At 42.9% G+C, this 132,371-nt stretch overlaps 4 protein-coding genes and 1 long non-coding RNA gene across 5 annotated transcripts; 4 read left to right on the top strand and 1 right to left on the bottom strand.

The window, feature by feature from the left end:
- Positions 1-21,434: 21,434 nt before the first annotated feature.
- Positions 21,435-26,312, top strand: LOC134458384 (uncharacterized). The gene is made up of 4 exons (XM_063210686.1): positions 21,435-22,313; positions 22,449-22,610; positions 25,286-25,378; positions 25,788-26,312. Exons 1-4 carry the CDS (start codon positions 21,435-21,437, stop codon positions 26,079-26,081), a joined length of 1,428 nt encoding a protein of 475 aa, XP_063066756.1. The 3' UTR covers positions 26,082-26,312.
- A 14,055-nt stretch (positions 26,313-40,367) lies between these two features.
- capn8 (calpain 8) lies at positions 40,368-71,526 on the top strand. The gene is made up of 21 exons (XM_063206104.1): positions 40,368-40,872; positions 42,728-42,797; positions 52,166-52,284; positions 57,437-57,570; positions 58,026-58,194; positions 58,564-58,647; positions 59,437-59,522; positions 61,788-61,862; positions 63,817-63,977; positions 64,280-64,449; positions 64,755-64,766; positions 65,367-65,578; positions 65,815-65,851; positions 66,720-66,785; positions 68,042-68,099; positions 68,388-68,452; positions 68,918-68,986; positions 69,333-69,411; positions 70,412-70,528; positions 70,613-70,671; positions 70,785-71,526. The coding sequence occupies exons 1-21, from the start codon at positions 40,633-40,635 to the stop codon at positions 70,806-70,808; spliced, it is 2,106 nt and encodes a 701-aa protein (XP_063062174.1). The 5' UTR covers positions 40,368-40,632; the 3' UTR covers positions 70,809-71,526.
- Positions 71,527-71,841: 315 nt separating this feature from the next.
- Positions 71,842-72,299, bottom strand: LOC134455224 (histone H4). The gene has a single exon (XM_063206258.1). The coding sequence runs from the start codon at positions 72,238-72,240 to the stop codon at positions 71,929-71,931; it is 312 nt and encodes a 103-aa protein (XP_063062328.1). The 5' UTR covers positions 72,241-72,299; the 3' UTR covers positions 71,842-71,928.
- A 350-nt stretch (positions 72,300-72,649) lies between these two features.
- On the top strand, positions 72,650-73,569 carry LOC134454967 (histone H2A). Its single transcript, XM_063206048.1, has one exon. The coding sequence runs from the start codon at positions 72,716-72,718 to the stop codon at positions 73,091-73,093; it is 378 nt and encodes a 125-aa protein (XP_063062118.1). The 5' UTR covers positions 72,650-72,715; the 3' UTR covers positions 73,094-73,569.
- A 24,379-nt stretch (positions 73,570-97,948) lies between these two features.
- LOC134441479 (uncharacterized) lies at positions 97,949-101,664 on the top strand. The gene is made up of 7 exons (XR_010033171.1): positions 97,949-98,174; positions 99,460-99,529; positions 99,726-99,830; positions 100,280-100,358; positions 100,463-100,572; positions 100,795-100,899; positions 101,496-101,664. It is a non-coding gene; the product is annotated as an uncharacterized LOC134441479 (long non-coding RNA).
- Positions 101,665-132,371: the final 30,707 nt, after the last annotated feature.

Raw genomic sequence — 132,371 nt, 5'->3', positions numbered from 1 at the left:
GTGTGTGTGTGTGTGTGTGTGTGTGTGTGTGTGTGTGTGTGTGTGTGTGTGTGTGTTTCCGTGTGTGTGTGTGTGTGTGTGTGTGTGTGTGTGTGTGTGTGTGTGTGAATATATACACAAAGGACATACTCAGGCTGGTATTGCACATCAGTCATCCAAAGTTATTGCATTGTCTTGCTTAATGTACATATTTCAGCTGAGATGGCCACTCTGTGACAATTATAACCATTAATTACAAGGCTGGCCTTTGTTCTGTAGTACGGCAAGAATTCAGCTCAACACATTGCACTGTATCAATTATTTCACAACAACCGGAGGATGGAAGGAGATCAGGGGAACAAGAGATTGTAATCAGACAGTTCATGTGTGTGAAATGTGGTTTTAGTCTTTGGTCCTTGCTTTGATGATACATCTGTAGTGCCAATGATACATCTCCAGAGACCCAAGAACTCAGAACCAGGATAATGTCCAAGACAATGTTTTAGCTCTGTGACAGTGGGGTTCAGAGAGGGCTAGGTCTATTCTCGCTATAGGTGTGCCTCCTGAAGGCAGCAATGATCACTTTGGTTTTCTTTTCATTCAGAGCTAGATAAATTTGTCTCGGTCTCTGTACACCAGGCTGCCACCTTCACTCCCTTTTGCTGGCCATGCTGCAGTCATGGACGGATAGACTTTAGATGGGGGCTCAGCATGCAGCCATGTGGGGATCCAGCCCTGCTGAACAGGGGAGCAGGAGGAAAAGAGAGTCTGTCTGTTATCTTCTGTTTGTAGAATTGGCCTAGTTAAAATATACTGGAATGTACATCTGCAGTGTATCAATAACGGTGCTCAGCTGGAGAGAGAGAGCCAATGGCAGGCAGAAGAGCAAGTGGTAGTTTTAAGGTGCCTAGGCACAGAAATTGGCACCTCCCTGTCTTTCTCACAGCACACAATACTCAAAAATGGACTGCTAATTAAGCCATTTTGTCCTACGCCCTTTTTGGGAAAGGGTGCCCTATATTAAATCCGCAATGTCGCAGCCTCTGAAGCACATACAAACATGAAATGAGTTACATTTAAAAGCCAATACCCTCCCCTTGCATTGTAATGTGTTCATTCAGCACTAACATACCCACATAGTTAATAAAACAGCTAAAATCTCAAGATCCTGAAAAACCTATATGTGTTTCCAGGACACAATGGGTTAAGTTATACGAGGAGGAGGTATCAAAAATCAGAATGTCCTTGCTGACTTGGAATGTCCTTTTTTGAATATTGTGTTAATGTGCTGTGAGAAAGACAGGAGGGTGCCCATTTCTATTAACCTTGCACACCATCCTACGTATTTCCACCAAGAGACTTGACTCCACACTACTTCTGATACCAGTTTATAGGCCTATATATACCAAATATATATGCACATACAGTCACCCTCCTCTACTCTAACCAAAATTGTTTACTTGAGTTAACCTATTCATAATCACCCCTCCTTGAGTTGCTGAATTGCAGCAACTGCTGACTCCATGTACTCAATGCCACTTCTTGCAGATGCAGTGTTGGATGAGGCAAGCACAAGTTGTGATGTCTTTGTGTGCCTTGAGAATACATGGGTTCTAAATTTTGTTTATAACCTGACTGCGAACCTAGCCGCGCACAACTCAGCCTCTGATTGTTGGAAACCGCTGTCTGTTTAAAAAAAATAGCTCACGTGGTTGGCTGCCAGTGTCTTGCCCCTCTTCATAACATTGTGTTGATAAACAATGATAACCCATGTATAAGTGGCAGATACAGGACCAGTGGGACTAAAGCCCTGTTCAATACCACCCATCCCACTTCGGTGACTGGCAGGAGGATAGGAAGGGGTATGTGGGCCTGACTCAATATAGAGATTTGATAATGTGGGGCATTTTATGTAACCATGTGACATCTGAATTAGATAGGACTGATCATTGCAAAACGTCATACTTTGCTTTTGTTGCATTTGCAGCCAAAGTGCCATGCAGTGCATGATATTGTGTGTCCTGCCAAATCACTGGAGAGGAGGAGGTTAATATATCAAGTAAATTCCTCACAATAACATAAACTGTTTTGATCCACGTTTCACCTTTCCACCATTCAAAGATGTAATGTAAGCACCGCAATAAAATCGGCAAACAATGAATTCCTAATGCACAAAATGTAGATGTGCATATTATATTTAGGCACATTCAGACTTATGTGAAAGAGGTGGATTGAGGTGGACATATTGCATCATGTTATAATAAGCATTAAAATAAAAGTGGAAGTAGAGAAAACATTTTCATTCAAAAGAACAGCTTATTGACATGAAAGTCAACTGTCACTTGTAAACATGAATTCAACCTATGAAATCATGTCCTTTGATTCTAATCTTTAATCTGAGTATGGAGATGAATTCTCCATGTATGACAACCTATAGCTACAATATAATTAAGAGTCCACCTTGTCTGGTGATGGCGTCCATATTCGATTAATTCATTTTGATTTAGGCCTATTAATATAAAGAGGTTTTGAGCCTAATACACAGCATATTTGAATATTTGAATTAAGCACCCTTCAAAACCCCTGAAAATGCTGCATATCAAACATGAACACTATCAAAGACACTTTGTCCTTAAAGCACAAATGTGGGTTGAGACAAGTGCAGTATTTTGGGGTCACCCTATGTTCCTGTTGCAATCATGAATTCAGACTACACTGAAATAATTTCCTTTGATATCTATCTTAAATCTGAGTATGGAAATTAATTCTCCCTGTATGAAAACCTAATGCTACATAATGTACTTAAGAGTTTACCTTGTGTAATCAAAGAAATGTACACTGTAGACTGGTGATGGTGGCCATATTGGATTCCTTCATTTTGACGTACCATGGGAATATATATTCATTTATTCATCATATTGGCATCAAACCCCCTGAAAATGTTGCACATCAAACATGAACACTATCAAAGACAATATGTCCTTAAAGCAAAAATATGGGCAGAGAGAAGTGCAGTATTTTGGGGTCAAAAATCAGTGTTTTTTTGTGGTGTCATCCCATGTTCTACTGCCCATAACTAAAGAATGGAAAAAGGTAGACACAAACTTCTTTTTTCAGGTGAAAGTAGACAGTTCAGTGTAGTTTTCTGTAGTATTTGTGTTCACAGAGACAAAGAGCATTTTTTCTGTGAATCTTGAAAGATTAGTAAAAATGTTAAAAATCGCTGACAATATGAGGCTCTCTGCTTTTAAAATGGCTGCCAGCCAATGACATAAGCATTTTCTTCCAATCTGAGCTTAAATCTGATGACATAATGGCTTTCCCCATGTCTGAAAACATAAAAATAAGTGCTATTTTCAAATTCATACCTTATTTAGTCCAAAAGAAAAGTGATTGCAGGATTTTAACACGGTGGCGGCGGCCATATTGGATTTTGCCCGTTTGAGGCATTTCGGTACATTTTTGCGTCCGGCATACGGCAGATTTGGATTCAGCACCCTTGAATACCCCTAAATCAGTTGTATGCCGAAAATTAACATGATTTGCCTTCAGGTGTCAACTTTTTGGAAAAATGACCCTGACTACTCTGTTAAAAGAAGCTTGTAATGTTATTTTATTGCACTGCTGTCTTTTCCCAACCCCCATAAAATCTGTTGTCCTAAGTACAGACATAATCATCTTTATCCCTTGCTATGATAGGCGGTCTGAGTGCAGACATAGAGGGAGAGAGGGAGAGAGGTGTTCACACATGAGGGGACACACACAAACACACAAACACACACACACACACACACACACACACACACACACACACACACACACACACACACACACACACACACACACACACACGCACACGCACACACACACACACAGCACGCCATATTTCATCGTCATGATAACACTGGTGTGATAATGATGAACTATGGCAACTATATTCTTACTGTCCTCAAGTTACCAAGATGGCTACACACGCACATACACCCACCCACCCACACCCACACCCCCCCACACACACAAGGTGGAATATTCTGATAGGCTATTGGGTAGCGTGTGTTAAAACAATAAGTGCGCAACAGTGAACAACAGTGTGGGGTCTAGTGTCCAGTCGAAGGGGGTCTATAGTGTCCAGTCTTCACAGGAACCTCTTCTCAGCAATGGTAGTGAGAGTCTACAATACTCAGTCATTTATCGTCCTCGGACATCACACCACAAGAAATTATGCAGTGTTGGAGCGTTCTCCTCTCATCTATTTGAAGATGTGGACAATTCTCCCCTGTTATGTATTTGTGAAGACAGTTTAATTTAACTTAAGGTTGACTTTATATTTAAGTTTAATCCTTCAAAGCTTGGATGACAGTTTTTATAGTTTGGCTGGACATTGGCACCTGCCAACTGAAACTTGTGACTAATAATAATTTAACTAGTGTCAATAGCCATTTTGGCAGGTAGTTTACTCACATCACAATGGAAAACCGTATATCCATATGTCTTAGACATAGGCTATCATGGTGAAAAGAACATGAAGGCTGTCATGGTAAAAAGAAAGAAAGAAAGAAAGAAAGAAAGAAAGAAAGAAAGAAAGAAAGAAAGAAAGAAAGAAAGAAAGAAAGAAAGAAAGAAAAAGAGAAGTGCCACGATGCAAGCCCTGGGTGATTGTCTTAAAGGGTGGGGGGATCCCTTTTTTAATGTCTTTGGACAGTAGAGCCAGATGAAAAATGTGGCTCAGATAGCCAGGGAAATCCCTTGCTGCTTTGCGTGATCGTTCCAATCTGAAAGACAGGTACTGTCTCCAGAGGTTGAGAGCCAATCCAAGTGGGGAGGGGTGGAAAGATGATGATGTGTATTACTTTAATTGAAACTTCCACTTACTATCACTACTGAAAACATCAGATATGATTCTTAAAAGAGCAGTTTCAGATGACTATGCACATACAAATTCACCTGTGCACATCCTGGTGATTAGCATGCTGACCCATGGCATGCTATTAAAGATAACAACCATGCCGATAAATGGTCATTAATGCCCTCACTGTCATCCACACTTATCTACATGGTTTTGCACACACACACACACCCACCCACCTACCCACACACACAGACACAGACACAGACACAGACACACACACACACACACACACACACACACACACACACACACACACACACACACACCATATTTGGCATGTCCTGCATGGCATATAAAACCCCTCAACAGACACGCACCGGGAGTTGGGCTGATGTAAAAAGAGTCCCATGTGTGCACTTCTCATCATTCTCACTCACTAAAACACCTGGCAAGACTTCCACTGGACCAAACACACCTCCAAGAAACTGAACCACACATACACCAGCAACAACAAGAAAAGACATTTCAACATCATCTGGGTTGTTTTAAACAGGTATGTTTTCAGAATGTCATTTCCTCAATATTAATTATTATTCAAATAATTTGAACTCAGACCAGTAGATGGATGAGTCTACACAAAGACTATAACTTTATAGCTAGCGTGTCTACATACCCCTGTCTAGTGTCTACACAGTCTACAGTCTAAACAATGCTGTTCAAATGCCAGGTTTACATGATATAAAAAAGTATAAACAAATATAATACATGCAAATATAACAGCCTACAAATATATTCACAATGTTTTCCACCTGTAATGTACAGTACAGCTTGTACCGTGCACTTGAAAAATGAATTAAAAACTTTAAAGGGAAAAATATCACCCCAAAAATTTAAGTAGGCCTATACACACTGTATACACTTACACTTATTCAATATTGCAGCATCTTTGTATTTTAATACAACCCTAACGCCAGAGACACAGAACAAATTTGGCCAAGCGAAGTGAACTTTGCCATTCATTCCTATGAGGGAGGCGAAGGCAAGCCAACAGGAGCGAAGCGAAGCAAAAAGATTCAACCAAGTTTAATATTATGCAAGTGATGAGCGTATTTCGCCTGCAGTGGCCAATCAAATCAACAAAATAAGTAGAGCTGTCAGAATGGACCACTGAATTTTGCCTCTCTTTTCTTTGCTCGTCTCGCCAGCATGTATCAGTGTTTTTGAGTCTATTAGTGTGGCACATCTTATTTGCTCACTCTGTTTTGCAAAACTGCCACAAAATTTGATAGGATCATTTGCAAGAGCATCTCCTGTGCACAGCCCTCTTCAGTTCACCCCACAGATGTTCGATGATCTTGATGTCTATTCAAGCTAGGCCTTTCCAAACCCAAAATCTTCTGCCACTCTGTGTTTTGCTTTAGATGTAGGTGTACTTAGGGTCATTGTCATGTTGAAAGATTTTATGAAACGCTGACTCATATTTTGAACTAGTGCCACTACCATAACTGAAAGTGTGATGATGGGCTGTGTTGTTTCTGTCCCAAAAATACGTTTTAGAATTGGGTCCAAAAAGTTCAACCGTCACAAAGAGTTCAGGTACAAAACCTACGTAAAACCATTATAAAAATTGGTGAAATTAAAGGCATTTTTGCCACGTAATCACGATTTTTTCAGGGTAATTCACAGAAATAAAGCCTGTTTTTGTAAACTATTCACAAATGCACTTAGAGGGTTTTGCGTCTCAACTCTCCACATTTTCCCACATGCATTAGAATTTGATTGTCCACATGCATTACAAGAATTCAATTATCTTTTTGCAAAAACAAAACCCCTCCAGGGTGACCTTTTGGGATGTAACTGCAAATAGCCTAGTAGGCTATGTCTGGTGCAGTGGTGTAGTCTACGTAGAACGCAGGTATACGCAGTATACCCACTTCAAAATATCTGGCATTTCAGTATACTTAATATTGATTGATCCATTATTTAGAATAGCACAAATATGTACAGTATACCCACTTCAAAAAATGCTCAAATATACAGTATACCCACCACAAAAAAGTGGAGTACACCACTGGTCTGGTGCAAAACTGTGCATCACCCAAATAGTGAAGCTTGAAAGAGGACGAAAATATTGTGCACACACACATGCCCACACACGCCCACACACGCCCACACACACACACACACACAGCGGTCTACAACAGAGTGCTGTAAAATTCACTTCCTTTTCACCTCCATTTTATCTCGTGTGTGTGTGTGTGTGTGTGTGTGTGTGTGTGTGTTAGGCAGTTAGACTGCATTTCTCCCCAGATGTCTGTGTGTTAGGCCGTTAGATTGCATTTCTCCCCAGATGTGTAGGCAAGTTAAGAGTTAAGAGATAAGTTAAGAGATACGATGGAATTGAGAAGGTGAACTTTACAGCCGTCTGTTTGATACAGGTGTGTGTGTGTGTGTGTGTGTGTGTGTGTGTGTGTGTGTGTGTGTGTGTGTGTGTGTGTGTGTGTGTGTGTGTGTGTGTGCGTGCGCGCACGCTAAATACTCTACAATGTGTGTATACTCGTTTGGACCTATTCCATGTAAATATACTGCATAATGTAGCTGTGTGTTTATGTGTGACTCATTATGATCTGTGTGTGTGTGTGTGTGTGTGTGTGTGTGTGTGTGTGTGTGTGTGTGTGCGCGCGTGTGTGTGTATGTGTATGTGTATGTGTATGTGTATGTGTATGTGTGTACGTGTGTGTCTTCTCAGTCAACCACTATACCAAAGCAGCCATGGTGACCGTTCTTGGGTGGACTCTCTTGGTCATACTGGCCCTTCACCTTGGCATCATGGTAAGTACCACACTAATACTGACACAGAGTAAGCCGACAGGCCGGGCCCAGGGAGAGAGGGGGCCCAGAATTTGGTCCTCACTACTTTGCATGTATTGAGTTTGAGGCCCTTTCAGATGATTTTGTCCCGGGCCCATATAAAGCTGTCAGCAGCCCGACTGACACACATACAGTACACAGCACAACAATGTCAAAACATGCAAATAGGAAGGGGCTTGCTCTATCCTTGGTGTGTTCCATTATTCACCCTCTGTACTGTGTACCTTGTTTGAGTGCAGTGAAGTACCCTTTCCACCCTCCGCCATTCACAAGGCGAGTAGGCGTACATTCCGATTCCCGTTCTGTCTGATACACTTAACGGAAATGACGGTTGGTCGCGTGTCATCCGAGTTTACCAACCGCCAATATGCAATTCAACACGGAAGGCACTGTTCGTTATGCTGACACTTTTTAAAGTTACCCCTGCCTCTAATACACATGGCGATTGTCTTTGGAATCAAAACTATGCTGTTATCACAGAGATTCAACCGTTTGACAGATCTGACACTCAACTACATCACAATCATGGCGGCCATTGAGTGCGAAAAGTGTACAGTAACTCCACACTTCGAAAAATGGCCGTTTTGAGGGCGTTATCTGGGTAATTTACAGTACACTTTACCGTCGCGATTAGAAATGGAACACCCTGCGTACCCAAACACAGTGCGGAAAGGGCGGACAGTACGAGTATTGGAACACACCACCTGTTATAGCCAGTTGTCTGACTCTTTAATGATGAATGATTCTCAGTGGTGCACTGTGTAATATTTGTTGTAGTTCATTTACAGAATTCATGCTGCCCATTCACAAATGTTATCGGTTTACCACCACCATCTAATTCTAAGTATTCATTACATTTGGGAAAATTGCACTTTACATGAAAATGTGGATCTTCTCCATATCCACCATTTTGAATTTCCAGAAATACATATTTTTAGCTGCAAAACTTACTGTACTTACTGTGGTCATACTAGTAAATAGAGGTGCTCCGATTGCTCGGCTGCCGATCATGACCGGCCGATAATGGCCAAAAATAGCCTGATCGGTGATCGGAAAAACATGCCGATCAAAAAAACGATCGAGATATTAAATTCCTCACGCAACCATTTGCCTTTACACCTGCCGCTGCATGTAGGCGCTGGCTCTGCACAGCTGCAACTGCACCAAAAGAAGGCATCTTTGCTTGTCTATAACTTTTCGCCATTCCCCCCTTCATTTCCACCATTCATAACCATATCTGCATCAACAATGATCTGATTTTCCGATCCATGCGCCGTTTACCTGAGTGACAATGTAATTTGCGATTGAGTACTCGCCAGTGAGCCATGTTACGTTATAACCTGTGTAGTTGCCTTGGTCAGCACCCAACAACTTCACGTTGTCAGCACAAACATGTCAATTATTGTTTTCAAAGTTGTAATTGGCAGTCAGTCGATTAGTTTGATAGTCGCTGAAACACCAAACGGCGACAGATGTGGTTAAAACTTGAGAGAGAGATTCAGAACGGTAGTGGAGCACTGCAACTGTGGACGGTGACAGAGAGGGGAGGGGCTCTCCTCACGAGGCTGCTCATTTAAAGCGACAGGTTGTTTTTTTCTCGTATGTGGAAGACTATTTGATGTAATGTTTCAGTTTCAATTCAATCTTAAATAGTTTAGTTATTCTATGCAATAACTTATACATTGATTAATACTGTAGACTGTATTACCAACACTAGTCTGAAAGATAATAATAATAATAATAATAATAATAATAATAATAATAATAATAATAATAGCCTAATAATAGACATGTGCAAATTAAGATTGATTGGTTTATGGGCAGAAATGGTATTCAATAAGGATAATTAATAGGCTATTAAAAAAATAGGAAATCATTTTTGTGATCGGCAATGATCGGTAATCGGCAGATAAAGATTTTTGGTGATCGGTATCGGTGATCGGACCCAAAAAATGGTGATCGGAGCACCTCTACTAGTAAACATTGATTTATTACCAGTAAATGTTCATGAAAAGATCAAATTTGGCAATAAGCAGCAGCGTATTCTTTACCTCTCTGTGCTCCACAGGTGACTGGCATAGCCATGATCATACAGATGCTTTCCCACCTGGGCTTCCTGGAGGCCGGTGAGGTCATGACTCATTTCCCAATGGCCTTCTCAGGATATATCCTCACCATCCTGGGCTGCAATACGCTCTTCATTTGTGGCTGCATCATCAACTGCAAGAAGACTAGGTTTTTATTCCTGGTACAAAAACGAGTTTGCATTTGAAGACTTTTATTGCAAAACGGTGTACATCCATTTTGGAGAATGTTGGGAATTTTATATTTTTGTATTGGACATTCCATTACTTTGTATTGCAAAAATGCATTTTATATAGCTTGAAAAAGTATGTTCTCAAAATATCTGAATGGTATGGGGCCCACTTGAAATGTTCACAAATGTCCGGGCCCAACTCTGACCAAATGAACAGTTAGATTCAAATAAATAGTCAACAGGAACACAAACACACAAACTTTATTTTGATTATTAGTAAATTATTTTAAATCAGAGGCGTCATGTAAGGTTTACTCCACGGGCCTACTAGGCTCATGCCCAGGGGCCCAAGAGTCTTTTTCTGTTTTTCATAGTTATCAATGTCTGTCCCTGTGTGTACCTGCCAGCCAGTGTTGCCAAATTAGCGACTTTGTTGTCAGATTTAGTGACTTTTTGACGTCCCTGGTAACTAAAAACCTCATCCAGTGCCTTTAGCGAGTTTTTGGTGCATCTGGCGACTTTTTAAAACGCACATTTTCAGTGCAAAATCATTGTTTTTCAACATAATTGTGACTCTGCGCCGTCAGAGTTTCCCACGGTTAAGCAGGGCTGGAGATTAGCTCTGATCTCCAAAAAAATAGCTAGCACCGCCGATCTCTACTGTGGATGAAGGCATGTGGGCACGTTTTCTGTAGATCAGCGCGCCGTGCGTGACGCTGTGATGTCATACGTAACGTCATGACGTCATCTAGCGACTTTTCAGCGAACCAATAGTGACTTTGGCTGATTTTCACACTGCTGACAGCTTACCTCTCTACTAGCTTTAGTTTTTCCCCATCTACTGTACCTCTCAGTTCATCAGTATCTCATTCTCTTTATCTCTCCACAGTTCTATTTTCTCCTCACATTTGCCAAATTTATTGGACCCACCCTGTTGATTTTGTTCAACTTCTTTCAGGTAAGTCCACGATTACATTGCTAATTATAACAGACATTCTGACTACATCATTAATTACCTACAAGCAAATTTGAAGTTTATTTATATGGTTTAGTAATATGGTAGGGGAACAAAGTTATTCAGAATTAAAAGAGGAATAAACCACCCACATCATTCAGAATGAAGTTTAATTCCGAATAACCTTAATACCGAATTGTTTACATGATGCTGTCAAAGCAGAATTATGTTTTATTCGGAATTAAATTGAGTTAATTGAGAATTAAATGCCCCATGTAAACGGCAGACAAGTTAGATAGCTGTAGGGTTGCCAACCGTACCTTGAAATATGTAATTGTGCTGTATTTAGAGATAAAATCACAGGTTCCGTATTGAGATGAAACGGGATACCGGACATTAAAATTACATCCAAGAAATGCTGAATTTTTGACCATCAGACCCCCACCTCCATGTATTTTTTCCATTGACAGTTGACCTTTGGTTATGTGTTGCTGTTGCAGGTACATACACAAATACAGGACATCAGTGGAGGCGTGGCCTGGAGTATCCGGCAGACGTACGGTGGTCGGGGAAACGAGGCGCTTACGCTTTTCTGGGACACCACCATGGAGGACGTAAGGACACAGCCATGCACACATACACTCAATTGATCGATGAATGAATGAATTAATGAATGAATGAATGAATGAATGAATGAATGAATGAATCAATCAATCAATCAATCAATCAATCAATCAATCAATCAATCAATCAATCAATCAATCAAAATGTAGGCCTATTTTTATTGCACAATACCACCATGGAGGATTTAAGGACACAGCCACAAACACATACACTCAATCAACCAATAACCAATCAATAAATCAATCAATCAATCGATCAATCAAAATGTATTCATACACAATATCACAACTATACAGTTGCCTCAAAGTGTTACATTTACATATTCACACATAAAAAATACATTTACATTTAACATAAAGGTCTAACGTACATATACAAGTGCACACACAGACACAGACACAAACACAGACACACACACACACACACACACACACACACACTTGTATGTGCGTGCACTGTAGGCTATGTGCGCTCACTCTGTCTATCTTTCTGTTGCAGTACAGCTGCTGTGGCTACACTAACTTCACTGACTTCACTGGCTCCCCCATGGTGGTTGACAATGATGAATACCCCTCATGGTGCTGCAGCCACACTCACTGTTCGTATGAAGAAGCAGCTTCAACTGTAAGTACAAAAATGGGACAGTGCTTTAAATACCAGATTAAGATATAGCCATTACAAGTTTGGTAACATGAAGTTTATAACATAGGCTCTGCGCAAAGGTTATGACATTTGCTGTCAAGCTACCTGTATTAAACTACCTGTTTCCCCCTCCAGCATGTACCAGGCTGCTCTGTGGAGATAGGGGAGGTCATCGGCAAGCATGCCCTGCAGTTTGGAGCGGCGGCCATGGCAGTTGGTATAGTGGAGGTACTGTACTGTATGTTCACAACAGGAAGTGGGGAAGTGCTGCCAGATAGAAATGCTGAATTATCGTACCAAAACCTCAAAATTACCGTTTTTTTTTGGGGGGGGGGGGGGGGGGGGGGGGGGGGGGGGGGGATTATCATACAAGACCCAAATTGTTGTATCAAGAGGACAGAGGACAAAATGGATGAAATTATGGTACAAATACGATAATTATCATACATCTGGCAACACTGCCGTGGCCACTGGGTTACTGCAACGACGATGCGGGTTCAATTCCGGCCTGGGTCATTTGACGATACTTCTTGTCTCTCTCTCCCCACTCATTTCCAGTCTGTCCTCCACTGTCCTGTCAAAAAACTAAAGGCAAAAAGCCCTAATATCCCCTTAAGACATGGCATTATAAATTAGCTATTACTAGAATGGCAATGACCAAGTCGTAATGTATAAAGGCCCCGTGCACTGTCATAGTATTGTAGTACTATAGTAGTTAACTTTCAATGTCTATTACGGTGTGCCGCAGGAGGTACGGCGAGTATTAAGGGGCTACATATATTAAAAAACAACAGGAAGTTGGGCACTATGTGTTGAGTACAAAGCCATGGAAGTCAATAGGGATGTAACGATACACTCAACTAACGATGTGGTTCGCATTACAATTTTTGATCTATTGTTCGATACACCCCATGATATTTTAAATGCATCTTTTTGATGAGCGTTTATAGGTAGAATAGGTTACAAGAGGCTACATGAAGATTGGAAGCACTATCACGTTCCAGTTTTGATTTTACACCCTTTATCTTCATTCCTACTGTAGTAATGCTTATGTTACTAACACTTGCCACTGTCGTTTGTGAATTCACAGATTCTGTTCTTTGCAATTGGAATGATCTGTGCATGTTCGGGTGCCATAGAAGACAGCAACGCGGAACACAGCAAGGGAGAAGCTGTCAACGTCTTCTTTATATCAGTCGTACAGCGGGAGAAAATTGAATGGATATAGCCACATACTGTAGCTCATATCTGTGAAAACAATGGGGGAGACAGACACACAAATGTTTGGCAAACATTAAAGGAAAAGTTCATCCTTTTTGATGGTGACATATTTATATTTATACTGTATAACACATGCATGCATACATATCATTTTCTCCCCAGTACTTCCTGCACATTAGCACTCAGCGCTTAGGCCTACATAGATTAACATTACTAGCATAGCTTAGCACAATCACTGGATGTAAATGGTACCCTTAGCATCAAACCAAGATTTTATTAAATTATTTAATATTTAATTACATTAATTAATTTAAATTCATTTATTTCAATACATTAATTTTAAAGGCCATTAAGTACATTTGATAATGTTTCATTTGGTACCATAGACATCCATTGCTATGCTAAGTGTGGCTATAGGTTACTTTTAAAATCAAATCTAGACATTGGAAACACATAGAGAAAAAAAAATCCTATGTATTCTCATATTTTACCAAGACTTATTTACAGATAAGCTATTTCCTGAAATATGGTGGACTGTTCCTTTAAAGTAGTGTTTCTAAACCTTTTTCGAACAAGCACCCGCTATACCCCATCACAAGCCTCCCAACACACCCTTGACCTCATCATAAGAATGCCCCCTTAGTATTAAAGTGCCCCGTTAAGAAACTCTTAACCCATTTTAGCTTGATGCTGATACGTTGTTTGACTTTTGTCGCCTACATACAGTATACCCTGCATTCGGGCTCTTGAGGTTTGAGTTTTGTATTAAAAATGTGGGTAGCTGAATGAACACATCCCAATGCAAAGTGAGGAGCCTCCTAGCTTTTAAATACAACTTATTTCATGTTTTTATGTGCTTCAGATTCTGAGACATGTAGGCTGTAATAGGCAGAGGCCACCTTTCCCTAAAAATGGCTTAGGCATTCATCAGTAGACAGGTGCCTTAGTCTGAAATGGGTTCAAGGCAATGTTACAACCTGAAAAAAAAAGATGGTCTCAGAGTCTGTGGGTTGTGTTTCTCACAGGCAGGGACTGGCAGAGAGAGAGAGAGAGACTCAGTGCCACGGCTTTTGAAGGCCAGCTACATCAGGCCAGTTAGGCATGTACTGTTGAGTATCTTATTTCCAGAATGTATGCTTCTCCATTCACACTTTTTCAGGCATGTCAACACTAATTTCCAAGTATTCAGTATCACTTGGAATGTACACTTTTCATACATGAATAAATGGATCTTCTTCATGTCTGCCATTTTGAATCACCAGTCATATTTGGCTGCGCAATGTTCAATATAAATAAATATTTGCAAATAAAACAAAATGTAATTGGGAATAACTGTAAACATGTCCTGCTGATAATCACATTATTTCAAAACAGTCTGGGACAACGTATTAATTCCAATACTAAAAATATATAGAAAAATATAATTTCTTAAGTTTTTACTCTCTGCTTTGTTTAATAATAAAGATGCTGTCAAGAGCTGACAGAAATGTGATAAGCCTGTGCGCAGTAGGGGGAATGCCATTGATGTTTTTCCCTTTTATATACAAACGCTAACCGAGTTTTTTGTTTTCAATCCACTTTTGGCCCAGCCATGGCTCAAAACAGCTGGGCTCTGGACTGCTACTCTGACGACCTGGGTTTTTTGCTGGTCCGGGTCATTTTGCAATCCTTCCCTCTCTCTGTCTCTCTACTATACTATATCAAAAAGAAAGACATAAAAGTCAAGAAATTTTGTTTAACTGGATTGTAGTGGCATAATCAGTGAAGAAGACATGGTAGTAACTGCAGAATCTTGTCCAGTTTCTTGTAATCAGTCTGTTCTGTGTTCTGAATCATAAGAAAAGTGACCGCCTTGCCTGGTAAACACCAGACGATCTCACAAGTTAGATAGTCTGGAGGCTGCAATTTTTTGTAGGGTAGCCCCTTAATGCGCGCCGTACCTTCAGTGGCACGCTGTAATAGTCATTGAAATGTAACTACCATAGCACTAAAATACTATGACACAATACAGGCTTTTTAGTAATGCACCACAACTTGGTCATTACAATATTGGTAACAACAAATGTATAAAGCCGTGTCTTAAGGGGTTAAGGTGTGGTTGACAGTTGCCCATGGGCATTTATTTGGCATTTTGAATGTTTCGTTTGGCATAGGCCTAGCTAATGGAAGCCCATAGCTAATTGTGTCCATTGTACAAACCATCTATTCAAACACATTGCAGTCATTGCCTTTCCACCCCTCCCTGCTCTTAGCCTGGTTCTCACCAACGTTGCGTGTGTGTAGCTCCGGAGCCCCCTGGAGGAGCGGAGCTACACACCATCTGGTAGCGCTGCCATTATTTCTAGAGTAGAAAATAAATGGAGCATTTATTGCTTAAATATCAACGGAATCGCATTGATGAGTCACAGGACAGCTTATAGACTATATTGAGTCTTTAGAGATGAACAAAAAATGTTTTTGGAGGAATTTGTTTGTGATGAGTTGCAATAAATGCACCATTTATTTTCTGACTTGAGGAGAGCATGTTATCGGCAGTGCTACGGTAGTTTGTGTACACACACGCACCTTCGGTGAGAACCAGGCTACCCTGCTCTCTGATTGGAGCCCAAAATCTGGAACCCTTGCTGAGGGATATAATCCATGCTGTCTGTCAGATAATAGGCTAACGATCGTGCAAAGCAGCATGTGTAGTGAAGGCTAATACCTTTCTACAGCACACACTGGCATAAGGGCTTGGCATTCTAATGGCATTGGCACATTCATTAACACCGGAAGTTATTTTTGGCAGATAAATTAAGGGTTTTGAACAGAAGACTAGCTTTTGCAAGTAATCCACTTTGTCTTGTTATTTATTTGAATTGTGAAATGATATGTTCTCAGGGATTCTTGAGAGATGGGACAAAACATGTCCGGGAGATAAAACTCATGTTTGTGCTTAAAATGTAATTAAAAATTGCAACAAAATTAGCTGGAATGATAGAAGAAGAAGTTTTGTACACTAAAATATGATTTCATATTTATATAGTTTTATTGTTTTTATTTTACACGTTGCAGTGTGTCATCAGTACCTTCAAAACCCCATGTCCGAAAGCAAGATTTAGAATTTGACAATACCATAATAATTGGTTAAAATGAAATATAACAAACATCATAGCTTCTGTCATCAAGTATTTGGATAATTAATCAATACATGTACACTGTAATAAGGGACTGAAGCAAAAAATTGTAAAAATGAATAAATATATGCTTTCTCAACATAATGGTTGAGTCAAACGGGGAAAATGTGTTTGGGCAATGATTGCATAGTTTTTAAGAATATTCCACAAAATCTTCATCAGGCGAACATAAACATTTCTGTCCAGGGAAACTGTAACATTGAACCACATACTGTACCCATAGAACACAAAATGTCATGTTGGCCGAAAAAGATGACGTCACTGTCAAAGTTGGACTTTCGGGATTTTCCCACGGGCTGGCACTGCGCGGCGAGTATTAGACGACAAGACAAGCAAGAAGAGACGCCTGTTCAGGACTCGAGATTCAAATAGCATCGGTCATCATCATCACCTGTCTCAACCTCGACACCAATGACTGCGTATGTTGCAATGTTGTTTCTTTCTATGCAATCGATGCATTTTGTTCGTTGTTTGAAACTCACTGCTCTTTAGGGGGGCTCAGTTTAGCAGGTGAATTCGAGCTAGCATGTGTGAATGAACTAGAGTAATTGCTAAGCTCAAGAAGTAAAAAGCGTTTCAAATATCTGTATCGCCCGTCTTCCTGTCCCAAATGCTGATGTCTGTTTGATTTGTGTGATTTGTTCTCATCTCATGTAGACCTGCATTGTGAAAGTTAAAACGGAGCTTGTCGTAGTTTAGTATTGCCGATTGAATGGTTTGGTTAGCTGCCGTCTGTGGCTGGTTGCTGGCTTAGTTCTAGCTTGCTCACCCTGACGAAACAAACAAGCTTGCTTACTTCGCTGCTGTGTGTCATGTTAACGTGTGATTACGCATCAATCTAGATTCTAGTTCAACACATTACCGGGTCAGTTTTCATGCGACACATGTTAAATTGCAAATTTAAAACATCGTGGTGTTTAAACCTTCTGCTCTTTAGGGGGGTTCAGTTTAGCAGGTGAATTCGAGCTAGCATTCAGAGCGTGGAGATGAATTAGTTCTAGGACAGACCTACTCATTCTAAGCTCAAGGAGTGATGGGAGTTTCAAATCTTTGCGATTGTCTCCTTAGTTTACATTTCATGTGTATATTGTGTGTTTAGAAGTAGCATTTCTCCGTTTATTTTTTCTGAAATTTTATGGTGGCTTTTTAGCTGCCGTCTGTGGTTGGTTGCTGCCTAATTAGCTCTTTTCCCGGTCAAGTGTGCTTTGCTGCTGTCTAGCCCATCCATTCAATGCAATACTATTGGGCCAGTTTTCGTACGAGACATCTAGTTACAAGTATTAAGTATTTTATTCCTATTTTAAAACATTGTGATGTTTAAACGCGCTATTTTTAGAGGGGCGTCTTTTTTAACCACAGCATGTGAATTCTGCTAGCACGTGGAGATGAACTAGGGCATGCTATGCTGCTCAACTTTGTAGTCAAATTGATCCCTAGTTTTAAACGATTGGGTACTGTATTTCGCTTGCATTGTTTTTTGTTAGTTGTATCGTGACATATACATAAGTGATTCATTCTTTTTGTTTTTATAATGCAGGTATGCAGTGCCGACATTGTAAATTCACCCATTCCCAGCAAGAGGTGCTGTTGAGGCATTATCGACTTCATCATTGGCAGGCGGGTAAGGGTTTATTCCCCTGTATTCATCTTGACTGTGCATGTAGTTTTAAAACCACAGGAGCGTTGAAAACACATTTATGGAGAGTACATGCTAAAAAAAACAGCTCTGCCTCTGCATGCGCAGACAATGCCAGTGTCCGCTGTGAGTTGTGTGAATTCACTGATATTTGTTCTCTTCCTAATTTCTTGCAACATTTAGGAAGACATTTACAAAACAATCAGCGAGTTAACTGTCCATTTTCTAACTGTGATTTCAGTACCACCAACAACACAACTTTCAGAACTCACAAATCAAATAAACACAGACATCACTCGTTGAAAGATCTTTGCACATCTGTGTGTACAGTAGGCAGTACAGACAACGAGTTTGACACAACCTCCTCCTCACAAAGTCTGTCAGACCAAAATGATGACGTTCAGTCAGATCATATTTCAGAGGATCTTGAGGAATGTGAAACAGTACTTGAACACAAACTTGCTTCATTGCTTTTGTGTATGCAAACGCAAATGCATGTGTCTCAAAGTGCCTCTCAGCAGATTATTGATGGTGTAAATGACATTCTGTCACTGACAAACTCAAATGCACTGTCTGCTATTAAGAATATCCTGCTGAAGCACAATTGCAATGTGAATGAGTCTATTGTTGCTGACATTGCTGAGTCATTAAAAAAAACAAACACGTTTCTGACTGCAACCACTGACAAAGGCCCCCTTTCAACTACTCATAAGCGAAACATCTACTTTCGGGAGAACTTTCAGATTATTGAACCTGTGGAATATGTATTCAGTAGGGTGCAAAATCACACCTTTGTTTATGTTCCTGTTTTGAAGACCCTGACAGCATTGTTGGAGCGGCCAGACGTCATCACCAAGACCTTTCCGGTGAAGGAGGGCACCCCAGGGCTCTATGCGTCACCTTTTGATGGTGAGTACTACAAACGCAACAAGCTTGTGACTGGCCACAATCTCACACTTTCGCTTGGGTTTTACCTTGATGAGTACGAGATAGTGAACCCAATTGGGACTTCAAGAAAAAAACACAAAATTACAGGAGTGTATTTTGTCATTTTGAATTGGGAGTCAAAGTACAGATCTAGTCTCCATTCCATCCAATTGGCACTGCTCGGGAAAAGCTCTGAGGTGAAACTCTACGGATTTGAACGTTTTTTAGAGCCACTTCTCCGTGACTTGCAGATCCTTGAGAGTGAAGGATTGAATGTGGAGGCCATTGGTGGGAATGTGAAGGGAACTGTGCTTGTAGTGTCTGCTGATAATCTTGGGGCACATGGCCTTGCGGGCTTTCAGGAGAGTTTCTGTGTTGACAAATTCTGTAGGTTTTGCGTAGCATCTCTGCAGGACATTCAGACTACAGCAGTATCGCAGGGGTTGTTTCCACTGCGAACTCCTCAGCAGCATGACCAATGCATTGCTGACTTGAAGTGCAGTGAGTCAGGTGTCACAAATGTGTGTGGTGTTAAAGCTGAATGTGCCCTTCAAAAACAGCTGTCCTCTTTTCATGTCATTACTGGTTTTCCTCCAGATGTTTTGCATGATTTGTTTGAAGGGGTGGTACCCAGGGAATTGGCTCTGTGTCTACAGAAACTGATTGGTGCCAAATACTTCACCTTTAATCAGCTCAATGGCATTATCCAGTCATTTCCATATGGCTTTACAGATAAAGTGAATCGCCCTCAAAACATTCCCCAGAGCTTTCAACGGAGAAAAACAATAGGAGGAAATGGGCATGAGAATTGGGCTTTAATTAGACTGCTTCCTCTGATGGTAGGTGGTTTGGTGCCAGAGGATGAGAAGGCATGGCAACTTTTAATGGAGTTGAAAGACATTGTGGAATTGGTTGTAAGTCCAAAGCTATCAGAGGAGTCTCTGTATTACCTAGAGAGTAAAATTTCTGATCATCGGCAGTTGTTCAATGAAGTTTTTCCCAATGAGAAGCTCCTGCCTAAACATCACTACCTTGAACATTATCCCCACCTTATCCGGTGTTATGGGCCTTTGGTTGATCTGTGGACGATGAGGTTTGAAGCGAAACACAGCTACTTCAAGGGGGTTGTGCACCACACCCGCAATTTCAAGAATCCCTTGAAAACGCTGGCAAGTAAACATCAATCCATGATTGCTTATGCTTTAGACTCTCACCAGTTCTTCAAAGCACCAATGTGTGTTGAAAAATTGAAAGTGGTCGAACTGTCTGCTGTTGAACCGCGGCTGCGGACAGCTGTTGAAAATCGTTATCCACACATGAGGTCATTGTCCCTGGCAACAAATGCAACATTGTTTGGGACTTTGTACAGTAAAGGAATGATTCTACCAGTTGGACTCAGTGGTGGCTCTCCAGATTTTGGTCGAATTCACAGCATTCTGGTTGTTGGCACAGAGGTTTCTTTCTTTGTGGAGCATCTGTCTTCCTGGTACTATGAACATTTTCGAGCATATGAAGTTGTTGGAAGTAATCACGGCAAAGTATCCATTGTTGGCCCACACGAGCTTGTTGATTTCTACCCGCTGGCCACATACAATGTATTTGGAAAGATGATGGTGTCTGCCAAGAGGTTTTTACTTTGATTGAAAGTAGGAGCTCAGTCTTAACAATGAACATGATGTTCTTGGACCTTTTTGTGCCGTAAATGTTGTACATTTTGTAAATGTTGTATATAGTGTAAATAATATAGATGGTGCATCTATTACATTGGGGCCATATTTTACAGACCTGTCTGAAAATGTATGCAAAAATAATCTTCCTATGTAACTAAAATGGATTTTCTTTTCTTTTTTTCCCAGGATTCAATGTTGATTCGGGTTTTCCTCTCACCGGGCCAAATCAGGAAATTAACAATACCCAGGCCAACTTCAGTTCAGGAACTGGCAGCGACCCTTAGCGAAAGACTGCAGCTAATGGGCGACTTCATAATACAATATCAGGACCCCGATTTCAACAATGAACTGTGCACATTATATGACATTTCGGAGCTCCCCAACGAGGGAGTAACATTGAAGATCTTCTGGGAGGTCCAAGTGGTGGACGAGGCGGCAACTTCAGTGCCCTACCCCGGTGCCACCCAGTCATCGTCATCAGCACCCCTCTTCGATGGTTCTCTTCTCTCTCCAAGCACAAGCGCCATCCAGTCATCAGCCCCCTTCCATAGTTCTCTTCTCTCTCCAAGCACAAGTGCCACCCAGTCGACATCAGCCCGCTTCGATGGTTTTCCTCTCTCTCCAAGCATGGCGGCCACCCAGTCGTCATCAGCCCGCTTCGATGGTTCTCTTCTCTCTCCAAGCACAAGTGCCACCCAGTCACCATCAGCCCGCTTCGATGGTTCTCTTCTCTCTCCAAGCACAAGTGCCACCCAGTCACCATCAGCCCGCTTCGATGGTTCTCTTCTCTCTCCAAGCACAAGTGCCACCCAGTCGTCATCAGCCCGCTTCGATGGTTCTCCTCTCTCTCCAAGCACGGGGGCCACCCAGTCGTCGTCGTCATCAGTCCGATTAGAGCAGTGGCCAAGTGTGTTTCCACTGCCTTCCTTTTCATATGATGTTGAGTTGCGGCTAAGAAAGGCGAATGAGGACTTTGAAAAGGGAAAAACTCTGGTCGTTCCCAGGGACATGAAAATAAACATCTTGGAGAAATTGGCTGAAGTGATGTACTCCTTCAAAGCTTATCCAGATGAAACCCAAGTTGGAAAAGTGGCATCTGCTCTGGTGCAAAAGTACCCCTGCCTTGCACACCCAACTTCTGAAACGGGCTGCGAAGCTTGGAAAGTGAGCCTAAGATCCAAAATTGCAAATTACCGCCAGAAGCTCCGTAATGCTGGATGCCGTGAGATGGCCGTCAATACTGGTTCAAGACAAGGCTCCCTGAAGAGACCCAAGAGATCAGAGCTGAACTTTCTGCCTGACCATGCAGTTGGTTCTAATGAAGAGGAGTTGGAGAGGGAAAGAGCATGGATGGAGGAAGAGGTGAAAAGGAAGAATGTGAGCTTCACTGTTTTGAAAGAGAAGATGGAGACCACGTTTTCCTTAAGAAGAAAGGAAATTGTCCAGGATCAGCCGCTGGTGAAATCGATCAAGGGGAGATGGCCAGGACTGTTTTTCGAGCAGGAGGTATGTATTTTCTGTTGTGATCATTAGACATTAACAATTTCCTTTTTACTGAATCTTTTTTCCTATACAGGTTTGTGTTGAATGTTTACGTTGCTCTAACATCTTTGGTTCTGAATCTTCTTTTCCCATCTTAAGGTTTGCGCTGAATTTTTCCGCATCAACCGCGTGGACCTAAAGGCAACCTTCCTAACAGCGCTGGACAGCCATACCCAGGGGTTCCTGAGACTGTACAGAGCCAAAGCAAGCCAAGGAAAGTGGAATGACTTGAACATGCTTCTGGAGACACTGGATGCCCAGGTATGTTAATCATGCGTTTTTTTCTCTTGTACAGGTACTGGCTATATAATTAGAATATCATGAAAATATTTCTTTCTTTCCATTTCCAATTCCATCAATAGTGTTGTTTAACTTTCATGGCTTGTTGATGCATTGCCCACATTTTTAACTATTCGTTCATTTGTTTATTTATTTATTTTTACATATTTTTGCCCTCCATCTCCAAAAAACATGTATTGAGGCATTTGCATTATTAGAATATTGTAATAAAATCACAATTTGCTTCTGAAAAAAATAAGGAAATTCAGGTCACATCAAATCAGTTTAAATGTGGTTCTTTCTACATAACATGCCAATGTTCAATACTTGGTTAGGACGGTCTTTGTCTTAATAACTGCCATGATGTGTTTTACATTGAAGTCAATGGCAGAGGCATTGCATGGGCATTATGGAAGCCCAGGTATCCTTGATGCTTTGCTGTCAGCTGTTTTTGCTTGATCTGGTGACCCACACTATTCTCTTCAATATACTCCGTAGATTTCCATGCCACAATTTGGTGCCAAGTAACCAGTTAAATTCTAACTTGCCAGAAATAAAACCTCAATGGGGTTTCAGTTCTGGTGTGTTAGACTTAAACTGGTGACTTGGCACACAATTGTGGCATGGGTATCTTGAAGAGAATAGTGTGGGTCACCAGATCAAACAAAAACAGCTGACAGCAAAGCATCAAGGATACCTGGGCTTCCATAATGCCCATGCAATGCCTCTGCCATTGACTTCAATGTTAAACACATCATGGCAGTGATTAAGACAGACATTCCTAATCAAGTATTGAACATTGACCTGTTCTGTAGAAAGTATTTCACTCATTTGATGTGACCCGAATGTCTTTCTTTTTGTGATTTTATTACAATGTTCTAATGTGAATTCCTCAATTCCTGTTTTTTTTTTCAAAGTGGAAGGCCAAAATATGTAATAAATAAATACATAAATAAACAAACTAATTAATGCTTGGAATAGTTCAAAGTCTGGAGTTTAACATTATTGATGGAATTATGGAAATAAAACTTTCATGATATTCCAATTATATGGCCAGTACCTGTATGTTGCTTACATGTACATAGGGACAGGTTAATAATATTGTTGTAGACAAATGCTGTCTCAGTGTTTACACATCAATATCTTTACACAATGTCACAGCTGACTCGTTCCTGCTATCGTGTGTGCATATTTGTATACACACAAGTGATTGCTTGAGAGCAAAAGCACATCTGCTGTGAAATAGTGGTGTGAAGATACAGAAGTTAATACACCCCTCACATGTCTGCATGTTTGTAAGACTTTTATTTCATGGGACAGCATTAAAGAAATTTCACTTTTAAGCAATGAGGTGTCCAGTGTACAACAAGTTTAATATTTTTCTTACTCAAAATGATTCAAGACACAGCCATTAATGTCTCTTCACAAAAATTAGAACTAACCCCATGTTACAATCCTCATAGAAAGGATCATGAGCTGCTTCATTACTCAAAATACATATTGACATCCATGTTTCTGATGGTGAAATTTAGCTTCCCAATAATGACAGCATTCATACAGTCCCACTACCTTTGAGCTTTGACTGTAAGCATGGGACACTTTTCTTTCTACTTTTCATTGGTTTGCCACTACAGATTCTTGACAAATGTGTTCATCTTGACATCATTAGACCTCACAACATGTTTCCATCAATACATATGCATTGTCTGTCTGTCTCCAATAAGAACAAGATACTTAAGATGGTGCTGAGCTTATGTGGTGGTAACTGAGTAGTACAAAGAAAAGCTACCATGGCCTTAAGTCAAAAATGCTGCTATCTGACGTGGTTTGGGGCTGCATGAATACAGTCAACACTGGGGCCTTAATTTCATCAAAAGAAACATGCATGTCAACGTATACTGTGACTACATACGGAAGCAGATCACAATTCTCTCTATGGGATTTCAACATAAGGTGTATCTTATCAATTTTGTGGATACATTTGACATGTATGGTCTTGTATTAACATTTTGATTGAGTGATAAATTGAAGCCACTACACCAGTTGTACACTGGATACCTTTCATTGTGTAAAGGTGACATTTCTTTAATGTTGTCCCATGAAAAGATATTCCCACAAATCTGCCAAAATGTGTGGTTTGTACTAGCTTATTTTTCTTTTTTTATGTGACCTTTATTTAATCAGGAAGATCCCAACCATTGTTTCTTGTGATAAGGGTCACATCAAGGTTTGAATTGACAGAGTTGTTTTTTTCATAGTCCAAGGTGTTACGATACCATGGGACTTTGTCAGTAACTGCTCAAATCAGCTTAAATGGTAGACAACTTGTGGCACAGCCCTTCGCTGCTCAAAATTGACTGTTTTTAAATGGCCATGAGTGGCTTTCATCACTCTCCTCTTAACCCACCTGTCTTCATCGTCCAAATTGTGTGGTCCAATTTTTTTCCCCAATTGTCCCTTTTCATTGAGCTTTAGCTACACTGCATAGTCCCAGTTTGATGCACTTGACCTTCTGGTTCAGGTCATGCATTTGCTAAAATGATTTGAGGCTCTGGTGAAAGGAGTTGGTTAGGCTGTTGTACAGTAGAGTAGATATATAAGCTCATATCAATTGCAGATGATTTGATGCGTTAATTGATGACCTGTCATTTTTGCAGACCACAGACCTGACTACACACAGACGGTCCACTGTTCTCCGTGGTCTTCCCCTGTATCTGAAGGAGCAGGCCTCTCTTTCAAAGACACTTGAGGTAATTTTATTGATATTGCTTTATTGTGGTGTGATCAGAAAATGGCTGGTTAAAATTCCATAATTCATGGTTGCAGTGTCCTTGAGCAAGTGCCAATCAATCCGTTGTACATAAGGAAAACGATGAAGTTGCTTTGGATAAGCGTCATCCTCATGGGCGTAATTTAGGTGTGGACGGTGGGGACATGTCCATACCACTTTTGAGATAAACCTAGCTTGTCACCACCATTTTTTCACAAATATAATGTAGAACGGCATACCCAGACAATTTGCCATGGCAATGTCCCCACCATTTTCTAAGTTAAACCTACACCTTTGGTCATCCTGGTCTACTGTGTTATGATTTAACATGAAATGATGATTGAGTCAGGCTTAATGTGTCATGTTATGCCATTTACTGTGCTTCACAGAAAACTGGCGGCCCACCCACCACATTCCCACAGGTGGGAATCGTGGAATTCACCACTGGACAAAGTCCCACAATCACCGATGCAGCTGTGGTGCTGGAGGGAGAAGTCGTTATGGAGGGACTAAAAGACTTGACAACGGCATTCATCATGCTGTTTGGGCTGTTCTATGCCCTCAATATGGAGTACCCAAAAGAGTTGAGGTACACTTTTGAGGCAGCCCAAAAAATCTTCCTTAACCTCGGCACACAGTGCACCGCAAAGATTCGCTCCTTAAAATTGAAGTTACTGGTGTAATTTTATAATCGGTGTTGCTTGGCGATCTCTCTCTCTCTCTCTCTCTCTCTCTCTCTCTCTCTCTCTCTCTCTCTCTCTCTCTCTCTCTCTCTCTCTCTCTCATAAATAACCACTTTTTTTGTTATCAAATGTTTAAAAGTGGTCCTGACTGTTATGCCGGTGCGTGCTTGCCTGCGTGTATTAACATTGCCATTTCTGTTTGTGTTCATCTGTGTGTGTTTTCATGAGTGTATAACACTGGCACACATTTTCTCTCTCTCTCTCTCTCTCTCTCTCTCTCTCTCTCTCTCTCTCTCTCTCTCTCTCTCTCTCTCTCTCTCTCTCTCTGTCTCTCTCCCCCCTCTCTCTCTTCTCTCTCTCTCTCTCTCTCTCTCTCTCTCTCTCTCTCTCTCTCTCTCTCTCTCTCTCTCTCTCTCTCTCTTCTTCTCTCTCTCTATGTCAAATTCTAAAGTTCAATACCTCACTGTTGGGAATGGCGGCCGCATTATAGACTTTTTTTTGTCCGTCTTGGTGAGATGTTTCAAAGATGTTTCTCTCTCTCTCTCTCTCTCATAAATAACCACTTTTTTTGTTATCGAATGTTTAAAAGTGGTCCTGACTGTTATGCCGTTGTGTGCGTGCCTGCGTGTAATAACATTGCTATTTCTGTGTGTGCATCTATGTGTGTTTTTCATGAGTGTATAACACTGGCACACATGATGAGTTCAGATGCAAAACCCCCTAACTCCATTTCTGAAGACCTGCACTTCTATATTTTTAGAGAACCCCGTTGTTGGTTTGGTTTACATTCATGTACTTGATGATACATATAAATAGTTATATTACATAAACAAAATTTAACAACATGCAATTTTGATAGGTTTGTATTAAATAAAAAATAATTAAGATTATTTTCTGAAAAGGCACTTAGGGGGTTTTGCATCTGAACTCTTCACATTCTCTCTCTCTCTCTCTCTCATAAATAACCACTTTTTTTGTTATCGAATGTTTAAAAGTGGTCCTGACTGTTATGCCGGTGCGTGCGTGCCTGCGTGTATTAACATTGTTATTTCTGTTTGTGTGCATCTATGTGTGTTTTCATGAGTGTATAACACTGGCACACATTCTCGCTCTCTCGCTCTCTCTCTCTGGCTCTCTCTCTCTCTCTCTGTGTGTATGTCAAATTCCAAAGTTCAATACCTCACTGTTAGGAATGGCGGCCGCATTACGGTATACTAACTTGTATTGATTTCACATGATTTTTTTTCAATAAATGTACCTTTAATGAAGGAAATATGCTTTCAGATCATGGTTATTTCTTTGAAATGAGGAAAGGTACTTTTTAGCCCAACAAGGCATGTTTGGCCAACATACAATATTTCATTGACCATCGGACAATATTTTAATTGACCCAACATTTTACTAAATGAATGGGTAATAAGCTCAACGTAAAAAAAATGGTTGTCGCAACAAATTGGGCCAATTAGAAATTTTATAGGAAACGGGTCACTGAAAAATTTTACGTTGGGAAGGCTTATATTTTTTTACAGTGTATGTACAATGTTTCATAAACCTTTTTATATACTTTTTAAACTATATTTGATAATTGAACATGTGTCCGGACTTTTAGTCAACACCATAAGATTTTTTTAAAATACAGAAAAACCTACCATTATTGTGGTCAGCTCACACTCTAAGGAGCCTGGTACTACTTCCTGTTTGGTATACATGGAGACACTGTTCTGTTAAGGTCACATTTAATATTTGATTTTATCAATGCATCTTTAGGAAGACCACCTATGTCACAACCATAATGTGTCAACACCATAGTGCATAAAAATAAGGGTTATTTCAGTATTTTGTATAATAAAAGCTTAGAATAACTTTATTGGCAAGTCCTTAAGTGACTGCTGATGTACCAGATTATTTCTGTTAGAAAATCATGTGTTATTATGAAAAGTAGGTTTATTTGTCAACTCCGTAAGAGTCAACTCCATAAGATTTTCTTATGGAGTTGACATGCAAAATCTTATGGAGTTGACAAATTCACCAAAAACTGCTCAATATGCTAATATGATATTCTTTTCAAATGTAGAAACAGGAGGAAAAGTTATTTTAGGATATTATATGTATACTAATGTGCATATAATGCATATAACTACATACTTTTTCGATATAAAAAAGTTAAAACTAAACAAATAAACTTTTAAAAAAGAGAATCCTAAGAATATAACAAAACTACAAAATAAACTGTGAAAAAACATTTTGCTCTAAATAGGCTCCAAAAATCAGACCAGTATGCCCACTCATTTTGGGGGAAAAGCTAATTCTTTAATCATTTTTTTTTTGTTTAGGCAATATAGGGTCATTAGATCTATACCACCATGTATTTTAACCACTTTAGGTGTTTTCCTCATGGTTGCAAAATAAAAGATTAAGTCTGAAAATGCCAATTTTTCGAACTCTCTGTGTTAATAACATTAAAATTTAACATTAAAATTTAAATATATACATTACACATTATTGTACATCAAGGTAACTAAGTATCATTACAATTCAAATCAGAGTTAAAGATTCTTGTTGGACTATTATAATAATTTAATTATGCACTTTTCTTGTGTCTGACGGAGTTGATGAAAATCTAGGTGTGAAGGTAAACATGTTAATTTGTTAAAAATGCCTTTTTACCTGGAGCCTGTATTTTTACATGCCTGAAAACTACACATCTTTATCTACATGAATATATAACCATCAACAACATATTCTGCATTTTCAAAATCAGGTTTTCAAAACTTGTTTTGTCCCATCTCCCAAGAATCCCTGGTTCTGATATTCACATGTAGGCCTACATCATTTCAACAAAGGTTGGGATACTGTAAGTTATTGATTACTAATAATACAAAAATTACAATAAACTAATGATTCCTCCATTTATTCCTCAATTTCCTTTACTACAGTATATGTGCTGCAAAGCATCTCAAAGCCACCAACATCTCACACACTCTCTTCCATGAACTATTCTCCCTCTCTCTCTCTCTCTTTCTTTCTCTCTCTCTCTCTCTCTCTCTCTCTCTCTCTCTCTCTCTCTCTCTCTCTCTCTCTCTCTCTCTCTCTCGTCTTAAGACACACTCTCACACCTGTATCTCTTTCTCTCTCGTCTTAAGACACACTCTCACACCTGTATCTCTTTCTCTGACACACACACGTAGTCTCTTTCAGTCAGTCTTACTTGGGGAATTTACCGGCTGGAGGAGCAGCAGTGCAAACATTTGCTTGCATAGACAGCAGGCTTCTCACAATTTGATAGCATCTGTCTCCCCCTAGTGACCGACATTCGGAACTTCATACATCGCAAGCACGCAGGCATCCCCAACTCAACTTATCCCTTTGTCATCCCCTGCCACAATTTTGTTGACTTCATTGACAATGACTATAAACTCCTTGAATCTCTTGAATCTCATATCCATATTTACATGACATATGCGACTCCTGAAGCAGGTTCATTAGTCAACAATAGTCCCAGTGACAATCTTAATTTGGCATAGGCCAATCCATTTAACCCTTCTGTTGTGTTCGGGTCATTTTTGACCCGTTTTCAAGTTTAAGTGTAAAAAAAACACACTTTCCTTTATTGTCCCGGAATGAGGCTTCATCTAATCCTCAGTCACAATCATTTCAACAGTTTTTTATCATTTTATCATTTTATTAAATTTTAAAGGTCTAAAAAAAAAAAAGTTACATCTGTGGTGTTCGGGTCAAAATTGACCCGGCATAGATTTTTGGTTGTTGCATGGCATTTCTGAAAAGCTGTTGGTTGGCCTTTGTCCTCAGTTTGGTGATTCATGGTGAGGAAAATATATTTCTTGCCTTAATTTTTTCCCACAGCTTTTTCATATAACAAATCCAAGATGGCCGCCGGACAGTCCCATACCCTACAATGTGTCATATCTCCTGTTGTGAAAGGAGTACAGATGTATTTTTGGTGTCTCCTCATATGTTTTCATAGTCAGGGAATCCATTTCTGCATTATTTTATGAGAATTTTGGCACATATTTTTGCAAAATGAGTTTTTGCACATTATTTTGTCCAAAAAACGTATCAAAAATCCATAATAGCACCCAAACATGTAGAGATGGTCTTACACTTTTCATAGAGTTGATTTGGCAATAAGATAATGGTCCAGGTTCTTAGCATAGTGGATTCAGATGAATAGTGTGACTTTCTTCATGTTCATTGAGGTGTTAATTTCCTATATCTTTGCATTAGGTTGGCGGAATAGCTGTGAATCTGACAGAATTGTTATTTTGTATATTTTCCACACTAGAATCATATAACTATTGAAAAATGCCATTCAACATTCATTTTATGCACTGAAAAACTAATTTAGTTGACATTTGGTCTTTATCCTGCTATAAATCTCTTTGGGTTGGTTTGGACCCGAACACCACAAATGTCACTATTGATGATATTTTCTAATATTAGAGAAAAACTAATAAAAGAAATTTGGGGGTTGTTGTACTCTCATATCAGCTGTAATACATGGACAACATAATCACTAATTGTATCACTTTAGGAAGTATTAATAGTGAATTAGTACAGGTTTTGATAGTATTTGTCATCAAAAATGATTTTGCATAATGTAAGATAAAAGACCTGTAAAGTCAAAAAGATGAATAAATAAATTAGTTTTTCCATGGATATGAATACATACCAAGTTAGCTATGAGATGAAAAACAATATTTGATGAGAACTAGTGTTTTTAGGTATTTTATGGCTGAGTTTTGCTATCACGGGTCAAAAATGACCCGAACACCACAGGTGTATGCAGCTTTTGAACACAACACAAGGGTTAAAACATTTACAATGTGCCATTCAGCAGTGCATGCATGTTACAAGAATACACTGAGGTCCTGTAATTCATTATAACCATAGGGTTCTACTGTGTTCAGTTCGTGTATCCAGTAGGCCAGTAGGACATGCGTGGGTGTGTGTGCGTGGGTGTGTGTGCGTGCGTGTGTGTGTGTGTGTGTGTGTGTGTGTGTGTGTGTGTCGTGGGTGTGTGTGCGTGGGTCTGTGTGTGTGTGTGTGTAGTATCACTCAGAGTATCAGTATGTGATGAATATATTATGGGCTGACACAGAATAGCCAAAGTTTCAATCCAAACACACCTACTGTACATTCAGGGAAGCATGACAGGGGGGGACAAAGGGCAGAACAACTGTCCCCTTTGTCTCCCACTGCCGGCTGTAGAATGTATATGATTGTTGTCCTGGCAACATGACGTATTCCTGCAGGGAACCGCTGGGTAATTTGTCAGTTATTATAGAGTTCACAACTCACTAAGTCAGTTGTACGTACAAGTTCGTGTGAATAAACCTCATTCTGTGTACTTTACTACGTGGATTCCTCGTCACTTCTACATGGTGTCAGAAGTCAGCCTCTGCTCAGTATGTCCAAACTTCGACGGATTGATCCGCTCGTCTTTGATGAGAACATCGCAGACAACTGGGAAAAGTTCAAGCGGGAATGGCGAGTCTACAGCATCGCAGGGCTAACGCTAGCTAGCAAAAAAGTGAAAGCGTACACACTTCTCAACCTTGCAGGTCCAGATGCGCTGAATAAGTATGACACATGGATATTGCCATCGAAATGTGTGTGCTACACGAGCAGTCTGAAAGGGGCAACAAGGAGTTGAAGAGGGAAACTGGCATGAAAGAAATAAAAAAGGAAGAAGACGTGTGTGCAGTGCAACTAAATTCATGCTCAAACTGTGGTGGACAGCACCCACCCAATCGCAATAGCTGCCCAGCCTTCAATAAACGCTGCAACTCGTGTGGGAAATGGAACCACTTCTCCAAATGCTGCAGATCGGGCGGAGAGCGCAAACCAGGCGCACAGCATGGACAGCAGCCGAGCAGACCACCCCATACCCCACACAGAGGATACACACACAGAATAAGTGAAATGGGCACAGAGAGCACGCAGGACTCAACTCAATCCTTCTACTGTGAAAGTGTGGAAACGGCTACAGAAAAGGGCGAGATATTCACCATGCTGTCATCCTCCATCCCTGGGAAACAGCTAAAGGTAAAGATTGACACGGGAGCTCGGTGCAGTTTGGTTTCCAGGGCCACTCTTGACCACACTGACCCCAGTGCACACATCCACCACAGTCAAGTAGTCAACCTTGTAGCCCATGGAGGGCAGGTAATAAGTACAATGGGCATAGCGACTGTGCATCTTACATGCGGGACATTAGACTTTCATGTCGTTGACAGTGATGTGAAACCCCTGCTTGGTCTCACTGATAGTGTGAAACTAGGCTTTGTGAAACTGGGACCGAACATGCATGCACTACAACAGGGGGCACCGGAACTCACAGAATACAGAGACCGGTTCGACAACAGCGCTGTAGGCAAGCTGCCAGACGTGTACAACATGCGTCTGGGCGACACGGTGCACCTCACGATATGTGCCCCTAGGCGGGTACCACTGGCCATGAGAGACAAGATCATCCAGGAGCTCGACAGAATGACCAAGCTGGGAATCATCAAACCAGTCCACGAACCCACGGAATGGGTATCTGCGATGATGGCTGCCCGCAAGAAGGATGGCAGTATTCGGCATTGATCCGGTTCATCTCAACAAAGCACTCCTCAGACCCCACCATCCAATGAAAACCGTTGAACAAGTGATAGCCGACATGCCAGGTGCCAAAGTGTTCAGCATCCTAGACGCAAAATGCGGATTCTGGCAGGTGCCACTCAGCAGCGACTCATCCAAACTGACCACATTCATGACACCAGTGGGCCGGTATGCCTTCCTCCGAATGCCCTACGGCATATCGACGGGGAGTGAGGTGTTCCAGAGGTGCATGGAACAACTTTTTGAAGGACAGCCATGTGCAATCGTCGTTGACGACATCCTCGTCTGGGGCCGGACGGCAGAGGAGCATGACGCGCGTCTACGCCAGGTCATGGACAGGGTGCGTGCCGTCAATCTCAAGCTGAATCCGGAAAAATGCCGCTTCAGGGTGTCTGCAGTCTCATATGTGGGGCACTTACTCACCGACCAGGGGATCAAGCCAGATCCTGCCAAAACTGCTGCGGTTCGCCTGATGCCCCCTCCGGAGGACAAGCATGGGGTACAGAGGTTCCTCGGCATGACCAACTACCTGTCAAAGTTCATCCCAGGTTACAGCGAAGTCACAGCACCCCTGCGTCAGCTCCTCCTGCAGGACGTGGACTGGGTCTGGCAGGAGCATCACACAGCAGCATTCAACAAGCTCAAGGGCCTCCTCACCAGCCCCCCGGTCCTTCAGTACTTCGATGTACATCAGCCAGTGGTGCTGTCTGCTGATGCCTCTCAGCATGGGCTGGGCGCTGTCTGCCTACAAAACAGCAAGCCCGTAGCATTTGCCTCCAGAGCCCTCACAGAGACGGAGAGCCGCTACGCACAGATAGAGAAGGAGCTCCTGGCTGTCGTCTACGCCTGTCAAAAATTCCATGACTACATCTATGGCCGCCCTGTGACATTGGAAACCGATCATCAGCCACTCATCACCATACTGCGGAAACCCCTCCACTCTGCATCTGCCCGCCTCCAGAGAGTGATGCTGAAGCTGCAGCGCTACAACCTCCATGTCACGTACAAAAAGGGCAAAGAACTGTATGTTGCGGACACTCTCTCACGTGCACATCTGCCTACTGTTGACCACACCAACAGCACTGAGGATTATGACGTCATGACGGTGGAGGTCCTCTCATCGAGAAGACTGGAAGAGCTGCGGCACGAAACACTGGCAGACCCCACATGCCGCCGGCTAGCCAAGATCGTCAATGCAGGCTGGCCTGACTCGTCAAGAAAACTGCCCCACGATATCAGACCATTCTACAGCATGAGAGACGAGCTCACGACGGACAACGGCCTGTTGCTTCGTGGCCAGCGATTCATCATTCCTCACTCACTGCAACACTACTACCTCAAGCAGCTGCACCCTGGCCTCGAAGCAACAAAACTCAGGGCCAGAGAGACCATGTTTTGGCCCACAATCAACCAGGATATCGATCGTGAGCTCTCCAAATGCACTCCATGCATCGCACTGCGACCTCACCAGAAAAGAAAGCCTCTGAAGCTACACGGCCCTCACAGCAGCTGACGTCTTCGAGTGGGAGGGGAAATAACATCTGGTACAGTACTTGTCGGCTCGTACTCTGGCTGGTATGAAATAGATCATCTCCCCAACACCAACCATCATCGCCAGGCTGAAACGGCACTTTGCCACACACGGTGCACCTCAGGAACTGATGACTGACAATGCTGCGTACTTTACAAGCAGGGAATTCCGGGAATTTGCACATACATGGGACTTTGCTCACGTCACCAGCAGTCCCCTAGCCTAGAAATCTAGACGCCCCTAGCGACCGCAAATTGAATTTGCTCCCGGGGGCAGTCTAGCGGACCCCAGTCGTTTAGCGAGGCTGAAAGTTATCCGATGACAGGGCCAATCAAATCGCGAGGGGGGCCGGGCTACCTAGTAAACAGGAAACTTTCTAAGAAGAAACATGGTGGCCTCCGTGCTACGTACAGCACGAAAGTGTTTAATTAATTTAAAAAGCCTGGATGATAATACATTTCGTGGCTGACATGGATTGATGTAATAATACACCATGAACTTATCGGACACAAATAGATCACAACACATTACCATTTGACCATTTAATGTTTTAAGCTAGCTCGGTTAGCTATTTTGAGTATTTTACAGAACCAGATTATCAGACCACTATCGTAGGTGTAGAATGAAATTGCTGCCCCAATTCTAATAAGACACATGCCATTAAAAACGAGACATTTGGGAGCTTTGAAAGTCTTTGAGTAGCTTACTAAATAGATGGGAATGACACCTAGTCTACCAAGCTAGTGGCTAGCTAACCTGTCGTCAATAACACAGAGCTAGGTATCCAGCCTTGTATTATATGCCTGCCCCAAATTCTAATAAGATCCATGTCATTAAAAACGAGACATTTGGGAGCTTTGAAAGTCTTTGAGTAGCTTACTAAATAGATGGGAATGACACCTAGTCTACCGAGCTAGCGGCTAGCCAACCTGTCGTCAATTACACAGAGCTAGGTATCCAGCCGTGTATTAGTTATGGGTATACAGCTAGCTAGCTAACACTGAACATGCCATGTTGACAACAATCATAAATATAACCATTTAACAAGCCCCAAATTGCTCAACATTTCGCTGGTTGATCAAGGAGGGCCGTGTGGTTGAAAACGAGGCATTTTTGAACTGTGTAAGTGAAAACACGATTTATTAGGAAACTTGTTTGTGGCTGTGGTGATCACACGCATTCACTGCTACGACGGCTCGGAGTTGCCGCTTCACCTACAAAGGGGCGTGTCGCGTGTACGTTCTGAAAGACAGCTGTGACGTTACACAGAAGTGTGTGGGGATTGGTTGTTCCACCATCCTATTGCGTGACGTTGAGTGCCAAGACAACCGTTTATCCCGCCCACACTCTCTCCCAGCTCACCTAGACCCCTGTACAGCTTTTTGCTCTACGGGTCTGGCTCGCTAGGCTAGCAGTCCCCACTACCCCCAGTCAAATGGATTAGCCGAAAGGGCCGTTCGTTCAGCCAAACACCTGCTTGAGAAATGCACACGAGACAAGACGGACATCTATGCGGCTCTGCTCAACATTCGAAACACACAAAGAGATGGACTGTCCTCACCAGTGCAGCGCTTGCTGTCTTGGCGCACAAAAACTCTCATTCCCATGACCAAAGCAATGTACGTACCCAGCGTGCAGACACAGGTGCAGGCCGCTCTCACACATGCAAGGCAGCGATGCAAGGCACATTACGACAAGTCAGCAAAACGCCTGCCACCACTGCAAACAGGAAACACGGTGAGGATGCATATTACGTCACGTTTATATTTCCTATAAGGTTATCCCTTCTTCATGTATTACTTATACATTCCGATATGTTGGTGTTATTTAAAATATTTCAAATGTTCACAATGATTAATGCAGTATGTTGTTATTCTGACATTCCAATCATCTACTATGCCTTATGCCCTATGGACCTTATGCCTTACCCTGGAGCAACTATGCCCTATGGACCTTATGCCTTACCCTGGATCACTTAAAGGATTTATCCGGAGTTGGAACAAGTTTGCCTGATTTTTGCATGTTTGGGATGAAATACAGTCACTCTAGAGCAAAATCAAGGCAAAAGGATGCGTTTTGAGAAAGTTTGATAATATCACGTTAGCCTCGTTAGCCATATCAGCTATGCAATATGAAAGATGCGGGCATCGTTTTTCGGCGGTTACACACATTTCAAAAACACAACATTTTAAAGTCTTGCACAGCTCAAAACAACGTCACACTTACCTCCTAATATGTTGAGGGTATCCACACATAAACCAAAGTGTCCAAAGTCCTTCATGTATTCTTGAAAGGTCTGCAGAATGTGTTTTGTGAAGCTACTACCTTGAGAATATCTAAATTACGGTCAAGACAACTATTTGACACTAAAGCCCACCAAGTAGATTGCCGAGTGCGTCGCACCATCAGCTATGATTATTTCTTCCATAGCGAGTAACCACAGCTGATGGTGCGACGCACTCGGCAATCAACTTGGTGGACTTTAGTGTCAAATAGTTGTCTTAACCGTAATTTAGATATTCTCAAGGTAGTAGCTTCACAAAACACATTCTGCAGACCTTTCAAGAATACATGAAGGACTTTGGACACTTTGGTTTATGTGTGGATACCCTCAACATATTACGAGGTAAGTGTGACCAGGTGGAGCGCCTGTTGTTTTATTTGTTTTTATGCACAGAAATACATGCGTTGATGCACACACATGCACGCACTAACGCACACACATACACTCCCTCCCAGCGGAGGGAGCACTGACAAAGTGATTTCCAGGCTCCTGAAACCGGAACCTGTAGTCGCAGGAGAAATAACCAGAGGAAGATAAAATGATGCTGGAAATAGTTTCTCAGTCCTTTTGGCACGGAGCAGAGAGATGGTGCTTCTGATGTAGCTTGAGGCTGCAAAGCCTTCTTGCACGGAGCCGGGTGGGCTCTGTTGGTGGCTTAGAGCCACACAGTTATTGTACGTTGCTTGGGGTGTAGCTTAAGGCTACCCCCGACAGAAGCTAAGTCTTCTGGCAACTGTAGGCTACCTTCTGAATCAGTTGGTTGCATGACGAGCCTCGACAACGAGGTGAACGCTCAGCAAAAGAGTACACATTCACAACACTTAACTAGTGTTCAGCCCTGCCGTGTTTGAACTGCACGCCACTATCGGCAAGCGAGTCACCATCAGGTATTAACTGTCTCCTATCCCCTGTGATGTATTGCAATACTCCTTACGCTTTGTGAATAAGTGTGATTTGTGTATGATACTCATGTTGTGCTCATATGCCCGAACGCTGTATGTGAAAACAGGACAAGGGTTTTCCTGGTTGGACTATCTGATGTGCCTTACACCTCCAGAGCGCTGCGCAACTAGCATCCCCGCGCAGGTATCATGTTTAACCATTTCCATCCTCTTGTCTCACCTAAATGTCTCCTGCTAAATTGTTATGGTGACACACTGACACTTTAATGTTAGTCTTTTATAAGTGCACATGGTATTAAGAAGCTGTGCATTAGCCATGGAATATTAAGAGTGAAAATGTTTTAGTGACCATGCGTAAAAAGAGTAATTTGACTGACATTTGTCTTTTGTGTGTTACAGCGGCATGCATGAGTGGTTGTGCCGCTTTCTCCTCTCTCTCTCTCTGTGTACACCTCCAAGCCATGTGCCTTTTAGATTTTGTTTGTGTATTCATGGCCAAGTGTATTGTCCCTTTACTTTTCCGATTTTTGTTTTCTGTTAAACCGAGGCTCTGGGCTGGCATACCTAACTCATACGCACCCGTAGTAGGGGGTCCTGTGTGTCAGCACAAAGTAGTAATGCGTGTACAACGTAGTTTGCTGTGGATTACTGAGTGGTGTGGTTTTCATACGAGTGCAGTGTCTTCACTATATACCAGACTGGGTTTGGGGGGTCACCTAGGGTAGTGTAGTAGTGGTACCCACTGTACGTAAAGAGTCATTAGCCACCCATAGCCTCGGACGTTTTGTCTTGTCTGTCTTTTCTTTTCTTTTTTTATATTTATTGTAGTAAATAAACAAACATTATTTTTCTAGTGGTACCTCAATCACTTGTCTGTTGGATTATTTCTTGGTTAACCCTGCACGGGAACTCTATGGTGAAGCAGACCACCTTCACCATATTACATAAGTGTGACGTTGTTTTGAGCTGTGCAAGACTTTAAAATGTTGTGTTTTTGAAATGTGTGTAACCGCCGAAAAACGATGCCCGCATCTTTCATATTGCATAGCTGATATGGATAACGAGGCTAACGTGATATTATCAAACTTTCTCAAAACGCATCCTTTTGCCTTGATTTTGCTCTAGAGTGACTGTATTTCATCCCAAACATGCAAAAATCAGGCAAACTTGTTCCAACTCCGGATAAATCCTTTAAGGACATGTCCCTATTATCCAAAAGAAAAAACAACACTGATTTGCTGTGCTTTGTTAAGAGGGGGGATGTAGAATGTGTATGATTGTTGCCCTGGCAACATGACGTACAAGATGCCGCAGGGGTCTGTTGGGTATTTTGTCAGTTATTATAGAGTTCACTACAAGTCAGTTGTACGTACAAGTTCGTGTGAATAAACCTCAGTCTGTGTACTTTACTACGTGGATTCCTCGTCACTTCTACAACCGTCTTGCCCTGTATGTGTGCACACTAGCCTGGTTCTTTCCAGACCTCTGTATGTGTGTGTAGCCTAACTCTCGAGCCCCCTGTTGGTTGTTGATGTCTGTCTTATATTTTTGGCAAACCTGTATCCCTATGACTTGTAACATGGGAATTTTATTTATCAAAATGCTTATCCACCACATACAACTTGATGTCACCCACTTGCGAGCTCTATTGGATTATTCTGTCATTTAGGACCAGACTTAACATTATGCAAATAAGCAATTGCCTAGGGGCCCCGCCCCCCGACCGAAGTAGTGGAGCTCACAAAGCTGCGCGGAACTACAGGTTTTTAACCTTTATTTAACCAGGAAAATAAATATTTGCGCAATTGTTACTGAAAATTGTTTTGTTTTTCTCTTCATCTCTTTGTTTATTATTTTGGTTTATTTTCTTTAATCTAGGCTACTTTTGCACATTTTAAGTGTGTAATATGATCTGATTGTACACATCATGTACAAATTGTTTTAATAAAGTATTCTTAAAATGCATCTCTCTCTCTCTCTCTCTCTCTCTCTCTCTCTCTCTCTCTCTCTCTCTCTCTCTCTCTCTCTCTCTCTCACCACCAGCATGGAGTGCAGCTCCCCTGGCTGTGTTTACTGTAACAATAACGGGCCAGTACTGTAAACAAGACATCACATGACCACATACTCGACTTCTAATGCAGGGCTGTGTCAGTTGGATTAGACAATACCTGAACACTGTTAATACATTACACAGTACCATTGTAAGCAGTTCTCTTTTGTATGTGGTCCTTCTCTTTAGTGTTGAATTAACACTGAAAAAAGGACTACTGAACAGTCATGTACTGCCATAGTAGCCCCCCCCCCCTCTCACTCTACCCCCCTACCTAGTCATGTGTACCACCCCCTCTTAACCTCACACACACACATAGACATGCGCTCAGACACACGCACACACACACACACACACACACACACACACACACACACACACACACACACACACACACACACACACACACACACGCACACACACACACACACACCTGAACACTGTTAATATTACAATGAACCTTTATAAACACCTCTGTAGTGTTGATTTAACATTGCAAAAACGGATTGCTGCACTGCCATAGGGGCGGTATTATAGCAGGCCTATGTACGCAGGTACATGTATATTTGTTCCTCTCTCCTTGTCTTTCTCTTTCTTTCCTGCTGTATTTCTTTCTTGCTTGATTTGTTTCTTGCTTGATTTTTTTCTTGCTTGATTTCTTTCTTTCTTTCTTTCTTTCTTTCTTTCTTTCTTTCTTTCTTTCTTTCTTTCTTTCTTTCTTTCTTACCTCCGCCTCTCACCATCACAGTTAGTACTGCACACTCACGTGATGCAGAGTGTACCTGTGCGGCAGGTAATCTATAGCCCCGCCCATGCTGACCACGAGCCAATCATCAGCCACCTGCTGACAACAAAAGCCATCAACACCTCAGTCAGCACACACACACTCCTCCAGCACTTCACCTAGTCTCTTACTCCCTTTCTCTCATACACACACCTGTGTCCTCTTTCTCTGCCTCTCTCTCCCTCTCTCTCTTTCTTTCTCCCTCTCTCACAAAACACACACCCACACTTTCTTACTCACTCACTCTTCATCTCTTTCGGTCACACACACACCTCACTTCGCACACACACCCTCACATACACACACACTTAACACACTTGCAAAACCGCACACCTCACACACTTAACACACAGACTTGACACTTCACGGTGTAAGGATGTCAAACGTGGCCCACCACCTGGCGCGCAGGAGGGATCGCGAGGAGGACGGGGTGGGCTCTAACGCCCGGGCGGTGCCCTTTAACGGGCAGGACTTTAGGAGCCTGAAGCAGGAGAGTCTGGGGGTCGGGAGACTCTTCTGCGACCCAAGTTTCCCAGCCGAGCCCAAGTCTCTGGGATGGGACCAGCTGGGACGGTACTCGTCCAAAACCAGAAGCGTGGAGTGGAAACGACCCACGGTGAGTGAGTGTGATGTGTGTGTGTGTGTGTGTGTGGCTGGTTTTTGGGGGGCTGTGAGGTGAGAGTGTGCATGTGCGTGTGTCCAAGATCGTCTCTAGGATGGGACCAGTTGGGATGGTACTCGTCCAAGACCAGGAGTGAATTTCTCGAAGCCAAAGTTGCTCACTACATCAGCTACTTTGTTGTTTTCAATGCATTTTCCCATTGGCAACTACCGAAGTTGCTAACAGGCTAACAACTTCTCTTTTGAGAAACTCACCCCAGGAGTGTGGAACGGAAACAGTAGGGGTGCATAGGCTGTGTGTGTGTGCAGGATGTGAGAGGTTTTGGGGGCGGGTGGTGAGGTGAGAGTATGTGTGTGTGTGTGTCTGTGCGTCCAAGTCCAAGTATCTAAGATGTGACCAGTTGGGGAGATACTTGTCCAAGACCAGGAGTGCACTGCAACGACCCACAGAGAGGCAGGTGTGTGAGGTGTGTGTGTGTGTGGTTTTTGGGGGACGTTGAGTGAGTGAGTGAGTGTGTGTGTGTGTGTGTGTGTGTGTGTGTGTGTGTGTGTGTGTGTGTGTGTGTGTGTGTGTGTGTGTTTTCATGTCTCTGGGATAGGATCCGCTAGGACAGTACTCATCCAAGACCAGGAGCGAGGAGGAGAGGAAAAGGCTCGCGGTGAGTGAGGAGTGTGTGTGGGGTTACCAACCGTCCCTTGAAATACGAAATAGTCCTATAATTATAGATAAAAGTAGGCCTACGCGTTCTGTATTGCGCTGGAACGGGACATGGGACGTTCAAATGAGAGTATGAGTGTGCGAGTAGGATACGTTTGTGTGTGTGTGGAGGTTTTGTGAGTGAGGTTTTGTTGGAGCGTGGTGAGTGTGTATGTGTGTGTCCCAAGTCACTGGGATGGGACCAGCTCGTTCGGTGAGTGTGTGTGTGCGTGTGTGTGTTGGTCCTGGGCCCGTGGAGAGGAGGGGCCCAGAATTGAGAATGGTGTGTCCTTTAAATTGTATGTACTGTATTGAGGTGGGCAAGTAAGCTGTACGCCCTGGGTTGAGAATGTGAGAGCTGTGTTAAAATGTGTATGTAATTATGTTAAACATTCAACAAATGTAATTAAAATGATGAAGTATAATTTCTTTGTTCACACCACACAATCCCCACCCCCCCCCCCACCCCCCCCCCACACACACACACACACACAGCTCCACACAAGTTAATGATAAAACAGTATGGTTTGGCTGCTTGTTTGTGTAATGTAAACCAGACAGAGAGAGAGAGAGAGAGAGAGAGAGAGAGAGAGAGAGAGAGAGAGAGAGAGAGGTGTCTGGGGTAAATACTATATAACAACAACATTATGTCACTATGGAAACCTCTTGTCTCTGCCAGATCAGGTTTTCTCAGAGGAGACAAACGCCCTCACGGGACAAGTGTGTGTGTGTGTGTGTGTGTGTGTGTGTGTGTGTGTGTTTTCCCACCTTCAGTATCCCGAATAAGCCCATATTCGGGATACTGAGAAATCGGGATATGCTAGGTCGAGTATTCCGACAGAAGTCGGGATACTGACACATGTTAACAACTTATTCCATAGAACACTGTTGCTGGTATCCAGGCTACACGCATTTGAAGAGAATTCAATAACGGCCAAGAATATAGACTGGGATATAACGCTCTGTGCTCATATAAGCACCTTATCCCGAATATGATCATAACCGGGATATGCCTCATATTTGGGATGCTGAATTGCATACGCATTCTGTAAGTTGTTTTGGATCACAGTTAGAAAACTGCAGTAATTCAAATCATCAACTCAGTGTAATGTAATGCAATGTGCATGTGCATGTTTGTTGTTCTCTTCAACAGGAGATCTGTTCGAACCCCCAGTTCATAGTGGAAGGGGCCACGAGGACCGACATCTGCCAAGGAGCCCTGGGTGAGCCGGCTGTGTGTGTGTTTCTGTGTGTGTGTCTGTTTGTGTGTGTGTGTGTGTGTGTGCGCGCGCACGTGTATGTGTGAGCGCGCGTGTATGTGTGTGCGCGCGTGTATGTGTGTGCGTGTGTGTGATAGCATGATGTTGCAAAGTGTGTGTGTGTGTATTGGCCGGGGTGTGTGTGCGGCCGTTCTAGGTGTTGGTTTCAGCTGTTTTGAAGTAGACTGCCAGCTGAAATTGTATCCTTGTAAAAGGGTGTCAACAATCTGCTCCATCACACACACACACACACACACACACACACACACACACACACACACACACACACACACACACACACACACACACACACACACACACACACACACACACACACACACACACCTAATCCTCTCATATACATTATAGATGACTTCAGAGCAGGACAGTTATGCTCAAAGAGCCATAGCAATAAACAGACCATAATAGTCAACCCTGAACTTACTGTGTTCGCAAATGTTTATTCCAAAGGCCAAACATTTTTTGTGCCTTAATATTAATTAGCAATATTAGGGGAATACATGCATTTCATTTTCGTGAGAATTTCAAATTAGGTGGTTATTGCTTACCGTGAAATTCACAGGTTACAGTAAGTTACACAATCATTAACCATATAAGTGATTATTGCTGCTATTAGCCAATGTATGCAGGGGCGGATTAAGAAATTATGCCCCCCTGGGCCAGACACTATCTTAGCCCCCGATACCCCCCCAAAAACTGCACCCTTGACCCTGCTAATCAGACATGCTAAGAAAACTACACACAGTGCTCACAGCTAGCAGGTAATTGGACACTATGATACACACCAGCTCACCCCATGCTATAGAGTTGGGATGTTATAGAACTATATACGTACATAGTGTGTGTGCAGAGGCACAGCAACATATTTTTGGCAGGGGGTGCTGTTGGTCGGTACACAATTTGTGTAGTAGAGTAGAGTAGAGTAGAGAAACTTTATTGATCCCCAGGGGGAAATTCAGGTGTCAAGTAGCTAAACACACACACACACACACACACACACACACACACACACACACACACACACACACACACACACAGACACACACACACACACACACACACACACACACACACACACACACACACACACACACACACACACACCAAGAGGTTTCCCGATCTGGGTCAGCTCTGGCATCTCAGCCAGTCCAATCCCCAATAATGATGTCCTTCTTAGTGTCCTTCTGTATACTGTTAAACAGTTGAATGGCCCATGGGACAAAGGACCTCCTTAGCCTGTCTGTCCTGCAGGTGAGAGCACAGAGTGGCTGAACAGACTCAGCTGGTTACTGAAGGTGGTGTGAAGGGGGTGTAGCTGATTATCCATAATACAGTCCAGTCTGTTCAGGGCTCTGCTCTCAGCTGTTGAGGTGAGAGTCTCCAGCTCCATGCCCACCACTGACCCCGCCTTCCTCACCAGTCTGTCAAGGCGTTCCGCATCTCTCTTCCTATTGCTTCCACCCCACCAAGTCACAGCATAGAAGAGCACGATGGCTATGACAGACTGGTAGAACATATAAGCAGAAGTTGGCTGCAGACATTGAAGGACCTCAGCCTTCTGAGGAAATAGAGCCTGCTTTGGCCTTTCCTGTATAAAGTGCATCTGAATTTGTGGACCAGTCCAGTTTATTGTCAAGGTGCACTCCTAAGTACTTGTAAGAAGACAGTCTCCACATTCTCTCCTCCAATAGAAACAAGCACCAAGGGCCGGGTGGAGCGCCTGTGTAGGGGGGTGTGGTGGCCCTCCCCCTAGAAAATGTTGTATATTTTAGATGCAATTTCCTGCATTCTAATCAATTTTAGGGCAAGGAATGGCAAATCCCATCTGACTCACTCCCTCAGATTTGAGATGTTGAAATGACAAAATTAATGTCACATGGCCATGCATGTGATGCTATGCTGAGATTACTATCCATCAGTTATGACTGAAAGCCCAAAAGCGCAATTTCAAATGCCGAATCCACCAAACAGTAGGTATACAATAGTAGCCTACACACAAGTAATTGTTGTAGCAACCACAATCAATGGTAGCAACTCATGAACTCAAATAATTGGAAAGATAATTATTGCAAAGGTGGTTTTGAAGGCCGGTTTGGGTCGTGGCCACGGGGCCAAGTTGGCCTGGCCCCTTGGGGACTCTGGCCCCCTGGGCCCGGGCCCGGTAGGCCCGTGCATTAATCCACCCCTGAATGTATGGTATGGTTTTGGTGTATAAAAGCAGCACATATTCAAGGTTTTAAGCAAAAACTTTGCTTTTCCCACCCAAATCTGACGCCCCAAACCGCTTACGCATGTCCTCCCTAATGGATTGATAGGCCCAATTCCTTTGCATGTCCAGTATATGTCCAGATATTGTTAATAAAACATATCTTAAATGTGATTCTGATTGAGTGAAGCATTTTACCTTATTGATCATAAGATCAAAAGCCACAGTGTAATGGGTTTGTAGATGGTCTTTTCAGGTCAGAGGGTTGTATAGGTTCAAATCCCGCCCTTACCTCTCCTCCTGAGGTGCCCTTAAGCAAGGCACCTATCCCAACATTACATTACATTACATTACATTGCATTTGGCAGACGCTTTATAACCAAAGCGACTTTCAAAAGAGGACATAATCAAGCCAACATCACAAGCAAATACAAAGTGCACAGGAACAGAAAAAGTGCAGTTGCAAAGAGGGTTTTTTTTAATAATTATAAAGAGTACACACACAGCACACACACAAACACATACACACACGCACACACATACACTCAAACTAAACTAAACATCATGTCAAGAGTCTGCCCTGGGGCTAGGCCAGCTCAAGCATTAGTTTAGTAGCTCCTCTCGAAAGAGGAAGGTCTTTACTTGTTTCTTGAAGGCAGCAAGAGATGTGCTTAGTCTTGTCTTTACTGTGACAATGCTGAAACTTTGTGAAATTAAAAATAAATAGGCCTACATGCACCCATGTGTTTGCACACACACACACACACACAGACTTCAGGGTATGTGACTGACCAAGGGCGTGTGAACCACTTATGGTCAAACACCACACCAAACTGGGTCAATACCTTTGGTGTGTCCAATGTTTGCACGTACGCGCACACACACACACACACGCATGCAACATTACTTAGGCCTATTTGTTTTACTGTAGGTGTTTGCATGTGTATTGTGCTCCCTATTAGCAAATACAGAGCAATGGTGAGTAATGAGAGTGAGTGTTATGCCCCACCCATACAGTCACTCAGTCACTCAGCTGTGTGTGTGTGTGTGTGTGTGTGTGTGTGTGTGTGTGTGTGTGTGTGTGTGTGTGTGTGTGTGTGTGTGTGTGTGTGTGTGTGTGTGTGTGTGTGTGTGTGTGTGTGACACAGTAGCCGTGACCAGTGCCACATAACTAAAGAAATGAGCAACGGAAAAGGGTGACACTGCATTCCTTGGTGCTTGGTGTTCTTGTGTTTTTCCCTATTATGATAAAGTATTGTATACAGCAGTGGTTCCCAAAACTGGGGACCGGAACCCCTAGATGGGTGGCAGAGGGAATGCTGGGGGGCTCGCAGAAAGAAGTAACTTTGCTTAATAAAAGGGAAATCCACAGGTTGACATCTAGACTAACTTTTTTTAAAGAGTAGAGTAGGGTATCTACTATCTACATAATTCCATACATTGGTTAGTAACAAATATTTAAACGTTTCATGTGAATTAAAATTAGAATTTAGAAGCAACACAAAACTGGTGTTTGGAATATGGAGGGTGGGGGTCATGAAAATATTCTTAGGTCCAAAAGTTTTGCACACACACACATTTGCAACTTATTTGCCAAGAGACTTTCGTGACTGGCACACATGGAAAGCTGGTTTGCTTTGAAGGTGGTGAAAGTGTGTGTGTGTGTGTGTGTGTGTGTGTGTGTGTGTGTGTGTGTGTGTGTGTTGATTTTAAGGTGGTAACACTTGAAGCATTTGGAGGATGAGAACCTCAGCTCTGTATGGACAGTTAGGCCTATTCAATATTTACTCTTTCCTTTAAAGCAAGCCTATTTCATATTTACTGTAGGATTTAAACAGACTTTTAAGGCTCTTTTCCACATATAATCTGGCTGTGCCGTGCTGTGCCCGTGCTTGAAAACCAACCTGATCTGTGTTTCCATTACAAACCATGCTACCCGGAGTGTGGTTGGAGTTACATTTTTGGCGTTGTCATGTAGCATTACTTTACCTAGGCTAGTTGACTAACGTAAGGCCAACAGATATAATCTATCGGTTGCAGGCTATATATAGTTTGAAAGACATTTGGATACTCTAATGTGGACTTCTGCCTTCGATTTTTACAGTATATCAAAGTAATGAAGTGTTAAACTAAAGAGAACTCTCTTAAGTTAATTGATCGGGTGCCGGCATGATTGTTTTTTTGATTCCGTAGTAGGCAGCGACAGCACCTGCTCAGCTCGGTTCATCTGGCCGGAAAATCGATGGGTGGTTTCCAAGCTGTGTTGTGCCGTGGAAAACAAGCAGTGGAAAAGGGCCTATAGGCATGCACCGGCCAGGCTGTATTTTGTACTTCGCCATGATGGTCTTTTTGCTCATTGAGTAGAATTGAGCAGAAACGCACACTTTAATAGACACTACAGGTTATTATTTAAAACCCTGTAACAGGGAAAGGAAATACAGTGATCTGCAGCCTCAAGAGTCCACACAAATGCCCACATTTGCTCAGTTGCTAGGTGAAAGGTAAACACTGGTTGCTGGGCAGCAGGTACAGTCAACACTGCTCTGCAAAATACCTAAAACAAACAAATCAGATTCCCATCATTAGGTCCGGATTACACATTAGGATGAATCAGACATTGAGCGGTCAAAAACCCCCACAATTTTATATGTCATATGTAACTGTCATATGCATTGCATTCTTCAAAATACGGGTAAAGCATCCGTAAAATGATATTACGGAAAAGTTCTTCATTGGACTACGGTAGTTTGTACCGTTTAATTACGGACATTTTTTTACTGTGTATTGTATAGCGAAGGGAAGGAGACTTATGCCCTGTTACATTACTACCGCTTCCTTTTGCAGGTGCTCATGAAAGTGTATTGTGTCCAGGTGAGGCTTGAACTCACAATCTCAGCATTGCTCAGCCTGTACTGCTTAAAAATATAAATATATGGACTAACCACATGCACCACTAGAGCCCTGGAGATGTGGTGTCCTCAAAGGAGGAACTTTTTAATTTGTAATTTAGTTCCACGGCACATGAGTTCTAAGAATTCTGTACCATCTAAATGTGCCCTCCCCCGAATGAGGTTCAAACTCACAACCTCGGCGTCGCTCAGCCTGTACTGCCTAATAAGTATCATTCACTAACCGATTGCACCACTGGAACCAATCACTGCAGAATGCACCAGGAGATATCACCAAGTGAGGAACTGAGTTATAAATTATTTAAGTGTCTATTTCCACACCATATGAGTTCTATAACATCTAAAGGTGACCTGCTCCAGGTGAGGCTTGAACTCACAACCTCGGCATTGCTCAGCCTCTACTGCCTTATAAGTGCCGCGTGCTAACCGATTGGGCCATTGGAGCTTGCCTTAAAGGATTTATCCGGAGTTGGAACAAATTTGCCTGTTTTTTGCATGTTTGGGATGAAATACAGTCACTCTAGAGCAAAATCAAGGCAAAAGGATGCGTTTTGAGAAAGTTTGATAATATCACGTTAGCCTCGTTAGCCATATCAGCTATGCAATATGAAAGGTGTGGGCATCGTTTTTCGGCGGTTACACACATTTCAAAAACACAACATTTTAAAGTCTTGCACAGCTCAAAACAACGTCACACTTACCTCGTAATATGTTGAGGGTATCCACACATAAACCGAAGTTTCCAAAGTCCTTCATGTATTCTTGAAAGGTCTGCAGAATGTGTTTTGTGAAGCTACTACCTTGAGAATATCTAAATTACGCTCAAGACAACTATTTGACACTAAAGCCCACCAAGTAGATTGCCGAGTGCGTCGCACCATCAGCTATGATTATTTCCATAGCGAGTAACCACAGCTGATGGTGCGACGCACTCGGCAATCTACTTGGTGGGCTTTAGTGTCAAATAGTTGTCTTGAGCGTAATTTAGATATTCTCAAGGTAGTAGCTTCACAAAACACATTCTGCAGACCTTTCAAGAATACATGAAGGACTTTGGAAACTTCGGTTTATGTGTGGATACCCTCAACATATTACGAGGTAAGTGTGACGTTGTTTTGAGCTGTGCAAGACTTTAAAATGTTGTGTTTTTGAAATGTGTGTAACCGCCGAAAAACGATGCCCACACCTTTCATATTGCATAGCTGATATGGCTAACGAGGCTAACGTGATATTATCAAACTTTCTCAAAACGCATCCTTTTGCCTTGATTTTGCTCTAGAGTGACTGTATTTCATCCCAAACATGCAAAAAACAGGCAAATTTGTTCCAACTCCGGATAAATCCTTTAAGCTTTTAAAGCATGAGCTATCATCACTGTGTAGCCATCAGCTTACAGATGTCACACAGAGGGTGCATTCCAATATGCGGACTCCCGTCCTCCACTTGTGCTTGTGGCCTTGCGTTTTGCTGATGGCCCGTCTCCGTGGAGAAAAGAATGAAGTTTCCCCGCTGTTGGGGACATTTTTTCATTCATCGTGCCGTTTGCAAATGAGAAAAAAATGACATTAGAATTGAGCAAGATACTACATTGAAATACAGTTCTGTTGTCTGTGACGTATTACTTCCTGGTACAAGGCCACACGCTCAAGTGGAGGACAGGAGTCGGCATATTGGAATGCACAAAGAAACGCCAAGGGAACTACCCTGGACATATCAGCTGAATCAGCTCATAAATTAACACCATCATAGTTGTTATTACCAGCTGTATAAAACTCCAAAGCATATACCTACAAGCCCACACACATGCACATTTAACATTTAGAAGGCACACATTCTATTCAGAGTGTTTTTTGTGTGCAACATCAGCCTCTCCCAATGACACATGGTGGAATTGTATCTAAATGTGACCTGCTCCGGGTGAGACTTGAAATCACAACCGCGGCATTGCTTGTAGAGGTGTGTCGTTCACGAATGCGCCGGTTCTTTTGAACAGCTCCCTGAAGTGAACGATGGGAACCGGATCACAGCTGGGGGAGCCACTCGACTGTTATTTCGTTCATTTTTCATTAATTTTAAGCACGTGACCTCGACCAGAGTAATTCAATTTGGGAAAAAACACAATTGTTTGCCTTAAAGAGTGGCAAAAACGGTCTTTAGAAGCAGGAGAATAATCAGTTGTTGTTTGGACAAAATTACTTGAGGTGGAGTCAAAATAATTACATTCTAAAAACTAAATAAATAATTTTAAAAAGAGACAAAAGAGCCAGTTTTTTGAACGGCTCTTTGAAAGGAACGAGCCACTAAGATCCAGATCCCACTAAAGAGCCATAAATCCCATCTCTAATTGCTTGACTGTTAGGGGTCTTAGGGGTCTTACACACCAAGGCGGTAAAGCGTCGCGGAACAGCCGCGTTTTTTACCGGCGTCGGTGAAAATACATTGAAACCTATCTGTCCTTACACACCAACCGGCGGTAGTCGGGCGTCAGCGGCGCGGGAGCCGGCTCCGCGCCGCGCTGCATTTGGAAAATAGAACTCGGGCGTATTTTTCACGCCGGCAACCGGCGGTGTCTCATTCAAATGAATGGCAAAGTAGCACGCTAGCTTTAGCTGTGGTGAGGGTTTTGAACAGGACTGGTCGCGCACGCCGACGCTGTCAGTGTGCAAGGCAGAGAAAAACAAAACAAAACTAAGCAGAAAGACGGCGTCCGTCCTGCGACCGTTCCGTTCCGCCTTGGTATGTTTTGGCCCTTACACACCAGGGCGGTAAAGCGTCGCGGAACGGCCACGTTTTTTACCGGCGTCTGTGAAAATACATTGAAACCTATCTGTCTTTACACACCAACCGGCGGTAGTCGGGCGTCAGCGACGCGGTGCATTTGGAAAATAGAACTCGAGCGTATTTTTCACGCCGGCGACCGGCGGTGTCTCATTCAAATGCATGGCAAAGTAGCACGCTAGCTTTAGCTGTGGGGTTTTTTTAAACAGGACTGGCCACGCACGCCGACGCTGTCAGTGTGCCGGCCGAAACTAAGGAGAAAGACTGCGACCGTTTGGTTCCGCCTTGATATGTTTTGCCCCTTAGGGGTCTTACACACTAGCGTGTGTAAAGCGTCGCGAAATGGCCGCAATTTTTACCGACGTCAGTGAAAATACTTTGAAACATATCTGTTATTATACACCAACCGGCGATAGTCGGGCGTCAGCAGTGCGGTAGTCGGGCGTCAGTGGCTCCGCGCCGCGCTGCATTTGGAAAATAGAACTCAAGCGTATTTTTCACGCCGGCGACCGGCGGTGTCTCATTCAAATGAATGGCAAAGTAGCACGCTGGGGGGGGGGTTGAACAGGACTGGCCGCGCACGCAGACGCTGTCAGTGTGAAAGGCAGAGTAGAACACACCGGAAGAAACTAAGCAGAAAGACTGTGTTCGTCTCGCATCCGTTCCGTTCGGCTTTGGTATGTCTGACCCCTTACTGACCTACAAGTACTGTGCGCTCACCTATTGCCCCATGGGGGCCTGCTATATTTGCTTGCATTATCACCAATGATATAAACAACTAGTGTCAATATTTGTATGTATCTTCAGTAACATCTAAAGTTGACCTACTCCAGGTGAGGCTCGAACTCATAACCTCGGCGTCGCTCAGCCTGTATGTTATTATAAGTACTATGCATTAACCGACTGTGCCACTGGGGCCCATAGATCATAGTTTGCTGGAAGTCTTCAAATCTTAACCATTTCTATTAGAGATGTCCGATATTAGCTTTTTTGCCGATATTCGATATGCCGATATTGTCCCACTCTCAATTTTTGATTCCGATATTGGCCGATACCGATGCTGATATATGTGGGTTATTTTTCCTCATAACAAATTTTAGGTAACAGTACAAATCTGCTGTTGTGGAACAAAATATGCTTAATTTGTAATGCCCCACTAGATGCATTCTCGCATGCAACAAAGCTTTCCAAATATTAACATCGTCTGTGCAAAATAGAAAAATAATTAAGGAGAAAAGTTTACAGTAATTCAAGCATTACTATATCGGTTTTGATAGGTCAAAAATCTGATACCAATATTGACCGATATTACATTGTATGCTATTATCGGGCCGATAATATCTGTGGGACGATGTTAGCAGACATCTCTAATTTCTATACTTAATCATAACCAAATTCTTTTTTTTAACTGTTGCTAGGTGACTGCTGGTTGCTTGCGGCGATAGCCTCGCTAACACTACACAAGGAGATCTTGGCCCGTGTGGTTCCCCTCGGCCAGAGTTTCCAGGACGACTACGCTGGCATCTTTCACTTCCAGGTCAGTCTGTTACATTAGCCTCCCACATATTTACACTAGTGCCACGTTCAAAATGGGTAAAGTCGCTGTCCTTCAAGATGGCAAACTGGACATGGAGTCATCAAGTGTTACTCCAAATGAAAAATTGGTTTATTTGTGGGCGTAACAGGATAATTGAGGGTAACATCAGATGCTGACTTACAGCTGCCTCCTACACAAAATGCTGTGCGCCACCTCCATCTCATCGGGGAACCTGAAAACAAACTTGGTTGCCAGCAGATCTACAACCTTAAAATGGACTTTATACTGACAATTAATTACTTAGCTATTAAAAACTGAAGCGACAACACCAACATTGTAGTATGATGACGCTAGATCTATTTATTGCCTATTTTACGATTCTGTCATCTGCCGGGCTTACACTGCTGAACTATCCTCTGTAAGCCAAGCGCTAACATGAAAATCATAACTCCAGCCATAGAATCGCTGTAACATCAAATACCCGATGTCGCAGGGCAGCTCTCTCGTTAGTGCCATTCATAACGACTGGCTTGGCTTCCTGCCGAAAGTCATATCTGATCAGACAGCTGTTTATGTAGGAAGGAAGTCATTGAGCCACTGCATTTCATTTCGAATGCAGCCTGGATGTCACATTCAACCTTTAGGCATAGCCCAACCTTGGGCACCTTCATCTTCACCTTCGTCCAGAATTCTATATTTTGGGTGCCAAATTTGTCAACTGTCCCAGGCCCAGCCAGGTCATATATGTTTTTTGGTGGGGGCCTGGGGGAGACATCTACGTAAATGTGACCTGCTCCAGGTGAGGCTCGAACTCACAACCTCGGCATACTCATGAACGGCCATCCGGGTACTTTGCTCTTAAATTTGCGTTACGCCCCTTTATGGGTGAAAACAAACCGAATGTCTCATTGACTTACATGCTACATCGGCTAGCCCAAATGAACACATTCCATGCTTCAGCCACGGCTGTTTGGCTATATTATTTGAACAGCCGGCAACACAACACGTTTTCGGCATGTTGCGCGTGAACAACGCTAGTCTACAGGTCCGTATCTTTCGTTTATTAAACCCCAACATAGTCAAGTTCATTATGTATTTTTGCTGGATTTTTATGGGGATTTGGAAAACTATACATTTTTGAAAAGTAGATAGTATAAGCAATCAGAAAAACAATGTTTCCATTTGCACAGGTGGCGGCCATCTTGGATTTTTCAAAATGGCGTCCGAAAAACCTATATTTTGTCATTTCTTAGCTTCTGAATAAGTTAGAACATTGATTTTAACTGCTTAACCAACATTTTCAGGGTCACTGAATGTATTGGTGGTAGTTGTATTGTTGTCAGACATTTTGTTACCACACCAATTTATTTGAACTATTGATTTATAGTATTTATGAGTAGATGGCCCACCATATAAAACATCCCAGCTGGAATGTGCAAAACTGGTACAGTTTACATGTCCACCATTTTGCTGTACATTTACAGGGTTGCCTGTGCAAAGTTCACAGCTACATTGTATCCAGCATACAGGAACAGCGCCACATAGTGAATGTTTTGAGTGTCAAAAGTTAATTTTTTAATTACAATTAAGACACAAAAAGCTGTCTGTGGTGTTGTTTGAAAGCTACAAATTACACAATCAGCTTGGAATGCAACAGCCCTCAGAATATGAATTATGATAAATAAAAAATGTAATATCTAAAAACCTCAAATTTGAAAATGGCCAGTTCCTTGTCTTAACGTAGCCTGCAATGCAAAAACACCTGAAATTGTGGTGTTTGGTTCTTTATTCATTTCAGAGATAATGGGACATAAAGGTTGAAATGAGTTGTAATGAAGTAGTAATAGAGTAGTGTCAGGGACAAGACTGGACTGGCCATCTCGCATAACGGGCATTTTCCCGGTGGGCCCTGCACCCTCGTCGGTCCCTATTCCAGGTACTCAAAAACTACACAGCTTCTGCCCATTGTCAATGGACACAGTGGAAGCTAGACCATTTTCAGCATTCAGAGAAGGCAGGGTTGAAAGAATAAGCTCAGTAAAGGAATTTTCTAAATGTTCAAGCATCAAAGGGTATGTTGTAGCTATATATGATGGCAACTAGTGGCTAGCATGTGTTGAGGAATGTATGCCGAGCACTGGAGAGGTGAAACTGAAATTTCTGCATCCTCATGGACCATCTCCATCCTTTACATATTCCGATAGACATGCTGTCATGTGATATTACTATGATATTACCATATTATTACTAGGTGATTTGTATGATGTCATATTATTTGAGTCCCATTATCTCTGAAATTAATAAAGAACCAAACACCAGCACTTGACGCTGCATTCACACCAATGGCGCGGACATCCACAGTACGTCCACAGAACGTGTCCATTATCAGTCCGAAACTGTTAGAATACATGAAAACAAATGAAGAGCTCTTTTTCAAAATGAGATATGTCCATTTTATTGAATGTTGGGAAATTTACATTTTTGTATTGGGCTTTCCATTGAATTGCATTGCATTTTATAGAGGTTTAAAAAGTATGTTCTGAAAACATTTGATACATAGATTATAGGACTTCTTAAAGGATAGTTCCGGCGTAAAATGTTTCACCATTGATTTGCCATGCCACATAATGTGTCTAATGATGAGCCATTCCGGGCAATGCCGCGCCGTTATGGAGTTAGCTTATTTTAAGCTTTTTGGCGAAAAACGCAGCCAATGCATCACGGCGGGGCCAATTTGTAAATATTATTTTCTGATGTTTCCCCGCTATAAACAACCTCAAAAACGCTACACACTTCATCACAAAGGTCTCGTCAATCAAACCGAGGCACAGAGAAGATCATCGGACCACACAGTCTTTCACTGGCCAGTGTTTTCAGAGGTGTCTCACTGTTGCAACTCTCTGACCCGGATGCAGGCTACTCAATCAGGTGGCTAGGTAGGCTAAACATGGTCCGCGGTTCTTACACCGGCTGCGGCCGTAAAATGAAAAGCTGGAACCCTGACCGTTTTCACCGACTGCCACTGTCTAAACCAGCCACATTACGGGATTAATAGCATTAGAAGTGGACGAAACTGACATAAAAACCCTGAGTGTTGTTCATGACATTGCCGGCTACGTTTGGGCAAGGAACTGGCCTTTTTAAAATATGAACTTTTTAGATATTCAATTTTTAATTTTTCAATTTATCAAAATTCATATTCTGAGGGTTGTTGTATTCCAAGCTGATTGTGTAATATGTAGAGCCAGAAAAGAGCTTTCAAACAACACTACAGACATCTTTTTGTGACTAACACTTACTGATATAATCAAGGCCGAATAATGTATAGTGTCCTACCCTCATTTGTAAGCCTTTGCTAGTCTGTTTCTCCCTTAATATTCATGTCAGATTCAAACCAATGCAGTTCTGGGGTGCTACCTTGCTACTAAAAAGGCACACCAAGTATGATTGAAATCCGGGTCGGTCGGGTGCCAAAGTGTCTGATTTCACGTGAAATTACTCAGATACTATACAGTAAATCACCAGTTCAAATAAATTAGCATGGTAACAAACTGCCTGAGAACATTAAGCTACAACTACCACCAGTAGATTCGGTGACCCTGAAAATGTAGGTTTAGCCGTTTAAATCAATGTTTTGGCTTATTCAGAGGCTGAGATATTGCAAAATTATGTTTTTTCGGATGCCATTTTGAAAAATCCAAGATGGACATTTGTGCAAATGGAAACATGGTTTTTCTGATTGCTTATACAATATACTTTTCAAAAATGTATAGTTTTCCAAATCCCCATAAAAATCCAGCGAAGGTTCAGATCCAAGCGTAATGAACCTGACTAACATCACCAATTGACTTGCATGGGTTGCTTTCCCCTACAAATGGGCGTAACGCACATGGAAAACGTCACGCCGTTCATGAGTATTGCTCAACTTGTACTGCGTTATAATGGTGCGTTCCCCAGGGTTGGGAGATGGGATGTTTCTGACCTCCTACTTGTTGAAATGCATTGGAACGCTTGTTAAAGCGGAATGTTCAAGTCGCGAGCTGGGGCAAAAGCGAAGCAAACCGAGTTCGCCCCATTGACTATCGTGATGTCATCACAGCAATGGCAGCGCACAGTGTTATGTTGCATATCACCATTCTATGGACAAATAAAGTTGATTCGGACAGTTTAACGGTTGCAAAACAGCCTGTTAACTTTTCTAAGGTGTAGTTATATTGGCATTGCGTCTTTCAAAGATGAAATGCGGCTAAATGAAAATAACGCATGATGTTGTTTACATTGCTGACATCTTTGAGAAGTGGATATGTAGTTTTTGTCCCTCCATGTTTGTAGTTTGTTTGACTTGCTGGTTGGAACGCTTTCAAGTGGGAGGTAGCTGCCTCCTTGTTGCCTACTAGGAAGCTCCTACCTCTGGGGAATGCACCATAAGTACCACGCGCTAACCGATTGCGCCACTGGAGCTGCCGGTCACATACAGGGTCCAGTTATGTGTGCAAAGGATCATGTGAGGTTCCCAACGCTTCAGGATTGCTCTCTGTGCTCACTGTATGGTAATATGGAGTGTGGATATGGAGTGTGGTAATATGTGGATCTGACACCCTAACTGCGTACCCATGGCTACCCCATGTACTGCATATTAACCAATTGCGTTACTAGAGCCTGATTGCCAAGTAGTGCGTGATGTGTGTAAATCAGTGGTGTCAAACTCATTTCCATCCAGGGGACTTGTGGGTGTATGTGTGTGTGCATTAGTGCAGTCTTGGGTCGGGACACAAGGCTTGTGTGAAAAATGTATGTGAAAATTGTAGCCGAAATTTTACAACAGAAACTACTGGTGACATTGAGAATGGACTAGGTCCGAAACGTCTGTTGCTCCAGTTAACCTCTGACTTCTGTTGTAAAATTTTGGCTACAATATACATTCTTCACACAAGCCTTGTGTGCGCCTCCTTTTTTCATTATCTTGAGTGGTTATATTTTTGAACACTTTCTGACAGTGTTAAAAAAATTGGGTCATATCGTAATCTTGATGGAAAATGGTGGGTTAGGAAACAACTGCAAAGTTAAACAGTATAATACCTACCTGACCTCTAGGGACATGGGTTTCATTAACAGATGGAAATAAAAGTTTATTTGTTGCTTTCCTAATCAGTTCTGGCAGTATGGGGAGTGGGTGGATGTTGTCATTGACGACCGGTTGCCGACGAGGGATGGCGAGCTCCTATTCGTCCACTCGGCAGAGGGCTCTGAGTTCTGGAGCGCCCTATTGGAGAAGGCCTACGCCAAGTAAGAAACCATTGGATGAACCTTATGGATCTTTGAACTGTTATATTCAAATGTGGATATGTTCTGTGGATAAAAATGGTGAGAGGTGCATTTTGTATTTTAAATGGTATATTTTTAAAACCGAGTTTTCAAATGCACATTAAACTATGCTTACATCTAAACGAAAAGCCAAAACAAATTGATTTTCAAAAATATCAAAATATCCACAGCTTCTAAAGCTAGGCTTTGTGCAGTAAGAGAAAAATGATCCATACAATATTTTGTGAAAACAACAACCTAGTGTTTTTTTCCCCTCGTCTTCCTGTGTGTGTCTGTTCATTTACGCGTATGTGTGTATGTATGCATGCGTGTATGTTATTGTGTGTGTGTGTGTGTGTGTGTGTGTGTGTGTGTGTGTGTGTGTGTGTGTGTGTGTGTGTGTGTGTGTGTTTTATCTGTCTGTGTGTTACCTCCAGAGTAAATGGCTGTTACGAGGCCCTAACAGGTGGCAGCACCATCGAGGGTTTTGAGGACTTCACTGGCGGCATAGCGGAGGCCTACGACCTGGCCAAGCCTCCCCCGTACCTCTACAAGATCATGCAGAAAGCCCTGAAACGCGGCTCACTCCTGGGATGCTCCATAGACGTGAGGGGATAACATGTGTATCACACACATGCTCACTAGCATGCACATTATGCTCGCTCTCTCTCTCTCTCTCTCTCTCTCTCCCTCACTGTGTGCACAAATAATCAGGGGCGCTGCCAGAAATGTTGGGCCCCATGAAAGATTCGAATTTTGGGCCCCCATAAGGGCCCCTCTCAGTGATTGGGCCCCCTTAAGGGCTCCCATCATATGCCATCTAGTAGAGCAAGTACATATTTGTGTTTGTGTATGTGTATGTGTATCTGTGTGTGTGTGTGTGTGTGTGTGTGTGTGTGTGTGTGTGTGTGTGTGTGTGTGTGTGTGTGTGTGTGTGTGTGTGTGTGTGTGTGTGTGTGTGTGCGCGCGCGCCAGATCACCAGTGTGTACGACACGGAAGCAAAGACCCGGATGAACCTGGTGAAGGGACACGCTTACTCTGTTACTGCAGCTGAAGAGGTAGCACACACGCACACACACGCATGCACACACACACACACACACACACAGACACACACACACACACACACACACACACACACACACACACACACACACACACACACACACACACACACACACACACACACACACACACACACCTGGTGAAGGGACACACCTACTCTGTTACTGCAGCTGAGGAGGTCACACACACACACACACACACACACACACACACACACACACACACACACACACACACACACACACACACACACACACACACACACACACACACACACACACACACCTGGGGCCTATAGTGAGGACCATTCCTTCCTATCTCGATTTCTACAGCAGAAGAAGTGACTGAGCATTTTTTTTTACTACAGCGCCACTTAGTGGTAGCAATGCACATTAAGCCTAGTGGTTTACTTTATTATAATGCTTATATCACTCGCCATTTTCCTTGTCAAAAACAAGTAAGCAAGCCAGCCACCAAATATATAAATAAATAAACATATCTAATAAATGAAAGTTGTCAAAGAGGGATAGGTTGAATATTTAAAACATAGCGCATAACCGTAATGTCCAATATTGCGTTGGGGAGTAGACACCCAAGATTCTATTGCCTCTCTGCCGAGGGAGAGTCCTAAATGTGACACCATCACTAAATTCTGTTTAAGAATTTAACGATAAAACATGGACTCTAAATCCATCCACAGTAAGATTGCTACTACATGCATGAAGGAAGTAGGGAAGGGGTTAAACTGAATCCTGTGAGATTTGGTTCTGTGTGTCCCTCAGGTGCACCTGTACGGCAGCCCAGTGCAGCTGGTGAGGATCAGGAACCCCTGGGGACAGGTGGAGTGGAACGGGGCCTGGAGCGACGAGTGAGGACATATTATTATTATTATTATTATTATTATTATTATTATTATTATTACCTCCGCCAAGGAGGTAATGTTTTCGGTAGCGTTGGTTTGTCTGTCTGTCTGTCTGTCTGTCTGTCTGTCTGTCAGCATCTTAAAGTGTTTATGAAACGAAAACAAACGGTCATTCCCATTAAAGCCTTGTTTTTTCTGATAGCATCGATGAGACTTTGAACCCAATCATCCTGGAGGAACTTGTGAAAATGGCAACTCAAAGTGTGAATTCTGTGAAATTTGGTGTGACTAATGAGCTGGGCTGTGACATCAAAGAGGGGAGTCCCTGGTTTGCTAGTATGGCGATGTGAGAAAACAACACACATTTGATGGACCCACATCTTATAAAGGAACCAAAATTCTGATACAAACATCAGCGTGTCGAAAAACCACACATCCAACCTCATGAGCAAAAAAAAACAGCAGCACAAATCTATTTCAGAGGCACTGATACATCTGCAGAAAGTGACATGTCTGACAGGTGAAGTGACGATTGTTGACATAGCCTGACAGTTCTTATGTTTATGGTTACGGTTGCTAAGGGCGCTTTGCCATGACCCAAAGATGACATGGCTTGTGTATTTGTTGACAAATGGGGGGCATTTTGATTCAATTGCGCGATATAGTGTGATGCGTCATGTAGGCTACATGCAAAAATATCATCAACTAGAGACAAAACGGAGGTATTAGGCTGTTGGAAAAACACCCTATATAGCCTGAGTCCTCAGCATATTTTTAGTGTTTATCATTATTATTATTTTTTGTGCTCAAAGTCACAGGTGTTGCGTGTCCCTCAGCCTGACTCTGAGGACGAGGTGTGTCCAAACGTCAGCCACACATGCACCACAATACTAAAAACAAACAATCAACGCTTCAAAGTAGGCCTACGCTATGTGCATCTCCGTTTATTCGCTAAGCAGTGTAGCCCAGTCTGAGTTGGCTGTCCTCGACCGAGAGCACCACGCTGATGCGCGGATATCCTCCCAAAACCAATATATTGACCAGTTGAATGGCAATCAACAAAAAGTGCATATTCCGAGAGCATTCGCAACGGTTTGGCATGTAATGTGCATTACCCTTTCCTGAAAACAACATACAAAGCAGATGGACAAGGTAAAACAGGGGCAGTTTCAGTCTGCACGCCAGCGATGTCAATTGTTGGAACTGCTTGAGGCAATAGCATTCTCTTCAGTCCAACCATGCCCGCGACCTCCACATTTGTGGTGAAGCACAAGGGGTGGAAATGTGCCGAGCACAACAGTGACCACAAGCTTGCTTCAAAACCACGCATTGGATCCACAGAGCCCTAGCTTGATTTAGCCTTCTCCTTGTTGGCCACAGTTCCATCATTCTTCACAGAAGGGAACTTGTGCAAAGAGATTCCTTCTGTCAAGTAGCCATTTTTGCAGCTGGCACCGTTCGGCTCTCCAGCAACACACTGCTTGACACTGCGCTTTGTTTTGGTACTAGCCGCCATTGATCTGAACAAGGTGGAATGAGGTGAACTCACCCCTTCTATGTCACGCATATCATTTGCATAAAATTTGCATGTCACCAAAAAAACACTTTTTGGGAACGTTTTAACATGACTTTTAGGACAAAATATCACCCAGACAATATCCCATTTCATTCACAAGGCTTAGAACTTTCAGAATCTGTCCTGGAAATGGTCAAATTCCTTTACTTTGTTTTCGTTTCATAAACTCTTTAACTCAAGAACTAATCATCGGATTTGGACAAAATGTTGTGGAGTTGTTAGCAATGACCCAATGAACAAGTGATTAAATTCTGGTGGTGATACGGATCACGAACAGGAACCAGGACCTTTTTAAAGATTCTTCCCCATTGCTGGCCTATAAATCTAGACGCCCCTAGTGACCAGAAATTGAATTGCGGGAACTCCACAAAAAGAAGGCAGAAAGACTTAGGGTGTAACATAGTCAAATGTTCTATCAAGCAGCTTCCTTGGCGGAGGTCTGCGCTCTCTGAGTGCTTCTAGTTATTATTATTATTATTATTTTTATCTTTGTCATTATTGTTGTTATTATTTTCATTTGGTTACACAAGTGGTTTATTTGGTTGCACAAGTCATTAGATGCATGTTGTTGACTTAAAAAGGATGAATGAAATACCGTACTGTACTGTACTGTACTGTACTGTACTGTACTGTACTGTACTGTACTGTACGCTACTGTACTTATTATTGGCACACGGTTTATTGTTCCCTGCCAGCTCGAGGGAGTGGGACAGCGTGCGGGCGGAGGAGAAGAGCAAACTGGAGCACTCAGCTGAAGACGGAGAGTTCTGGTAAGGAGAAAGAGAGAGAGAGAGAGAGAGAGAGAGAGAGACACACATTATATTATTATTACCAGTGTATCTTCAACCAATGCTTTGGCAATATTTTTTTTTGTCATGCTAATAAAGCTTCTATGAATTGAATTGAATTGAGAGAGAGAAAGCCCATTGGGAAACTCCAACTCCCATTGTCATTGTGACACAGCACTCCACAGCACACAAGTGAACACTGCACACAATGAAATTGCATTTACGCCTCACCTGTGCAAGGGGGCAGCCCTCAGTGGCGCCCCATGGGGAGCAGTGCGGTGGGACGTTACCATGCTCAGGGTACCTCAGTCATGGAGGAGGATGGGGGAGAGCACTGGTTGATTACTCCCCCCACCAACCTGGCGGGTCGGGAGTCGAACCGGCAACCTCTGGGATGCAAGTCTGACGCCCTAACCGCTCACCCATGACTGCCCAGATTTCATTATTTCATATTCAGTTCTGCAAAGACATATTAGGGGTACACAGACCATCATCTAACATGGCATGCCGAGCAGAACTGGGGAGGTTTCCGCTTTCTATTGAAGTCAATAAAAGAGCATCTAAATTCTGGCTACACCTAGCCCATAGCAACTCTACATCATATCATCTAAAGGCCTTTAATCACAAGTTGACCACAGAAAATGACATCCTCTTTAAAATAGCATATAAGAACAAAATAACAAACTTAAGCCATTACAAAATCTTTACTTATAGATATAGACAAAACAAACAAAAATCAGTATCTGGAATTTTGGGAGAATTAAATAAAAAACAATCAGAAACTAGACATATACAGGGCTTTAGAGAGACCATACTGTCTAGCGCCATATTTACTACAAGTTAGAGAAAGAAAAAAAACATTGAAAAGGGAAGCCACCACAAAACGTGGTTACCGAGAGAAAGGAGAACCTGTGTATATTGTATAAACATGATCGAAAATGAAGAACACTTCTTAATTCACTGTTCCAAATACACTGCCACAAGACAGGTATTCTTTAATATGCTGAGAACAAAAATACCCAATTTTGACAACCTGTCAATAAAGGAAATGATATTTATATTATTGGGAGATATCAACTATTGCTGTTTAGCAGCAGATTACTTAATGACATGCCACCAGTTAAGAGATGTCTGAACAATATTTTGTATGTATGTGCATGTATAAGCATGTAGGCCTATGTATTTATGTATGAGTATTAAAATATAAAAATATAGATTATATACATGGCCTACATGGTTAGTTTCCTTAAGAATAATTTCATTTATGTTTAATTTAACACAATTATTTTATTTATTTATTCGTATTATTTACAGTAGTTTGATGAAAGTTATCACATTTGTTATTGTTTTTTCATTCCTTTTCCTTTAAAAAAAAAAAAATATTTTTTTTTTATATATATTGTTTTTCTTCTGTATCAGCTTTAGCAACAATGATTGCATCATTCATGCTAATAAAGCTTTGTTTGATTTGATTTGACTTCTTGAGGTACATGTATGGCTTGTCTTTTAATACATTCTCACACCATTCTCACATTCTCACGCCATCCCCTCTGTCTCTCTCTGTTCATTAATACAACCTCTCGCTCTCTCTCTTAAACATACACTCTGTGTTTGCATATGTCTCTTGGTCTTGTTCACTTGTGCACACACTCACACTCATCTTCTCTCACGCACACGCACATGCACACTCACATTCTCTGTTTCTCTCTCTCCATCTTCCTCTCTACCTATCTTTCACTGTCTCTCACATTATCTTTCACTGTCTCTCACATTCTATATTCGGCTCTCTCTCTTCCTTCCTCTCTCTGTCCCTTTCTCTCTCTGCCACACACTGCACGTCTCTCACACATCCTTTCTCTCTCTCTCTCTCTCTCTCTCTCTCTCTCTCTCTCTCTCTCTCTCTCTCTCTCTCTCTCTCTCTCTCTCTGCCACACAGGATGTCCTACTCTGACTTCACCCAGCAGTTTACTCGGCTTGAGATCTGCAACTTGACCCCGGACGCCCTGACTAGTGACGGGGTGGCCCGCTGGAGTCATTACCAGTACGAGGGGAACTGGAGAGTGGGGTCCACAGCAGGAGGCTGCAGGAACAATCCAGGTGTGTGTGTGTGTGTGTGTGTGTGTGTGTGTGTGTGTGTGTGTGTGTGTGTGTGTGTGTGTGTGTGTGTGTGTGCTTGTGTGTGTGTGTGTGTGTGTGTGTGTGTGTGTGTGTGTGTGTGTGTGTGTGTGTGTGTGTGAATACCTGCTTGCTTGGTTACAAACGTGTTACTTACTTTCTATCTCCCTTGTGTCTAATCCTCCCCTAAAAATATATAAGTATATTTTATTTAGTTACTTATATCCCCCTCCCTCTCTCTTTCTCTCTCTCTCTCTCTCTCTCTCTCTCTCTATCTCCCTCAGCCACCTTCTGCTCCAATCCCCAGTTCTGCCTGCGTCTGTGTGAGGAGGATGACGACCCTCATGACGGTGAGGATGGCTGCAGTTTCCTGGTGGGGCTGATGCAGAAGGACACGCGGAGAGAGAAGATGTTCGGACGAGACCTCAACACCATCGGATACGCCATCTACCAGGTCGGTGTGCGTGTGCGTGTGCGTGTGTGTGTGTGTGCATGTGTGGGCGGGGTGTGTGTTAGTGGCTCTGTGTGTGTGTGTGTGTGTGTGTGTGTGTGTGTGTGTGTGTGTGTGTGTGTGTGTGTGTGTGTGTGTGTGTGTGTGTGTGTGTGTGTGTGTGTGCGTACTGTATGTAGCCTGTGTGTGTGGATGTGTGTTTTTGTTCATGTGTTAACAGGAAGAAATAATTCAAAAGTCAGACAATGATTCCAAAATGCTAATAACAATTAACAATGATTAACAATTGTTTTTCTGTCTTTTTACAGGTTCCTGATGAGGTGAGGGTGGTTTGTATGATTATGTTTTATTTCACTTTAGCCAGTAACATGACGGGTGCTCTGCTTAGTACAACGTGCACCTGTGTCTGTACCGATGGTGTGTGCATGTGTGCGTGTCTGTATTTACGCGCATGTGCACCTGTGTGCTGTATTGTAGTATGTGTGTATTCCTTTGTGTGTATGTGTCAGTACAAAGGCCACTTGTGTGTGTGTGTGTCTGTGTGTCTGTGTGTGTGTGCACGGACCTCTGTGTGTGTACTATAGCCTATGTGTGTGACATCATCAGTACAAGGGCCACTCCAACGTACGTCTGTGTGGGTGTGCGTATTTGTGTGTGTGTGTGTGCACCTCTTGTGTATCTACTGTATGTGTGTACGTGTGTAACAGTATAAGAGCTGCTCCATCATGCACCTCTATACGTGTATCTGTGTGTGTCTTTCCCTGTGTGTGTGTTTACAGTAACATTGCGCGTGTGTGACATGACATCATAGTACAAGGGCCGCTCGCGTGTGTGCGTTTCTGTGTGTGCCTTTCTGTGTGTGTGTGTGTGTCTATACCTGTGTTTGTTTAACATCACACATGTGACATCATCATCATCAGTACAAGGGCCGCTCCAACGTGCACCTGGGGCCGGAGGTGTTGCTGAGGCAGCGCTCGGTGGCGATGAGCCGCACCTTCTCCAACGTGCGGGAGATGTCCGACCGCTTCAAGCTGCCGCCGGGCGAGTACGTCATCATACCGTCCACCTTCGAGCCGCACCGCAAGGGCAGCTTCGTACTGCGCATCTTCTCGGAGAAACACGCACCCACAGCGTGAGTAATAGACACACACACACACACACACACACACACACACACACACACACACACACACACACACACACACACACACACACACACACACACACACACACAGAGAGAGACATACACGAAGATACTAATGAACAGGAACATACACAAAAGTCACATACACTGAGTCACACAGAGGTCAAAGTTCACATCATGTGTTAAAGCTGTTTGCACTAATTGTCTTTTGTTCTGTGTTTCAGACCGATGGAGGAGGATATTGATGCTAAAGTAGATGAAGTAGGTACCACACACACACACGCACGCGCACACAGACACACGTTTTGCATGCTACATGCTAAGATGCACAGATGTATGTGGAAATCACTCAAGATAATGGAAAAAGTGTATTGAAGCCGAAATTAAACAACAGAAGTCCAAGGTTAACTGGGGAAACAGACGTTTCGGAGCTAGTCCATTCTCAATGTCTCCAGTAGGAAGCGCTTGGCAGGAATTCCGGTGTTTTATAGGGTGACGTGTCAGTTCTCCCCAGGATCTCTCCAGTTCACCAGAAGGTGGAACATCATGAAGAAGATCTAGGAAGTTTCCATGCCTAATAATAAATGCATCAATCAAAGCTTCGGGAGATCATAATGTGCAGACATAAGTGTAAGGAATAACATGACAGTTATTTTAGAGTATTTGAAAGGTAAACAATATAAATCGAAAATATTATTGGAAAAAATTATTGGAAAATATTACAGAAAACAAGAGAGAACCAGTTCTTCATTCATCCCCAGTGGATGGACAGTTTTCAGTGAAAAAATGATCTTGAGTGATTACTACTTTTTGGGAGTGCACGCACCAAGCAATACACTATTGTTAAGTGCAGGCGCAGGCGCCGACCTTTTTTGGTCTTTTGTCATTCAGATGTAGGTATGTGGACACACACACATACCATATGCATATGAAGTAAAGTATAACTTCACATTCTTGTGTGTCCTTGACTGCAGCCTGATGCTAAAGAGGTAGGTAGCGCGCGCGCACACACACACACACACACACACACACACACACACACACACACACACACACACACACACACACACACACACACACACACACACACACACACACTACAATTATTTCATGTGTTTTCTGTCGGCAGCCTGAAGTCTCTCCAGTGGATGTGGATCCACACTTCAAACAGCTCTTCCTCAAAATCTCCGGAAATGTAAGCTCACACACACTTGCTACATGCACACTGAACAATCTCCATACTAAAATAGACGTGATAAGTTTCAAAAGAAAAAAGTTTACCGCACACTTTTAGCTCGTTTATTCAGACAGAATGGTGTGTTTCACCCCTGTGCATCATCAGGTTCGCTCAGGCAAAGTCAAATAAGTTCAGATTCAGATTCAGATTCAGATTCAGATTACTTTATTAGTCCCATGAAGGGCAATTCAGTTTGCGGTCCCAGTCTCCATCAGTCAATGAATAGATAGTATAAATAAAAAAGAGTAGAAAATGAAATACAAAACCTAAAGGAAACAAAAAACAATAAATAATAAATAGGACACAAAAACATACACATTTTAACACATACATTCAAACACCCTGTCCTGTCAGTGATGAGCAGCCCTCAGTAAATTAAATGGTCAGTAATGAACTCTACCCCTACAACCTTGTTTAATAATCTAATGGTTGTAGGGATGAATGATCCAGAGTAACGCTTTGTGGCGTTAACTTCTTTCTTTTGAAGTGTGGAACACTCCTGCGTTTACCAGCACCTATAGAAGCTGTGCATGGATCTTTGAACAGATGTTATGAGTTTATTGTTACCAGAATGGCAGTGACAAAGTCCCGTAATGTGCTACTGAAGTCTGTCTAATGCCTAGTGTAGGCCAATGGTAGTACTTTGAACTAAGTACAGTAGTTAAGCTTTTTGAATGAATAGTAAAGTGATCCACTGGTGAAAGTGAAAGCCCAACTGGGAAACTCCAACTCCCATGATCATTGTGACACAGCACTCCACAGCACACAAAACAAAATTGCATTTATGCCTCGCCTTTGTAAGGGGGGGGCAGCCCCTAATGGTGCCCCAAGGGAGTAGTGCTGCAGGACGGTACCATGCTCAGTGTACCTCAGTCATGGAGGAGAGCACTGGTTAATTACTCCCCCCCGCCAATCTGGCGCATCGGGAGTCGAAACGGCAACCTTTGGGCTACAAGTCTGACGCTCTAACCGCTTAACCATGACTACCCCATGAAAATGCATGCATTATGAGTACTACACCTTCCAGATATTTTAGATTAACTATCTCCATACTTAACTTTAGATTTGTATGTTTACACGCTGACATGAGCACTGGTTTGTGATGGTGATCTGTGCACATTATTTATAGGCCTACATGTGCATATCTCTCTGTTTGTATGTTCATTTCCTTGTAAAATCTGAAACATATGCGTTTTGTGTGTGTGTGTCCTCAGGATTCCGAGATCTCTGCATTTGAACTTCAGCAGATCCTCAACAGAGTCATTTCTCAACGTAAGAGACACACACACACACACACACACACACACACACACACACACACACACACACACACACACACACACACACACATTGAAAGAGACACAGTGGAGACATATACTTGTTCCTCCCTCTCTTTTTATCTCTCTCCCCCTCTCTTTCCATCTATCTCTTGCTCCCTCCTCTTCCTCTCTCTGTCGATCTGTCACGCCTCCTCTCCCCTCCTCTCCACTGTTTCCATCCCATCTCTCTCTCTCTCTCTCCATCTCTCACATCTCTCTCCCTCATCTCTCTCTCCTCCAGGTACTGATGTGAAGACTGAGGGTTTCTGTATGGAGACATGTCGCCACATCATCAGCCTACTGGATGTATCCTACCTCACACACACACCACACACACACACACACTGGGCTAAAGCGACATCAGTTATAATACAATACTACCGAATAACCTTCTGAATTATTTAGTAACACACATGCACGTGGATCACACGCAAACACACACACATACCCTAGATGAGATGTTTCCAAACTGGGGGTTGGGACCTCTCAGGGGGCTTTTTATGGGCTTTTCATAAAAACAGGGAAACCACAGGTTCATAATTCCATGAATTGGTTATTGATGGTATTCACCTCTGTTTTGTGGCTAACAAATATATTTACATTACCTGTGAATTTCAAATAGAAATGAAGCATTATTTATCGACAAAGAAAAGTTTTGAAATGTTTGTTGTTTGGAATGGCCTAACACACACGCACGCACGCACGCATATGCACACGCACACACACACCACTGTGTCATGGTCATGATGGTGAGGCCTTAACAGGAAACAGAAAGACGGCACCACCAAACTGGGCCTGGTGGAGTTCCACACACTCTGGCTGAAGATACAGAAGTACCTGGTAAGGACGTGTGTGTGTGTGTGTGTGTGTGTGTGTGTGTGTGTGTGTGTGTGTGTGTGTGTGTGTGTGTGTGTGTGTGTGTGTGTGTGTGTGTGTGTGTGTGTGTGTGTGTGCGTGCGTGTGTGCACATGTATGTGTGTGTGTGTGCATGCGCACGTGTGTTTGTCAAAAAATGTTGTGTCAATAGTACCTGGTAAGGACAGGCAGATTGTCCTTTGTGTGTATGTCTGTGTGTTTGTGTGCGGCACTATTTCACACAATGCTGGTCGGCTGGACGGCTAAGCGAAGTGTAATATAATTTGGTGTGTGTGTGTGTGTGTGTGCGTGTGTGTATGTGTGAGTGTAGGAGATATTCCAGAATCACGACTCTGATAAGTCTGGAACCATCAGCAGCCACGAGCTACGAGGAGCACTGACTGAAGCAGGTAGCATTTACACACACACACACACACACACACACACACACACACACACACACACACACACACACACACACACACACACACACACACACACACACCAGGCTTGTACGAAATTCCGAATGGAAAGAATTTCAATTCAAAGTAATGCCATAATACGAACACTAGGTGGTGGTGTTCTATGTACTTTCAATGGGTGGTGTTGATTAAATTCAAAGAAATTCAAGGTAATGGCACCACCTAGTGTTCGTATTATGGCATTATTTTGAATTGAAATTCTTTCCATTCGGAATTTCGTACAAGCCTGACACACACACACACACACACCTGACCCCTACCCTTGATCCAGGGGTAGGGAACCTATACGTCTCTCAGCCCTTGAGGCCGTCTTATCCGCCCTCTGATATCATTTTAATGTTATGCAGCAGACTTTTACGAAATTCTGAATTGAAATTCAAAGTCATGCCATAATACGAACACTAGGTGGTGGTGGAAGCAGCCCAACAGGTGCCGGGAATAGACACATACTGATAAATATACAGCACCATTTAGTGTTCCCATTTTGTCATTACCTTGAATTTCTTTTAATTTATTCTACACCACCCATTGAGAGTACATAGAACACCACCAGTGTTCATATTATGGCATTACTGTGAATTTCAATTCATTACTGTGAATTTCAATTCTGTATTTCGTACAAGTCTGCTACGCAGCTTCACATGAAATATGAGATATTTTGTAAAGGAATTATAGAGATGACATAATTGTAATACAATTAAGTTAAATGAGAGAAGGTGGCAGCTTTCAATGTAGGCCTAAAGTGCATGGGGGAATCCTGGTTTGTGTTCATAGTACGGCACTTGGAGGACTTTTACAACCCTTGGAGGAATTTAAAGTGGCCCCTTGAATGAAAAAGGTTCCCCACCCCTGCCCTGATCAGACACACGTGGTTATATGACTATTTGATGTGTGTGTGTACGTGTGTACGTGTGTGCGTGTGTGACAGGGTTCCAGATGAACAGTGAGGTGTTGCATGTGATGGTTCAGCATTACGCCGACGCTCAGTTCGCCATCGACTTCGACTGCTTCGTAGGCTGTCTCATACGCCTGGAAATGTTATTTAGTGAGTACAGCACAAACACAAACACACACACACACACACACACATACAAATGAATTCACATTATTCCTCTCTTCCCCCCCTTAGAAATGTTCAAAACTCTTGACAAAAAGAACACTGGGAAGATCGAACTGGACCTGTTCCAGGTAAACAATCAGCTGAGGTGTTATTTATTATCACTAGTCACTAGTGTGACCATTCATTCTATTTCTGAAAATGTCTTTGAATAACGTCTCTGTGTGTGTGTGTGTCTTGTCAGTGGATCTGCTTGGCTATGCATTAGTCTCCTGTTGGAGGTGCCGTCAGAGCCCTGTGGATGGATGGAGGCCGGTCTCAGCACCACCGTCTTGTGGCTGCCCGTCATGCCTGCACTACTACACTCTACCAGACGGGGGAGAAGGAGAATTTTGAATCACCTTCTCTCGGTCCCCTGAAATGCAATTTAACTTCATTGTTTTACAGTGATCTCTACAATTCCTTTACAAAATATGTCATATTTTGAATCACACGCTGCCACATGCTGTTTGAGCTTTATTAAAAAAGGAATTAAAAAAGATTATACATTGACAAAAATGAATACATGAAAAGCCAGCTTCCTATTAGAACTGTTGTGTAATGTTCTCTTGTGTGTGTGTGTGTGTATGGCCTACCAGCATAGGTTTGTTCTTTATTGATTTGAACGAATAACATACTATTAGGCCTACTAATGTATGTTTCAGACACATATCCAAATGATAACAGTTTAAATAACATGACATGGCACTGTATGAATGCTACCAAATAAAAGTGATGAAATATTCTTACTCTGCGAAGAAAGGCCTTAATTCTTCACTTCCTAGACTTTGCGCAAAATGATGTCACTGTAGCTTTAAATGGATTGCGCAGGGCATCATGGGCTAGTAGTTCGCCTCAGGCACACTCGGCTGCATTGTGAACGGTACATACTGTTTTACAAAATATTTACAATTTGCCGTGAATAATAAACGAATGACATTCAATATAAATATATATCTCGCTTTCTTGTGTGCGTTTTTAGACGTACGTGTCATCTCGGAGACCATGTGGGTGTTCAGTTAGTGGTAAATGAATCCCTTCCCCCACCTTCCCGCCCATGAAGACACCATCTTTGTTCTTCGTGCATGCCTTTGTGGCACTTAATGGCGGCGACTAAAAACAATCATTGAGATTTTACAGTGTACTGTGTAGCCTAATTAATAGTAGCTGAATGACTAAAATACAGTAAAACCGTTTACATGAATATATACATGCAATAGCAGCATGTCATTACAACGTGTATTACTAAGAATGTTTTTTTTTAAGGTTGAGATGTGGAAATGCTTTTTTCATGATGTAACTGGGCGGCTCTTAAAAGAGCCTTTGTTTTTCTGATGGTAGATATGTATTCAACCGCCGAATCCGTACAGAGTACGGCCCTGGCGTTTCAGAGCATAGACCACGTCCATGGCGGTCACGGTCTTCCTCTTGGCGTGCTCAGTGTAGGTGACGGCATCGCGGATCACATTTTCCAGGAACACCTTCAACACACCACGGGTCTCCTCGTAGATCAGACCAGAGATACGCTTCACACCACCACGGCGAGCCAGGCGGCGGATAGCGGGCTTGGTGATACCCTGGATGTTGTCACGAAGCACCTTACGATGACGCTTGGCGCCTCCTTTTCCAAGTCCCTTACCTCCTTTACCTCTTCCAGACATGTTTCAAGCTGCTCGATAAGTGTCTCAGTCAGACGAAATAATTCTACAAGATTTGTATTGAAGCTTTATAGTACTCCCGCGGACCTGTTAGAACACCTCGGGTGGTTTCCAGTCAACAGTCACACCCCTCCCCCTTCTGATGTAAAACGGTCCGACTTTGCGTCATTAGAACCACGCCCACATAGAATAGATGACATGTGTTTTTATTTCTACAAATAGCATAAAAAGAAATACATGCATATGTTTATGGTCATGTTATGCTATGAGATTAGTTTTTGATGTTACAATTACACACAAAACACATTTTAGCATGTAGGGTTTGTGGAACACAGCGCCGATTGGCTCTTACAACTAACAATTCAGCCAATGAGCTTTCGACCACATTTCTATTTGTACACCTCGACACAAGGCTCACGTCATTCATTACGAGTGCATCCATTCCCGTTCTTGTTGTCTACTGCTACAATTAACAACAATGAGTGGACGTGGTAAAACCGGCGGAAAGGCTAGAGCGAAAGCCAAGACCCGTTCATCCAGAGCCGGGCTCCAGTTCCCCGTGGGCCGTGTCCACAGGCTGCTCCGCAAGGGCAACTATGCCGAGCGTGTTGGAGCCGGTGCTCCCGTGTATTTGGCCGCCGTACTGGAGTACCTGACCGCTGAGATCCTGGAGTTGGCCGGCAACGCTGCCCGCGACAACAAGAAGACTCGCATCATCCCCCGCCATCTGCAGCTGGCTGTCCGCAACGACGAGGAATTGAATAAACTGCTCGGCGGAGTGACCATCGCTCAGGGAGGCGTGCTGCCCAACATCCAGGCTGTGCTGCTGCCCAAGAAGACAGAGAAGTCCAAATAAACCCTGGCTGGATCAACGATTGAAAGGCTCTTTTAAGAGCCACCCATTTGATTCAATACCAAGTGAATATTCCTTTTCAAATGCCTGGTTTGCATTTCCGTTTGTATCATTGCGAGTGAACTGGATGTTTGTATATTGCTGTGAATGTCTGTAGAGCTCTAGTTGTACACAACGAGTGCATTTGTAAACACGCTCTGCGCGTTACAACAAGAGAAGACCTCTGGGTGTCGCGGTTTGACTACTTATGAAATTTACAGGCCTCTCTGAAGTGAAGCCCGGATAAAATGTCAAGACAGGATCCCCCCGTTTGCAATCCTAGTTTGGCAGTATATCATTTTTTTAAGGAAGGCTATGGTACCAAATAAAACTTCAAAATTAAAGTACTTATAAAGTAAAGATGAATGTTTAAATTTAACAGTGGAAACTGGAGAACTATTTAGTATGGTAGTAGATTATCATTAGATTCCGAGGGAAATGGAGGTGTCCAGTAGCATACTTACAAAAAAAAAGTATGAACAAGACTTTAAAAAAATGTTTTGTCTTTTACTGTTTCATTTGACAGGACAGCAAGTGGGAGAGGTGGACAGGAAGCGAATTGGGAGAGAGATGGGGAGGGGTAAGGCAAAGGGCCCGGGCCGCATGGCAGGCGAGTGCCCTACCGGTTGGCCACGGCAGGGCATGCACAAGACACATTTCAAGAATAAAACAGAATAAACAAAACTTTACACACATCAATGCACATACGTTAACATAGAACACAAGCTTACACAGATTTTTAGGCTTCTTTTGTTTTTCCTTTGGCATGCAGTATTTACCCCAAATGAGGGCCATGTGCTGTCCCAAAGGTTTGCCAAAGGTTTTCTGTCATAACTTTTTTGCTGCCTGGGCAGTTTATCTTTATCAGTAGACCGATATGAACATTCACACACAAATGTTAAATCCTACAATATATGCTCTAGAACAGGGGTGTCAAACTCATTTTGGTCCGGGGGCCGCATACAACCCATGTGGACCTCAAGCGGGCCGCATTAGTAACATCATCGCCAAAAAAAAAAAAACGTAAAGCAGAGGATTAGTGTTCAGTAAATACTGCATGCCAAAGGAAAAACAAAAGAAGCCTAAAATCTGCCAAAGATGCATCTTTGGACTGCCATAAGAATGCCAAACATCCAGATACCAGCCAAAGCTTAGCCATAATGTACCCAGAATAACCCATTAGTTAAACATAAGTTACCCATAATAGCCATAACTATGCCAAAACACAGCTTTTACTTATTTATTTATTTAAGAAATACAGTATAATGACCAATGAACAAGTTACAATTCAAAGCTTGTTTTTTTAATTGTATGTCAAGTAGCAAAACACAAATACAAAATGTGCAATTAACATTCTCTCTCTCTCTCTCTCTCTCCCACTCACTCACTCACTCACTCACTCACTCACTCACTCACTCACTCACTCACTCACTCACACACACACACAGTACATATTTCGTCAGAATACAGAGCTGCTAAATTGTATTGTTAGTCTGGATAGTATAGAAAAGAGCATATACATGCTGTATATCTACAGAAATGGCCCACAAGTACAGATGCGTTCATCATTTGACTCCAGAAATCTCTTACAGATCTGTCTTCTGTCTAATGCATCTAATTTTTCTTGATGCACGTGGCAAATGGCGAGATTGTTAAGCCGGGTTTGTGTCATGGATATTCTGAGCCATGTCTTCAGGCGTCTGAGAGCACTAAAACGTCGTTCAGCCTCTGTTGAGGAGGCAGGAACAACCATAATGAGTCGCAAGAGGGCCTCCACTTCCCTAAAAAGATGCCGTACATCTGGTGTCATACCACCTCTGAGAGGCCTTGAACATTTTTAGCTGTATGTCTAAAGACGTGGCATCCAACTCTGAGTATTCATTGATTACGGTATCCATCTTCCCAGTGAGGACAATGTTTTCCAACTTCTGTAGCCTCTGAAGCCCCTCTTGGCTAAAACGCACTGAGAATTGTGTAATGATGGTGTCTAAAGTGTTGAAGTACTGAGCTCTGTAGTAGTCTTCAGCCGTCTGGACCGGCGATGCGCTTTGGGGGTATTCTGACACGAGGCATCTTGACGGGCTGCAGGCTTCCAGATGTTACTGTCTGAGATGCTTTCATGTACAGCTGGCCAAATGCCCTTCAGATCTTTTCTTCTGGATCCCTCGCTTCACATGCTCCACGGCAGCCATGAAATGGCAAAAAGCAACAAATGTGGCATCTTCCATTGATTTCTTGACCTGCATCATACAACAATAAAAAAATAAAACAATAAACAACAATAAAACAATCATGAACTCAATTCCTAAAATAATCAAAGACAAGTGGCTTTCATGCAAGACATATTCTGAAAGAATTGCACTGACCTTTGCAGCCCGGCCTGCAATGTCTGCATTGCCAGAGGATCCTGCCAAGTGATCCATATGATAGTACACAGCAGTGAACTGTCCTGGTTTCAGAAAGGTCTCCAGGGCCCTAGAAACATGTGGGAGCCACCTCGTCCCCTTCACCCCACTAGGCATCAACACGTTCACCCCCAAGTCGGCTCCAATGGCCCGGAGTTCCCTCCTTGATTTTGGGCTGAAATGATACGTCTTCCAAATTAAATGAAGAAGGTCGTACAGCTGCCCTGTCATCGGATTCTCCCTCTGCACGGACAGCATTGCCAATTCCAATCTGAAACCACAGTCAAATGTTACATATAAATAAAAATCCTCTGTGAAAGAAAATAAGTCACGGTGAATTTAGAACTGTCAATCATACAATTTCTTTAATCTTACCTGTGAGGCATACAATGGAATGGCACAATGTGGCCACCTGCAGCAGGGCTATGACGCCCCCCTTCCTGCCCAAATTCACAGCTGCACCATCAGCACCCAGACCAATCACTTTGTCCAACCAGTTACTGCACTGGTCCCCAAGAGCAGCAAATGTTTTTTTTTGAGGCAGCATACATTCCTAAAAGAAATAAAAAAATATTTACTTTTCTTTTACATTTTGTAAATTTACTTTCTTTTACATTTTGAATTAATTTGTATTTATGTTCAATTTAAATGATACGATAAAATAGGCACATTATTGACAGAGTCTAAATGGCATGCTTACCTTGGGCATGGGCATGCTCCACCTCGATGCGCCCAATAAGAATGTTGACAGGTCTTCCTCTCCGCAAGACACGGGCGTAGACAATAACGCACTCTTTTGTGGAAATGTCGGAATCCCCGTCTATTAGGAAGGATATGTAGGCGCTATTTGCGACTTCCAGAGACGTCTTCTGTTTTAGAGTATCTCCTATGATCCCAATAAATTGAGAACACGCCACATCATTGCTGTAGGTTGGATTTACATCGAGGCCGTTTTTTTTATGGACAATGATTTCAGACCTGAACTTAGTGAATGGAATCTCTTCCTTGGCGATGTTGTAAGCGATATTAAACTTTATCATCATTGCTGCCTCCTCCGAGGTCCTGTTTGATGCTGCTTGCCTTTGAAAGGCAGCAGGGAGAGGGGGCGTTTGGGCAGTGCATTTATCTCTACATGTCGTGTGTTTTATTGAGGCACCATGCTTTTTCAACGTTTCAATTCGAAATGTTTGACAACCAGTGGCCAACGATGCAGTGCATCACGTTTTCGCCCTTATCATATCGGAGCCAAGAAAACTGACCTAGCCACTCTTTCCGAAAGGAGTACACTTTCGCCTTTTTAGTAGTGATGGGCCAATGAAGCTTTGTTGAAGCTCTGAACCATTAGGCACACTGCTTCAAAAAATGGGTTAGTACTTGAAGCTTCAGTAACAGGGCCCTCTCCTGGTGAAAAGTCATGTTTGCAATTAAACGGGCTCAATTCGATAAGATGAGATGTTGTGCCCTCATCATCTGCGACATTATCCCCAATATTGGACTGCTCTCATACTTTTGTACACTGACTTCCAGACATTTGACATTTTGGGCTACTGATGAGGCAGTTGAGGTAGACGACATTACAAAGGCTACGATGCCACATTTATTTATTAATTTATTATTAGGCTATTTTTTGGGCGATCAGAATAAAATGTTGCTGAACATTAATGTCGTCTCCTTGTTGTGTTCATAACGTATGATGATGTTGTCTACTTGTCTATCAAGTGGGACTTATAGACCTAATGGCAGTCAATAAAATATCTATTCTCTCCAATGTAACCTGGCAGACGGCTCTGCAAAAGTCCAAACACATTTGCGCGCGCCTGCCGGTTCGTGTGGCAGCGCGAAACACTGCAGCTTCTTTCGGAAAACTGAACCAGTTTACTGTTTCATACGTCATATATCACGTGGTTTTTCCGTACTGAAGCAAACTTCGGAACAGTGGTTTAATGGTTTTCACAGTTGATGGTTTGAAACACGTTCCGGCGCGCTTGTGCCAGACTGCCATCACTACTTTTTAGCTACGAGCTGTGGCTCATTGTTTGGCTAATTCGAACATGATGGCATTGGCTTCGTGCCAGAGCACTGCGGAGCTTCAGATTGTTCTGGTCTTAACTTCACGAAGAAGTGATCCAAGGTTCTTTTCATTCTGACTCACCCAACTTTTACCTAGCACGGGAGCTGCATGTTCTCTCCTAGCTAGCTATTTACTTCTTTGTTTTCTTTCTAACTTGTAGCAGGGAAGACATGACACGCATGCGCACGACACACACACACACACACACCAGAGCCATACAGAGGGGAGAGTCGGGCAATCTCCGCTGTGTGCTAAGGCCGACTTCCTCATTAGCAAAATTAGCTGTTTTAGCTTCTCAGTACTGCTCAGCGTTGCGAATGTTAGTTCCTAGTAGTGGGCGTAGCACAAAGCAAATGCAATGCGATGCAATGCAGGGAATATGACGACTTGCTGTTCGTAGTAATAACTTCAGATAAACATCACAGATGGTAAAACTGATGTGATTATCACCACCGAGACATTTGATGGTTTACATATTTGTGGTGATTAACCCGCAGTAAAGTTCGTTAGTCCTTATTTTTGGCTGTTAATGTGGTGGTTCTATGTTGAGTCTATGGGAAGACAGCCGTTTTAGGAACAACCTAATCTCGCTGAAAGGCGGGGCTGCCATTTAATTCCTGGTCCTCCAATCGCGTAACTCTCCCTTCTGTATGGCTCTGACACACACACACACACACACACACACACACACACACACACACACACACACACACACACACACACGACGAAGGCCAACCAGATGAAGGTTCCGCCCTTTCTTTATTCTGATTTGTTTAACCCACGGTATGGTCGCAGACAGAATTCAATAGACTTCAGAGTTGCATGTTTTTCTCCCCGAAAGCAAAGAAAGTGGATCTAATCTGGATCCACTTTCTTTGCCGAAAGGCTGGTCGCACCGGTCGACCTCCGTTTTTTTTAGTCACACTATTGGGAAAGTAGGTCGCATATGCGACCAAATTGGTCGCACTCTAGAGCCCTGATAGGACTTTGCTATGGTTGCGAAGAAGGTCCTGAACTTCATAGACTGGTGGAACAACACGCACAATTCATGCACCAAATGAATTGCATCTCTTCTGATTGTGGAAGATGCGCAGGCAGCTTGGACAATAAGATTAACACAATGTGACCCACAGTGGACATAAACAGCCAGAGGTTGCTCCTTCTTCAGACATGCCTGCACACCCCGCATTCGTCCCGACATATTGGCCGCCCCATCATATGCTCGACCTTGTAGCTGGGAAAGAGGTAGATTCAGGCGAATCAGGACATCTTTGGCTGCAGTAGCAATGCACTCTCCAGTAGTGGCTGTAACCTGGTAGAGACCGATAAATTCCTCTCTGGGTTGCAAGTTTTTGTCAACGAAGCGCAGACAGAAGGACTCTTGCTCGACTCCTGCTGCATCTTGTGTACTGTCAATGATGAGGGCGTACTGGATTAGGGGCAATGACAGGATCTTCTTAGCAATGTCATCTACTATTTTGTTGCTGATTAGGCTACTTTGATTATTTCATTTGGAATTTTTGGGCTGGTGTAATTATTGCCTCTCTGTAGCCAGCTGTTGAATTTGGCGTCATCCTCTGCTTTATAAATCATCAGATGGTGCAAGTTGCCCTCTTTGCTGTCATGCCCCCTCAAAGCATTGCCTTGCCTAGCCAGATACATCCAGGAGGAGACAGAAGAGTAGTGCAAAGGGCCCGGCAGTACACCCCCTGGCCGTATCTTAAACAATATATGACCCTCACAGAGTCCACCGACACGAAGTACAGATTCAGTTGCCTTTTATGCAACCCCAAGGGTTCCTGTCAACGTCTAAAACATCAAACACCAACTTGAGAACACACATGCAGGTAAACATCGATTTCCACCACGCAGTTTGTAAGTGTGCTTTATCTAGGCTAAGCCAGTGTCAGAATTGACGGAAGATTTTTAAAAAAGAATAATAATCATCGTGAAAAACGGATGGCTAATAATATGTAAAAACTATTATAAATGACTCATAAAACTGCTTATAAAGTATTAGTAAATTATCTTTTAACCCTTTGGCGACGATGATAAAGATTCTATTTTGTGGCACTGCATGAAGACCTTCCATAAAATTCAGTGTTTCTAAGTTGTGTTACATACACCAAATGTATTCTATATACCATTGTAATCAGGAGAACCAGGGCTACAAAATGATATAAATTTGAGCATATAGTTTTCATTCATTAATGAAATATCTTGACAAAGATCAGTTGGTACTTGTACAAAAATCCGTTAAAAAAAGGAAAATTCCAGACATAAATCCTTTTTTGACATATTTCTGTACTAGATAGACAAAAATATAGAGTGTATCAAATGATCAGAATTTTGTGTGCTACATAAAGATATTAAGTTTATGTGGCTAGGACATACTGTTCAAAAGATATGATACATTTAGTTATGGGTGCAAAAAAACAGTTATATCAATTTAGAATGCTGCGAGAATTCTTTTACTGACATTCACATTACTATAAGAGAGGATTAGCTATGCACTAGAAGTGAATACAAAAATACAACAAAATCTGGTGCAATAAACCATTCTTTATTGTTTCCTGTTTGTAAAAAAAAATTATTTGATAGAATATTTGGATTGAAACAGGACAATAGATGTATTGGACAATTGGATGAATACAGATGACCCTCAACCCCCCCCCGACCCCCCACCCCCTTTTTTGTTCTTGTTGTTAATAACAATGGAAAAACAATGCATATATTGCTTCATAGAAATATTTACATTCATAAATAGATGAATACATTCATAGATAAATAATAAATAATAAATAAATAAAATAATAATAGTGACAATCTGCTCTCCCCAAACAGAACACATTTACAAGAAACACACTGTCTCACAATTCCTTGTGATAGTCTTGGCTGTGCCAAAGTGCAAAACAGATTTTCTCTGCTGTACAGTGTAGATACACTTTACATTGAGGCGCATCACAGAAAGAATATACTTTGTATTCCTTCTTTATGCCCAGCTCTTTTCCCAATATACACATTAAAATCGTATGAATACCCGTTGGCACTGTCTGCCAAAACCCACAATTTGATTCCCCACTTTACTGGTTTGTTTGGCATAAATTGTCGAATTCCAGAGCGATGCTTAGACTTTACCATGCGTTCATCAACAGCAACCTGCTGAAATGGCTGATAAAGACTCATGCACCGGTCTTTGATGTGGGCCATGAAGGTGGAGATTTTGGACAGCTTCTCTGAGTCACTTTCAGCACTGGGGTCTACGATATGGAGCATAGCCATCAAGTCCTTGTATCGGTCGCGTGTCATAAAAGAACGTCCCCACAGACCATGATACAGGCTCTTTTTGCTCCAGTAACGACTGTTAGGGCTGACATCTACTAATCCCATGCACAATAAAAGTCCTGCCAGCTTGTAGAGCTGCTCTGCTGTGGTATCTACCCACTCGCCATGCTTGTTGGCATATGTTGGCTTATGCAGTACAGCACTCCAACCATATGCATTGGTATGCTGTGCAATCTGTGTCATGACCTCCACTGTAAAAAACAACGAAACAAAGAGCATAGCTCATTGCACCCCGGAGTGTTGCATCCCCCCTCCCTCATCTGCTGGTTCTGGATGAAAGCTAGAAGGGAAGCAGAGAACAACACTGGTGATCGTACCATCATAAAAAAACAACTTATCATGTTAGCTCACTCAGACAGCACACAATACTTTTGTGCACATTGTGTTTGCCCCATACAACACATGCAACAAAACAGATTTTCAGTACAGGCCTAAGTTACATAATCATAATGTATAAATTAGATAAAGTAAACATAAACATTGGTAATTAATGGAGTGTGCATTACATGCTTCCAGTATAGTGGCCTTTTTTCCTCCTCATAAATTTAGATTGGTAGCCTATAGTCATGCATATGAAAAATATACCGTCATAGCTTGGACCTCTTGAACAGACGAGCACAAAATGTGCTGATACATCTAATGAGCTAAATAGGGGCTTCAGAGATACTACTTCCTGACAGATTGAATGAATGAATTGCTACAGTAGACCAGCTCATTTTTTTCCCCTCTGATAGAAATTAACGCTCGATCAAAACTTATGCCCTTTTCATCATTTCATATCAGCAGAGGCAACGGGCCACATACTGTAACAAACAACGAGATACCTTCAAACTTCACCGGCAAAAGTTGGCTTGCTTATTTGTGAGAAACAAAATAGGCTATCGTCATAGCTTGGACCTCTTGAACAGAAAAGCACAAAATGGGAGTCACGTGGGGCAGCCGAGGAAGATGGCAGCATAGTTTCGTCGGTCCCTGAACCCACCAATTTAATTACAATATCCGTATAAATTCACTCCTTAATCTAAGCAAAGTTTTGCCACGATTGAACATTATATATAGTGCCTCCAATATTGCAACAAAAAAACGCGTCAGATGTCATCTACATCGAAATATTTCCAAGGAAAAACATCGAACCGCAGGGCTACAAGACAGACTTCGCCGACACCTGAACACTCCAAAATGGACAACATGTTATCCGAAATGGGTAAAATTGCAAGCACACTTCAAACGGTCGCCACAGATGTTTCATCGATAAAAGAAACAGTCACTGATTTAAAGAACTCTGTGAGCTCAATCCAGGTGAGATTGGATGAAGCAGAGGAACGTATATCAACAGTTGAGGACACTGCTTCAAGGCTACCTGAAGAAAGCCGTAGAGCAGATGAACGTTTGGACACGCTGTATAATCGAATAGAGGAACTGGAAAATATGAACCGTCGCAACAATGTGAGACTAATCGGTCTAACGGAGGAACTAGACACAGATGGACTTGTCAACTGCGTACAACAGCTGATATCCGAGGGGCTAGGAATCGAATTGGATGGAGAGTTCGAGATTGAAGGGACTTATCGTGTGGGCAAGCGCAAAGCTAAAAAAGCAACAAGGGCAGCTGACAACCACGACGAGGATAAACCACCAAGAACCGTCTTGATCAAGTTCCTGCGCACATCCGCGAGGGATAAGATTTTACAGGCAGCCAAAGAGAAGGGATCCATCGAATGGAGAGATTGCAGAGTGTCTTTCTTTCCCGACATGTCGAGGGACCGGGCCAAGAAAAGAAGAGAATTCACTGCGTCACGGAAGATGTTGCACAAGCTCAACGTGAGGTTTACATTTGCGCTTCCAGCATCCCTCCGTTTCACTTGGAACGGGAAGGAGCGCAGTTTCACTTCCAGCAAGGAGGCTGAGAAGTTCATTCGTGAGCGCTGTGGTGGGTCAACTGATTAATGCTGTGAGCATTCATTTTATGTTAGCTTAGATGAGGAGCTGGTGGTGTGGGTTGGTGGGTGGGACTAGTAGGTAAGTGTGCTGCTGTTCAAGCATAGCCCTTGGGGCTACCCGGCACGTCACGGACCGGAATCAGGGTTTGTGGAAAGAAGACCGCGGGTCTTTATTCATTCTTTTTTGTTAGTTTATTTTCTTGTGTTTTCTGAGGGGGGTATTGACAATGCTATACGTTGTTGTTTACTTTTTCTGGAGGGTTTACAGAAATGTTTGGTTTTGTTTGAAAGGTCCAACTATTTTTTTCAAAATTTAAATGAATGTCCTGTACCACGCCATTACCCACTAGGGGGCAGCACCTTGACATGTATCTCCATGATGATTTATGTTAACAGGTAGTCATATTAGATGTGTAACGTGGAATATTAACGGCTGTGGAAGTCCTATCAAAAGAAGAAAGGTGTTATCTTATCTTAAACAAAAACAGGCAGATATAGCCTTTATACAAGAAAGCCATGTAAGGGATACAGAAGCACTAAAATTCAAGCGAGAATGGGTGGGACATGTTTTCCACTCTTCTTTTTCTAGCAAACAGAATGGTGTAGTCATTCTAATTAATAAGCACCTTAACTTTAATATAATATCAGAAACTAAGGACAAAGAGGGAAGAATGATATGTATAGAAGCACTTATTAATGGTGTAAAAGTAATTTTGTGCAGTGTTTATGCACCAAATACTGCAGATGCAAGCTTTATCCATAATTTAAATACAATTTTGGGTAGTAAAAGTGGGCAAATAATCCTAGCCGGGGACTGGAACCAGGTTATGGACGGCTGTCTGGATAAGAGTAAATATCAGGGAACATCCATGCCAAAGGACAGGGCTGCCCTTCATATGCTGGTGGAGGATTTAGGTCTAAATGACATATGGAGATTAGTTAATCCAAAGGAAAGAGAATACACATTCTTCTCGCATGCCCATAAATCCCATTCAAGGATAGACTTTTTCTTACCGTCACAAGATATTACTAATAAGGTCAAAAACTGTAAAATTGGACCAATTGCATTGTCAGATCATGCTACGGTTGAACTGGATATCAATCTGAACCCAGATACAGGACGAAAAGGAAGATGGAGATTAAATACTTCATTATTACAGGACGAAGTATTTAGCACAATGCTGGCTGAGGATCTGATCTCCTTTTTTGACTTAAACATAGGAAGTACAGAGAGATTATCCTCAGTTTGGGATGCGTCTAAGGCCTATATTCGAGGAAAACTAATCGCACGTGCATCTAAAATGAAAAAGGAACGAAGAGAAATTCTCAGTGACCTAGAAATGAAAATATGTGCTCTGGAAAAGAATCTAGCCAGGCAGTATTCAGACGAGTTATACCAAGAGATTTGTAAATATAAGTACCAGTTACATGACTTGTATAATGCAAAAGCTGAACATGCATTGTTCAGGTTGCGGACAAGATTTTATGAAGGAGGTGAAAAAACAGGAAAACTTTTGTCCAGGCAGCTCAAACAACAGAATGCTGCTAACATAATTCCTGCAATTAAGAAAGGGGATAACATGGTCTCAACCACAAAAGAAATAAATAGCGTCTTCCAAACATTTTACGAACAGCTATATACAGCCCCTTGTAATGCAGATGAAGAAAAGGTGAACCAGTTTTTCGCAAGCATGAATTTCCCCACATTAGACGCATCACAAACAAAAGCGCTAGACCAACCCATCACTGAGGAAGAAGTGAGAAATGCTATATCTTCTATGAAACTTGGAAAATCTCCTGGTTCAGATGGACTCCCTATTGAATACTACAAGAAATTTGTAGATACGCTGGCTCCAATACTGACTGATGTTATTGCTGAAGCCTTTCAAGTAAATTCGCTGCCTGACTCATTCATGGAAGCGATTATAACACTGTTACCAAAGAAAGATCGGGACACGACTGAACCTAGGGGTGGGCGGTATGGACGGTATACTATCGTAAAAGGTATTTTTTCCACCAAGGTATGGATTTTGGCCATACCGTTCTACCGTGATATAGCGCATTGCATCCTGCAGATGGCAGTATAGACAACGTGTTGAACATCCACCCGACTGACTGCCTCAAGTTGTAGCAATTTGGTTGTAGAGAAACAGCACAATCATTTCCTTTGAATAAGCTTCAAGTGTAAAATGTATGGTTAGTGTAGTGAACTATTGTTTGAAATGGTATGTGATGGCAACACATTTTGATTCTGGACTCCACAATTTACTGGGCACGAAATGCAAGCTAACTAGCTAACAGCCCAAGTCATTCATGTCTATGCTGGTGTCTGACAAAATAAATGTGCTTAATGTGCTAACATTGGTTGCCTTACATTTAACACATTGCGCCAGCCGTAACAGCTGTATGTTACTGTTTCCAGTTGAGATAATATCATTCATGATATCTGACTGGGTGTTAGTAACTAAAATGACTGTTCACTGTTTAAAATGTGGCATTAGCGATTTCGCTAACGTTAGCACGCTAACCGCTGGTGCAGTGAAAGCTGCCATTGCCATTCAAATGCATTAGTTCTGCAATGCATTGCTAACTGCCTCATGTGAAAGTTCGTTTTTCTTAACTTTAACATTGACAGCTTAAACCATTATGCTTGGCATAATCACAGATGCAAGCACACATTTCAAAATTACCATAAACAACTCCAGAAATAGAAAAAGGTGCAATGAACGATGTAGTTGATACAATCCACGTTCAGTTCTATTTACTCTCAATGTGTTCAGTTTGACACCCCTCCCTTTTCCCCCTCTCTAGAACTACCGTAGTTTAACCCCTTCGACACTTGGTGAAATTGACAGTGTTCTATTGGGTAGCATTGCATTGCATTGCAAAATGCATTTTACATAGGCTAGTTTTTGCTTGTTTTTAAAAAATGTAATGGCAAGAATTCACACATATATGAAAGGACATTGTGTCATTTCCAAAAATCAAATGCAAAGGTTAAAAAAAAAAGTTTTTTTTTTTTTGTCATTTTGCAACGCTTCAATTTTAAACAAATGTACAATACCGTGATATATACCGTGATATATACCGTGACTAAAATTATACCGAGGTATACATTTTTGGCCATATCGCCCACCCCTAACTGAACCTGCAAACTTTAGACCAGTGAGTCTTTTAAATGTGGACTGCAAAATATTGGCAAAGGTCTTAGCATCACGTTTAGAGAAGGTCTTACCTAAAATAATCCATAAGGATCAGGTAGGCTTTATAAAGGGAAGATCATCAGCTGACAATACAAGGCGATTAATGCATCTTATGTGGCTAAACTACTCTGAAAGTACACCAGGGGCAGCACTATCATTAGATGCTCAGACGGCTTTTGACTTAGTTCAGTGGAATTTTCTGTTTAAAACTATGACAAATTTTGGCTTAGGCAAGGTTTTTAGAGCATGGGTTAATTTGCTGTATCAGAACCCAAGAGCAGCAGTAATAACCAATGGCATGATGTCTCCATTTTTCACAGTATCAAGGGGCACTCGCCAAGGCTGTCCATTGTCCCCGTTGCTTTTTACCATGGTACTGGAGCCTTTGGCTATTAAAATTAGGGAGGATCCAAATATACTAGGGTTGAAAGGAGTAGACAAAGAGACAGAACAGAAACTAATTCTGTATGCAGATGACATTTTATTGTTAATGAGTGAGCCAGCCACCTCCTTACCACTACTGATGGAGGTAATAGAATCATACTCAGTTGTTTCTGGCTACAAAATAAACTGGAGAAAATCAGAGGCAATGCCAATTACAAGGACATGTTATTCTCACATGGTAACTGGTTTTGGTTTCAAATGGGTTCCTTCAGGTATGAAGTATCTTGGTGTGCGCTTGACTCAGAATTTAGAGGGGATTATGGCACTTAACTATGACCCCCTGCTGACAAAAATACAACATAATGTGGAAAAATGGAAACACCTCAAACTAACTCTATGGGGAAAGGTTAATGTGGTCAAAATGGTTGTAGCTCCTCAGTTCAATTACATATCTATGATGTTGCCCTTGAACATTCCAGACATAATTTTCAAGAGATATGACAACATTGTTAAGGACTTCCTGTGGGAAGGAAAAAGACCCCGCATTAAAATGAGTAAAATGTGTGCCTTGAAAGATAAAGGAGGACTTGGACTACCAGATGTGAAAATGTATGACCTTTCTTTTGAAATGGCACAGCTTGCAAAACACTGGAGAAATACTGACACTGATCTGGACTGGGTCACATTCGAACAGAGTCTGGCCTCTCCATGCAAGCCCTTGGACATTCTTTCACAACGCTCTGGACTGACACAGGAGTCAAACCCTGTGATTGAACACTCACGCTATGTTTGGTGTAAAATCCATAAACTCCTCAAACTGTCACACTACAGACAATCCTATGCATCATTGTGGAACAACCCAGACATTCGTATTGGGAAAAAAATGGTGTTTTGGAAACAATGGCTCCTGAAAGGTATAGCAACAGTGAAGGATTTATATGTGGATGGACAAGTTATGTCGTACTCTGATTTAATGGGAAAATACAATATAGAAGGGAGAGGGCACTTTTGGAAATACTTGCAAATCAGACATTGCGTTGGGGACAAATTTAATTTCAATGAGAACCCAGTGCTTACTTACTTTCAGCAACCACATATAGCCCATACTGCATCTGTGTGCTATAACTTAATTATTAATGCAACTTAAGATAATTGCTGTAGTTTGAAACTAATATGGCAAAGGGACTTAGGAGTCGACTTTGATGAAGGTGAATGGTCAAAGATTATGGCAAATGTGGGTAAAAACATTAGGGAAGCAAGAGGGAAATTTATCCACTATAAAGTGGTACACAGGTACTACTATATCCCTTCTAGACTGTATAGGATGGGTATCGCTGAAAATGGCCTATGTTGGAAGTGCAAGGAAACAGATGGTACATTTCTTCATATGCTCTGGAAGTGTTCTTATGTTAACCCATTTTGGTGTAAAATCCTTGGGATATTAGAAGAATGGCTGGGTTTCTCACTGCCTGCTGATCCCAGACTTTGCTTACTTGGAGACAAGTCAGTAGTACCAAGCATTTCAAAGCACGCATTCACTGTGGTAAAACTCTGCTGTATCACAACACTCAGAATTATTCTACGGAATTGGAAGTGTGTTAAAACTTTGGAATTGAAAGACTGGGTCAATGCTGTAATTGAAGCAGCCTCTTATGAGAGTATGCTGGAAAGGCTTAATGATGAGAAACGAATGATCTGGAATGATTTCTGGGTACACATGAAAATGACATAAGGTGTATCTGACGACAGCCGTTATATATTTCTACGTATTTCCATTTATGTGACTGTTATTTTCTGGACCATGTTCTTTGATGGAGATGTCAAGGTGGCGTATAGGTGAGCTATGTACAACAGGACACTGTAATGTACTGTGTGGACCTTTTATGTGTGTGTTTAAAGTTTGATCAATAAAAACTTGAATTTCAAAAAAAAAAGAAAAGCACAAAATGTGCTGATCCATCTAATGAGCTAAATATAGGTTTCAGAGATGATACTTCCTTTACATATAAAATTCATGAAAAATATACATTTTCCTGAGGAAAATAAGTGAGCGTCGGGAGTACCATCTCAGAATATTGACGCGTCTGACAGACTGAGGTAATACCTACGGGCTGACAGATTGAATGAATGAATCGCTACAGTAGACCAGCTCATTTTCCCCCCTCTGACAGAAATGAACATCATTTCATATTAGCAGAGGCAATGGGCCACATACTGTAACAAACAACAACGAGATAGCTTCAAACTTCACCGGCAAAAGTTGGCTAGCTTATTAGCAAAAGTTGTCACGTAGCTCATCACGTACCTTGTTTCTGAATCGCTTCCACGCAACTCCTCGTCCAAGGCAAACTCCTCATCACTTGAAAGACCACCGGTTTCGCTGTCAATATCGCTCTCATTGTTATTTTTTGTCATCATTGCCACCACTTCATCCCGACTGTAGTGGACGCGCTTGCTGCCAGCAGCCATCATAACAAGTGAACGTCAATATCCAGCTGTGAGCGTCTGCTCCATTCGAGTTGCTGCTCAGCTGTTGAAGGCGGTACCTTTAACATGATAGATAAGCCTAGCTACCAATCACAACTAAGCATTTCCAAATCTTTCTTTTTTGATTGGTTAGGTAGTAGTAATGTCAGCAAAACAATTTTTTTATCGGCAGATGTGTATTTTATTGCCATAACAACCACAACGCCATCGTTCCCCAGTGCACGATATTTCTATGCGCCGTCTCCAAAGGGTTAAAGGGGCATTCCACCAGTGGAGACATGAATATGTATTGGAAATGGGTCATATATGTAGTAGAATAGTAGCATAAATTTCTAATGTGGTGCCGTCTCGGCCAAGAAAAGGCAAAAAATGAGTTTTTAGTGCTTGTGGATTTGTGACAACAATCCCCATAATGCATTGCAATGCTCAAGTTCCACAGGCCACACCCCTGCAGCTCTGCCAGTGACTTACTAGAGCCTCAATGCCAGTGATTTCAAAAGCACTGGCACACTGATCTGTGATAGGTCTGTTAGCGCATTAGGTTCAACCCCCTATGGGCGGGGTTGAAAGGGTGGGAAAAAGGCTTGTATCTCAACAGAAACCACCTCTGTTACACTTCCTCCTACAATGATGCAAAATGACGATTTTTACATAATTGTAGGAGGAAGTGTTGAGAGGTGAATACTGATTTCTCCTGTCTCAGGGGGAATTGAGAGAGTGTTGCACGACCATTCAAAAGTATGACTGGGTGTCTAGCAATGGAAAGTCTAATGCAAATGGGTGGAGTGTCCATTTAATGTCTGCAAACTATTTACAAAGCATCTACACATGCAGGGTACTTCAGCGATGGTGGAAGATGGTGAGGGGACCAGTACCATAGTCAGGGTACCTCAGTGATGGTGTCAGGAAGATGAGGGGGCAGGACAGTAACAAGTATAGTCATGGAGGAGGAGGGGTGAGAGCACTGTTGTTTTTGTAGATGTTAACATTCTTGACCATGAAGCCAAATACATTGTCACTGTACAACCAAAGCCGCCAATTTTTCACTGTAAATTTGACGTGATTTTTTTTTTTTTTACAGTGTGGCTCGCTATCTACAGGTATACCCTCATAGGCAAAAATATGCCATGCGAGTATGCAAAGTCCTCAATGCTGGTCAAACTAATTAAATCCCAATAATTATATTTAATATTAATCAAAGTTGTGCAGTGGGTTGTGGCAGTTAGACTCTAAGCGAACCATTCAAATATACAAGGGGGTGTGCAGCAAAACAAAGTTTGAGAACCGTTGCTTAAGAAAAGCTCAGCTCATCACAGCGCAACACAGCACGGCACAGCACAGCCGGGTTTTGGTGGAAAACTGGTAAGAGAGTTCAATATCCGCCAAAAGTTGAATAATAACAGATAATGGCTCCAATTTTCTTAAGGCATTCAGTGTTTTCGCAGATTAGATGTCCAGAAGAGGATGAGGATGAACAGGGAGGCGACGAGGAAGCGGCAGACGGGTCTGTCTTCATCAATAGGCCCATACGACTTGTGTTGCAGTCGACCAACATTGACGAAGCACGTGAGCGAGAACTTGTTGTCACGATGTGGGTGTTATTAAATACAGCGCATTTAGAGTCGGCGACAAATATGAACGAGACGATGAGCTCACACCGATTTGCTCTACTAACACACCACGTGTGAGGAGTGGGGGGACAGGCAGTGAGGAGGAGCTGAAGTGGGGACCTGCGCAAACTTGTGTAGAGGTGTAAGACAAGACCCATATACACACGTGAGTGAGTTGTTGACCAACCAGTTCATGGGCACGTGACCTCGAGCGTTGAAGGGGATAAGCAACTACAGAGGTTGCAAGATCTGACTGCAGCCGCATTCATCCCGCGATAGTTTGACACCATGTGACATGTCACCTCGTCAACGCAACATCGACGAAATTTCGAAGTTTGACAGGAAATCTAACCGTCATGCTGCATTTTCATCCAGGGTGCATTGCTGTCTAAATGCGCATGCATGCGCTGACAACATCTCGATCACACCTAATGTCACAGACCTCCTAGATGAGACGCTGGAAGACAGAGTACAGCCTTCCTCCACACCAGCGGTGCGCCTGCCACAGTCTTAATCTGGTGGCTACCAGAGACCTTGAACAGGCTTCACTGTCCGAATCATTCAAAAACATTTCCAGATCAACTCTGGCCAAGTGCCAGGCCCTCTGGAACAAATAGTCCAGAAGCACTCTGTCCTCTGACATCATCCAAGATAAGTTAGGCTGTTAGCTGATCATTCCAGTTTCCACCAGATGGAACTCAACTTATCACACCATGGAACGCCTCAACACCTGTATCATCACAGAAGAGCAACAGTGTGTGAGGAGCTGCAGGTGCCACGATTCAGACAGACAGAAGTCATATTCATACAGGAGTATGTGAAGGTAAATGATGTATGAAGTGTTCACTTTTCATAATAGGCTGATTTTAATATCAAGATTCAAGAGTTTGTCATTGTCAAAAAGGCAACGAAAGTGTGGGGTACAATACACCTAGTAGCAGCAGGTTTTCAAGTAAAGGGCAATAAGAGGTAAAAGTGACACCAGTGCTTGACCCCCCAGCCCACTTAAAGTGCAAGATTAAGTGCATAATGCTCAACACCCCCCTCCCTCACTCAAACACACACACACACAGAAATGTCAAAAGGATAGACGGATAACACTTAAGGCAGTAATGTTCCTCAGCAGTCCTGCAAATTCAAAAGTCTGATGGCCTGGTGATAAACGCTGTTGGCCAGTCTTTTAGTGCGGCTCTGAAGGGATGTGTTGTTATATGATGATGATGATTTATTAGGGGTGGGTAAACATGAAAATCTTTAATCGCATTAACTCAATGACTTTCTGTGATTAATCATGATTAATCGCATAGCGCGCGAAACCCAATAATAATAATAAATAATGAATAAAATAAATAATAAATGAAATAAAAATATTTAATAAATTAATAAAATAAAATAATTAATAATAATTTGCATATGTACTGTGTAGACAACCTATGTAGGTCTAATATAATATTCCACAATGGAAATGTAGGCAATTTGCCAACCTATCAGTCTAAGGGGGCGTTTATACGAGAATGATGAGAAGAGAAGACGCAAAAGTGGCGCGTTTAGACGAGCATTCTAAGGGGGAAATCTTTGTTTATATGAAGACGCAAGAGTTGTCTATACATTCCAGACCGCTGGGTGGCGGTGTGATAGAACCCGGGCATGTCCGCGAGCATGCGCGTAAATGTCCTTTCCTCTTTTCCATGTCAACACAACCATTCAGATTGAAAACAAAAACTAACTATGGCGGCGGCAGCTATGAAGAAACATTTTGTGTGGACTGATGAGGAGGTCCAGCTGCTCCTCAATTCTACATTGTCATATAAGACAAACAAGATCGCTCAAGGAGTCGACTGGGAGTCGTGCCAGGCGAAATATGCAGACATTAGGGCACTGTTCATCGAACAGTACCAAAGACCGAAGGAAGGGGAGTAGAGGTCGTCAAGTTATCCTCACAACCCTGAGGAGATGGGTAAACCTCAAATAGCCTCGAAACTGAAAGCCATTTGAGGCAAATATAGAGAAGCTATAAGCTTCTAAGATAGCTCTAAACGAAGTGGTCATGGCCGGGTGATATGGCTGTTTTTTGATTTATGTAACGAAATATGGGGCAGCTCACCATCCACTACTAGTTTGGCATTCGGGCGGGAGACCGCAGATATAAAGAGTAGGGTCTCGCTGCGGACTGCAGCGCGATATACCACTCCCCCCTCTCCTTCCCCCGAACATTGCCCCCGCCCATATATCCCATTTGGGCATTTCGTATTAATACACATCACACTTAGTTATTACATCAGATCCACACCACGTTGTCAGTTGGACGGACATGCCGTGATAACACTTCAAGACAAGTAAGTAAAGTTTATTTTGTACAGGGCATTCCACAAACTTCGGCAATGTGCTGTACAAATGTATAAGAATATTACCATTAAATCAGCATCGATCGTGAAGAGTCCAAATTGATGACTTATTCCATGTGGAGTAATTTGCCGCCAATAGCGAAAACATTAGTTCGTCAACAGAAAGCCATGATATTGGTAAAGTGGTGATGTGGAACGGGCATTAACAACTTATTGGATGATTTAATGCTGATTTAATGTAGAAAACAGCCTTAACATACCAGAAAACGTTTGAAAGCAAGCGTCAATTGAACGACGAATTAGCTGCCGTTAGCTGTTAGCATTTTAATTTTTAATTGTGTGTCCGTGAGTGATTTTGCCCAAGTATTGTCGTTTTGCATGTTAATTATTTAATCGTTCTTTATCACGCCGTATAGTGTTGTTTGGTTAATGGTGTGTACTGATCTAAAACCTGGATATGATAAGTTTGGCGCCTTATTCCCAATTGGAAGCTTGTATCACACGGATGGTTCAGTAAGCCGATCGATCCATTGTCCTCTAAAAATTGATGTTGTGTGTGGGTTGGTGAAGTGAAGCTGTTAAAGGGGCATTCCACAGGTGGAGACATGAATATGTATTGAAAGTGGGTCATACAATATAGTAGAATAGTAGTATAAATTTCTAATTTGGTGCCTTCTTGGCCGAGAAAAGGCAGAAAATGACTTTTTAGTGCTTGTGGATTTGTGACAACAATCCCCATGAGACATTTGCAGATAGCGTTTCCTATGTTCAGTGTTGTTAGACTACACAGCGTCACCACTCAAAAGAAACAACACCCTTTGAAGAAAACAACAGCCCGAACACCGGCAATCCCCTGTATTTTTTTGACAATGCTGTGAGAAGTGCAGGCAAGAGAGCAACTCGCACTTTGAGCGTGGGTGGAGGAGATTACTTCGATTCTTCGATTAACGCGAGCACAGGGAGAGTGAAGGCTGTGTTACTGTTGATCATACGCACACGCGTCTTTTAAAGGGTTTGTTCGGGGCGACCACTTGACAGAGAGCGCGCTTTTCGGTTTATGCAGTAAATGTCTCATTGATTAGTTTATGGAACTTACGGTTTGTCTGTTACGGTCCACGAAGACAATATCCACGTGAAAACGCAAACGCCTGCAAACCACTGTTTTGACAGAAAGACAGTTCACCTGTCGCCTACTCTGTTTTCTTCCCAAAGCGGCATTTAAAAGTATTCCATGAAATCCAACATCAACGTCACTTCAAATAGGTGACAGCATCATGCACACACATGAAATAACACTTCAGTGAGGGGGGGGACATCACTGCTCTCATATTAAAGTGAAAAGAGAATTTCACATTTTAGTTTATTTAATGTAGGCCTATGCAAAATTGCAAATAGTCTATTCATTGAAATCTGTCCAGAAAGGGATGTAATGTTTGCCTGTTTTTTATGTTTGTAATTATTTATTTTTTTAAATAAAAAATCGTGATTTAAAAAAAAAAAAAGGCAAAAATAGAGATTTTATGTTAAAAAAAGGTGATATGGGATGGACCGATGCCCCCCCTAGGTAAATTCGCCTTAGGTCCCCAAATTGCTAAATGTAGTGTAAGGGATTATTTTGAAAAGACAGTACATGTAATCAGCAATGCATTACAGTTTTTCAGTAACTTGCCCAACACTGTTGAAATCCTATGGTACTTTTTCAAATCCAGGCTTATACAGTACATGGTAGGCTTATTGATATATTGCCTTGACAGGTTATGAGGAGGCCAAGGGGGGTTTGGGCAAAAAAGGTTCAGAACGGGTATAGACGGACGCATCTGTTGTCCGCCTGTCGGACTTGTTGTATATTGTACAGATTTCTTTATTTTTAAGTGCCTCAAGTCCTGCAGGAAGACTGGCCACTTTCACTGCTTGTTTTGCCCCCAAACAATAGTCCGTAAGGACCAACTACAACCTCATATGCTGTGCTGCCCCGCCAACCAGCCTCCCCCAGATGCTATTAGGTTATCCCTACCACCACCACCTGTTGTCACCGCACTTCAACATCCTTCCCCTCCTGCATCTGCACCACCCCCACCTCCTCCCTCGCCATCGGATGCTGTGAACCTGCCCCCTCCCTCACCATCGGATGCTGTGAACCTGCCAACTCCTCCCTCACCATCGGATGCTGTGAACCTGCCCCCTCCCTCACCATCGGATGCTGTGAACCTGCCAACTCCTCCCTCACCATCGGATGCTGTGAACCTGCCAACTCCTCCCTCACCATCGGATGCTGTGAACCTGCCAACTCCTCCCTCACCATCTTTGACTGCAATGAAGCCCTCAATATTTTTCACTGCCGTGAGGAAAATGCCACCCCCTGCCTCACCTTTCCCTGCAATGAAGCCCTCAACATCCTTCACAGTAGTGAAAAAATGCCACCTCCTGCCTCAAGACCTGTCTCATCTTTCACTGCAATGAAGCCCTCAACATCTTTCACAGTAGTGAAGAAAATGCCACCCCCTGCCTCATCTTTCACTGCAATAAAGGAAATGCCACCTGTAACGCACATTGTAACGCATAAAGTGCTCTGCCTTTGCGCAAAGAACGTGGACCTACGTTATTGACTTTGTGAGCAGCCAGCTGACAACAACAACAAACATGGCAGAGGATGGACGCGGCGAAAGTAGCCAGGCAGCCACTGTCGTTCCCTCCGTCCATAGATGTAAGTTTCAGCATTAAGTTGTATTTCCAATGTTTCAAAAATGTTATATTGTGTTCTGCAGTCTCACAACAATTGACAATGTGAAGTCAGAGGATTAGCACCCTCATGAATGCATGGTGACACCATGACGGCAAATCAGAAGCCAACATGTCTTATGTATGTGTACAGCAGCCATTGGCATGTTAGTAGCGCTGTAATTACATAATTACAATCCCTGCCACTACATCCAACTCCTGGCAAACCAAACAGTTGCCTTTTGAAATAAACGAGTGCCTCCACCCTGTCACAGGGACTTATCTACAGAACTTCACAACAGAGAGTGACATAGGATAAACATATCAGCTATATTGACAGTAATGTAGACAGTGATGTGTAATAGATGTGGCTGTAACTGCTAGTGTTGTACTTGCGATTCTTCTTGGTCTGGACTCTCTTAAGACATTTTCCTTCCATGACCTAGGTGTCTTGGTCTCCAGTTCACATTAGTGTGTGATCACAATTTCTGGCACTGGTTGGATTTTGCTATTCACTTGGTTTGATGATATTTTGACCTTGGACGCGACAGGTGTAGTTCCCAATAGCCTTCGGGGTTGGGTTGGCCTCCATACCGGTCTTGGTAATGTCTTGCTTTCAGACTAAGCAGTCTCGACTACATCATTAGCAACTGCCAATGCGGTGGTCTTTTGTGTGTCTGCTGTATGTATTAGCAACATCAATTGGCTCTCTGGCTCTTTCCTTAATAACAGGACCTGCAGAAGCCTCGCACAGGGGTAAGTACGGTGTGGTACACGCTGATGGATGACGCATTAGGGTCATTTCACGTGAAATCAGACACTTTGGGACCCGACCGACCCGGATTTCAATCATACTTGGTGTGCCTTTTTAGTAGCAAGGTAGCACCCCAGAACTGCATTTGTTTGAATCTGACACTAATATTAAGGGAGAAACAGACTAGGAAAGGTTCACATGTGAGGGTAGGACACTATACATTCAGCCTTGAATATATCAGTCAGTGTTAGTCACAAAAAGATGCCTGTGGTGTTATTTGAAAGCTCTTTTCTGGCTCTACATATTACACAATCAGCTTGGAATACAACAACTCTCAGAATATGAATTATGATAAATTGAAAAATTAAAAATTGAATATCTAAAAAAATATATATTTTAAAATGGCCAGTTCCTTGTCCAAACGTAGCCGGCAATGTCATTAGCAACACCTCAAATGCTGGTGTTCGGTTCTTTATTCATTTCAGAGAGAATTTGACTCACAAATATGGCATCATACACACTGCATGAAAAGAGGAATTTGTGGATGAGTTTTGCACCTTAAATTGCCTCATACCTCAAGCCACAGCATTTGCGGCTCCCCCATGCCCCCCTCCCATCCCCTTCTTAGAAGAGCCTTTAATATGTAAATGCCAGTGATCAGGTCGGGAGCTGCCCCAGTCAATTTCAAGTGGGGTGGGGTGGGGTGAGGTCAGGTGGGTGGGAGGGAGTGGGGGGTCGGCAGGCCTGTTTCTAGGATTTTGGGGTCCCTAGGCAACGGGATTGTTGGGGGCCCTAGGGCATTTTTTGGCCTTTTACTAAAATGTGTGTGTGTGTGTGTGTGTGTGTCTGTGTGTGTGTAGGCTATGTTTTTTCACGCTGCCCAGTGGTGTTTTTCAGAATCACTAACCATTAAACCAGGGGTAGGGAACCTATGTCTCGAGGGCCCTTGAGGCCGTTTTATCCGGCCCCTGATATCATTATAATGTTTTGCAACTTCACAGGAATCTTAGAAATTACATTTCCAATGCAATTAAGTTAGCCTATATTCAGGGGACCGGGTGGGGACTGTTTTAAAGGTGTCTACCTTTAAAGATGTCTATATGTCTATATAGGCCTAAAGGTGTCTATATAGGCCTAAATTTTATGGGGAAATCCTGATTTGTGTTCATAGTACGGCCCCCGGAGGATTTTATGACCATGGTAGGAATTTGAAGTGGCCCCTCGAATGAAAAAGGTTCCCCACCCCTGCATTAAACATTTCTACTAGCCACAGCTTTGCTGCCAGTACATTTTATTATGATACTATAAGCTCAGAAATTAAGTTGATCAAACAATTCGATCTGTGCTATAAACATTTAAATGAACCTACAGAATAGGCTATCAAAATAGAATCATCTGAATGATCTTTCTTGGACATACATTTTGAAGTGACCCTTCGAATTAAAAAGGTTCCTCGGCTGCTTTTGAGGAAAAACATCAATGTGCTTGGCCACTCTGGTTTTTAAATGGTAGGCTATTCTGAACTAAAGCAATGATTGTTGTTAGTTAGTTGAAAATAGACCGTCTCTGGTTAAATTAGTTCTACACCAAGCCTTTAGGTGGCAGTAAAACGAATTGGCACAATGCGAATTCCACACACAAGCCACAAAGAAGCCATCAGCCGCGGTCAACAGCACCTTCCTGATTGAACAGAACCACGCGTTGTCTGTGTGGTTTACAAGTTTCTTGGCGATATGGGGGGAAAGTTCCTCACATACCAACGGAAAATGGGCTTCATATACATGTAAGTACATTTTACTCAACTGTGGTTTAAAGTTTCAGTACTCAAGAGCGATTGAATAGCTCCTCTGAACACAGATCCGCCATTGCTAAGTTATGGCACAGCCGCTTTACATAGCTGGTAGCTCAAGTCCCCTCAATGTGACTATACTAGTTGTTGCTGTACGCTAGGAAATTCTGATGACTTGCGAGCATCGTAATGACAAAATGCTGTGGTGAAACAGTGAATATGTTAACTATACTTGTTGATGGTAAATTGTTTGACATTGCTAGTTCTCAGTTGCCTTTCCCCTGCCTAAAGGATTCCCTGATTGACGCTCCCAACCCAGGACGCTCCCCTTTCATCTCGCTCCCACTAGCCAGACTATCGGTACCACCGCCATATGGCGGAGCTAGTTATGTTGTTGATGTTAGTTTTTTGTTTCTAACCCTAAACCTAACCCTAACCCTAAATTGCTTGTGTGTGGCAGTATATGATAATACGTGAAATATAATCGGGTGGGACTACACGTCCGGGAGTGATAGAAACACCTGGGACCGCACGTCCGGGAGCGATCTCAGTTGGGAGTCTCCATCCCCCACCGTGCCTAAAGATAGACAAAGGCTACCGTTAGCATGCTATTGCGTTAGCTCATCAACTAGATGCTGGGCACTGCTCATTTTTCACGTCTGCCCGGCATTTCGCTGATGAACTAACGCTTAGACGCCTTGCCAATGTATTTTACAGCGGCAAAAATGCATCTAGGCGACGTTGGAAAGACTGGTGTGCCGTCTGGGTATGTTGGTTTTCAGTGCTGGGCAGTAGCTAACATTCTCTAGTAGCTTGGTCGTAGCGTCACTACTATGTATCGAGCTAACATCCCTTGAAACACCTTGCCCTTTCACCAAACCGACCGATTCTTCCTTGTTGCGTTCTATATTATGAAAGCTAACCGTGAGTAGTTCTGGCGGCAGCTCTCAGTAACGCGAGCCCAATGTATCAGCGCGAGCTCAATGTCGACCAGAGTGGTCAAGTTGAGCACGCCACCCCGAAATCAATGTGAAATACCCTGCCATTTGCAACAGTAGGCAACCTGTCCTTTAAAAGTATGGGTCCTCAAAACAGCACTTGTTGCACAAATAAGTGTAGATGGCCTCTTCAAGAAATTGAAATTATGTATGGTCACTTTTTCTTATTGTTTCACGTGGAGGTCTACTGACCTTGTCTAAATAATGTAGGCTAGTTTATGTACATGTATTATATTAGGACCCAAGGTTAATGGGTTATTCTATTTACCATGTTTTCACAGGCTGCTGTCTCATAATATGGCGAAGACGAGTCACCTGAAGGCCTAACTCGCCATAGAAGACTGAAAGAATGTAAGATTAACTTCTTTGTGACCAATATGACTTGCTCATTGATACATTTGCTATGTCAATATGAGGTGCATGGCAAAATATTTAATTTATTTGTCTCGCTTCTAGGAGCTGTAGAAACAACAGGGTGTTCTTTTTCAGGGTATTCTTTTTTATAGAACTGGGCAGGTCATTTATTCGTTCCCCTTGTTTTTTGAAGTGTCCTGCAGGATGCTGTGTCCTGCAATCCTGTGTGCTGTGCTACAGACGCGTGTGGAGGTCAACCCAAAATGGGCACAGTCTCACCACAGAAGAGTGAAAGAGGGTAAGCTTAACCTATAGCCTACGTCAGGGTCGGGGAACGTTTCTCATTCGAAGGGCCGCTTCAAATTCATCCGAGGGGCCGTAAAAGTCCTCCAAGGGCCGTACTATGAACACAAACCAGGATTTTCCCTTTCACTTTAGGCCTATATTGAAGGCAGCCACATTTAAACAAACGCCACCTTCTTCAGGTTCCCTGAATATAACTTAATTGTATTGCAAATGTATTTTCTAAGATTCCTTTACAAAATATGTCATATTTCATGTGAAGCTGAATAGCATTAAAATTATATCGGGGGGGCAGATAAAACTGCCTCAAGGGTCGCAAACGGCCCTAGAGACATAGGTTCCCCACCCCTGGCCTACATTGTCAATATGACTTGTGCTACTTTATAGATAAGTAATCAATGCTGTGCATTGCTATGTTTTGATTTATTTTCTTACATCCTACAGATCCTGGCAGGGAGACGGTAGTGTCCTGCAGAATGGTGATGGGCCAATCTTACAAGAGACCACAGAAAACTGATATAGTGTAAGATTATCCCTGTTGGGCTCAATAGGTCTTGCTTATTGACATATTTGCTATGTCAATATGAGGTGCATGGCAAAGTATTTATTTATTTGTCTCGCTTCTAGGAACTATAGAAACAACAGTGCCTGCTGCAGTATAACGAGGACACCCTGAGCAGAGAGCTCCAATAGACCCAGGTCCAGTGTCTTGGCAGGGTGAAATGGCACTGATATGGGTATGTACTAATGTCAGTTAAAATGAATGAATGAATTAATTCTCATATCTGAATAATGTGAACACTGGATTTACCACACACACACACACACACACACACACACACCCTAGGCCTAGATGATTTGGACCCAAGGTTACTTTTACCACAGCTCTGGCACATCAATTTTCATTTGTTTAATAACTGGTCAGGTAATTTATTCATTCCCCTTGTTTTTTTTTGTAGTGTCCTGCAGGATGCTGTGTCCTGCAATCCTGTGTGCTGTGCTACAGACGCGTGTGGAGGTCAACCCAAAATGGGCACAGTCTCACCACAGAAGAGTGAAAGAGGGTAAGCTTAACCTATAGCCTACGTCAGTGGTGGGGAACCTTTCTCATTCGAAGGGCCAATTCAAATTCACCCGAGGGGCCGTAAAAGTTCTCCAAGGGCCGTACTATGAACACAAACCAGGATTTTCCCCTTCACTTTAGACCTATATTGAAGGCAGCCACATTTAAACAAACACCACCTTCTTCAGCTTCCCTGAATATAACTTAATTGTATTGCAAATGTATTTTCTAAGGTTCCTTTACAAAATGTCATATTTTATGTGAAGCTGAATAACATTAAAATTATATCGGGGACCAGATAAAACGGCCTCAAGGGTCGCAAACGGCCCTCAAGACATAGGTTCCCCACCCCTGGCCTACATTGGCAATATGACTTGTGCTACTTTATAGATAAGTTCTCAATGCTGTGCATTGCTATGTTTTGATTTATTTTCTTACATCCCACATATCCTGGCAGGGAGACATAGTGCATGAGACCATAGAAGACTGAAATAGGAGATTATCCCTGTTGGGCTCAATATGACTTGCTTATTGATATATTTGCTATGTCAATATGAGGTGCATGGTGAAGTATTAATTTATTTGTTGTTTCTACAGCTCCCAGAAGTGAGACTGAGTGCCTGTTGCAGTATGACGAGGACGCAGTGACCAGAGACCTTCAGTAGACCCTGCTGGCATGATTGGCGTCTGAAGAACATGAAATCAACAGCAATGTTTATAATGTTGTACATACCTGTATAGTCTGTATTAAAAGGCAGTACCTGTAGTATTTTTCCTCTTACTTTCATATTTACCACATATTTACTATGAATTGACAACTTTTACTAAAATCCATTTTTGCATGTGCCCTGAGTAAAATTATCCTTAAACCTAACCTGTCAGAGATGTAACAACAACCTGCTCTTAGCAATGTGGCAGCAGTCTACTTGGATGCAGCGGGGAACATAGAACCCTTTTTTGAAAAAGCATTGTATGTTTCTGAGTTTTATGAATTGTGCCCTTCCCAAACATCATGCATAGGCTAAGCGTATCTATGACACGCTGATTTGAACTCACTATCGCGTGGGTCCAATACGCATTTTCAAGTTAAGTCGTGCTCCACAACGCCCTGTGACAGGTTAGGTTTAGGGATGGTTTTGGTTTAGGCACAATTTAGGTAGAAATTCGCCTAATCTCGCTGTTCTTGGCAAAAGTAAAGCAGCAGAAACATTACTTCACTGACAGGTTAGGTTTAGGGGTGGTTTTGGTTAGGGCACAGCAAAACATATTTGCGTTTAGTAACAGACATGCGCTGTGACAAAACAAAATCGCCGACACGGCGGGAAAACTGCGCAAACCTCGTCACTAGTCAAAAGTGCATGAAAGCGCTTTACCGTTGCGTTGAGGAGCACGCTTTGAATTCAAAATGCGTCGCACCATGCACTAGCGTGCGATACGTACGCTAAAGCATGATGACAGCCTGCCCAAACTTAACTTGTCGGCAATGAATGTTTCCTAGTTGTACATTTGTGACCTGAGTGCTGTGTACATCACTGCATATATAGGCCTAGTATATTGTTTGCAGGGTATGTGTGTAGTTGCATGGTTCTTGTCAAAGTGTGTGTACATTGTTTGGTGTGATATTAAAAGCCTATTTTAAAAAATCATTTTCATTTCATTCATTTTCATTTTATCAATAAATTCACATCATGCATGCTAAAGCCCCATCACAGTGCAGCCTATAATGATGTGACTATACAAAGTAAAATCAACCTAGGTATATTATTAATAATAATTTTTGCATAATTATACGGACCTACTGTATACGGTCTGCATAAATTAATCCAACGTGACCAATAGAAGGTCGTAGCTGCTAACCAATAGCGCAGCTCTTTTACTTTGAGTCACGTGTCTTTTTCGTCCAATAAGAGCAAGGCTAGTCCGCGTTCCGGGCTGGCTGTCATTGCCTTTCATGTGGTAATCGTTGGGCCATTAACACCCTGCTGTGAGACCTATCGCGGCTCGCGATTCGCTTCCGGGCGATTTAGGTGTCATCAAAATTGTTAGTTTTGATTCTCTCAAGCGCTCAAAATCAGACGAAAGTTAGGCAAGTCCGTGGACGATTAGGGACGAGTTCATTGTCACAAATCCCCCTTTTCGTGCTGTGACAGACCACTTACTAATAATATGGTAATACCATAGTAGCATCACATGACAAAACAAAAACAAAACAAAAATGGTCAGTTTCCATGGTCCCAGGTTTCAGAAACTAAGGCAGATGTCCATTTATACACACCAAATGATGATATGTGAATGTTTGAACATTCCTTCTCTGTGTACCTGTGTCATCTTCCCTTTACCGTACTTTAAAGAGATAATCAATGGCTACACTCTCATTTTGTACTCTGCCAGTGCATTTGAAGCAGCAGCTGTGTCTTTTGTAGATAATGTATAAGTACGTCCCGTTGCAGTTACAGGTTCCACTACCAGAAGCACATCCTGATGATCCATGACAAGTCTATCTGGTCTGAAGGGAAAAGTGAATGATGGAGATGGTCCATGAGGATAGGAAGTTCAGTTTCACCTCTCCAGTGCTCGGCATACATTCCTCAACACATGCTAGCTACCAGTTGCCATCATATACAGCTACAACATACCCTTTGATGCTTGAAAATGTAACACATTCCTTTACTGAGCTCACTCTTTCAACTCTGCCTTCTCTGAATGCTGAAAATGGCCTAACTTCCACTGAGTCCATTGGCAATGGGCAGAAGCTGTGTAGTTTTTGAGTAGCTGGAATAGTTCTTGCAGATTCCAACCTTTTCAACAGGTTCTCAGCTTCATGCTGGTACATCTCTGTTTTTTTTTGCAAACTGGCAATGGATGTTCTTGAGAGAGATGCACCATCATGAAGCTGAGAACCTGTTGAAGAGGTTTGAATCTGCAAGAGCTATTCCAGGTACTCAAAAACTACACAGCTTCTGCCCATTGTCAATGGACATTAGGCCATTTTCCGCATTCAGAGAAGGAGTTGAAAGAGTGAGCTCAGTAAAGGAATGTGTTACATTTTCAAGCATCAAAGGGTATGTTGTAGCTGTATATGATGGCAACTGGTGGCTAGCATGTGTTGAGGAATGTATGCCGAGCACTGGAGAGGTGAAACTGAACTTCCTGCATCCTCATGGACCATCTCCATCCTTCACTTTTCCCTTCAGACCAGATAGACTTGTCATGGATCATCAGGATGTGCTTCTGGTAGTGGAACCTATAACTGCAACGGGACGTACTTATACATTATCTACAAAAGACACAGCTGCTGCTTCAAATGCACTGGTAGAGTACAAAATGAGAGTGTAGCCATTGATTATCTCTTTAAAGTACGGTAAAGGGAAGATGACACAGGTACACAGAGAAGGAATGTTCAAACATTCACATATCATCATTTGGTGTGTATAAATGGACATCTGCCTTAGTTTCTGAAACCTGGGACCATGGAAACTGACCATTTTTGTTTTGTTTTTGTTTTGTCATGTGATGCTACTATGGTATTACCATATTATTAGTAAGTGGTCTGTATGATGCCACATTTGTGAGTCAAATTCTCTCTGAAATGAATAAAGAACCGAACACCAGCATTTGAGGTGTTGCTAATGACATTGCCGGCTACGTTTGGACAAGGAACTGGCCATTTTAAAATATAATAGTTTTTTTAGATATTCAATTTTTAATTTTTCAATTTATCATAATTTATATTCTGAGAGTTGTTGTATTCCAAGCTGATAGTGTAATATGTAGAGCCAGAAAAGAGCTTTCAAACAATACCACAGGCATCTTTTTGTGACTAACACTGACTGATATATTCAAGGCTGAATGTATAGTGTCCTACCCTCACATGTGAACCTTTCCTAGTCTGTTTCTCCCTTAATATTAGTGTCAGATTCAAACCAATGCAGTTCTGGGGTGCTACCTTGCTACTAAAAAGGCACACCAAGTATGATTGAAATCCGGATCGGTCGGGTCCCAAAGCGTCTGATTTCACGTGAAATGACGCATTAGGGGATTGGCGATCCATAACACCACCCGTAGTGTTCGCCTCAGCGTGCCGAGAAGTGCCAGTGGCCTCACCTCCTCCTGTGGAAGATGCCACTTCCAGCAGCCCCTCCACCTCCAACATTCCCCCAACCCCCAAGAAGAAAAAGATGGATGCCACAAAAGAAATCCTGGAGGCCCTCAGAGAACAGGTCCAACAGCAGGAGGAGCATCTAAGACAGATGGAGAGGGACCAGGAAGCGAGGGAGGCTGCGGAGCGTGAAGAAAGATTCGCACCTTCAATGATGGAGAGTAAGCGTCGACTGATATATCGGCCGGCCGATATGTCGGGCGGATATTTGCGTTTATTAAGTGTATAGGTATCGGCCGATACGCATGCGGTTTTGGCCGATACGCCCACCCCAAGATTTTTACTACAGACGGGCAGCTCTGTGTTGCTGGCAGACCTGTAATACACGCTGCTGCGTCACCCCTCCCCCACTCATGGAGTAAAGTAAACAGCCTTGCAGGCTGCCTCAAAGTTTTAGACTTTCAGATGCATCCTATTTTAATGTGGACACTGAATGACATGGCATGTGCATGTAATAGGCCTAAAGGGAGAATGTTTCAGCTCGATCCATTTTCTGTACTAATTTTAATTCCCTGATTCATTGCTCAGTCAATAATCACCACCATTTGCCATCTTTTACCTACTGTTGTAACTGAGTGTCTACCGGCATATGTTTCAGTGTCTAATTTCCACCGCCTTTCAAAACGTGCATTTCATACCGTCATTCATTTATCAACTGCAATCTGTTTTAGCGGCATCTAATAGATAGCAAACATCACTTGCAAACTGGCTAAATAAAGATATTGTAAAACATTTCTGTAGCATTTAACTCATCAGCATGCAGACAGCATAATTTGCCATAACTCTTACCTAGCGTTGTAACGAGGGTTGCCAGATTGGGCGGTTTCCCGCCCAATTGGGCGGTTTTGCGTTGATTTCTGCGGGAAGGAACGGTCTTGGGCGGGTGTGTAACAATTGGGCTGTTTTCAGATGAGTTGGGCGGTTTTTTTTTTGGTTTTTTTAAATCCCTCTGTAGCTTAGGCTACCCCTTCTGTGCCCCCTCCAATGTTCAGACAACAGATTTAGCCTTGGCTACATCACCCATAGAATATAGGCTACTATTCTACTACAGCTCAAATCCCTATCTACTCAACTCCAGCCCAAATCAACATATATCTTAGCGCTTGCGCCGTTATGACAGCCGAGAGCGTGGACTCTTAATTAATTGCTAATTAATTTCACTACAGCAGCATTGCGCTCACCTGCATGTGAGGATAGAGACCGTTTAGACCATCAATCTTTTATAGACAGACAGCCGGGAACTGAAGGAGTGTAGACTGGACTGTGCGACTTCCAAGCAAGGAGCGATTAGTCTCTCGGCGCGCTGGACTCTAGTCGCCACCCAGTGCATGTTGCGGCGCCGTAGACCCCAGGGATGGTCTTGCTTCACAGGACAGTTACGTTTTAACCGTGTGTGTGTGTGTGTGAGAGAGAGAGAGAGAGAGAGAGAGAGAGAGAGAGAGAGAGAGATTTGTTTTAATGATGGTCATGTGAACGAGTGGGGAGGGTCGAGGGTCTTAACTGAGAGGGGGTTAGATCATTTTGTGGCATGTGTCAGTGACATGCAGAAGTGCCGCAGTGACATGTCCATTGATTTTATATTAACCACAGACTTATAGGCGTACTAATTATCATCAATAAGTGTAATAATATTTATTAATAAAAAGTATTATTTTTGGAGAGCGCATGAGCCAATAAAATAAACCACCGGTTGGATACAGGATAGCCTGAAAGTGGTGCGCAACCGAGCTTCAGCTATCCAGGCACAGGTGTAGGGAAAAATGATCAATATGAGAAGTTCATTAATAAACAACGCACTGGATACAGTCCCCCCCCCCACACACACACTTTATCTCGTTAACAACGCGTTTCGCCCTGTGCTTCACCGAAGACGCACTGGGCGAAAGGCGTTCTCTCAAAAGAATAAGCTAAAGAGAAAACAAAGATGAGTATCCACCGAAAGTGGTTTGTTTACAGTTAATGGCTTACAACACCATGACAATTAAATAGGCGAATAGGTAGGCTACATCTTATACCAAAAATGCGTCTCAGTCCTTTTAAAAGTGATGGGCTATGCTCCCAAATTGGATGCGCACCGCCCCATTCTAGAATAATGCCTGATGGGGCATTCACATAGCCCAAGCTTTCGTTTACAAGGTGGACACTTACATTTCAATAAAGTAATATTATAATCATTCAGTTATAGCCTAGGCCTACAGGCCACATGTGGTTTTCAGTCTACAGCCTGCTCTGTTGGCTGGCCGTCGTTGTGGCTGTCTGACGATTGCACTGACAGACTTCGGCTTAACACAGATAGGCATAGGCTATAGGAGACGTAACTCAACCGGCATCAGCAATAGCCTATTTGCAGGTTGTCCTATGGCAAATATGGCTGTGAATTGACTAACGTTCTACCCCCAGCTAAGCAGTCAATCATCGTGACAGAGCAGTCAAAGTCAAATCAAATATTGAACTTTATTGTAATATCATGACATTACGGTGCATTTAGGCCTACACAATCATTTTGTCAAAACAGACAATAACAAACAGCCAAATTAAAAATCATTCAAGATTAAAAACAAAATTGTTGGTTTTGTTCATTTGAACAATTAGGCCTAAGCAATAACAATTAAAACTCAGGGCAGAGTTGAGGGAGGATAGGCGACTCCCCCTATTCTAGACAACCGACATAACAGTGAATAGCCTACGGTAAATTAGGCCTATTGTGCATAGGCTATGCGTCAAATAGGCCTAGGCTACCCATCAACAAACCAGAGAAGAAAGAGATGCAGGATTAATTACGGTAGGCTACAACCAGAGAGGTCTACATACCGGTAGGCTGCTGGTGACGGCTCTATCTTTATCTGTTAGCTAGCAAAATCCACAGCACACAATCGTTGTAGGCTATACAGTATGGTGTGGGTTTAGCTAGCTAACAGATCGTGATTGAGCCACCACAATAGCCAATGTGTAACCCAGTCTGCATAGGTTAGGCTTACATTTTCCGCACTGCAGCCGCCGCAGTCACGTCAATATACCTGAACCTGAAATATGTGTGTGATCGTTATGGGTCACACTGTCTGTCACTGGCACACTACAGTTCCCCGTAACGTTACGTTGTTAAGCTGTCAGTGAGGCGTAGGGGGACACTACGACGACCCGCCCCCCTCGACTGGATGTCCGGAGGCTCCAAACGGAGCGGGGGTAGATGCCTACTGGGCTCAGAGTCAGACCCCGGGCCCCAACAGTCAATGGGCCCGAGGCTCTCTCGCATCTGCCTTCTCTTTAAAATCACACTTTTGTAAATTAAAATGTTCTCCGGGGACAACCCAAACCCCCATCAACACACCCAGGCTAAAACCCTGAATCAGTTTGTAAACTAGGGGTGGGGTGGGGTGGGGGGTCTTTCTTGTTGTCTGGCCCAGGGGCCCATGGAATCATAAACCGCCCCCGATGGGGAGTCAACTTCAAGGGCGAACTGTCACTGTGAGGGGCCCCTGTGCTAGCAGTAGTTTGCTAACACGAGCTTGAAGCACCGTTAACAAGATCGAGATGCCAAAGTGGGCGAAATACAAGAAGCAATACAGAAAGGAGTGGGAAACGGATCCCGAGTTAAAAGTGTGGATCGGGCCGGCCCAAGACGAGGGGAAAGCAAGATGCAAGTTCTGCAACACAGAAATAAGGGCGCATCTGAAGGACCTGCGGGACCATGGTGCAACAAAAAAGCACATGCCGAGATGCTTGGCGCCCTCGGTCAAGACCTTCACCGTAAGCGCTGCAAAAGTCCACGATCCACCCTCATCACAAAAACGGCGTGAGTTGCGCACTGCCACTTACGTGGCTTGTCATACTTCCATTAATGCCGTAGACGAGCTGTCAGACATCCTGCAAGACGAGACCGGTGCATTTCAGATGCACCGGACGAAATGTACAGCCGTCATCCGCTCTATGTTGGCCCCCCATTTCAGGGCAGAGTTGAGGGAGGATGTAGGCGACTCCCCTTATTCCCTGTACCTAGACGAGACAACCGACATTACAGTGAATAAGTTGCTGTGCATATGCATCAAATACCCATCAACAACCCATGATAAATTTGTCAGCACGTACCTGGGTTTAGTGGAGCTGATGAGTGGCGATGCATCCTCGGTCGCTACAGCAGTAATGGGGTTCCTGGACGAATGCGGTCTCTCCATCGCTGCGCTTGTGGGGATCGCCACTGATGGGGCCAGCGTGATGGTCGGGAAACATCACTCTGTGTATACGCTGTTGAGGGAGAGGCAGCCGACCCTCAAATTGATCCGGTGCGTCTGTCACTCACTCGACATTGTCGCACACAAGGCCATGGCCCGGCTTCCAAGTCATGTGGAGTACCTCATCAGGGAAACATACAACTGGTTCGCACACTCATCAAAGCGCCAGTCTGACTACCGAGCAGTGTACGAGACCATCAATGGAGGGGAAGCACCCTTGAAGTTGCTGTCACCAAGCGGGACACGCTGGCTGGCAACAGCTGACTGTGTAGACCGCATCGTCAGCCAGGAGAATGAGTTGGGGTTGCATTTTGCCATGGCAGCCAGCGCAGAGCACTGCTATGCTGCCAGGGTGCTCGGTGAAATGTACAGGGACAAGTCCAACAGCCTGTACCTCCACTTCCTCCGACCAGTCCTGGCAGAAATTAAAGCGGTCAACAAAGCATTCCAGCTCGAGACAGGGGATAGTGTTGCCGTTTTCCGGGACCTCAGTCAACAATGAGGCGTGTGATAAAGCCATCCGTGTTCCGCACTCATAGCCAAAAGCAGCTCAGAGAGTTGGACCTCGCATCCTCCGCTCTCTACCTGTCCCCCTCTGATGCAGATCTGGGCACCATCTTCGGACAAAAAATGGAGGAATGTTCTCTGCCCCCGGACACCAAATCCGCTGTACAGGCGAGATGATTGGAGTTCCTCAAGGAGTTGCTGGTCCAGTATCAGATGCGCCTACCCGAGTCACTGGAGCTGCTAGCACAACTGGAGCTTATATGTCCACCGGCCGTGTTGTCTCGCACCACCACCATCCACGGCCTGCCCAAGGACTTTTTCCAGGGGTCCCGCGATACCCTGGAAATACAGTTGAGGAACGTTGCGTGTGCTGGTTTCCCGGCTGACCTCCCCATCGACAAATTTTGGCTGGAAGTGGCAAACTTCAAAGACGCCGGAGGCAACGCATGCTTCCAAGAGCTCGCCTCTGGAGCCGTTAAGATGCTGACGCTCCCTATCTCCAACGCCACTGTAGAGCGAGCCTTCTCGCAGGTGTCCCTACTCAAGAATGACTTGCGCAATCGAATGGGCCTGCCTCTTCTGTCCAGCCTGATGGACGTGCGTGCTGGATTGGCGCGGAATGGACTGACGTCGGCCACGTTTCGTCCACCACAGTCCTTGATCGAAAAATTCAATTCGACCATATATTGAACTTCTACAGCCTATTTGTTTTTGCACGTTGCATAGGTTTAATGCAGTGCTTTTGTTTAGATGGCCTATGTTTCATTGAAAGTCCTTGTTCGTAACGATGTAGGCTAGGCCTACCTCGCGCCTGTTCAGTGTTCAAATGTCAACTGCCAACTAGTGCCAGTTATTAACCGAATGAGAAATCGTCCAATCATTGTACAGTTCCAATCATTGTACAGTTCCATCACGTGCTCCCCTGTCGTTCACTATGTTTTTTTTTTTTAACTGAAGCAAAGTAAATGGCAATTCAATTTCAGACCAACATGTGTTTAGAGAATGAATGAATGCATGAATGAATGAAAGAGAAAGAAACTTTACAGTCTTGTGCGAAAACACAGTTTCAGTGCTCACATCAGAAGCACAACCTAAGTCTTCCCCAAAATTCACTGAGGTAGGCCTAGGTGAAACAAATCCAAAAGCCCTCTGCCAAAATTCTAACTTAGAAGAAAACAGATCATATCACTGAAGTCTTTAGGTAATGACTCCCAGTGAGCTGTAATTGAGTTTAAAATGTTAATTCTCTATGAATCACTCCTAGGTGCTACGGCAATATCTGGGAAGATGAGGCCCTTTCTCAAATAGGCCTACATTGAATGACAGCTGTCACGGTGTGTTGCCTACATACACATAAAGATATAGCGTTGTGAAAAGTGGTGTGGACATAATTTTTTACATATTGTGTGGTGTTCATAATTTACATAAGACTATGTGGAAAAAGTGGTGAACACACCCACACAGTGATCTTAAACACTGCGGTCGGGATATGCTGAAATGTATTGGTCTGAAAAAAGACTAGGCCTAATACAATTAATTTTTCAAATTAATTAGCCCTTGGTAATTGATAGATTGAAAAAAAAAAAAAAAAAAAAACAACTACAGGCCTACATTTTACATTAATGCAGTATAGGCCTAAGCCTAATTAGGCCTACTTTTTAAAAACAAAAAACAAACAAAAAAACATTTTTGGTGTCCGGGGGCAGAGAACATTCCTCCATTCCTCCATTTTTTGTCCATTAATTTACCTCAGGCCTATTGTATTAATTTGGAATATTTGGTATATGGTGGTGAGGTTTTTAACTTCGCCCTAGCTGCTACACCTTATTGGTACCTAAAAGTAACATTGAGCAACAATTTTTGACATTGTATCTCATTGTAGCAAAGAAACCATCAGTGATCCATCCTTCTCTCTGATTGGCAAGAGCGACTTTGTCAGCTGGCCACCCTGAAGTTCCTAAACTTAGATTGGAAGGCGGCAGAGTAGTTGTCATGGTAGCGAGAGACTCGGAGGGTAAACGGAGGGTTTTTTAGACTTTAGTAAATGACAACCAACCACCGTACAGCTTTGACAAAGGGTGATTGATTGGCCTACTTGTAAGTGTTGAGTAAATCCAATTTATTCTGTAATGCAATCAAACATTTGATTGCTGCCCAAAGCTGAGTTTTTGACAAGGTGCAATATGCAGCGCCGCGTGAAATATTGCAAAATGTAGTAGTAGAGTCTAGTAGTCTCCTAGGTTACACAGACGTCACACACACACACAGTCACAGACACAGCCAGCGCGCAGAGAGAACTTGTGCACCTCTAGTTAAGTTGTTTAATATTTTACATGAAAGCCGAATAAAGCTTAAGAACCGTCTGATTATGTTACAGATGCCAACCTCTTCGAACGTGGTGGTGGTGGAATATTTTCTACCTAGTGAAAGGAAGGCTATTCAACCGAACTTTGCTGAGGCTAAGTTTAGCCATGAAATCCGCGGAATACAGTCTACAGATGAGACGTTCAATTGACTGCTACGGGGACCTTACCGTAGGCTATGTGGAAGTATTTGACTTTATTGACAACGAATTGGATAGCAGTTTTCATCAGCATGATTTCGGAGTTATGACGATGATGTAGGCTATTGAGGCTACACACGCAGCCTGGGAAGGGTAAGTCACTGGCTATTTCCATTATTAGCACAGGCTGCTGAGTGAATAGGCCTATATTTCGCTGTTTTAGTATGTGCAGTTATGTGCTGGCATATACTTAAAGAATCTCTGCTGGCATGTTATGGGTTGACGGCATGATACCTGCTCTGTTCTTCTGTACTGGAATAATTGACTGATTGTGATGGGTTAGAACACTCTTTCTCAACAGGGGTGCCACAGTCCCCCCTCAGGGGTGCCGCGGAAACGTGGCTGATAAATAAATTATGTAATATAATACATATTTGTCTAAATTGATAAATGAATGCTAGTGACTGGAATCTTTCATTTGCCATTTACGCACAATAAAGTAAATATAGGTCGTCCCAGACATCTGCAACTTCAAACGTAGGTCGCGTGACGTCCCCAAATGTGTTACTTTTCTAATCTTGTGTGGTATCGGATGCGATAGTTGGTTTGGAGTGCCTTGAAAATTTTCATGAATTGAAAGGGTGCCTCGTCTAAAAAAAAAGGTTGAGAAACACTGGGTTAGAAGGCCTACTGTTGCCTGCTTTGTCATTTTATTCCCAAAAGTGATCTTATTTCTGCTTTGCTCCGAAATAACCAGACAATCCCCCCTGTCGTCACATACAAGCAACAAGCACAACATGTTTTGCAATGACGAGTCAAGTTTTACAAGCGGCAGGGCTCTAAATTAGATCAGCCAACTGGCCAAATACCGGTGAAATTTCAGCTTTGGCTGGAAGAAAAGACCAACTAACTAGCCATTTTAAAGCCATAAAAAGCAAATAAATACATCTCAATGTATGTACTAGCAGCCTCCAATGCAACTCACTTCAATATATAGGCCCATTTCTGAGCCCCTATTGAAATTGGGCAGGTTTTAGTGCCCCCTGGTGGTTTTTGAACACATTTTGGGCGGGTAGTCATCAGCTAGATCTGGCAACACTGGCTGTAACGAGTGCCTTCCATTATGTTTCAGTGTAAATTTCCACCCCGTTTCAAAACACGCATTTCGTAGCGTCATTAATTTATCAACTTCCATCTGTTTAGCGATCTCTGATGAATATCAAACATCACTGGCAAACTGGCTATTTCAATTCATAGATGTTGATGTAACGGTACTGGATATGAACTGTGTGGGACTGAACATGTTTATGGTGAAATGGGACTAAATATGAACTGTGTCACCGAATATATGTTTACTGTCAACATTGACGTATTGCAGGGGGAGGGACTGGCCAATGGGTTTGCGTCAGTGTGGGTATGCGTGCAGTGATTTGTCCCAAACATAGGTGCAGCTGATGAGCCAGGTGCAGCGGAGTAGCCTTGATTGGCAAACGGCGTGAGCGGCAGAGGAAACAAAAGAAGCGTGGGCCAGCACAACTTCAAAAAAGGACAGCAGGCAGACACGACACGCCACCGTCGGACGAGGGGAGTCGTTGCGGATCGAGCCGATACCTGGACTACGCTCTCAATAAAGAAACCGTCAAGAAAGTTAAGTAGTCCTATTTTCCCTCGAGAACGATCGCTCTTGGGTTAATGCAGACAGACTACTGATTCTCCCCTCTCCTCGACAGCTTCGGTGGCGGTGCACAGGAACCGCAAGGGCGGCACGCTCGAAGGACATTTCTTGGGCAAACGCGCATCGAACCGGTCGTAGCGCACAGGGCCCGTGTGCACGGCCCAAGGACTGTGTCACCCCTCGCGGCAAACCGTTTGCCATTGGACTGTGTGTTTGGACAAAGCTGGGTCGTGAGTGATGATTGAACTGTTCTCTCTGTGTGTCCTATTTTAAATGTTTTATTATTGTGTATGGGTGCATTTATTTTAGACCTTGTAGCCTATAGTCTGATCGCTTGCTCTATGCCTTATGCAGTCGGCTCGGCCACCGACGTTTGATGTGTCTAACACTGCGTGTTTCAAATTGTAAATCTTAGCCACTGAGCACTACTTGCTGTGTCTTAACGCTTCTGCTGTGATTTGCTGTGATAAGTTTTACTAACCGTGTGCCTCCTTAGTGGCGCGGGTTGAGTGCATGGGGCATTGAGTAGAGCGATCATTGTAGACATTACTTTACTTTACCGTGGGCCTATAGTATGTGGGTTACACCTAGTCCTGGAAACTTCCCTCTGCAGGTTGTGAGTCAGGCAGAGTTTGTGTCCTAAGCTTTTGAGTATCAAATGTGTGCAGTGCTTTCCCACTAAAACTAAATGTGTGACACATCCTAGTAGGTGATAATATTTTGGCGTGCAACTTTCAAGTGTGCTGTGAAGTGTGTGTACAAGCCCCTGTTGGTGCATGTTTATATTTAGCACTGCCCTGTGTGACTCCTGCTGCAGGGGGCGTAAATACCCTGGGGGATCAATAGGCCTACTTGCAGAATTTGTTTTTGTTTTTTTACTGACTTTGTTGTGGTTTATTTCTTTATTGCACCCAGATTGATTTTAGAAATTGTTAAAATAAAATTTGTACATTTCCAAACCTTACTCTGTGTTGTCTGTGTGCCTCAAGGGTCTATTAGTTCCTGCATAAGTTTACATTTATTTGGTTAGAAATACTGGGTAACACATTTCTGTAACATTTAACAGACCAGGGGCCTCATTTATCAAGCGTTCTTAGGCACAGATCTGTTCGTAAAGCGTGCGTGTGCATGTACATGAACGTAGAAATGTGCCTAAATCTACGCACACCTCAGACCATGCGTGCGAGTGGAAGAAACACGAAATTGCAAATAATATTGACCGTGCAAGGTACAGTTTGCTTTGAAAGACAATGGAGTATGAGTGTGCTATTTTACAGTGTTTTCGTCCATGTGTGTCTCCTTCTTTTACTTATTGTGAAACACTGTCCTCCTGTCGAAAGCACCTCGACTTCTGCCACGGAAATGTTTCTATCTCCGCACTTCCCGCCAGCACTTCGACTGGTACGTGTGTCCGCGTGTGTTCAAACAGAGTGGGGCCTTCGAATTAAGATGGCATTTGAATATATTTAATACCATATATGGTTACTTGGAGGCGTTTCGAGATGCAAATTACCCTGAATGTGCGCGTGCACAGTGATTTGGAAGGTGTGGGATTTATCATGCTGACGTGTGCGTAGGAGCAGCCAACGCACGTTTAATAAATCCCGATTTTTCTGTACTTGCGAACATTCTAAATTTCATTCGTAAGACACAATTTAGAAGACATTCTAGGAACTGATGATAATCGAGGCCCCAGGTCACCGGCATGCTGCCACTTCCTCGTTCAGCAACAAGTGAATGTTCCAATCTGAGTAAAATAGAGGGGTGTCTGCCGTTTGGCGGACCAAACCATTTTGAACAGGTGTGTTTTTACTGGTGGGATTCTTTGCAATGTATTTTATAATAAGAAAATGGTTTTACTTGTCTGTGTTTTGTCTGCAATTCTTTGGTTTGTTATTTTGGGCTTTTGTTTGTTATTTAGTTGATTTGATTTATTTTGTGAAAGGCCCTAGTAAATCAAATACACCTATACAGGTAAAAGGTATTGTACCACTGTCACGCCACAGTCCTTTGAATTTTTAATGCCTTTTTAGGTGACTATAATACTGTATAGGCTACAGATGCTTGAAAAACTAGTCGCTCAGTGTGCTTTGTACATGACAGTTATTTTCCTTTTATTCATGTTATGGTGTGATGGGATAGGATTTTTAAAAAATGATAAAGTACTGATTTTCGTCATTTTTAACACTTTTTTTAACAATATCGGCATCAGCCGTATCGACCAAGGGTGATGGAAAAACTATCGGTATCGCATCGGCCATTAAAAAACCTGTATCGGTCGACCCCTAATGAAGAGCGAGGAGCGCTTCTTCCGAGAGATGCGGGACAGGGCCCGTGCTGACATGAGGGCGAGGCAGTGTTGCCAAAAGAAAATCAGCCAAAGTCGCTATGGGCTTGCTGAAGTCGCTAGAAGTCGCTAGATGACGTTACGTATGACATCACAATGTCACGCACGGCGCGCTGATCTACAGAAAACGTGCCCACATGCCTTCGTCCACAGTACAAATGGGCGGTGCTAGCTACTTTTTGGAGATCAGAGCTTTTCTGCAGCCCCGCTTAACCGTGGGGAACGCTTCTGACGGCGACGCAGAGTCAGAATTATGTGGAAAAACGATTCATTTGTCACTGAAAATGCACGTTTTAAAAAGTCGCCACATGCACCAAAAAGTCGCTAAAGGCGCTAGATGAGTTTGTTGTCGCCGTGTGCCAGAGATTCACTGCGGTCGGTGCGGCCAGCCTGCTAGTGCTCATTTAAATTTGTCATATGCTTAGTACAGGGTACAGTTTAGGTAAATCAAATATACCTGTGTAACAACAAGACTCTGATCTAATTCCAAAGTGTAGGCATAACACAAATGACAGTCCCAAAACATTTGGTGACCATATCGAAGATTGTGTAATCTCGGTTTATGTTGACATTCAGTTCCTGCCATATCTTTGTCCCATATCGCTTGCCGTAGTCTCATACAAGTAGATGTACGTGCATGACAATTCCTGTGCGTATCACAAAAGCTGCCACACCGTACTGCATCATGTGTCACGTCTGTCTCTTACCTCGTTCAAAAAGTCGAGAATCCCAAGAAAGCCGACCTAAAACCTCGGGAAAGTGGGCGTGAAGATTTGGTGACGCAATGTCAGATCGATAATTATCGAGGTTGATCTCAGGCGGAAGTATAGAACAACAAGTTCCCGACCTTGTGTTTTGTATGGAACTAGCATGTAAACAGTATCATAAATGCTAAAATATCATCTTTTATTATATGGTTGTGACGTCATCTGTCGAATGCTCCATTCATTTCAACGGGGCTCCCCAACGTTCGGACGTCTGTTATTTTTCGATAACGGACGGGTTGGTCTATAACAGACCGCTGTCAATGGCAACAAGACTTTTCACTGCTAAAGCGACTTTTCAACAAGACTCTAATCAGCTGCTGTGATAGACAGCACCCGTTGTCCTGGCTACCGCTGTCAATGGCAACAAGACGTTCACTGCTAAAGCCACTGGCTTGTATACAAGTCAGTGGCTAAAGCGAATGTTTCATATCACTCCGCAGGGGGTCCGGTGTTTTGTCACTCTAATCAGCTGCTGTGATAGACAACACCTGTTGTCCTGGCTAGCCTACCTAGCTGTTGCCTAGCGGTGTTCCACAACGGCAATGTTTTGTTTTGCGCAGCAACAATCTTAGCATTAAATATGTCTAAAGAAATGTCCCCGCATGTGTGAATCATTTAAGTATATCCATATAATAAGCGGGTTAACTTTCGGCGAGTCGGTCGCTTTGTGGAATAGCAGCACTTCAGAGAGAACAAGACCCCTCCGCTCCGCGTCGGGGTCTAAAGATTCTCTCTGTCGTGCTGCTATTCCACGGTAGCGACCTTCTCGCCGAACGTTAACCCTTACATAATCACTTATCAACAACACCAGTTGATGTCATTCAATTGCAGTTGTACATATGTCAGTACTGTTGGTATCTGACTGTTTGATTTAGTCTACTTAAGCTAAAATGATATGTCGTGGGTGTGGAGGCTCAAGGTGAGGTGAAAAAAAGAAAAGAGAACCAAAACAAAACACGCATGAGTCCCGATTGTTCCGGCCAGTGTTGCCAGATTGGGCGGGTGCCCGCCCAATTGGGCTACTTGGGATGAGCGTCGGCGGGCAAAAACGGGAAAAATTGGCCATTTGGCGGGTTTTTAAGCCGTTTTGGGCCCATAGAAGTCAATGTAATTTGTTGAATTTGCGCGGAATTTAGCGCATTTTGGCGGTTTTTGAGAACCTTTTGGGCGGGATTTGGTCAGACACATCTGGCAACACTGGTTCCGGCATCAGTGGCGTTCATGCGCCAAACTCCAGAACTCGATTGTCATGTGAGCAGTGTCGTCAGCTGTCTCGAGAGGTCCCGAGCTGGTGAATGCAACATCTACCTGCCACTGGAAATGCATTGTGTGGTGTCGTGGGGAGGGACACTGATTTGCCTCTCACAAGAGAAGCGAAATAGTCGCTAGATTCGGCCAGATTGAGCCTGAAAAGTCGTTAAGTCGCTAGATGATTTTTTTTTGTCGCCAGAGGTGGCCAAAAGTCGCTAAATTGGCAACACTGGGGCGAGGGAGGACAGGAGAGGGAGAGAATTTGAATATATTTAATATGGTGAAGGTGGTCTGCTTCACCTAAAATGTTCCCGTGCAGGGTTAACCATGAAATAATCCAAGAGACAAGTGATTGGAGTACTGTGGGAAAAATGTGTTTGTTTATTTTCTACAATAAATATTAAAAAGAAAAGAAAAGACAGACAAGACAAAACTTCCGAGGCTATGGGTGGCAGTAATGACTCTTTACGTATAGTGGGTACCACTACTACACTACCCTAGGTGACCCCCCAAACCCAGTCTGGTATATAGTGAAGACACTGCACTCGTATGAAAACCACACCACTCAGTAATCCACAGCAAACTACGTTGAACACGCATTACTACTTTGTGCTGACACACAGGACCCCCTACTACGGGTGCGCACGAGTTAGGTATGCCAGCCCAGAGCCTCGGTTTAACAGAAAACAAAAATCGGGAAAACAAAGCGACAATACACTTGGCCATTAATCCACAAACAAAATCTTAAAAGCTCATAGCTTGGAGGTGTACACAGAGAGAGAGAGGAGAAAGCGGCACAAACACTCATGCATGCCGCTGTAACAAACAAAAGACAAATGTCAGTCAAATTACTCTTTACGCATGGTCACTAAAACATTTTCACTCTTAATATTCCATGGCTAATGCACAGCTTCTTAATACCATGTGCACGTTTAAAAGACTAACATTAAAGTGTCAGTGTGTCACCATAACAATTTAGCAGGAGACATTTAGGTGAGACAAGAGGATGGAAATGGTTAAACATGATACCTGCGCGGGGATGCTAGTTGCGCAGCGCTCTGGAGGTGTAAGGCACATCAGATAGTCCAACCAGGAAAACCCTTGTCCTGTTTTCACATACAGCGTTCGGGCATATGAGCACAACATGAGTATCATACACAAATCACACAAAGTGTAAGGAGTATTACAATACATCACAGGGGATAGGAGACAGTTAATACCTGATGGTGACTCGCTTGCCGACAGTGGCGTGCAGTTCAAACACGGCAGGGCTGAACACTAGTTAAGTGTTGTGAATGTGTACTCTTTTGCTGAGCGTTCACCTCGTTGTCGAGGCTCGTCATGCAACCAACTGATTCAGAAGGTAGCCTACAGTTGCCAGAAGACTTAGCTTCTGTCGGGGGTAGCCTTAAGCTACACCCCAAGCAACGTACAATAACTGTGTGGCTCTAAGCCACCAACAGAGCCCACCCGGCTCCGTGCAAGAAGGCTTTGCAGCCTCAAGCTACATCAGAAGCACCATCTCTCTGCTCCGTGCCAAAAGGACTGAGAAACTATTTCCAGCATCATTTTATCTTCCTCTGGTTATTTCTCCTGCGACTACAGGTTCCGGTTTCAGGAGCCTGGAAATCACTTTGTCAGTGCTCCCTCCGCTGGGAGGGAGTGTATGTGTGTGCGTTAGTGCGTGCATGTGTGTGCATCAACGCATATATTTCTGTGCATAAAAACAAATAAAACAGGCGCTCCACCTGGTGACACCCACCCCAGCTTTGAGAACTCACCGTCCCGGTGAGAGTCTTTGAGTTCACAAGTAGGGCCTATACCAAAGTCACTGAGCGGGCAACTGGCAAGTTTGCCCTCCACTAGAAAGAGTTCAGTCTCCATAGGGCATAGTCGCCCCATGGCGGCGCAGTACCTGAAGCACTGCTGAAGGTAGGCTGTCGGGGATCTACGATGGCAGGTGGTGCACTGGGCTCACTGCTAGATGACAGCGGTGCACCCTCCCGCCCCAGCATCCATGATTGAAATTGTTCATAATACGTCCCCGACTGTCGCAACTCGTTCACCACGTCCTCAATATTGGCCATGGTCTATCGGGCGGGCGTGAGATCTTTGTGGAGGAAGGAACGTCTCCGGGGGTCGTCAGTCGGTGTATCGTCCGACGTCCCCGGATGAAAGTGTGCTGCCGCTTCTCCCCTCTCAAACAAGCAAAAGCGACCTCCATACCTCCAAGCCTCCATACACGGACACAAAAACTGGCCAACTGAAATAAACTAAAATAATACTCCAATCACTAGCCTTGGATGTAGTTTACCGACTACGCCAATTGTAATAGGGTGAAGGTGGTCTGCTTCACCCAAAATGTTCCCGTGCAGGGTTAACCAAGAAATAATCCAAGAGACAAGTGATTGAGGTACTACTAGAAAAATATTTTTTGTTTATTTTCTACAAAAAATATTAAAAAGAAAAGACAGACAAGACAAAACGTCCGAGGCTATGGGTGGCTAATGACTCTTTACGTACAGTGGGTACCACTACTACACTACCCTAGGTGACCCCCCAAACCCAGTCTGGTATATAGTGAAGACACTGCACTCGTATGAAAACCACACCACTCAGTAATCCACAGCAAACTACGTTGTACACGCATTACTACTTTGTGCTGACACACAGGACCCCCTACTACGGGTGCGCATGAGTTAGGTATGCCAGCCCAGAGCCTCGGTTTAACAGAAAACAAAAATCGGAAAAATACAAGGACAATACACTTGGCCATGAATACACAAATCAAATCTAAACCGCAAATGGCTTGGAGGTGTACACAAAGAGAGAGGAGAAAGCGGCACAAACACTCATGCATGCCGCTGCGCGGGGATGCCAGGTGCGCAGCGCTCTGGAGGTGTAAGGCACATCAGATAGTCCAACCAGGAAAACCCTTGTCCTGATGCTGACTCGCTTGCCGACAGTGGCGTGCAGTTCCAACACAGCAGGGCTGAACACTAGTTAAGTGTTGTGAATGTGTACTCTTTTTCTGAGCGTTCACCTCGTTGTCGAGGCTCGTCATGCAACCAACTGATTCAGAAGGTAGCCTACAGTTGCCAGAAGACTTAGCCTCTGTCGGGGGTAGCCTTAAGCTACACCCCAAGCAACGCACAATAATTGTGTGGCTCTAAGCCAACAACAGAGCCCACCCGGCTCCGTGCAAGAAGGCTTTGCAGCCTCAAGCTACATCAGAAGCACCATCTCTGCTCCGTGCCAAAAGGACTGAGAAACTATTTCCAGCATCATTTTATCTTCCTCTGGTTATTTCTCCTGCGACTACAGGTTCCGGTTTCAGGAGCCTGGAAATCACTTTGTCAGTGCTCCCTCCGCTGGGAGGGAGTGTATGTGTGTGCGTTAGTGCGTGCATGTGTGTGCATCAACGCGTGTATTTCTGTGCATAAAACAAATAAAACAACAGGCGCTACACCTGGTCACACATATTTAATACCATATATGGTTACTTGGAGGCGTTTCGGGATGCAAATTACCCCGATTGTGCGCATGCACAGTGATTTGGAAGGTGTGGGATTTATCATGCAGATGTGTGCGTAGGAGCAGCCAACACACGTGTGATGAATCCCGATTTTTCTGCACTTGCGAACATTTTACATTACATCATTTACTTATCAGCCACGTTTCCCCGGCACCCCTGTTGAGAAACACTGGCTTACACGTTAACACTTAATTGTGATGACGTTCCCATCTTTAAATCATCTCAGTACGCAATTTGGCCACTGCAAGGGATACTAAACGAGCTTCCTTACCATGTTTGTAAAGAGAACGTGTTACTCTTTGGCTTATGGTTTGGTAGTAAAAAGCCAAATGTGAATACATTTTTAAAAACCATTCACAGAAGAGTGTCAGTCATTGTAAACTGTTGGCTTCAGCTTACACAGAAACAACACTCAGAGTTGCCAAAAGGAAATCAGCCGAAGTCGCTATGGGCTTGCTGAAAAGTCGCTTAATGGCGTCATGACGTTACGTATGACGTCACAATGTCACGCACGGCGCGCTGATCTACAGAAAACGTGCCCACATGCCTTCGTCCACAGTACAAATGGGCGGTGCTAGCTACTTTTTGGAGATCAGAGCTAATATGCAGCCCTGCTTAACCGTGGGAAACGCTCCTGACGGCGGCGCAGAGTCAGAATTATGTGGAAAAACGATGAATTTGTCACTGAAAATGCACGTTTTAAAAAGTCGCCACATGCAGCAAAAGGTCGCTAAAGGCGCTAGATGAGTTTCTTGTCGCCATGTGCCCGAAATCATGTGCCCGAAATTCGCTGCGGTCGGTGCGGCCAACCTGCTAGTGCTCATTTAAATTTGTATGCATATCCCAAGGAGCCGTTGTGGTAGCTTTTGTGATACGCACCGGATTCTCATGCCCCCTGTATCTGCTTGTAGGGTAGACTGAGTAAGGTTAAGTACAGGGTACGGTTTAGGTAAATCAAATATACCTGTGTAACAACAAGACTCTAATCTAATTCCAAAGTGTAGGCATAACATAAATGACAAAGTCGCTACATGATTTTTTTTTGTCGCCAGAGGTGGCCAAAAGTCGCTAAATTGGCAACACTGACAACACTATGAATCTTTGTAAAGCCGGGCATACACTGTGCGCAATATTCACTCGTGGGTCTTAAGCTTCTGCTCACACTGCACGATGGAATTTCACTGTTTTAAAGTTCACGACTCACGTCCTCAGGCCGACAGTCGGATGCGAGCGAAATGCTTCCACCGTAGGCTACGACGCGACAGGCATGTTTCCCCGGTCTGCAGAGGAGGCAACATGCGCACCTGAGGTGGAGATGAGGTCGTGCTCAACAGCGAATCGCACGACCCTATTAATTTGTGCATGTGAAGTGTCAAATCAGGTCGTAGCACTGCTTTAACTGTGCGATTTACGCACGAGCCACGACCAGAATTTCAAACCGTTTCGATTTTCTAGCGACCCTGCGATTGCACGGTCATGAGGCGAAATCGCTTGTCGTTACCCCATGTACACTGCACGATTGACCTGCGATTGAGCAAGAAATCGGCCCGACTCTCAAAAAGTCGTGTGAGTGCCAAATCGGGGCAAAAGTCGCACAGTGTAAGCCCAGCTTTAGGTGATGGCAGCTGTTATGATGTGTGATTCAGTTGCCAGGCCCATTCTGCAGAACATGACTGAATTTAATAATCAGTATGGATGCAGTCTCTGCCCACATTTGGGTGAACAAGTTCCAAAGGGAAATTGAACTGTTAGGGTTTATCCTTACAAAGATGTTCCAAAAAGGGATCAAGCTTCAACACTAACTGATGCTAGGGAGGCTTTGCGTACCTATAAATGTGTCAGAAAATGCTCTATGCCCTTTTTTCATAACATATGTAGTATTCAAAATATGTTAAGTTTTTGTCATTATTTTAATTTATAATTTTTAAAAAACAGAAAAAATAAAAAACATACATATTCAAAAATGAGCAGGTCCACATTTCATTTTACAAAAGTTTTTTTTTGTTTTTGTTTTGTTTTTTCCTTCAGGTGCAAAGTTAACTTACAGGCTAAAATGTGTGTCAATGTCCAGACGATTTTTAGGTGCAGTGGAATTGGCTAGAAAATCAGCAGGCAAAATTCAGTGCTATACATAAAAAAACATGTAGCAGTCAAAATCTTTGAAGTGTTTGTCATTAGTATACATTACAGATCATAAAACATTTGATTCGAATCTGAAATGGATCGCACTCAAAAAACAAAGAGTGAGAAAGATAGAGAGGGAAAAAAGCAAACAAAAAAACAAACAAACAAAAAAAAACATTTCTGCTATCTTATGTGGTAGTAGGAAATGGATCGCACTCAATTTTTCTTCCTTCTTGTTTTCTTTTTATTTTAATTTTAACATTGCAGGGACTGACATGACACCACACGGGAAACCTCACCCGGCCCAGACATGGAAAGGATTGACAGATTGATAGCTCTTTCTCGATTCTGTGGGTGGTGGTGCATGGCCGTTCTTAGTTGGTGGAGCGATTTGTCTGGTTAATTCTGATATGTATTTCTGTGCATAAAACCAAATAAAACAACAGGCGCTCCACCTGGTCACATATATTTAATACCATATATGGTTACTTGGAGGCGTTTCGGGATGCAAATTACCCCGATTGTGCGCATGCACAGTGATTTGGAAGGTGTGGGATTTATCATGCAGATGTGTGCGTAGGAGCAGCCAACACACGTGTGATGAATCCCGATTTTTCTGCACTTGCGAACATTTTACATTACATTATTTACTTATAGCCACGTTTCCCCGGCACCCCTGTTGAGAAACACTGGCTTACACGTTAACACTTAATTGTGATGGCGTTCCCATCTTTAAATCATCTCAGTACGCAATTTGGCCACTGCAAGGGATACTAAACGAGCTTCCTTACCATGTTCGTAAAGAGAACCTGTTACTCTTTGGCTTATGGTTTGGTAGTAAAAAGCCAAATGTGAATACATTTCTAAAACCATTCACAGAAGAGTGTCAGTCATTGTCAACTGTTGGCTTCAGCTTACACAGAAACAACACTCAGTGTTGCCAAAAGAAAATCAGCCGAAGTCGCTATGGGCTTGCTGAAAAGTCGCTAAATGACGCTAGATGACGTCATGACGTTACGTATGACGTCAGAATGTCACGCACGGCGCGCTGATCTACAGAAAACGTGCCCACATGCCTTCGTCCACAGTACAAATGGGCGGTGCTAACTACTTTTTGGAGATCAGAGCCAATATGCAGCCCTGCTTAACCGTGGGAAATGCTCCTGACGGCGGCGCAGAGTCAGAATTATGTGGAAAAACGATGAATTTGTCACTGAAAATGCACGTTTTAAAAAGTCGCCAGATGCAGCAAAAGGTCGCTAGATGAGTTTCTTGTCGCCATGTGCCGGAAATTCGCTGCGGTCGGTGCGGCCAGCCTGCTAGTGCTCATTTAAATTTGTATGCATATCCCAAGGAGCCGTTGTGGTAGCTTTTGTGATACGCACCGGATTCTCATGCCCCCTGTATCTGCTTGTAGGGTAGACTGAGTAAGGTTAAGTACAGGGTACGGTTTAGGTAAATCAAATATACCTGTGTTACAACAAGACTCTAATCTAATTCCAAAGTGTAGGCATAACATAAATGACAAAGTCGCTACATGATTTTTTTTTGTCGCCAGAGGTGGCCAAAAGTCGCTAAATTGGCAACACTGACAACACTATGAATCTTTGTAAAGCCGGGCATACACTGTGCGCAATATTCACTCGTGGGTCTTAAGCTTCTGCTCACACTGCACGATGGAATTTCACTGTTTTAAAGTTCACGACTCACGTCCTCAGGCCGACAGTCGGATGCGAGCGAAATGCTTCCACCGTAGGCTACGACGCGACAGGCATGTTTCCCCGGTCTGCAGAGGAGGCAACATGCGCACCTGAGGTGGAGATGAGGTCGTGCTCAACAGCGAATCGCACGACCCTATTAATTTGTGCATGTGAAGTGTCAAATCAGGTCGTAGCACTGCTTTAACTGTGCGATTTACGCACGAGCCACGACCAGAATTTCAAACCGTTTCGATTTTCTAGCGACCCTGCGATTGCACGGTCATGAGGCGAAATCGCTTGTCGTTACCCCATGTACACTGCACGATTGACCTGCGATTGAGCAAGAAATCGGCCCGACTCTCAGAAAGTCGTGTGAGTGCCAAATCGGGGCAAAAGTCGCACAGTGTAAGCCCAGCTTTAGGTGATGGCAGTTGTTATGATGTGTGATTCAGTTGCCAGGCCCATTCTGCAGAACATGACTCAATTTAATGGTCAGTATGGATGCAGTCTCTGCCTACATTCGGGTGAACAAGTTCCAAAGGGAAATGGAACTGTTAGTTAGGGTTTATCCTTTCAAAGATGTTCCAAAAAGGGATCATGCTTCAACCCTAACTGATGCTAGGGAGGCTTTGCGTACCTATAAATGTGTCAGAAAATGCTCTATGCCCTTTTTTCATAACATATGTAGTATTCAAAATATGTTAAGTTTTTGTCATTATTTTAATTTATAATTTTTAAAAAACAGAAAAAATAAAAAACATACATATTCAAAAATGAGCAGGTCCACATTTCATTTTACAAACGTTTTTTTGTTTTGTTTCTGTTTTGTTTTTTCCTTCAGGTGCAAAGTTACAGGCTATGTGTGTCAATGTCCAGGCGATAATTAGGTGCAGTGGAATTGGCTAGAACATCAGCAGGCAAAATTCAGTGCTATACATAAAAAAAACATGTAGCAGTCAAAATATTTGGAGCGTTTGTCATTAGTATATATTACAGATCATAAAACATTTGATTCGAATCTGAAATGGATCGCACTCAAAAAAAAAGAGAGAGAAAGATAGAGAGGGAAAAAAGCAAACAAAAAACCCCCCCACATTTCTGCTATCTTATGTGGTAGTAGGAAATGGATCACACTCAATTTTTCTTCCTTCTTGTTGTTTTCTTTTTATTTTAATTTTAACATTGCAGGGACTGACATGACACCACACGGGAAACCTCACCCGGCCCGGACATGGAAAGGATTGACAGATTGATAGCTCTTTCTCGATTCTGTGGGTGGTGGTGCATGGCCGTTCTTAGTTGGTGGAGCGATTTGTCTGGTTAATTCCAATAACGAACGAGACTCCTCCATGCTAAATAGTGCCGTTCTTAGTTGGTGGAGCGATTTGTCTGGTTAATTCCGATAACGAACGAGACTCCTCCATGCTAAATAGTTACGCGACCCCTGGTGTCATGTCAGTCCCTGCAATGTTAAAATAAAAAGAAAACGACAAGAAGGAAGAAAAATTGAGTGCGATCCATTTCCTACTACCACATAAGATAGCAGAAATGTTTTTTTGTTTTGTTTTCTTTTTTCCCTCTATCTTTCTATTTTTTTCAATCTCTCTCTCTCTCACTGTCTCTCTCCCACACACACACACACACACACACACACACACACACACACACACACACACTTTACATTTCAGCGCTATGGAATATGCCAAAACAGTTCAGGTCAAGCTGCAGACAAAACCCTTTGTCACACTGCTGACACATCCAGGGAGTGCTCTTCTTCTTCCCATGGATGCCTTCTGCCTATTGACTGTGGTTTTGGTGTTGGTTCTTCTTTTGTGTCGTCATGAGATCCTTGTGAATGATAAAGCTGTTTGTGACAGCTATGTCCAACATGTGTTGGAACACAGTTGTAGGCCACCTCTATGTTTTGCAGACTTTTGGAGGAAGAAAACAGCAATTTTCCATGTTCCCTTTCCCGCCACTGTGATGTGGAGGGGAGGGGGAGGGGCTGGGGGGGTTGAGAGGGGGCAGTGTCAGGGTCTGCCTCCGTCTTCCATCCCTCAGGATGCAGACGAGGGGGGGCATCGCCAGTAGCAGCCGTGGCACCTCTCTCCTCCTGCTGGTACTGGTGGACGGTTCCTCGTCCGATGAAACTCTAAAAATATTAATATCATAATCATGTAAAAGGTTATAGAAGACTTAAGAATAACGTTGAATAGTATTAGAGTAGGCTACAGAGTTTTAGAGTACAAATAGTGGGAACATGGCATTAGGCTACTTACTCTGGCGAAGACAGTGGAGTTTCTCCTGTGCCTTCCTCCGGATATCGCCGTTGCACTTTCCTTTCCCTCACAGGCCTTCTCATCTCAATATCGATGGGTGGTTGGACAACTGGAGACCGGGGGGCTGTGTCAGGATCTTCTTCTGTGAGTGACTGGGCACGAGGGGGGGCATCACCAGCGCCAACAGCAGGGACACCTCTTCTCACAGGCACCACCAGGGAGGGTTCTTCATGAGAAGAGACTATAAATATACATAAATATTATTTTATGTAAAAGGTTAGATAAAACTTCTACAAAATGAAAAAAAGAGCACAAGATGTGGTAACCATAACACAGGAGGATAGGCAAAATCTCATTCAGACAAATAAGGGGCATCAAGAAAAAAAAAATTACTACATAAGTCTAATAAAACTGATAAGACATACCTACAGTTCACACTCCTTCACTGTGATACTGTAGGTAGTGTTTATTCAGTGTGGTTGAAGTGTGGACATAACATTACAAACTAGTTCTAAGCGCATTGGATGACGCAAAATGGGTAACTTTTAGAGCCCAAAAAATGGATACTTACTGAGGTAAAGTCGGTCGCGTTTCCACCGTTTCTTTCGGCGTTTCCTCCAGATATCTCCAGGGCACTTTGCTTTCCCTCACAGGCCTTGCCATTTCTAAATTGACCACCAAATTATTCTGTAAATTGTATTTACAATAACGCACGCACACGATTATGACGAGGACTATATGATGACACCCAGCTATTACGACTTGCTTTGACGACGGCGAACTATAACAATGACACAAAACACTCAAAAGTACTAAGGACACAAAATACTAGTATGTACAAATGTTATTTACAACACAAAACACTATAAAACACTGATATAAAGTGTATATATCGCGTTCCGAGTTATGTTTTCCTCACCGAAAATCAGAGGTGGAAAGAGTACAGAAAATGTGTACTCAAGTAAAAGTATCTTTACTTTGCCTAAATTCTACTCAAGTACAAGTTATGCCGTGTACAGACCAAGAGCGAACGAAGCGACGGAAGTCATTATTTCTCTATGGAGGGCACGCGACCTGCGCTACCAAAGCGAATTCGCCAGGAGCGAAGCTTCTTGCGCTACCAGAGCGAATTTTGAAGATTAAACTAAATCTAATCGCAGGCGAATTCGCTCTGACGCGGCGAAAACCAGTTCATATGAAGTTCATATCTCCGAATGTCCCAGGCTGTCAAAGCAGAGCCGTTGATTAGCTGAATCAAACATGTCAATGCTGCGTCTCGAGCGAATACAGCGTATTCAAGGCGAAACTTCTTCTGCTACCCACGCTACCAGGCAGCGTAGTTCGCTCTTGGTCTGGACACGGCATAAAAGTACCTATCTAAAAATCTACTCAAGTAAAAGTAAAAAGTACTTCACTTAAAATGTAATTTGAGTAAAAAGTACTTAGTTACTTTTAATTAGCTTTCCTCTTGAGAATGTCATGTTTATTTTTCTTGAATATCGTCCTCCATAACCTCTATATCTTGCTTGGCACCAGCCATCATCCAATACATTGATACAAGATAGTAAAATAGTGGAAATGCTGTGTGCCATCCTGCACAATCTTTCATTTCTGGCGGATTGTGGCATTATTGTGCATGGCATTTTGTCTCTCAGTCAATTTTTTTTACTCAGTACTCAGGCCAGGTTCCAGTGTAATTGAGTGAAGTACTTGGGTCAAAATGTACTCAAGTACAAGTAAAAGTATTAATTTAAAAATTTACTTAAAAAGTACAAAGTATTCATAAAAGCTACTCAAGTACAATATTGAGTAAAAGTAATAAGTTACTTTTCCACCCCTGCCGAAAATCCACTAAAGCTAACTTTAGTGTTTACTCTACTCCCTGTAGTTTCTTTTGAAATATGCGCGGGAGCGTGATGACGCTAAACTCAAGCTACCGTAATGTGTTGTATATCTCTTAGTTTAGTTTATGGCCTTTCAGGATCTGTTTAAATTATTTCACTACCGTAAATAGTCGAGGAGGTATGGTCGTTTGAATTATGTATGGAATTTCCTGTCGCAGGCGACATGACCAGTTAACAATGCTGTAGTAGGGTCACTTGTAAGGATGAGTGAGAAAAGACGAGTTGCCATTGAGAAACACATTCAAATGACCGGCAGAGCAGGAGAAAACAGCAAGCCCAACCCTGAAAAGAACAAGCCCAAAAAAAACGCAACCCGCGACTTAACAAAATTCAAAGCGACTGCTCAAAAAAAGAAGCCCAAGGTCGCTTATAATAAGCGGACTTGGCAACACTGATTAAAGGGCCCACATGTCTGGTCATCATCCCATACTTTGACATTATATCTGGAATGCCCCCTGATCACATGCGTAATGTACATCTTGGAGTTGTAAGGCAAATGACAAGCTTATGGCTGGATAGTGAACACCACGAGGAGCCATATTATATCGGTAATTGTATTCCTCAGCTTGATGATCAACTCTTGAGAATGAAACCACCTTGCAATATCACAAGAGTTCCCCGTTCCTTTCAGCAAAGGAAGTTCTGGAAAGTCAAATGGCAGAATTGGTTGCTTTTCTATTGACCCATCCCACACACGTGACCTTCGTCAAAAGTGCCGCCATATTGTACATGATTCTAGCTATTTATTAATAGCGACCTACACAACAGACAGAGAAAACAGATTACTTTTTAAAGAAAAGAGGATGCAGAAATCCCCTCCACTTTCACTTTCCAGTGAGGTTGAGCATTTAGTGGGGCAGCAGAGGGAGAGGTATGTCGAGAAACTGAAAATAGCAGGTGTTGAAAATGATGTCTACCTGCTCCCACCAGGACTTTTTACAGATGTCCGGCAGAATGGGACCGCATCATCCTTACCTGATTTCGGACCACAATACCTGTATATGTACGTTGTAAATAATCCATCACCATACGCAGGATATGATCTTAAGGCTTTCAAGAGTTTAGATGCATATAAATATTACGCTTCTGGCCATGTCACATGCCTTAACCAGTGGGTCGTCTTAGGAGCCGGTGGTCGCCATCTTTTTACAGCGAAGGTTTGTACATTTTTCATTTAACATTGCTCATCAATATGCGCGAAATGCAAACCCATTTATGTGTTATGATTTTGCTACTCCAATAACTGCAATGTCCAAGTCTTAGTGCTTTTGTGCTGTGTAAATAAAACAGCCCAACCCAGCCTAGCTGTAAATGACTAGCCAAGTCAACAAGACTAGCTAGCCATGTCGTAGCAATGTTACGTGCAGTCAGAGATATTGTTGATAAAGGTTTGAAAATATCTCTGATGTAGTCATTTGGATGATTAAAACGTTGCCCTGCTGTATCGGTGAACAGCACTATGAGGGGTACTTCACGGAATGTAGGCTATTGTTGTTGTTGGGTTTTTTGCGTCCATATTGCAGCTTCATCACTCGTGCGCAATTACAAGGACCACGCCCTAATGCTTTTGTTGTCATTGCGTCAATGACAAAAAACATCCTATCTCAGTCATGTAAACAAATGACTAGAGCGCTAGCCTAGTCAACAACAGAAATTGTAGTCATGTCGCAGTCATTTGGATGATTAAAACGTTGCACTGTTATCGGTGAATAACACTGTGAGGGGTACATTTTACAGAAGGTAATGTTGGCTTTTTTTTACGTTCATTGCAGGTTCATCACTCGTGCGCCCTCACAATCGAGGTCCTAAAACCATGGGCTGTGATCCAATTTCTTCACTGACCATTACTGATGAGCAGGTGAGGTGTTACCAATACCTGAAATGTGTAATGTGTTAATCAATTGTGAAATGCAGGTGTTATTACCACCAGTGTTGGGCAAGTTAGGCTACTCAAAAACTGTAATACCGGTACATTACCTATTACATTTACTGTCTTTCCCAAATATCCCCTTACAGTACAATATTATTTTATTTCAAATGTAAGGCATTACATTACTTGTATTACTATTTTCATTGTTTGGTTGTGCACTTTCATGTAAATCAGGGGTGCCCAACCTTTTTTTAACCGAGATCTACTTTTGAAGTTGATGGTCTGCCGTGATCTACCAAGTCAAATTTAAGGATGTCGGTATGAAAATTTAAGATCACCATTTATTAATCACCATTATTATGAATAAAATGTTTTTAGTAGGCTACTATGGCCGTATCTTTTCAGTGTATTTTTAAAGTGTGTTGAATAGCCTATGTTTACAAAGCAATTGCAGCACTGATAGTATGCAGAGATAATTTCAGTCATACACAAGTCATAAACAACTGAAACAATTTCAAAATGATAAACATTCGGTATATAAAATGCATATGTAGGCACAAAGGCCCTATTTCTAAAATATGATGAAGCATCATGCATTCAGTGGTACAAAGTAAAAAGGGCTC

Source organism: Engraulis encrasicolus, chromosome 1 (assembly GCF_034702125.1).
Source record: "Engraulis encrasicolus isolate BLACKSEA-1 chromosome 1, IST_EnEncr_1.0, whole genome shotgun sequence".
NCBI classification, from domain to species: Eukaryota; Metazoa; Chordata; class Actinopteri; order Clupeiformes; family Engraulidae; genus Engraulis; species Engraulis encrasicolus.
Note: the sequence above shows the minus strand (reverse complement) of the source record. Positions and strands in the feature narration are given on the sequence as shown.

What these genes read in the sequence shown, in the direction of transcription:
- LOC134454967 (XM_063206048.1), top strand. Translation starts at nt 72,716, where the DNA reads ATGAGTGGACGTGGTAAAACCGGCGGAAAGGCTAGAGCGAAAGCCAAG.
- LOC134458384 (XM_063210686.1), top strand. Translation starts at nt 21,435, where the DNA reads ATGGCGGCCACCCAGTCGTCATCAGCCCGCTTCGATGGTTCTCTTCTC. An exon ending in GACTGTTTTTCGAGCAGGAG is followed by an intron (nt 22,314 to 22,448) that starts GTATGTATTTTC and finishes TCCCATCTTAAG; the next exon opens with GTTTGCGCTGAATTTTTCCG. An exon ending in TGGAGACACTGGATGCCCAG is followed by an intron (nt 22,611 to 25,285) that starts GTATGTTAATCA and finishes TCATTTTTGCAG; the next exon opens with ACCACAGACCTGACTACACA.
- capn8 (XM_063206104.1), top strand. Translation starts at nt 40,633, where the DNA reads ATGTCAAACGTGGCCCACCACCTGGCGCGCAGGAGGGATCGCGAGGAG. An exon ending in AACGGGGCCTGGAGCGACGA is followed by an intron (nt 59,523 to 61,787) that starts GTGAGGACATAT and finishes GTTCCCTGCCAG; the next exon opens with CTCGAGGGAGTGGGACAGCG. An exon ending in AGGCTGCAGGAACAATCCAG is followed by an intron (nt 63,978 to 64,279) that starts GTGTGTGTGTGT and finishes TATCTCCCTCAG; the next exon opens with CCACCTTCTGCTCCAATCCC.
- LOC134455224 (XM_063206258.1), bottom strand. Translation starts at nt 72,240, where the DNA reads ATGTCTGGAAGAGGTAAAGGAGGTAAGGGACTTGGAAAAGGAGGCGCC.